The sequence below is a fragment of the Sitodiplosis mosellana genome, unplaced genomic scaffold (assembly GCF_009176505.1).
Source record: "Sitodiplosis mosellana isolate CC-2019 unplaced genomic scaffold, AAFC_SMos_1.0 Smas_scaffold_42, whole genome shotgun sequence".
Classification (NCBI taxonomy): domain Eukaryota; kingdom Metazoa; phylum Arthropoda; class Insecta; order Diptera; family Cecidomyiidae; genus Sitodiplosis; species Sitodiplosis mosellana.
In genome coordinates this window covers 361305-477795 of record NW_022595284.1, presented here as the reverse complement: position 1 = coordinate 477795, position 116491 = coordinate 361305, and the positions used below count along the sequence as shown (strand labels likewise).

The window sequence follows — 116491 nt, the reverse complement described above, 5'->3', positions numbered from 1 at the left end:
CTTTATTGTGAATATTATTTAAAAAAAAATATATACGCTAGAGTTATTCCTAAACTTATGATTGATGATAACTTTTCTTTCGTTTTTTTTCTTCTTTTTTATCTATCGGTGACACATCATCCATGGTTGATACTTTCCATTCTGTTTCATTTTCTATATTTATCATGTCGTTTGCTTTGCTAGAGGTTTCGCACGCCTACAATCAATCCATCGACGGCATTTGCCCCGGCTTTTTTCAAAAACTCAGCGACTTCCTCTTTTCTGAAGGATGGAAAGATTTGAGCTGAGCGAAATATTATAATGAGCCTGAAGATAATGCAAACTTACACTCCAACTTTGACGATACCATGGTTTATTTGTGCCAACACCTCCTTAGTTGAATTCTTCAATTCTTCCACTTCTCGCCGAATTGCTTTATTATCTTCGACTCATTTGTCCATTTCCGCCTTAGTATCTGCGACCAATTTGTCCATTTTCACCTCCAATTCTTTTCGCATTTCATCCTTTGCTTTGGCTTCGGCATCTAACCGTGCTTGAATTTCATTCAATTGTTCTTGAAAGGTGAGTTCTGCAGACATCGTTCGACTGAGAAAAAAGAAAAAAAATCGTTTTTAATATGGGATACAATGCATGTATGCGCACATTTGAACCAATTTCGCTATGGTTACATAGTGTCTTGTTTGAAAAAGACAAAACGAAATTCGTTGTCATCGAATATTTATTCTGGTTGTACGGGCAAAGTTTCATAGAATGTTAATATGGCGTATATAAAATATGCGCGAACAGAACTCACGCCAATAATCGTTTGAAAAAATCGAAATATTCTACGTAAATCCGATCTAATTTTTTGGTTTGTATCGAGAAAACGTTTCTCAAATGATGTAAAAATAGTTTGCAGAAAGGGAAAAGTTGCTTACACAATGAATTTTCACAAAGGAAAAACCAATTAAAATTGTTTGATTAGAACAGAAGACCCTTAGCACGACTATTCGTTGAAGAACTTCAAAATAAAATGAACACCATGAACTTCGAAATGAACACCATGCACTTGTAATACAAACAATAACAACGCTTAGTTTTGCAGCATCAAAACAAAAACAGTTTCATAGGAAGTTTCAGTGTGCGAATAAAACGCAACGATATCTGGTGTGAGGCGAGACCACCATATGTTTTATACCACACAAAATTGACGTTGTTCATCCATACGACTGCAAAACTGTTGTGAGACTTTGAAATTTTCACTAATTCACCCCGTACATTTTTTGTTCAGAAAAAATTGATTTCGATCATGGAATTGTTTAGCAAAATTGTGGATTCTAAAATGAGAATTGCTCATCAAATGTTTTCAATAAGTTCATTTCATTTCAGAAAAATGGTCGTGAAAGCCAAGCGATTTTCTGCCATGACAAATGCACTACACTGTGGACGAAGCATTCGTTTGATAGAGAGTTTGTCGCACTGTGAATCGTCTTCAAAATTTGTCAAGAAAATTACATGCAATATTTATTATTTGGCTCATAGGCTGCAAGGTCCATGTGTTGATTTCTTAATCTGTCCTGGCTAATGAATGAATAAAAGAGGAAAAGTGAAAAAATAACTTGAAAAAGAAATTCTTCATTTTGAAATTGATCTATGCATATCCGATGTGTGTTTCTCTAGATCAATTTTTGATTGACAAATCGATTTTCTTCAGGAAACAAATTACAAAACGTTGAATGCATTTTTTTTCGATACAAGATAAATCCTATATTTCACTTAAAGATAATGGACAGGATTCAACTAATAATGTGTAATAAGCGAGCAGCGTTTCAAAGCATGTCTTTGCGAATTCTTCTCTAAGTTTTAATCCGGCATCGTAAACACTATTCCGAGCGGTGGCCAAGTGAATCGATCCCTTATTTAAAATGGTCACAATGTCCAAGATGAATTGGTGAGGTATATGCTCAGCGTACGGTTTCGTCACGAAACATCTCAATGACTTGACAATCGATGGTTTCGTCTAATACAATTTCATCAATGCCACGATCTTCAATCGTACACACTCTCGATGGGAACAAAAATTTATCTAACGTTCCGGAGAGTATAGGCCAAACATCAGCAAATGACTCTGGATACTGTCGAGCCACTGGCAATCCAACATGCAGAACAGCCAGCAAACTTTCGATTGCTAGTTTCCAAGTGCTCGATGTCATGCATTTGTACTTCATTGCCAATGGAATTTTCAGAGTGTTGATTATCTCTAGCAAAATGCGCTCTTCAATTACAATCGGATCGTTGGCACATTGTAAATAAATTTTGACAGCAACATTCATTGCCTTTTCACCAAATGAAATGTAGTTCATGCTAACCCATTCGATTGTCGAGTGATTTTGATTGTGCTGATGTTGATTTCGATTCGATTTGTAAGGCCTGTGGTGATACAGAAAAAAATGAATTGGGAATTAAATCAAGCGGAATGGATGATTGATTTCAAGGGAATACACACCTAGTTTCAAGACGATCAAACGTTGGTGGCACAGAGGCGAATTTACTGAAATTTAGCAGCTGACTAAAAATAATTGCATTCATTGATTTTAATGGGGATGAAGGAGGTAGAACTTCTTTGCACAAAATATCCATGCACTCAAGCACACCGTCATGCAACGGAGTTAGAAGCGAGTCCGAAATGGTTATACATTATATATGGCGTTGAATCACTATGCACGGGAACAGCTACGGCATTCATTAGCACAGTGCACAGTTGGCGAAGGTCGTCTTCAGTGAATCTGTCGGAATGGAATGAAATTGTTAGTTTTTGAAAATAAAAATAACCCGTGGCATTGGCCAGTAATTACTAACTTGTGCACTTTCCATGCAATCTGCAACAACATTTGTTTCGGTTTATTTTCAATTTTCATTAAATGTCAATTTTATTTTCTCGGCTTACATTCCAAATGTCCATATTTTCCGTGCCATTAATATCGATTCCTTCAACTGGCATTTGCTTTTCCATGTCATCGTCGTGCTCATTGCTCGGTTTGTTGTAGAGAATTTCTTGGAACGATTTCAAAGCGGCCAAAGAGACTCCATTACTTTTGCTTAAAGCAGCGTTTTCAATGAACTCCAGTAGCAGCGACCACGCCCGAATGAAATCGCCGAGCGTTTGTAGCATGTGCCGTTTGGTATTGAATACTCGCGACACACCTGATAAAGTTAACACTTGAGTTTCGGCCCATTGCTTTTGTGCCGTGTTTCGTGAGTGATGAATTAAAATATTCCCGGTGGTATCGACCTTTTCACTGCTCGCCGAACTCGATAGACTTCGCACCTTATCCAACAGAGGAAACAGAACTTGCCACAATACTGATTGCCATGTCGGCGGCATCAAGAGATTCCCATGGGCTGAAATGGTTAAAAACAGTGTTTTTCCTGCCGATTTTCGCACTGCAGGTCGTGAATCGACGCACAAGTCGCCAAGACGAGCAAATAAGCACATCCACAGCTTATCAAAGTGCGGTATATTTAGAGTGCCCGGGAAATCGGGCAAAACAGTTTGATCTTCGGACACGGTTTGTGACAGCTTATCTTGGTTTTGATTGGAGTAGTCGGAAATGTTCCACTAGATAAGTTATTGGAAAAGAAGAAAAAATGATCCGATCAGTTGAGAAAAACATAATTCATCGCAACTAACCATCAAACCGACAGCTGTCAGAGAAATATTCAGTTCCTGCGTTTGAGATCCGAATTTAGCTGCCGTGTTGACAGAGCGCCAAGGCATAACGGGCAAAAAGTCGGTTACAACTAATTGCAAGCATTGGAATGCTATTCGAATCAATGCTTCGCCATGGCGATCATTAACAGCGCCAATGATGCCCAAAACTAAAGGCCATCCATGAGTCAATGTTTCGCCAGCTCCATTTAATACTTGTAAAACACATTCCAATTGCCGTTGACGAACGTCGCCATGCGGTACAGACGACAGCTCAGCCAATGGATTCAGAAGTAATGTTTGCAGCGTCTGTTTGGAAAAAACAAAAGAAAAACATTGATTGTTACAAATGGTTTCGTTTTATTTTAATGAAATCTGTTTTGTTACTTTGACTCACCATATTATCCTTTAGTGGTGTTTCGTATTTGTATTGCAGTGCTGCTTTCACGAGATACGTAACCGCTTCTACGCCCCACTCACGCATTCGAATATGTGGATGTTGGCACACTTCCAACAAGTGATTTGTTAGCGGTCGCCACAATACTTCGATGCGAGGTAGATTCACTAGACCCGTTTCCAATAGCTTTGCCACAGCGAATAACGACGGTTCCTGCGAAAATCAATTCAAACAAGAAATATAAACTTTTCCACCTCGAACATTATAAGGAGTGAGTAAATTTACCCGATTCGAATAAGCCAACTCCATTGCCTCTTGTGATAGTTTACACAATGCATCGATTAAATGATGTAGCGCAACATCATCCAAGTACTGACTAGATTCGAACAATTGACTCAGCATTTGAGATAGAACGGGCAAATCGGCCATAACCGATGTGGTTATTCCAGCTGTTGCATCGGTGGACAATTTTGGCACAACCTGTAAACTTCCTCCCGTCGACGGTTTCAAACCCAATATCCAAACTAAATGTTGCAATGTTGCGAGCACAATATGCCAAGAGGTGCCCAATATACACCCATGGCAATGGGCCAAATGTAGCATCGCTCTCATGCATTGCAAATTTTTAGCCGTTAACATAACCGGTCCTTGTTGTGCGCCAATTGGAAGCGATGTTGTTGGCAAAGGCGTTCCAACAGCCACAACTTGATGACGAAAATCATTTTCGCCGCATGACGATGTCATATATTGATGATTTAGGTCTTGGCTCGGAGAACGAGAATGAGCTACAAATAAAAGAGATACATTTTAATGCAAATTTATTTTAATAAAAACTTTTCCGCAACTTATCGAATATTTCTACTTGAAATACGAAATTATTGAATACGTACTTATGATGCCCGAGAATTGATAGCCCATATTCAGAACTGACAATGCATAATGCGGAGGTAAGGATGAGCGGCAAATTGCTGTTATGAAAGCATCTCGTGGTGTTTGAATATCTATTCGGTAAGGGGAAGGTTTGCATAAGTTATGATGCTAAGTTGTTTTTTTACCTATTTGCATTACCCAATGTACCGCATAGTGCGGCATAGTTTTGCATTGCCTTCAAAACATTCTCAGTAACTGATTCATCGGTAGCCGCATCAATTAGAGGAGTTAAAGCAGCCAGCAGACCGCACCAACTCGATGTTATCAGTTGGGCGTGTAATTGTCGATCAGCTTCAGATACGTTATCCTTGTACGGTGTAGGTTTCTCCTCTCCAATCTGAAAATTCGAACAGAAACTCAGTTAATAATTCAACTTTAACTTTGAGCGAATATAATTATAGTTTTGAACTGATATTATTCAAAAAGTTGTACGAAAAATACGAGCTTACCTTCGATGGACCAAGAACAGCCAACGAAATCGATCGAACAATGTCCAGAAGGCAAGCGTATGCCACGGAAATTCCAAATCCATCCGGTATTGGTGGTGGTTCAACTTTGTCGAGCATCTCCAAGCTATTAGAGTCAAAAATATCCATATTAACAGTATTCAAAGATGAAAAAACGATGCATATTTGATACATACAATGTTGATTTGGATTGTCCGGTTGGGAATGTAACAATAAGCGGCAGCCAGACACTTCTAAATAGGAATCCGGCTTGTTGTGATGCGCCCGGTACCATCGGTAATGTGCTCATCATCGGCAATGTTTGAGTGGGTGTCGAAACAGCTGCAAATACAAAATTGAATATGATATAACTATTTCCATCAGAATAATTTCGCATCTTCTGACACCGTACCATTAACACTATTCGAGTGTGTTGGTGCGAATAGGCTTTGAACGTAGGCTCCGAGTGAGTTGATGATATCTTGAAAGATGTTCGTTGCATGATCCTTTAAATCGTAACATTGGCAAAATGACACGAGCAGCTCCGGCTGTACGGTCATTTTATGAATGACTTCGAGTGCCAAGGAGCGTTGCCAAGCAGGTTTATCCGGATCCAAAAACTTAACGATTAAAGATAGAAATATTTCGCACTCAGTCACTAAAAGGCGGTGATATTTCTGTATTAGAATCGATACGACACGCAATAGGCGCATGCTAATAGGAAAATATGGTTTGTCCAACGCAACTGGTTGCTGAGGATTTGTCTGAACAACGGTTCGGTATTTGATATTCGGTGAAAAGAGTTTGATCACAAGCGCGCACACCCGTTCTTTTAACAGGAACGAGAATTCGGGATGCTTGAAGAAAACCGGGGAAAATGTGGTCAAAACCGTTTCCAGAAGTTCCAACCCGAATGTGCGAGTCATTTCGGTCATTCCAAGCAAGAACCATGGCTGATCAGCATTCACAAGCTGTACCAAGTCTTGGAACAGCAAAAATGCATCGGACGCACACACGTTGAGTCCTTTTGGTGCTTGGCCAGGGGCTTGTTTCAATTCTTCAATATTCACTTCTTGTATCGGTTGCTCTTCTGACGTTGAGGCTTCCGATTCCTGATCCTCAGTAATGACTCGTTCGAACACCAGTGAAACTAATTGCCGCACCGTGGCACCGGCCGTATTTATCGTTGTCGAATCTTTGGTGAAATGCAAACGAAAGCATAAAACAAGTGCTTTGGCCAGTGTTTCACCGTGCACAACGCTATTTGTCGTCAGTAACAAAGTAACCGTTTGCAACACTTTAACTTCTTCCGTTCCATGCTCCATTAACATCCACAGAGTATCAGTTATATAACGAGCACCCTTTTGATCGACTACTTGTTGTGTTATTAATCGTTGCATCATTCCAAGGCAATACTGAAAGAAGTGTAATGAAGAACAAAAGGAAACCATTATGAGCATTAAAATGGAAACACCATATCCATTGAAAGTGGCAATAAAATGACGAGAGTCTGAGTTAAAAACGAACCTTGATAATTTTCACATCTTTCGATCCACAACCCTGAACTAAAGCATATAAAATTTGATTGACGACATAATAAAGTTGAGTCGATGGCGTCGATGACGCTGCTTCCAGTTTTATTATTGCTTCTTCACATGACTAAAACGAGGAAGGGAACAAAGAAGAAAATGGAAATGATGAACAATTGAATGCGGAGATAATGTCGAATAATAAAAGTGCGAGCTATATTTAACATTGAAAATCAGCGATTTTTCAAACGAACCTCTTTGATTTGTGGGTATTTTTTCTTCGTTTCGTTGGCCAATGTGCGGAAATCGTTTTGCAAAATCTCCAAGAACTTTTGCACCGCTTCGTTACTTGAATTACCACTAACAAACGACATGATTTCTATTGATTACAAATTGTCTCTCTACCACGAATAATGAGATTTTGTTCCCGCCTCAGTCCGTTGCAATTTCATTGAGTTGAGTTGAGTTTTTGTTTTATCGGAATTTTTAATGACATTGGGTAAGGTTAAAGCATTTGCAATTCATCATTTTGATAACTGTGCATTTTATCCAGAAAGGTATTAATGTGATTATATCGGTTTTTTATTGCATTTGCTGCTGCACAAAAAACGACGAAGTTTACAATTCCAGCGAAAAGATATAAATGACAAAAAACATGTCACGATCGACTACAAAAATACATATGAACACAAAAGCTGTAAATTATTGTACACGTAGCGTAAATGCAAACAAACAATTAAACGACTAATTGAAAAGTATGAACAATTATTTCTCCATCCACCGAACAACTATCAGATCTCAAACAGCAGCAGAAACATATGGGTTTTTGTTTCCGTATCAATTTACATTGTTTGGTCCATGCAAATATTCTGTTGACACTTCGTAGCCACTTTTTGCACTTATGATATTAATTTTCCTTTTCGAAGTATAGACGTTCATTCAAGCTTCACATATGAATACACTACAACATTACACGCACGATTTTTTTTTGCAACACCAAGCAAAAGCAAAAGCAAGACCAATAATCAACCACTGTATCGAATATTGTAAGATTCTGTTGAATTTCTATTGTTAATTACCAAGCTATGTACGGTGTTTTGATATTGAGTAACTCGTTCTCTTTTTCTATCACAAAAATATTTTGTGTTGTTTTCGGACGAATTTTGTATAAGCGTCCCAATAAAAAAAAATAGGAGCAAATTGTTCGCTGTCAAAGTTGCAATTGGTTTCGATCAAACGTCAGAATGATGTGTCTTGTTGATGGTGCGCCATCAGTGATGCATTCAACTAAATTAGTAAACAAACCATATTTCTTTTCGGTTGCAGTTGAACTGCTGCCGTTGTTTAGATTGCAGCGGCCTTCTTCGGTGGTGGTGGTGCTACTTCTGGTTCCTCGTTGGAGCAACTGACTTCTTCTGTTTCACGAACGGTGTCTGCAAATATTAGAAATGCAATAAATTTCACAAATCCCATTCACATTCAACTCTTTTCAAGGACTTACTTATGAAACCACCTTCATCTTCATATGTTCTTGTGACAGTTTTCTTAACTTTAGCACGACGTTTGCCACTTGAACTTCCATTCACTTTGTTGCTCGCCATTTTTTCGGGCGACGGTGTTTTGTTTTCCTTTTCTTTCTTTACAACCACCTCTTCTTCAGTGTCCATTGGCTCATCTTGACTGTCTTTACCATTTGTCGTGCTCTCTTCATCGGATGACGAATCACAGAGTTGCATCACACGAGACCGATGTGACTTTGGCTCCAATTTCATCTTTTTCTTTGTTTGTTTCTTTTCGGCCGATTTTGTATCTTCATTCGATTCTGTAGAAAGAACGATGTTCATTTTTAGTACACCGTTTTGATATTGTTTTACCTTTTTTTCATCAACCACTTTACGTTACTTCGACTGGTTCATCGTGTTTGCTCTGTCGTTCAAATATTCCGGGTGCCCGAAAATTTTGGAGCCATACAAGACGATGAATAAATTGTGGCTATTCTTATTGTATCGTGTGTGGCTACTATCCGTTAATATTGCCACACAAGTCGCATCTTGCACATTGAATACACACAGAGTTCTGTCACGAAAGATGATTTGTTGGGGACGTAGAGTGTCATGACTATATGTTCCAACATTATTTAGTACACTAAACTGATGTATAACTTATCGCTATTTCGTTTTTTTGATTCCTTTCCGTTCACATGCAAATTAAACCCACAGAGCACAATATCTTTTTCTATCGAAAAGTTCCGCTCACACAAATACTTCGTACATGAAAAAAAAGGTTTACCTTTTTAAATTGCGCTCATCTATACACCATTTGTGAGTAACAATTATTTGGTTTTTATCGAATTTTCCAATCGATTATTTCACTGGGAATGTGCTCGTGCAAATCACGGCCAATGTATACTTTTTGTACGTTTGCCAAACTAGGTAATGTTTGATAGAAATCTGTTTTTTTTTTCAGCAGACACAAAAAAATTAAATTTTCTTATGAGAAACTCCGCACATCACCTTAAGTTGTACTGTTGTATGCATTATACAACATTACTACTCACACTAGTTAGTGCTGGTCTTTTGTATGACTACGACTACGACGTCGACACAATGACGGCCGCTACTGTTGCTGCAAAACAGAGCCGAGAAGAGGAAAAGAAACAACAACAACACCACCAACCAAGAGAATTTCGTTCCAATTCAAAAGAAATAATTCGAAAAATTTAAATTAGGGAAATTTAACCAATGTTTATTGTAAAGATTATTTAAAAAATGTATATGCTAGCTTTATTCCTAATCTTTTGATTGATGATAACTTTTCTTTCGGTTTTTTCTCTTTTTTATCCATCGGTGACACATCATTCATGATTGATACTTTCCGTCTTTCTGTTTCAATTTCTCTTCCAATTTTCTGTATTCATCATGTCGTTTGCTTTGCTAGAGTTGTCGTATGCCTTCAATCAATTGATTGACCGCATTTCGCCCGGCTGCTTGCAAATCGTCAACCGCATTTTGCCCGGCTGTTTCCAAAAAGGCAATGACGTTTTCTTTTCCGAAGGGAATTGATGAGCTTGAACCGAAGATAATGCTATAACCGAATACAATGTCAACTTACGCTTGATTTCTGACAAGAATACCATGGTCAGCTATTTTTTCCATAACCTTGTGATATTCTACCTTAAGTTCTTTCAATTCTCGCCGAATTTCTCCGTTTTCTTCTCGAATTGCTCTGTTTTCTTCGACCAAATTAGCCATTTCCACTCGAATTTCATTCAATTGATCTTGAACGGTACTTTCTGTAGACATCGTTCAACTGAGAAAAAAGAAGAAAAAAATCGATATGAGCGAACAGATCTCACGCTAATAATCTTTGAAAAAAGTCGAAATATTTCGCGTAAATTCCCAAATGTTCCTCAAATAATGTAAAATAATTTGTAGAAATGGAAAAATCACTTACACAATAAATTTTCACAAAAGAAAAAGCAATTAAAATTGATTACAATAAAAGATTTGATGAAGAGAGTCAAAATCAAAGGGAACACTAAAAATTTTGAACTGTTTGTAAAGCGAAGCAGTATGAAAATGGCGAAGGACAAAATACATTTGTCTATAACAACGCTTAGTAGCATCAAAAAAGCAACATTTTCATACGCAGTTCCAATGTGCGAATGAAACGCAACGATATCTGGTGTGTGGTGAGGCGAGACCACCGTATGTTTTACACCATACATTATTGACGCTGTTCACCCATACGACTGCAAAACTGTTGAGATACTTCAAAATGTACGTACTTTGAAATTTTCACTAATTCGCATTTTCTGTCATGACAAATGCACTACGCTGTGGACCAAGCATTCGTTTGGTAAAGACATTGTCGCACTGTGAACCTGTTTTCAGAATTTGTTAAGAAAAATTACATGCAATATTAATTTGGCTCATGAGCTGCAAAGCAGTGCCGAGTTAACCAAATTTGGTGCCCGAGGCAAAAATGATTTTGGTGCCCCTTGCAATTTTTTCCCGTTATATATACAAATAATTATTGATGAAATGAACGTACATATCGAATTTTTTTTTTAAGAAATACCATTTTTGGGGCACCAAAAACATTTTTGGGCCCATTTTTGGCTGCGTGTTTTCTTTTTCAGATTATTAAAAAAAAATCCCATGCTTGTGGTGCCCCCAAGAACGTGGTGCCCGAGGCAACTGCCTCATTTGCCATATGGCTAACTCGGCACTGCTGCAAAGTCCATGTGTTGATTTCTCAATCTGTCTTGGTTAATGCATGAATAAAAGAGGAAATAGTGAAAAAATAGCTTAAAATAGAAATTCTTCATTTTGAAATTGATCTATACTTATCCGATGTGTTTCTCTAAATCAATTTTTGATTGGGAAATCGACTTTCTTCAGGAATCAAATTACAAAACGTTGAATGCATTTGTTTTCGATACAAGATAAATCCTATATTTCAGCATAATTCTCTTAAAGATATTCACATTACAATGCATAAATAAGCCTAATGAGTAAAAAAAGAGAGAAGGTACGATGTATGGAACAAAGAAGTCAATTTAATGTTTTAAATATCCATATTTTTATTTTCGCCTCAAAAACAATTGATGTTTTTTCTAACTAAATGTTAAATATGGAAATGCATTTGGATCGGCTGTTGCATCGACATTTGATCTTGGTGTGTGTGTGTGTGTACTTTTATAACAAAATACGGGAAATGCGACGCACGGCTTCGATGAGCATCTTAACGGGATGCTGAGACTGACACTTGCCATACACGGATTGTGTTGTCACTGTAACCAGCGAACAAGGTTTGACCATCGGTCGACCAGGCGAGCGACAAACATTGTGGTGGATCGGCCTTTGAGGTTTGTGAGATGACTTCTGGGCGAAGTTCTTCGACGGTTTTCTTGCAAGCCAAATCCTGTAAATAAACAATGATTCGAAATTAGTTTTACATTCTCAACGAAACAAATCAATCAATGGTAAATTCCATTCAATTTTTAGCAATCAAATTCGATTGATTGAAACGAAGTTGTTTGACTAGACAGGTGTTATATTTCGAATGAAGTGTCAAAATACAACGTTTAAAAGCCAAATTTCAATCTGGCATCTTGGTTAGTAGTCCGGAATGAGATAAAATCGAAATTTTTCATAAGCGGACCGTGGAGTGAAATCAATGCCATTTCAAAATGTGAATATCGCAATTTTGAAAATGAAACTCACCCAGATTTTGATTGATGGACCGTAGGCAACGCACAACCAGTAACGGTTTGGTGAGAAGCAGAGAGCATTGATGCTGTCGTTGTGGTCCAATGTGTGCAAATGTTTGCCGTCATTGAGATCCCAGAGCAAAGCTTTGGTGTCTTTGCCACCGGATGTGCACAATGAACCGTCTGGGGAAACGGTGACGGTGTTCAAGTAACCGTTGTGACCTTTGTGGTTGATCTTAAGTTTGCAGTTGGCCAAGTTCCAGACCTTGACGGTACGATCCCAACCGCATGACACAATGATTGGGTTGGTGTGGTTTGGTGAGAAACGAACGCATGACACCCAATCGGAGTGACCTTCATCTTGGATGGTGTATTTGCATTCGGCCAAAGTGTTCCACAACTTGATGGTCTTGTCACGTGAGCCAGACACGATTTGACGGTTGTCAGCACTGAATGCAACTGACAAAACATCCTGTTGTTCGAATGAAATGGAAATGAAAACGGATTAGTACAAAGAATCAAGCATTGACATCTATTGAAATAAAATTAAGGTTAAATTTTGGATGTTCCAACAAAAATCAATTGAATCGATGGGAAACGCCTTACACTTTAACAAGCTAAACTTACGTATTATGTTTTGGAATGGACGCCACACGCGCTCCACATTCGGTAGAAGCCATGTTTTGTTCTTCTGCCACTCCGAAGAGATGGCTCTTACAAACTAAATGTGGCACTGCTCAGCCAATCAGCCAAGGGCTTCAGTCCAATGGAAATGGAAAGAAAACACTTTGACGATGACTGCATCGCATTTGTGCTCTTTTCTTTTTTACTCAAAATTGCAACTGTTTCACCAGTTTACAATTCGATGTTTGCGATTTTAGACCGTTGCTTTGTTCACTGATTTTTTTCATGTTGAACGGAATTTTGGAAATCTTTTCTTCACCTTTGTATGATCCTTGAAACGGCGGGTGGTTTTGCCAGCAGCCAAATCCCAAAGACGCAATGTTTTGTCCCATGAACCGCTTAAAGCGTAGTTACCATCGGATGACAAAACTACGTCGCTGATAAAGTGCGAGTGACCGTACAAACGCTTTTGTGGGATACCATAGTTGGTGTCGTCACGAGTCAATTTCCATACGATCAATGTCTTGTCTGTGCAAATGATTAACACGAAAATTGTGATTATTTAGAGCGAATTTATAAAGAAAATCTTTTTCAAAATCATATCTAAAATGAAGTAATATTTGGTTTTCGAAGGAATTTCCATGTTTTATCGGCGGATGATCAAAATATTTATTGATGGATTTTCGGAACTTTATTTGGTGGAACGTGGTTCCCTTTGACAGATTGCTCAATACACACTACCGGCACACTTTTTACATGCATTTTTCTGGGATTTTTTGCAAAAATTCACTTACCACGAGATGATGACAAGATCATATCAGGGTATTTTGGGTTGGTTGCGATTTGGGTGACCCATCCGCTATGTCCCAAAAGGGTACCACGACGTTGAAGTGTTTCAGTCATTTTTACTTTCGTTTAAAAAACTTCGATTCACGTCTGTTCACTTCCACGAGCGAATCAAAAAAGAAAGACGAACGACAGCGCCGCATCAACCGTAAGTCATTGTCCACGCTGAATTCGCCCGTTGCGGTTCAGTATTGGCCGATGCAAGTGCCGAATGACATTTGCACAATTTGAAAGCGGCAACAATCGGAACGAAATTGACAGCTCATCCGGAATAAAATCGATGAATAATGAGTCTAAAAATAAATACATGCAATTTTCATCATTTTATGACTGAATTTTAATCTAATTTTAATTTTTTTTATTTTTAATGGAAAAATTGAGCAAATCACTAGCTTGAAAAAAATGCGAAAATGCAATTCATTTCAAATTTGATTAACCGTTCAACCTCGTTTTCCTGTGATGCCATCACATAACTTTGTACCGCTGAATGCGATTCGTTCTGTATGTGACGGTGTCGCTAGCATCAGAATTGCGCGCGCATCATTCGTTTGTCTCGTTCTTTCTTGGTGTCAAATTCACCAGTACATACATATATTAGCTCTCTTGCACAGCCAGCCCAAGTAGGCAACGCTGAAAAATTCCATCCAAGTGTTCGTTCGCCCCGTGTATACCATACAGTTGAATGTGTCCGTAGAGAACAGTCGTGTGAGAAAAAGAGATGCCTGACGTCATGGTATAGTGTAAAATAAAATTCAGCCATTTTGTTTGAAGTGAGGTTTAGTCTAACATCGTTCATGCGGAATTTTTTTACGTAAAAAGAAAATTTCCTCATCAAATCAAACGAAATTCAATCGAACTTTTAACAAAATCCACGCAACCAACCGTTTGACACATCATTGTTCAGTTTTAAAAAGTGTTTAATTATGGAGGATAAAGCAACGCTTAAAGATTTAGATCAATTTATCGAGCAGCTAAATGAGTGCAAACAATTAACAGAGACGCAAGTGAAAACGTTGTGTGATAAGGTAATGTGAAGGATTTTTGTCATGAAACATTCAACCATTTCAGATTCGATTCGATTTAAGCCAAATAAAATTATCAGCTTATGCGACACTCTTAGATATTTATTGATTAGTTGAACCAAAAAAAACAGACACACACACACACACACAATAAAGACAAAAGAAATCCATCAAATTGATATGATTCAGTGCCATTCGGTTTAAAGATTATATTCGAAAAATTACCAGCGACACATACCGTTCATGCACACTAAACGATGAATAGCGCAATTGAACAAAAGTCATCGATTTTAAAAATACAACATGAAATATGCATACATTAACGGGCATAGAACATTGAGATAACATCGCGACAAAGATATTGAGCTCTCTCAGTCAGTAATAATGGCTCTTCTTACGTATGTATCATTATCGTCGATGAAATAATAACCTGATTTTCAGCAAACATGGAGTAAAAAATCATCGCTCTTTCTCGTTGCAAACATAGACTTTCTTTCTTCGGTTCTTCGTCTTTTTTCTTCTTTTATTTCTGTTCTGCCAAATTGTCGCTCTCGCTTACTTGAACCGTAGAATATTTTCCGTCGTTTGTGTATTGAATGCCGCACACATATCCACCGTTCCCTCTTCGGTTGGCAATTCTATCCAGAATTCGTTCTGTTGCCCATCATCACACACACCACTACCAACACACCCATAAACAGCGAAGACAAGATGAAACGCACTGGATTTTATACACATGGAACGAAATGAGACCCATCATTCTTCTCAACGAAATTTGTAGATATATACAAAATGATTTTGATGCGATCACGTCTTTTTTCTATAATATTTTTTTTTGGAAACGTGCGCGTTTAATGTTGAATCGTGCGATTTTGGCACGATGCGATTTTGAGAAAATTATACCAAGCGAAACAAGTGAACACCAATCAGATTAACAGACTTGAATCGTTTTATTTTTGCTACCTTGGATGCTGTAAATTACGATAATCTGTGGGTTTTTTTCTATATATTTTATTGTCGATTAAAATGTAGTGGTTCGTTTGCTCGACGAGATATATCATTCTTTTCTCTTGTCAAGCGGTAAAATGCTCATTTCTCTGTGAGTTCGGTGACTTTGCTTCAAAAATCGGTCGTGCATGATTTTATTGGAATATTTACAATTTATTCATCATTCGAAATTGAGAAGAAAAAATGAAAACAATTCCGATTGAAACAAAGAAAAACCGTTTTCAGGGAACTGTGTCAGTTGTTGTATGACTCAAGCCATCGTCATAGTTTCACAATGAAAAAACGCAATTACGTGTATGTGGCTGGCAACAAGTACAAATATTTTTGAAGACGTTGCATATTAAAATTGTGACTTGAAGTGCTAAATGTTTTTATGGTCATATCAAATGGCAAAATTATTTCAAATAAAATGAAATTTGTTATAACACTTCTTCCCCTTTAAATCAATCAAGAGAAAAACCAAGTCAATTTTCGGCTGTGGGAATAATGGGCCGGAATTTGTTTCATTGGAAAGGGTTTTTAAAATAGTTTCCGTCACATGGTGGTGCATTCATAACATAACAATGTAGTTCATGCGATGATATAGAATGAAACATCTGAAATCGAGTTGCCAACATTGTTACAGTTTATTTAGTTCCGTTCGTTTATTTATTCGAGGCCACATCGGAAGTGAAATTCGTTTAAAAATTGAAAATTTTTGTATCGAAATTGAATTTTAGCTATGAAATCGACATGAATTATAACGGCAATACAACCGTCGAGAAAAACAACTTGGCTGGCTATTAGCAATGCATATGAATCGCAACATTTGCATGACAATGTCATTCTGTGCAAGGCGCCACCAAAATAGAGCAGAAAGACACCGGTTAAACGGGGCGATTCGATCGATTGATTTATATTTTAAATTTTTCATCGATTTGTGTTTGTTCAAAAAAAAAAACACACCATACACCTTTGTGAATGTGCATGAATGACGGCGTCAACACGTTTGATCGCTGTGCCCGCATTTATCGCTCGAAACAATGAATATACGTGTGTGTGGAAAGGTACGAGTGATACCTTTTTGCACTGCTTTTTTCTTCTTATTCGCATTGTTTGTTTTATCTATACTCGTTACGTACACACTCATGTGATCGATGTATGAGTCTCAATTGATTCTAGAACCAACTGAGACGAATGATGATAAATGATCGTAAGTGTGAGCGGCAGTAGCAAGGTCAATGAGCAGAGCAGCATCCTTGTGACATGTAATCGAATAACATACAAATTTAATGCCATATTCACGGTTTACATGTTCGATTCAGTGAAACGCGCGCATTCATAAAGTTGATTCTCGTGAGGGTAATTCGATGCATGTGAATTTGATATTCGATTTTCGTGCGCCGTTTGCCTTGTTGTCGCTTTTTTCTCAGGTACACAGACATAAGAAAAATAACGATTACGCAAAATTCAGTAGCCGTTCATGTCGTACGATGAAACATTTAGCAAGTTGACTATAAAGAAACAAACGAACTTATCACAATGCGACCAAGTTAGATAACTCGACAAAATGATAACTAAATGATTAGTACCACTGGGTTATTTCCATATGGTAAGCTCAGTATCCATTGCTCGAAGATGATTAATTAGTTCTCGGTAGCAGCAAAATTCCGTGTAAAGACGCAAAATGGGCAAGAACGTTCACAAAATGCCGTTGTTTGTTTGTTGTTTGCAAAGGTAGCTCCGTTTTTGCAAGTCTGATGAGAATATTCTTTTCCATATCGCTATTCATTCATACGGCTGAATATTGTTGATTCTTTTTTGCGATTTTCGATCGAATCATCTCACTCAACTATGTATTTCGTTCATAGACAGTCAAGACATGTTTGAATTGGAATACCCTCTTGTTGATACAATTCTAAATGGTGATATTCATTAATGTATACGCATAGCGTATATACGATGACAACACACTTATAGCTAGCTGCTCAGTCTAACTCAATTATTCCATATATTATCTTCGTTAATTAGTCATCAAGTTACATGAATTGGGCGAAGCGAAGCTTGGTGTTTTTCAGTTCCAAAGTCGCGATTGCATCAGCAATAAAACCGGTATTGATATAGCGGCTACTATGACACAGAAAAAGTGCATTTGATTTGTTTTTTAAATCAAAAATTAAGTCGCCTTAGTTGCGCTTTTGTCTATTTTCCATCATTTTTATTATTATTATCGTAATTAGCGCACGATTCGAGCTTAATTCCCGTAATGAGTCAGTCGAAGCATTTCAAGTACGTCAAAAATCAATACTGTGCAAAGTGCAAAGGTGAGGACCGAGTAGATGCAAATGAAATGACTTTGGTTCGGTGGCTGCTTGGCTAGCGATCAGATTTCAGAGTGTATCTATTTTTTGTGCCTCGTCACTTCACCGATTTATTTTCAAAATCAATTTATTTTTAGTTGCAATGATTCCGTGCGGACTTCCTTTCGCATTCGACTCAAAATAAATCCGAACGTTTCCTTCGCAATTACGAACACTCGGGGTCTTGGGCATTGGCATTATCGGGGGACAAAAAAAGAAATCTTTTTATCGCATAAAAGGAAATGAAATGACAACGACCTCCTTTTTCTGCACACACTGCGCTCTGCACAACGTGCCATACGTGGTCAAATGTGCTTAACTTTATTTTAAACGATTGTTTTCCCGCACATTTTTATTGAAATAGTGGCACTATGGCAAGTGAAAAAAACAGACAATCGTCGGCCACAACATGGCTGTGCAATGGCAGCTCCACAATTTTTGAATGTGCTTTTTAATTGTGCGGTGTGGGCAACGTGATCGTAATATGCAAACAGACGATGGCGAGATCAAGTTGACAAGATACACACACGCTCACGTACAAGTTCGCCGAAACTGACAACGGGAAACCAACAAAGGAAGTTAAAAGAAAGTCACACACATTGCATGTGGCCAATTTGTATGTTTCTCTATGTACTATATTCAGCTAGGCGCGTCGTCTATTTTGTATTTCACGCAACAACAACAAAAAAGAGAAAATAAAAGAGCTTAAAAATAGTATGGAAACATTCGCGAAGAATCACAACACACCAATTTTAGTGAGGGCATTTGCTTTTTATGCTTTGCAAAGGGGGGAAAGAAAGAGATAGAGAGATAGAGAGAGAAAGAGAGAGAGTGCGAGAAATAATAAGAAGAAAAATAAGCGAAACCAGTGCTGAATTGTTATTCTCATGTATCATGCAATACGCCAGCATTCGTCTGTCTCGTTGGCTGAACGCATACATAGACAACAAAATAGCGAGAGATAGAGAGAAAAAAAAAACACGAGGAAATTAATTTCATTTGAAAACTATTCAAATCGGTCGTTTTCATTTATTTCCCAGATGGTGTGTGTCGGATCGCCGGCTACCCATTCAAACAACTACCACAAACACACAAAAGTCAGCTATTTTTAAAATCATTTCGCAATAAAATAAATAAACATTTCACACAGATTGAGTGCAGGATTTTTTCTGTTATTTTTTTGTTTAATGTCGTTTGATTCGAGTAATGGAACATAACCATTTTTACTGGCATTTTATTAGCTAGTACCAATTTACTCGTAAAATAGAAACTGATGGCATCGAGCGTGCCGAAATCACATTGGATGGGTTGAAATGTCATAACGAATGAGCTCCAAATTGTATTGTTTACTTTTCATCAAAAGCCAAAACTTTATGGTTTCGGCCTGTGTGTTTACTATGTTCGGTTCAACCTAGTAGTAGTTTTTTTGTGTCTCATTCGAATAGTGTTGAGTGTGAGTCGGAGATTAGAAAAGCGCTTATGTTTGCAATACATGAATTTCGCTTGATGAAATTGCAACACAAGCGGCTGCATTACATTGAAACGCTCTGTCGAGCAGAAAGAGCGAAGGGATGTCGCCGCTAAAATTATATCTACGTGCACATTTCCCAATCTTGCAGAATAATGGAATTGTAAATTCAAATTCAGCGACAATATTCAGCCTCGGTGAATTAATGAATAAAATACATTCGCTGTGGAATGAAATCTTCCTGCGCTGATTCAATTGAAATGTAAAAATCCGGTGTTTTTCATTCGCAATTATTCTTGGAGTTCGCTCAAAGTTCAGTTTGCTAACGAATAGTCGCATAGCAATGCGTACTTATCAAATGTCAATTTCGTGATAATAATTTGTTTTTATTTGTGTGTCTTATCACGTGTCGCCTCGAGATTACCGTTCTGAACAAGAAACGACGAGCCCTTGCGTAAACTTTGTTCTTCATTCCTACGTTTTCTACAGAAAAAATTATCTTTCTAACGGTGTTTTTTTATTTTCTTCTCTTCTCTCTTTTCCCTAAAAATAGGCGAAGGAAATTTTATCAAAAGAATCAAATGTGCAAGAGGTGAAATGTCCAGTGACAGTTTGTGGCGATGTTCATGGTCAATTCCACGATCTAATGGAACTATTTCGAATAGGCGGACGATCACCCGATACAAATTACCTATTCATGGGCGATTACGTTGATCGTGGCTATTATTCAGTAGAAACAGTAACACTTCTAGTGGCGCTTAAAGTACGCTATCGCGAACGAATCACAATTCTACGTGGTAACCACGAATCCCGTCAAATCACCCAAGTCTATGGATTCTATGATGAATGCTTGCGCAAGTATGGCAACGCCAACGTATGGAAATTCTTCACCGATCTGTTCGATTATCTGCCACTCACTGCATTGGTTGACGGCCAAATCTTCTGTTTGCACGGCGGTTTGAGCCCATCGATTGACACGCTAGACCATATAAGAGCATTGGACCGGATACAAGAAGTGCCACATGAAGGCCCGATGTGCGATTTACTGTGGTCAGATCCAGATGACCGAGGTGGCTGGGGCATCTCACCACGTGGCGCTGGCTACACATTTGGACAAGTGAGTAATTTTATCGCTCAGCTCATTCCAATCTTATCATGTACAGTGTTCTTATAATAGCTCTTTTCAAAATGAAAACTTGGGTTTTTTTCTTTCTTCTGTATCGAATTGATAAGAACGATTAGTTCAACATGTATATGTCAATATGGAAACATATTTGTGTTCACCATTAAAATACTTTAGTGAAAAATAGCATTTTCTTATGAAATTCAACAATTTATTCAAAATTCCATCAAAATTGATGCTAACCATATTTCCACTTGAAACAGGACATTTCGGAAACCTTCAACCATACAAATGGATTAACGCTTGTATCTCGTGCACATCAACTTGTAATGGAGGGCTATAATTGGTGTCATGATCGCAACGTCGTTACAATCTTCTCTGCTCCGAACTATTGCTATCGTTGTGGTAACCAAGCAGCTCTAATGGAATTAGATGATTCACTGAAGTTTTCATTGTAAGTTTCAGTCCCATGCTCCCAGAAACAGACAAATCATCGAAATAAACAATTTCAAGTTACTGATTGACTTATCATTTAATCATTTTCCGTTACAGCCTTCAATTTGATCCAGCTCCTCGTCGTGGTGAGCCGCATGTTACACGAAGAACACCTGATTACTTCCTTTAAAAACAACAATAAAATTTAACGGTAGTAATAATGTTAAAAAGTAATTACATTTACACCAACACACACACAACACACAGCAGAAAAACACAACAACAACAAACCGAAACAACTGCATATGCATAAACAATAATTTTCCTATCAGATTAGTGTTTATATAAAAAAAACAACTCTCTGAAAAAAATTGAGAAAAAAAACAACAATAAATATTAATAATACTATCTAATTGCTACTTTAATTTTACAAATTCAAAAAAAATGCATTAAACAACAAAATCAGTGAATAAAAAAAATAAAGAAAAAAAAGCGAATCATTCAAAAAAAAAATCATCTGAAACAAGAGTTATTCGTAGATGAATAGAAATGCGAAATTGGAGAAGAAAAACAAAAATTAGTAGCCAAGCAAATTACATTTTTTAAAGGAAAAAAAGAAAAGAGGATAGAAAAGAGAAACAAAGAAACAATGTTAAAACTTCTCGTATTGCATAAGAAATGCAGAATTGAATGCATGATTTCGACTGTGAATGGTTTTCTGGGTTCGTGTAAGATAAGCGCTAAAAAAACTCATTCAAAATAAAATTCTCTCATCGAGCCGTATTTCGTGTAATTATCGTGACATTTGGAAAAAAATAAATGCTCATCAATCCGAAAACAATGAGAAAAGAAATTTGCGGAATTGGTTCAGCGACATTTGTTTTTCTTTTCTCTATTGTTGTGTTAAAAATGGGCATTTTGTGGAAGTAAACAAGTTAATGACATTTTTTTGCTTATCTAACGCACTGTTTTGTTTTCAAATGCTGCGTGATGAATAACCACCACTTTTTATTTAAAGAAAAAAAACAAAAACGACGCAATTTCCTAGTGTAAAAATTGTGGATTTGTGCGCAAAAACAAAATAAGTGTAAGTTTAGTGTATCGTGGCATTAGAACAAAAAAAAACCAAAACAAGCAACCAATTGAATTTGCCAAACTCACTGGCGAATTTGGAACAAATATCAAATGTAACACAAAAATCGTCTCGATCGAAATCAAGTTGTTTCTTTGATAAACAGAAAAACACACACACATGAGATAGAGAGAATTATACATTTTTAAAGAGAATTACACACAGAAAATAAACACATGTTCACATTCATTCAATGAATTATGGAATTTACAAGAATCCACAACTCCGACGCCATCAATTTTGCATTTTTACGGAATTTCTTTTCTTTTTTTAAACAAAAAATAAAATCATAAACAACAATCAAATTATGTAATATTTATTGGAAAAGTTTCACGTGAGGGAAAAATGCGTTCAATGCATTTCCTTCGTTGTGTTTCTGTATAGTTTTCTTTTTTCTCCTTTTCGAACTTTTTTTTTATTTCGTTATCCCTCTTCTTCAACATAGACAACAAAAACAAATTTTTAACTCCAATTATACAACATTTTTATTTTAAAATCTTACTAATTAATTATTATTATACAAAACAAACAATTTAAATTTAAAAGAAAAATATGAATAAAGGAACTGCTGAGAAATTACAAAAAAAAAAACGAACCGTTTGCGTGTCGAGTTTTTATTTATGAATGGCGTCATGGACAAACACACAATTTTAAAATTGAAATAAAACTGAGCAACAAGAATAAAACAAAACAAAAACCAATACCAAAACAACAACAGCATCAACAACAAAATACATACAATTTAGAAAAACAAACGTGTTGAATTTGGAAGCGCTATTTTACTCACAAATTGTGGAATATTTGTTTTTTTTTTCACATATACAAATTGAATAAGCGTACTAAAGATGTTTTCTTTTTGGATTACCACCAAAATGGATTGGTTGATAAAAAGAGAGGAATTATATTTAAATTATACAATGATATACATGCATATAATGGCATAAACTTTTACACATTTACATTAAAGTGAGAAACAAAAAAAAATCATGGAAATCAACACAGAACAAATGGACTAAAAATGACTTACAAATGTAATTCGAGGGGAAAATAAGAATCGCATGTGAGCACACATTCAATATGTTCAAATGTATGACGACATCATTTGTTCGATGGTCAAGCATTGTTAATCGATCGTAATCAGAGAGAAGTGGACAGAACGGGTCGCGTTTCAATCGATTACAGTTGACTGCAGCCAATTATCAGTGCTAAACTCTCGATTGCGAATGTATTGTTACATGAATTGAGATGTGGTTTCCCTTGCGCAAATAAAAAAAAAACAAATCTAAACACATATTGCATTAGAGGTGAACTATTAATATAAGTAACTTGTGTAGTTGATTCAGTGCATGATGAGTCAAAGAATTTAGCCGAAACGTGAAACAAACAAATCTTTTGAAATATTCAAAAATCAACACAAAACGACACAAAATACATTAAAATAAATTGATGTCAAACAACTGATATAAAAACAAAATAATAATAAAAATGAATACACAAGTATATAATAGAGGTGATGGTTGTTATTTATCGTCTGTTCTGATTTAGTATCCTTGACTTCTGCATAAGTATTTTTATCATGGGAAAGTAATTCAGTACATTACCTGATGAAGTCATCGCTGCGGTTCAAAACACCGTTCAATGGCGAAATTTCATTCAAACATCGAGGAGAAGTAGAATCGTTTTCGTTGAAATCCTGTAAAATCTTGAATAAAGTTTTGAAGCACAACGAAGAAATAGTCGTTTCCTCAGATGAAAACATCATACGAGGTCGTTTTCGACCATTTTGCTAACATAAACTTTGAACGATAACATCAGATTCACCCTACGAGGTAAAAAAAATTCAGTCATCGTTTTACAGAAGTTTTCAAATGCTTTTTCTATTTTCTTATTATTCTGACCTTGGTTTTCCAAAGCAATAAAAAAACACAGTAAACATCGTTGTTAATACCTATTATTTATCCGTTATCGAATATTCAGTTTTATTTCAATTTTCAACAATCTTCATTAGATCTTTACATAAAAGATATTCCATATCTACAGACAGGAATTGATACAATTTTAATATCAATTTGGTCCGTGATAAGTTCCAGCAAATAAGATTTCATTCAACTTTTTATCATGAATTACAAAAATAAATGGATGATTACATTCAAATTGAGGGGGCCCACTTGAAATATGCACCACAGGTGTACTAGTTGCAGCGATTGAACCTTCTTCATCGATTTCAATTTTAGCCTTATGTGTAAGTTCTGTTCTGATTCCAACTTCAAAGTTTTTCCAATAATCTTTGAAAAGATCACTAAAATTCGCGTTTTTGCATAAACTATTTACTCCCATACGTTCCATAACCTGTGGAAAGTAAAATAAGGCTGAAAAAATAGTTCAAATATTCAATGAAATATTGATCTTTTCAACATACCGGAAACAATTCAGTATCTTTTTCAAGTGTAATCTTTGGAAAAACAACGTCAACCTCACTTTTAAAAGCATAGATTTCACATGTAATGTCACTGCAACCGCTAAATACCGTATCTAACACTTTTGCTGTTAATTTGTTTAATAATTGGTCGATTGGAGTTGATTCCTCTGGCAAGAAAATGAACATTGAAATCGTTCCATTGTCACCTTTCTCAATAAAAAAAACTACGCTACACACAGAAATAAAATGTGGTAGGTTTGTGCTATCTATTGGTGACGAGTATAGTTACCACAAGTCTTAGAAAAGTTACCCCACGCACCAAAATATTACTATGCACAGCACACATGCATTTTTTGGTTGGAAAATTCGCGGAAAAGCGCTACTGTGGGAAATCGGGAAATCGGGAAATCGGGGAAAGTTCAGACCAGTCTCAATCGATCGGGCGGAAAATTTCATGTGAGGTACCGACCCGAAGGGCGATTTTCAAGCGAAAAAACCATCCATTTCTGAGATAAATGAAAAAATTCGGAAATATCGGCAAGTTTGTTTAAATGGAAAAACTACAAGAATCCACAAAATTGCTGATTCCAAAGCAGACGTGTGCAACGGGGAGGGTTTTCCGGTTTTACCCCCCATCTAGGATTTGAAAATGGAGACCCCCTTCGAGAGATTTTGACTAGTTTACACTAGATAGAATCGATTTTCAAAAGTTAGAACCTTTTTTAAGGTCTTCACTTTTTTTCGATATCTATCGACAAAATTTCTTTTACCCCCATCTAGGATTTTTGACCTTGCATGCACACGTCTGTTCCAAAGTTACCATTCCAAATTTGACAGTATAACTTATAACAATAAACGTAATTATTGAAGAGGAGAAAATAATACCAATATCAATTTGGATTTTTATGGTAAGAAATGGATTTTCGGCTGAGCCGATTCGGCTCAATATCTACAATGTGCTAACATGTTTTGCGACCACCAATTGGCATAACAATACCAGTATAAATGTTGACGTTTTTTTAGAAACAATATTATCGCATTTTAACGAGCAGACGAAATAAAATGAGATTTGAGCACGATTAATAAATGTTTTGATATTGTTATTCACCATCGTTCCAAGCAGATTGTTAAGTTTGTGTTGGAAAGTTTTGTTTTATTTGTGTAATTGATACGTTTGAAATTGTATGTCAATGTGAACATAACCTCCGTTAAAGTATGAACGGTTTATCGTCGCATTAATGTCACCACGCATTCGTCATTTGATGTTCGATGTTCTAAGTTCACATATTTTGTCGCACTGTATCGAAGATAGCTAACCTACCCTTTAATTTCGTAACTTTATGCAAACTAAAATTCGATTAAATTATTTTGCGAGATATTTTAACACATTTTTTGGGACTTGTGTATGCAATGTGCGCCAAAGTTCGGTCTATCGCTAAAATACAGCCAGTAAAAAGATTTTCTCCAACGGCCTACAGTAATAAAAGCACTGATAGCTCACTACAATCCAATCGCAAAATCTTAATTCATCAGACCACTATACACCGACGTCAAACTAGAAACCAATCTGATTCGAAGAAGCTGATAAGTTGCGTCGCAAAGGAATCGGTGAACTTACAAAACACCAAGAAATTGTCCATTTCCCAAATACTACCGCAACAGTAAGTAACCAGAAGAAAAAAAATTTTGAGGTTAAGATAGAAAACTAACAAAATGTAATCGTTCGTATAGAAATGTTGAATCAGAGGCCGGCACTCTATCAAACAATGTGGTCGATACAGATGACGATTGTGAGATTGATTACCTTGTAAGACCACCATCAGTGGGGCCAAGTGACTCAAATGAGGAAACTGACGGCGATGAAACTGATGACAGCACCAAAAATCAAAGTGACCGGGCATTAATTGCGAACAATTGCAAGAACTGACCAAAATCAATGGGCACTCAGACATGGACACAGGCTGTGATGCGAAAAACACATCCGGATTAGAAAACACATCCAATCTGGTTATTCTGCAGTCAACATTCAGCATTCAAATACGAGGAAATGGTTTTTTTCTATTTACATAAATATGTACATATATGAATCGTTTTATTGTCTCAATTCAGTTTGGTGCGTGAAATTATGCAACAACAACAAAGACAGGATTTTCGAATGCAGTTCACTACTTTGGAATGTCTACAGGACGCATCTGAGCAGATTCTCATTCAATACATCGAAGACATCAATTTCTTTTCAGATTCTCCACAAACATTGGTCGGAGCACGAATGAAATTCATGGTTATGAATTACTATTTGAATTTCATGCAAAACAACGAATGAACCAAACCAAACAAAACCCATCTTACGACAATTCAGTAAAATAGATACGAACATATTGTGTGAAAAAATCATTCATCTATATTCAAATATGTCATTATTCATTTATATATTTTGCATTACTTTGTAATTGCAAAAAATGCATCACAATGCAAGCTTTGGTGGCTTTTTAGCTGGCCATTACTTCAAATTAACAAATTCATTCTAAGGAGAATGAAATGTAGAAAAATGAGAAATATTTTGCTTATGTTGAGTTTCATTCAAAATGTTATTGTTTTTGATCTTGGCGCTTTAACAGGTCATTAATGCGCAGTTTCTTTGCTAGATGGCGTACGGTACTCATTGCCAAGTTGATTCGGAGGGAAATAATATTGATATAACCATAAAGAAGTTCAAACTGACTTTCGTTAGCGCCATTCCCACAGTGTGTTGCGAACAGTATTTTGTTGCTATTCACAAGGAAAAAACATGATCGTGTCATAAAGGAAATGAAGAAACTACAAGCCAGCACAATGTTGCTGATTCCAAAGTTACCATTCCAACGGTAAGATTTTTAACGAATATGCGCTACCCATGCGTAAGTAAAACGACTAACAGTCACTCAGTTATATGTCGCGGTTAAGAACTTAGACTGGCTAAGTTGATTCAAAAATGTTGCATAAAAACTATTATCCGTTATTGATGATTGTTTTTGTTTTTGTTTTTTGTGCATTTTTTCAGTTTGGTACGTGAAGTTCTGCAGCAATACAGATACGACCCTCTACATGCCGAATACCCACGTATACGGCGATACGCGATTGATTTTCGTATGCAATCAAGTACATTAGTATGTCTACAGGAAGCAGCCGAAAGTTATTTGGTGCAACTATTCGAAGGCTGCTATTTATGCTGCAACCATCGTTCTCGTGTCACATTGACAGAAAAAGATGTCAATCTTGTTCTCTTGCTACGCGGTTCGATTTATTTCATCAAATCCATTTGCATTTTTATGGTAAGAAATGGATTTTCAACTCAATAACTATAATGTATTAACATCTATTGGCATAGCAATACCGGTATAAATGTTGACGTTTTTTAGAAACAATATTATCGTATTTCAACGAGCAGATGAAATAAAATGAGATTTGAGCTCGATTAATGAATAATTTGATATTGTTATTGGTTATCGCAGACTCTTTTTGACTCTGGAGCATAGTTGTGCTATGCACAGGAGCGCCGACCCCGAAAGCGCAGACCCAGAAATTAAAATGATTAATTTTGGAATTGAGTATGGGTAATTCCAAAAGTGAAGACCTAAAAAAAGATCCCCTATTTTGAGATTTCAATCAGTAAAATTTTCCATGTATGGATAATCTGGCAAAATTTGTGCAGAGGGGGGTAATTTGACCCCTTGCTTCAGAAACTTTGCCTCCAATACACTTTAATAAATTCTATCAATAAAAAATAATGACCCAACAACTTGTATGTTTCTTTCATTCCTTTGGGTTTTCCAATTCCCCCTATTTAGCATTTCTTGTAGAAGTTCTTTTTGCTGACTGCGTTTTTAGCGATAGACCAAACCAGCCAACCAAACGAGATAGATGGTCAGCTACGGCTGACGCTCGTTATCCAGATAATTTGCGTGCCGTGAACGCATATAGAACGCTCCGCTGACATTCCGTTTTTGTGACGAGCGATCCATCCAAATTCATGATAGAATCCATGAATTTGTTTGGATACCACGTCACAAAGTCAGAAAAATAATGGATTCAATCATGAATTTGGATGGATCGCACGTCACAAAAACGGAATGTCAGCGGAGCGTTCTATATGCGTTCACGGCACGCAAATTATCTGGATAACGAGCGTCAGCCGTAGCTGACCATCTATCTCGTTTGGTTGGCTGGACCAAACTTTGACGCACATTGCTTACATAAGTCATGGAAAATGTGTTGAAACGTTTCGCAAATTAAAACAAACGAATATGAGTTTGCATAAAGTTACGAAATTCAAGGATAGATTAGCTATCTTTGATTTAGTGCGAGAAGATATGCAAATTTAGAAAATCGAATAGCAAATGACGACTGGCAGATGCGTCATGACATTAATGCCACGATAAACCATTCATACTTCAACGGAGGCATCAAACGCGGCTTATACATATCGATTGCACAAAGAAAACAAAACTACTCAACACAAATCTGCTTGAAACGATAGCCATAAAGGCTATTTTTTATTCCTCTCGCACCCTTGTGCAATTTTATAGCAAATGGCGAGCAAATCTCATACCAAACAAGAAACAGTGACTCCACAGAAAATAGAATCTGCAGAATTCATACAACTAACTCGTGTATGGGACTGCTGGAAAACAATTCTTTCCTGAGAAATTCGAAACAAATCACTTGAAAATTCAATTGAGATGGGACAAACACAGAATAGGTGGTCACAATCATTTCTGACATAAGGAACAATAGAAAAAAGCGGAAAAAGATGAAATCACCCACATAAACAGGAATCGTGGACCGGAGATGCTCACTTGAACAGAGAAAACCCATCGTTCAAGAGATTTGAAATATAATATTTAATTTTTAATACTAAGAATTATTTTTCTTATAATTCAAGCATTCAGCAAATAGTTTCAGTCTTTTCGCCTTTCCTTTTTACTTTTATGTCTACTATTTCTATCCCTATCCCTTTGTCTATCTTCATCCCTGTCTCTACTTCGAGAATATCTTCGGCTTCTTTTCTTTGAATGACTTCGACTCCGATCGCGATGTTTCGATCTTTTCCTCCCCTTATGACGCGATGAAGATCTACTGCGACTCCTAGCTCGACTTCGACGCTGTTCTGTTTTGAGTTGAGTCACGTTTTTGACAATGACTTCTCTGATTGGGCTCTCAGACCATCTCCAATTCGCCTTACTGTGTTCACCACCGTTGTTCCAACTGTAGAATCAAAATTGAACATTATACCCACAAAACATATTGAATCGATGATAATTTTGCACAATAATATCCTCGCATAAGCTTACTTGTCTTTTTCTTCGTTGCGAACAGATCCATTCCGTTGACTTTTCAATGCATTCTTGTGCTCCAAAAGCGTTTCCTCGATGGAATATCGACCATCAGGATTCTTGAAAATGTGATAAAAGCCACAATTTTGGCCTCTCACACATCTATCCTTCAACCATGAACCTATGTTATGATATTTTTGGGATAGTCAAGGTTAATATTGTGGCTAAATTGCGAAAAAAATTATGATTTTTTTTGTCTTCAATAAAATCGTGTAGGTTTTATACTACATAGTGTCTATGTTTCATATTAGAAAGGATACAAATAATTGGGCTACGAATGATCGGCAAACTCTTCGATACATCATGATGTGGGAAACATCCAACTGAAAATGAGGATGTGTCACCTACCACAAACGGCTTTCTCCCATAAAACCGTACAAAATTCAACATTCAACATTCGGCCCGCATAATATCTGCCATTCATTTTGCGCTGAGCCTTTAAGGCATTTCTGGAAAATGAAATATCGCGTTAAAATTTCATACATTTATGGTTTCTTTTTTAACATTGAAGAATACGATTTACCTTTCTGAAGTATATTCAACAAAAACTTGACCTCGAAGATGTGGATTGTAATTGGTGGACACTACAAAATATCTGATACAACCAAAATGCTCAAACTCTTGGACGACATCAATGAAAAATTCTCTAAAATTCTCATTGAGCTCAGTCTCGTCATATTCAAGTGTCAAATCGTTGCCATATTCGGTGGTTGTGCTCTGCTCCAAATGAATATTGCTGAAGAATGATTGTATGTGCAACACTTTGCTTATGTTTGATCTTTGGTGGTTCCAGATGCAGTTGTTACCGAAACGACACGATGCCATCTTCGCGAAATATTGGCACGGCTCTTTCCCTGGATTCGTTTCAGCATTGACTAGCAATTCTGGTGGTTGATCACCTACGCCCTCAACATACGCTTGGATTCTCATTTCTAAATCAATTTGTCGTTGTTTTTCTTCTTCAATACGTTGCTCCTTCTCCTGTTTGGCTTCTGCGATTTGCTTTTGTTCCGCTTCGAATTCCGCTTGTATTCGCTGTCGTTCTTCTTCCTTTCTTCTGGCCTGCTCTTCTAGTTTACTTTTTTGTATCTGCCACTCTTTTTCTATTCGCCATTCAGACTTCATCCATTTCTCGTGTTCAATCTCATTTATTCGTTCAATATTTTGCAATTGAATCAATTCCAATGCATGTTCTTCAGCCAATTTTGTTTGATACGTTGGTGACTCTTCATTTTGTTTTAGAGCTGTGTGTGATAAGTTTGAATGTAGTAAAATGTTTCTTGTCGTCGGATGAAAATGCTTAAGGGGCTTATGTGTCACGCGGGTCAGAGCAAATGTCATAAATCAGTAGAAAAATAAATGGGCAACCGACCGTGTCTTGTAAATCTGTTCACACGTCATATGAGTTTGCAAATCAATGAAACCAAACTATTTAAAAATGCATGCAAAATATTTGCTCATGTGTTTAATGCAGATTCATGCGTTGCCTAAAGAATTATGTTCAATGTGTTCTATTTTGACATTGAGATTCAACTGATTGGAATTGTGTCGTAGAATTCCATACACAGATTTCCATGAGCTTGTGCAAGTTTTCTCTGACTCGTGGCGACAAATGATCCCCCAGAAAATACTTACCTTCATCACGTTTTATCGCAGCCAAGCGTCGTCGTCTTTTGCGTTGAAATTTCTTCGCATTTTTCCGCCATTCTTTATGACTAGAAATAGATCTAGATTATTGAAAATATTTGAATGATTCATAGAAAATCGTAGTTATTACCTCTTCGTCTGTATTTCCATCGCATTTTCATATTTTTTTGAACCGGGCTAACAAAAACCTTGAACCAAACATTTGTTTATAATATTTACATTTGTTTGACAACTGCGCACATTGACAACTTTGTCTTTGATAGATTATGTCCAAACGTTTTCATAGACATGTGATGAGCGGCGACATCTATATTCATTGACAGTTTGTAAAAACGCTTCTAACTTTAAATACAATCATTTCACTATCGCCCATATTCATTTCGAGTGTTTCTTGGAAATCACAGTTTTCCCCAGAATTGACCTTTTTTGTCGAATCAATTGATAGAAACATTTGAATTGAGAATGTTGATCATACCAATGATCTAGCGCAAATGAGTTACTCCGAAAAAGTTTTTTTTCTTAAGAAATTAAAAAAATTGTTGTTCTGATTTCGCAAAGCATTTTTTATAAAAAAAAAAAACAATATCAATCACTAACAACTGCGTACAAAGTATATTCTTACATAGAAAGAAAGCACTGTGAACATTTAAATCAAATTTTTTATTGAGAATTTAATGAAAAAAATCGTTTTTATCGCGTAAGATAAATACGACGCAGATCAGCTGATTTGGCACTAACATTGCATATTGGGCATTTTTTAAGTTTTTTAATCGTTTGCTTGATACAAGCGCTGCAGAATAAATGACCACATTTTGTTGTGACTGGATCTCGGTCGCTAACACTTTCATAGCATATTGGACATTCGAGTGTGTCTTTATCATTATTGTGTGTGTTGTGTTGTTTCCAGCAAATAGGCTCCTCTTCAATTCTTACTGACTCACGCTCAATGTTCCATAAAGGCTCGGCAGCCTGAACTTCTAAAGCAATCTCAAAAACGGCTCGGTCATTTTGCACGAACTTATTTTCTGGACGCATCAAAATGTCCCATCGTATGAATTCTGGATAGCCCCAATCGTGGCCACTGTAATGAAATTTCTGCTCTACAGCTGCAGGAGCGTATGGATTGAAGAAAAGTTCGGACGTGAGCAACTTGAATGAGCATTTTGCATGCCATGTCCAATTTTTGATCATAGGATCTCTCAAGTCACGCAAGAAAATTCCCAAATATTCTCCACTTTTCGTAACATACACCGTCCAACTATTACCACCAAGAATAAATTTAGGTCCAAACTTTAGTCCAAGTTGGCTTATATTGTCCACAAAAATCCGAAAGGTGGATTTTTCCGGGAAAACTTGTGCTGGTTGATACAATCGAATGGGACTCATTGATAGTTCAATATCCAAAACCATTAAATGGCCTCGCAAATACGGCAGCATATCAGTCCAAGTGATGAATGTGCCTCCAACGTTGTTGGAATCATGATTTAATGTGGTGTTTCTATAACTTTGCACATAAGCGTTTTGATTGGGCTTTATTGAATTCATTGTAATTGAAAAATCCACATCGCAAGACCATTCCGATTCCTTCGACTTGTTACACGGTGAACACTTCACGTATACGTAAATTGCACTTTCCCCATCCCAAAGCCCCGTACAAACAGAAATGAACCACGACACTCCGCTAACATTTGTTACCACTGGTGTCCAATGAAAGCCATTACTGATATCCGTTACTTTTATGGAATAAACAAAACCAAAGTTTTTTAGATTGATTCCGCAAGTTGACATGTTGGTATGAGAGATGAAGCTCGACTGATCAACTAAATTTGTTTTCGAGCGCAACAAGTCGGTGTTATCAATCTTTCGCCGAAATGATTAATATGAGTCATTGTTGTCGGATGAAATGCTACTTATGAGAGTCTAATTTGAGGCGTGACTCGTATTAACTCGTATATTTGCCAAAGAGAGTCTGTGCTTCGAATCACAGCGTAGTTTTACAGTTTATATAAAAATCTCGTAGCAAAAAATAATTCTCTCGAATTTAGGCTACGAGTTTCTTCTAAAACTCAGTGTTCGGGTCAAAACAAATATCATCCGTTTTTTAATTGAATACTTTAGTTTGGAGCGTATTATTTGGAATGGCTGAATTAAAATTAAAATTTGTTCAATTTTCGTTCTGAATTGATGGGATTTAAGAAAGAGACCACTGTTTAAGTATCTACTGCCATATTTATCAGAACACATGATTCGAGTCGAAATTCAAAAGAAACAAAAATGCCTTAGATTACAATTTGTTGTTTGCGAACTTACTTTTGGGATTTTTTTGACTGTTTCCGCTTGATAAATTGTGATCTCTATGAAGAAAATGGAAGTGACCCATTACCAAACAAACGATAATTAAATGAGATTTGAAGGATGACAAAATATGATTAGATGTGGATTTACTGGACAAACTGAATATCTAATTGTAATCAAGACATAAAAATAAGAAGAAAAGTATGAAAATGGCCATTTCAAATCCATAGCATTTGAGATCACCAATGATTCATTCACACAACAAATATTATCGCATTGCCTTGTCTCTTTTACTCTCACTATTGTCATCTGCGTCTATTATCTGTCTTGCTTCTCGATAAGTATGCCGTATTTCTTGATAATCAATCGTCTTTTGTTCGTCAGAATTATCAAATGAAATTGATTCAACCAAGACGGTCCTGCTGTCGCTATCGCTTGATGCACTTTATTTAGAAATCTCATTGGTTTCAACGAAAATCCATTCATGACCTACTGAAAGAGCCCCTATTCATAAAGTCGTTTATTTGGTGAATAATCCAAATTTGATGAAATCCATACGGACAATTTTAGACTTCAAATGAAACGGTATCGTTTTCACTACCATTAAAATCTAGTGTGTCAAATCAAATAAAAATGCACAAAAGTTGACTTTGACAAAAAGTTTTTCTATGTTTATTTATTCACTTAAAATTGAACAGAGATTTCAAGACCAAAATTTGTTCTTAACCAATTCTCAAAATTGCGTTTTAGAAAGAAAGAAGCGCCGAGAAAAGAATGAAAACCGAAACAAAGTGAAAAGCACAAAATTGAAAATCGTTTACATAAAATGAAATGCCGAAATAATAGAAACTGTGAGTGGAAATTGATGTGTGATTTCATAAAAAAATGTGTGATTATTGTTATTATTTATTCCATCGCCTGACCACAGACTGAATGATTCCCATACACTTTATTTATTACAATTTATACAAGCAGTGAGACACTACCCGATCATAGATAATCTAGCCACCAGCCCTAATGGCTTCGAAGTGGTACACTGCAGCAACCGATTGTGTTATAATTGTCTATTAATCGACACATTTTTTTTTCTGTTTCTCCAAATACACGACTTCATCCATATTTGATTAATTTACGAAGATGATAAAGTTTTAAAGTAAAGTATAGTTAGTGTCACGAAATTTCTTTCGCTTCCTGGTGGCCTGCTTTCATCTGGTTCCTCGCATTTTCTCAGACATCCATTCGTTTTTATGCAATTGCTTTCGATGCTTGTACATGTTTGAACGCCATACGAACGCTTGGTCACAGTAGGTGCATTTGTAATTCTTGTTCTTCAGATGCATCGAAACGTGATCCTGAAAATTAATTTATTCAATGGTTTTTTTTTTATTTTGAATTAATTGAATTATTGATTTATTCAAATGGGTAAGATGTAGCGAGAGAGAGAGAGAGAGAGAGAGAGAGAGAGGGAGGGAGGAGGAGGAGGATAGAAGGGGAATAAGCGAATGCTGAATTTATCGATTTTATACCTTAAGTGAATCTTCCAGTTTAAACGATTTGTTACATAGATGGCATTTATAGATGGACTCACGATGAACTTGACGAATGTGAGTGTATAGTGCATTTGAATTGGGAGAGACTTTATCACATTGATCACATTGATACTTTCCCTTCGGTTTCGGCTGGGTTTCATCCGTTTGTTTCTGAACATGCTGTTTTTCTACATGGTTATCCAATTGTGTCTTGGTTTTGAACTCCTTTATTTCAAACAAATACAAAGAAAGGGATTAATACACAAACAATAAATATACACCACTTTACAGTCAAATTCGTAGAAAAAAATCAACTCGTACTTTCGAACAAATACCACAGTTCCACGGATTGGCCTTTTGCTCTGGTAAAATTGGTTTTGGTTCTGGTAAAAGATGCGGTGGCCACTCCAATGGTTGCCGATGCTCGTTTTGAAATCCATAAAAATTGTAGGCACACATATTTTATGATTTTTGGAATTGCAATGAAAAGAACTCTTTAATAAGTGCACAGTCGAACAACAAAACACCAAATGTCATAAGCAAATCTTACGAAATGTATGGCTTTGTACGGTCTCTCCTTCCAATATTCACACACATTGACAGAAACTCATTACGTTTATAATTGTGTATATACAACGTATATTATTTACGTATTTACGATTTACGTAGGCTGAACGTTGAAATTCGATGCATTACGTAGCGTTGTGTTTACAATGTATCACATTTTCGTTTGTTTTGAAAATTTATGCCACGTATTAACCATAGATGGAGCCATTGTGAACATTGCAGCATATTTGCTTTTACCAGTAAATATTTATTTAAATGATTAAATAATTGTTTTCGATTTCACACATTATTTTATTGAATTAACAGTTCCTACTTTTTTTTTTATTCAGAATTCTATTGTGATCTCACACCCACCCATAAATCCGTAAGATAATAAAGATGCAAATTGAAAATACGTACCTAATATGTTTGCAACATAACTTTTGACTAAGACAACAACCAAAGAAGAACTAACCTTGATATTTTTTCTTCGTCTTTTCAATTTGGAGAATTTCCATAGCTTTTGTTTAAAACACATCTACAATTTCAAGTGAAATTCATTGATGTTTTATTGTATTATCATATTGAAAGTCTTTGTTAAAATTGTATTTAAATGCTACACTTATTTCAAATAAAATATTCTGATATTTAATTTTGATTTATGATACGTTTACGATTGGTACGAATTCACGATGAAAAGTAAGATATTATTGAGAAATATGAATTTCAAAAATGTGTCATCAACAGCTAGACTGGATAGCCAGTAATGGTTCATGTTGAATAGTAGATGCCAAATCATGTGAGCCAGCATCAAAATTGCAATATCGGCTTCAAGGGTAGATAGGACGCAAATCCAACAAAACGGCATCAGCATTACAATTTGGGCATCTGTTGTTCTCCTGAATGGATTGTCTGATGCAGGCTTTGCAGAAGAGATGGCCACATTTTGTTGAAACAGGCTCACGTCCAACGATGTTCTGAAGACAAATCGAACATTCAAGTATACCGTTTTCTGGCCTTGGCTGTGGCTGTTCGCGACCAAAATCCCACACCGGTTTGGCTGGACTAACCTCCAAATCTACTTCGAACACAGCTTTGTCGTCTTGAATATACTTGTTTGCTGGATCCATCAAATCATTCCAAGCTATAAATTTGGGGAAGCCCCAACAATGGCCTTCAAAATAGAAAGTACGTTCCATTTTGTATTCGTGCGGATGGATGTTGTCATCATCAAACGAAAGCAATTTGAACGAACACTTTGCGTGCCACGTCCAGTTGTCATCTTGTGCATTCCTCTCATCACGCAGGACGACCGCCAAATTGTGTTGCTTTCTCATGAGACGCACGCTCCACTTTGTACCACCCACAGACACATCCACACAGTGCTTTGTATTGAATTTACTCACATCATCGAGGGTGAACTGGAATATCAAGCGTTTCGTTTCGATTTGTGTTTGGCTGCGTGTTTTCAGCGGATTGACTGACAATTGAATTTCGAAAAAAACACGTCCGTCTTGCATGTATGGTCCTATATCAGCTAACTTGATGAATGGTCTTAATCCATGTGATTTTTCGTCCTTTTTGAATACGACCATTGCCAGACTCTTCCTGAACGATTGATGATCCGTTGTAGTTGAACACAGTGTGGCCGTCATCTTTGCTTCACAAAACCATTCGAGTGTGTTTGGTTCAATGACCACATTTTGTTGAAACAGGCTCACGTCCAACGATATTTTGAAGACAAATTGAACATTCAAGTATACCGTTTTCTGGCCTTGGCTGTGGCTGCTTGCGACCAAAATCCCACACTGGTTTGGCTGGACTAACATTCAAATCTACTTCGAATACAGCTTTGTCGTCTTGAATGTACTTGTATGCTGGATTTATCAAATCATTCCAAGCTATAAATTTGGGGAAGCCCCAATCATCACCCTTAGAGTAGAAAGTACGTTCCACTTTGTATTCGCGCGGATGGATGTTGCCATCATCAAATGAAAGCAATTTGAACGAACACTTTGTGAGCCATGTCCAGTAGTTATCATCCTGTGAATCCCTTTCATCACGCAGGAAGAATCCCAAATAATCGCTCATATCAGTATGCTTTGTTTTCTGGAGAAATACGCTCCAATTCGTACCACCAACAGATACGTCAACACTGTGCGTTGTGTTGAATTTACTCACATCATCGAGTGTAAATTGGAAAATCGAGCGTTTTTGCAGGATTTGTGCTTGGCTGCGTGTTTTTAGCGGATTAACTGATAATTGAACTTCAAAAAAAACTTGTCCGTTTCGCTTGTATGGTTCCATGTCAGTTAACTTGATAAAAGGTGCAAGTCCATGACATTCTTCGCCTCTTTTGAATGCAACCTTTGTAAGACTCTTTCTGAACGACTGTTGATCCGTTGTAGTTGAACACAGTGTGGCCGTCATATTTGCTTCACAAAACCATTCCTGTGTGTTTGGTACAACACCCGGTGAGCACACCAGAAATAAATCGATCACATCTTCACCATTGTCTATTCTCTTTGTAACTTTAACTTTCCATGGGACAGTAGCCAAAACAATTTCGGATGTAACGTGTTCTTTATAAAATTCGTCGTATTTGATTGAGAATCCGAATTGCGCTTCTTTTTGATATATTTTAACGTTTTGCATGTTGTTGTGATATATTCACGGCTGTACTCCAACAATGACAACTTGAGAAATGTTCTGTACGCAGTAAAGTTTGCACGATGAATTTGATAGAACCGATCGAATGCAAATGCGAATGCAAATACAAACACAGTACAGTCTGAGCGATATGTCTTGACCGCATTGACATTTAGAAATAATGCTGAGAAACAAGAACGGTTGTGCCAACCAAACAATGTACGGAACAAAAACACAACGATTTTATGTAGCGGGAGTGAGATAAACCTATTTGCGCATAAAGTCATCATGCTCATGCTCATTCTGTACATACAACATCTTTCAGATTCAAATAACAACCAATACATACAAACGCACAGCTCGCTCCTTGCAATCGCAAGTCGGTTGCTTGTCATTCGTTCGAAATGTCATTGCATGTCTCTTTACAGCATTATAGAGTGAGTAGCATGACTATATGTTACAAGGCGCAGAATTGCCAACAACTGTCAATGCGGTCAAGACATATCGGTCAGACTGTACAAAAACTAACTTTAACCCTCTAGTGCATACAACCACCAAAAGGTGGATAACATTTAAACGCCTGTATAATGTGAGAATGAGATCACATCATTTTAAAAAGCATTTTTACTGATTGAGGTGTCTTCTATGTTTTTGTCTTTTGCGCTTTTGGTCTATATCAAGCGGTTGTTTAGTTATGAAGAAGAATATACTACTAAACAAAAGATTGGCCAAATTAATTCTCTTTCAAAAATAGACATAATCGATTTGATCAATATTTGATTTACATCTATCTCATTTCCAGTGTAAATCATGGGGAATGCAGGATTTTTGATATTTTTTCCGCTTATGATCCAAAATCAACCAAGAACCTATAATCCCAGCTATAGGAAAAAAATGCACTAGAAGGGTTAGAAACAGTTACGCGAAATTCAAAAGCCACACAGCCAGTATGATGAAACATCGTTCTTGTGTGAATCAGCTCAGAATGTTTGTATACAAATTTCATTACAAATGCTTGCGATGCCCATTTGGCTTAAGCAATTGAAATTGAATGTTCTTTGGATGTTTTTCGTTGCTTTTCTTCAATTCAATTTTTTTTGCGAATAATAATGAAAATAAATATTCTTTTCAAGTCGAATTCGTTGATGTTTTTTTGGTAAATCATATTGGAAATCTTTATTTAGCATCTATCAACATTCAAAAGCTGTTTCAAGTGGAATATTATTCTGTTGCAATTTTTATTTGAATGATTTATATGTTTTTCGTACGAAATAGATAATAAAATGAAAAATAGAGAGGAGTATGAATATAATCAATGACATATGGGTCCATTGTGGACATATTGATGGCAATATTTCATGTTGAGAGATAGACGGAACGCAAATCAAGTGGGCTGGCATCAACATTGCATAGCGGGCACTTCTTGCGTTCTTCAATTGTTCGCTTGATGCATGGTTCACAGAAAATATGACCACATTTTGTAGTGGTAGGTTCACGTCCAATGACACTTCGCACAAGGCAAATCGCACATTCGAGCACACCGATTTTTGGCTTTGGTTGATCACAATCGAAATCCCACAATGGTTTGGCAGGTTCAACTTACAAATCGATTTCGAAAACCGCTTTGTCTTGCCGAACATATCTGTTAGATGCATGGGCGTGACATGCAGCCACATGGGTACAGTGCCCGTGTACTTCGTAGTGGAAAAAAAGTGAAGCTTGCTTGTCACCAATATTGATGTTCACGAACATCAAATTGTTTATGCGTTATTTCGCCCACTTTATGCACTGGAAATAAAAAGTTCTTCAATTTCTAGCAAATTTCACATATGAATTCATAAACACATCGAGAAAACACAACTATTTTTTCACATAAAAAGCATAAGCAAGATGATTTTTTCGTTGATGGTTGTTCGATCCTGGATCGTTTGTGATTCATCAACGATTTGCAACACATCCATTTTTGATTTCGATATTCCAACTGAATACGATGTTTTGTATTCATTAAACAATTCCATTTTGATCAGAAAATAATTTTTTATTGAAATGGCTGTGACGAAAAACCACGCGAACGATTGCAAACGATAGCACAAACATTAATGTCTAGGAACATCAAATTCGAATTGACATTATTGTCAAAGCGAATTCATCGGGAAACACTGACTTGAAGTTCGACACAAATGTCAAATTAATTCGCCGATGTGAAGCAACAAAACAAAATAAATAAAAATACAAGCAAACAAACATTTTGTGTTGATCTAATCTGCAAGTTTTATATTTTTCCAGAATAAAAACGGTAATTTTTTTGTATTTTATTGTTTCATTCCAAATAAAATCTCTATTGTGTTTTTTAAGTATACATTTATAAAAGATATCTTCAAAAATCAACTTTGAATGTAATATAATTTGTTATTGGCGACAAACAATTAATCGAACGCATTTAATCGAACATAAAATAATTTTCAGCCTGCCGGTTTGCTGATGTTCCCCGAATCGACCGACGAAGTGCCCAGTGCCCACCACCGATGTCGAAGAAGACGAACTAATTTCCGTGATAATTTAAATTTTGCCATTCAACATTCCAATAAGGGCAAACGCAGTGTAATCGAAAAACATTTGGAAGGCATCAAGCATTGGGGCCTAAATCGACATGACAAAATCAATCAACCGTCCCATTGTATTGCGAAATCGACGCCAAAGGAAGAAATTGAATGATAAAATCATTAATCTTCCGTATTTGATGTTCCTAGACATTAATGTTTGTGCTATCGTTTGCAATCGTTCGCGTGGTTTTTCGTCATAGCCATTTTAATAAAAAATTATTTTGTGATCAAAATGGAATTGTTTAATGAATACAAAACATCGTATTCAGTTGGAATATCGAAATCAAAAATGGATGTGTTGCAAATCATTAATGAATCACAAACGATCCAGGATCGAACAACCATCAACGAAAAAATCATCTTGCTTTTGCTTTTTATGTGAAAAAAAGTTGTGTTTTCTCGATGTGTTTATGAATTCATATGTGAAATTTGCTAGAAATTGAAGAACTTTTCATTTCCAGTTCATAAAATGGGCGAAATAACGCATAAACAATTTGATGTTCGTGAACATCAATATTGGTGACAAGCAAGCTTCACTTTTTTTCCACTACGAAGTACACGGGCGCTGCTTGTACGAAATTCCGTTTGTATGAAGCATGTCACGCCGATGGTTAGATGTCTTCATCAATTGGTTCCAGGCTACGAATTTATTATAGCCCCAAGAATCACCGTTGTAGAACAACATATTTATTTTCTTTTCGATTGGCTCAATACCTTCGGCAAATGAGAGCAGCTTGAATGAACACCTTGCTCTCCACACCCAGTTTTCACTTTGTTGTTTCTTTTTATTATGTAAAAAGATTTCAACATGTTCATCATGTTTCCACACCTGCATATGCCAAACGTTGCCACGTAGTATCACTTCGGGTGAATTTTCTGCATTCAATTTACTTATATTTTCGACAGTAAATCGGAACTTTGTGCGTGTTTGTTCGGTTTGGGATGGTGTAAAAAACTTAACAGGGTTTACCGATAAGTGGATATCAAAATGAACTTCCCCGTGTTGCTCGTATCGTTTCAAATCTGCGCAGTTGATGAATGGAACCAATCCGTTGGACCGTGAGCCATTTGTAAATTGAGTTTTCAGTATTTTTTTCTCGTACGGTAGTTGACCAGGTGTATTGGATAACAATTTGATAGTGGCTTGTGCTTGACAAGACCAATCCAATGTATTTGACTCGAAGACCGGTGAACACTGTAGAAACACGCCAATCACATCCTCTCTGCCGGCTACTCTCTTAGCAACTTTGATCTTCCATGGTATTCCGGATAACTTAAATTCGGGTGTCGAATATTCACCGCTGAATGTATCCGTTTTTATGCTAAATTCAAAATAGGTGTCCATCAAATCCAAATTGTTTTTGCTCGCCATTCCGTTGTACGGAATGTACTTTTTTGGATTCGCAAGTAGACACGATCAGGGCTGGAATTCTAAGACATTCCACCACAATCGTGCGGAATTATTTTTTTTGTACGTAAGACTATATTGGAGTGAAAGAGAGAGATTCCACTAATTTTCTGGATATCACCGGAATTATTAAGATTTTCAAGGAAAAGTGATAGTTATCGGAATAATTCCGGTGATATCCAGAAAATTAGTGGAATCTCTCTCTTTCACTCCAATATGGTCTTATGTACGAAAAAAATAATTCCGAACGATTTCGGTGGAATTCTTAGAATTCCAGCCCAGTATTCTTAACATTTTTTTATGTTCATTTCGAAAATTGTCATATTGATTGTATTTGATGAATTTTTTGATCACGAGATTTATTGGATTTTATTTTCAAAAATTTGATTTGTGTAATGAGGATCCACAAGAAATATAATGTTGACCACATATGAAATTATGGACATGGACAATGAACAGGTCATGAATGGTAATCCAAAAAAGTGCTCCAACGGTATCATGGTGTGATGCAATCGTTATTTAATAACAAACAAAAAATGGTCTTCGAACATCCATTCTGAACTTTCATTCGAAGGATTTGAACTAATTGAACATTTTTCAGAAATAAAGAATTATAACATCGTAACTATTCTCCACCATTTCAAGATTTAACACAAAATGTATGCCTTAACCTTGATGTCTTCTTTTAGAAACTTACCGTCATGAAACTTACGTGTTTTCGCATTTGTTCAATATTATTAGGTGAATTTGCCTATAAAATCTGTAATAAAGTCATAATATCGTCAAACATTTCAAACATCATAATCCTATAAGCTTTGTTTGAAGTTTGTATTTATATTTTATTGATAAAAAATTGTTTGCTTCATTAGAATTGAAGATTTATAACCTCAATGGCTTGTCAAACTATAAGCTAGATAAATTGTGTACACTGTACATAAACTAAAGAAAGTGACAATATTATATGCTGCGATCGATTCAAATTTGCTATAGCGTCGTAAATTATTTAAGAAATAAAATATTCCATGCATCGTCACGTCACGTCAGTCAGTCAAACACGTGCAAAATGTAAATTCCGTGACGAGTAAAAGTTGTTTGATTTGTCTTTATTTTGAAATGTAAACGATGCGAAGGTCGGCCAAATCGGCATTGGCATTGCACATTGGACACTTCTTGTGCTCTTCGATTGATTGTCTAATACAATCGCCGCAGAATAAATGGCCACACTTGGTTGCAACCGGTTCCCGACCGACGATGTTTTGGAGACAAACGGAACATTCCTGGATTTGGTCGTTTTGCTTGGTTGAGTTCTGATCGATATCCCACAGTGACGTGGGGAAGTCAACTTCCAAATCGATGTCAAAGATCGCCTTATCCCCTTGCACATACTTCTTGGTTGGGTCCATGAGATCATTCCAAGCAATAAATTTCATGAATCCCCAGCTCTCCGTTTTGTAACCAAATACGTAGCTGAATTGTTTGCAAACTGGTGGCGTTTCAGCAGCAGCACAGAATGGCAACAGCTTGAAAGAGCATTTGACTTTCCAAAACCAATTATCGCTGAATACATTTTTTTTAAGGTACAAAAACACGCTTAAATTTTCGTCACCCTTCTTGAGTACCACATACCAATTGGTTCCCTGTACTGTCACCTCTGGTGATGATTTCCTGTTGAGTTGGCTCACATTATCGACAGTGAAACGAAATTTCGTACCCATTTGCTCTATTTCCGATTCGGTGTGTTGTTTTGCCGGATTTGCCGATAGCTGCACGTCAATGCAGACGATTCCATTTTGCTCGTAACGCTTGAAATCAGTCCACTTGGCAAACGGCATCCATCCAATGGTTGTCGAATTCTCTGTGAATTTTGCTTTCGGCAATCTTTTCTCATACGGCTCTTGGTTCGGTGTAATGGAACACAAAGCGATTGTCGCCTTTGCTTCACAAATCCAGTCCAATGTCAATGCGCTAGTTGGCGGCGAACATTCAAGAAATACATTGACCACATCTTCACCGCCTACAGTTGTGGCTTTGCAAATTTTGATTCGCCAAAATAAATCGGCCAATATCATTTTGGGTGTCAAATACTCCTCACCTAATCCATCGGTTTTGATGAAAAAATTGAATCGCATTTCCGTAATATTTATATGATCGTTCGTCATTTTGCGTTGCGAAATTCAATAACAAAGAAGAGAATGTTCTTTTCAACGAGTAAGCACCTTTGAGCAGTAACACGGATACTTTGTACGATGTCGATTTCACAATAGCGCCAAACAACTTGACATTAGGAGAGGTGCTCACCAATACAAATACATGTGATGCGGCGAAACAATGACACAATACACACATTTGGAAACTCTCCTTCAACCGTTCAGCCACAGTCTGTGTTTGTGTTTATGACATATTTGATGTTTAAATTGTTCCAAATCGCAGAAAATACAAAACACATCAAGAAGTTTTCAACGAAATCAGTTTAAATGTTTCAGCTATTCCATAACTTTTTGAACTTATGCTACCGCTATGAATATTCAAAGTATTTTTTAGAATGAGATATCATTCACATTTATGACATTCACAGCATGTTTAGCGGGACATTTTTTTTAAACGAGGTTTGGTGCTTTTATTCAGGAGACACGGTGGGAAATTTGAATATAAATACTTCCCGATTGTGATGTTGATATGTCCGATATTTTTTTAGCTACTCAATTCAAAGTATTTTTCAAGCTAATGTCGTACATTCACAGCTGCAACAATGCTTATATTATAATAAAGTCGATTGTTTTTAATTTACATCACCTTCCATTAACAGTTGCATTTAAAACAGTCTAATTTCTGGGTATGAACTTGGGATCATTTCCATTCTCTGAATTTTCAATTGAAATCAAGCTTCGCTTGTCAACTACATGCCCGGAGCTAATTGTTTTGCCAAAAGAAAATTGGTTTAATTGCACATTGTGAAAATTACTCATTGTTCCGAGATCATTCTGAGCATAAGATTCAACGATGGCAGAGCATAAGAAGTAGATTATGCAAAAATAGCAAATTGAGGATGTTCACACAATTAATTCTTCCCTTGGCAGAACATAATTTCACTTCACCAAGTGTGGTTTCGCGAGGTACTAAATGGTAATGCACCATTGCATAAAAAAATAATCTTGATATGGTTAAAATTCGGCACAACGTCTGCTTTGTTTTGGCCATGCATCACGGCTAATTTGTTGTTATTTACATTAGTTCCATTCGAATCGCGCGTTCCGCACATGGAGGAGACTGTTTAAATTCAATATTACTTTATTTAAAATAAAAAAAACAATCACCGTTTAATTTGATTTTATGCTCAACGTCTTCAGTTTACATTTTTTCGAAAGGGTCGTTTTTTTAAGTCGTATTTGATAGACGTTGTTTACCAAAACAATTTTTTTTATTGCTTCGTTCACTCACGTTATGAATCCGGTTTTCATATCTTTGCATTGACACTTTTTTACGTTCGATTGATCGTTTCAATATACGCAGATCGATGGAGAAAAAACAACAAGAAAAGATTGAAGAGACGAAATGGATGAGAAGATGTACAAAATAATGACTGGCCGAAGTGACTGCAAATACTACGATTCAATTGCATTAATATCGATTTCGTGACTGAAGTCAGTAAATTACACGATTGATTGGATATAAATTTGCTGAATGGTTACCGTTCGTTCTTCACGCGTCCTGAATGTTTTTGTTGTTCGCTGTGTATGTTTACATTATTTGGCGAATTCCAAATTTGCTACTTGAAGACAAAACAAGACCGCAGAGCGTCGCTCCGCTCCGCTCTGCGTTCTTGAGTTTATAGATACTTTTTCTATTTTGTTGTTCCACAACAAACTATTTTATTGGCGCACTACATGAAATGTATTTTATTAAAGTAGTCTTTGAATTATATTTGTGATTTGAATGTCAATTCCAATTGTAATTTTAGTTTGGTTAAAATTATTTGTAAATCCACGAAATGAAGTTTTCTGATGATGAAAATATTGACGTTGTAATGCGTAAAATTATATCTGTTGAAAACATTAAAATTAAATCAGTATCAAAACGGAAAAAGAAGTCTACCAATTTCAAGAAGTCCAAAAAGATAAAAGTAGAAGCAAAAGGGTCTGAGAGAATGGATAGTGATAGTGCAAATTCATTAAAGCGTAAGAAGAATGTTCTGGATTCATCGTTCGAGAATGTTCTTTTTTTAAAGAAGAAAAAGAAGTAATATCATAAATTGGAAATATGAAAAGCAATAAAAACATCTTGTGTAACCTTATTCAGTTGTTGTTGTTTCTTTAATTTTTCATTTACATTACTATTTTTGTTATGTTTTGATATATACTATATAACAAAAAAATAATAACGAAATGCATTTGTAGTCATCTCTGTTTTGCGAATATCGATTCGTAAAGTAAAATGAATGATAAAAGTATGATGAAAAGATGTATAATCAAAAAAGGGAATTAATTCTTGATAGTACATATGATATTAAATCAATTTAACTAAACCATTGTTTTATTATACGTTATTCTTCATTAATGTAACTCCTTTAAATCAAATAAATAATATGCGCATAGAATTTATCTCAACCATTACTTATACTAAAGGGTAAAAGAGTAATATACAAAAAAAGGGAAAAAGTAATGTAAATTTTAAATAACATTTGATAATAAAAATTTGATTAGCGTTTCGAGATACTATGCACTTATTTGTCGTTACTGCCACTAGTTTGAATTGAATAAAAAATATGAGCATAAAATTGAAAGCCACTCTAATTCTGTTCATGGCTCGAAAAAGTATTAGAAAAAAAAACGCAGATTAGTAGCTCTACATTTCATGTAGTGCTAAAAAAGTGAGCTCTATTAATTATTTGAGAAAATATTCCATCAACACGAATCCAAACACGAAAAACGTTCGCTTACAAGTGCAGATCACTCTTATGTTTTACGTGTATCGTTGGTCTGAGTGCCATAATGACAAGGGGAAAATGTGTATGCGCGATGCGCATTCAATCAATGGTTTGACACGAAGCAGTTTGACATACAAGGTCATCAGTGCTTTTTGCATATGTGCGGAGTTATTTATCGATTTGTCTGAGTTCATTTACCTATTCGTCTCCATATGTATCTCAATTGCAATTCAAATGTGCTCGCAAACAATGTGCTTCTCTTTGACACAAAATGCCAAAGTTTCAATGTTCAGCGGACACGCTAAAATCCAAAACAATTTGAGTTGAGGTAGGTACATCTGCGTGGTTTCCATTCATACTGGACCATAAATTATAATTATTATAACTAAAACTCCACTGATAAAAGAGTCGAGAAATTGTTATTTTTTCGTCGCTTCCAGCAAATGTTTGTGTTTTTTTATCGCCATTGAAAACAAAAGAAATGATTAAGGCTAATAATAATTGTGATGACCAGATATGCGCGAGTATGGGCGCAACTTAAAGATATGCACTTAATCGAACACACAGCCATTGAAAACATCATTAGTTCGATTGAAAATCGTGTAATTTCTTTTGCATTTTCCGAGCCACAAGTGTGCCTTCATTCACATGCCATCACGATGAGTGTGATTTAATTCGAGAGTGAGAGTGAATGCTGCTGAATAGAGATTGTCTTATGAAAGTGAAATTGATTTCTATTTGGGAATTAATTTGTGTGTAAATATTTCATCTTATTCATTGCAATGCAATGGCACTATGTGGCATCATTTCACTTAACGCTTTGGCGAGACTCGTAGCCATTGCGTTAACATTTGTACAACAGCAACAACGCAGCCCATACAGGCCCGTTTGTACATTTGTTCGCGAGTTCTCGCGCAAACGAAAAAAATAAACAACAGCCGAACGAGAGAAAGAAATAAAACAATCTGTTAACGGTTTTTTGTTGTCGTTTTGCTCTTTTTGTTCGTCTGGGCCCATGCAACCGCGTGTAATGACATATTTCACTAGATTTATGTCTGAAGTAATTATAAATAGCTGCCTTTTTCAGCACATGAGCCACTAACTGGTTCGCCCAAGTTGAATCGCATCTTTGTTTGATGTGCTGACCAGCACATATATTCCTCATTCATAATGGTGCGATGTGGCTCTGCGCGAAATGTGGCTGCAAAAATGCGACAAGCAATGAACACTTCAAATCAATGCATCGCTGTTCGATCAGCAATTTGTTTGGCATGATGTCGTCATTTTCGGTCTTTGTCTTTCGGTGCAATGCTTTGCCGCACAATTTTATGGAGAAAAATAATACAAGTTTGCCGTTGAATGGAGTTTTTACGTGCAGGTTGGCTTTTGATAACAGTCGCTCACATTTCGCAACATCACTTCATTTTGCAGCCTGTCTCGTGTGTGTGTCCCTCGATGATGTGGGAACTGTATGGTTTTTCACGATAGATAAAATTGTCGTTGATGCTGGTTGATTGTTTAATCGCAAATGCCACGTTGTGAATACTAAAAAAACCCATTTTCATTAGATCATAGCACAATTAACCGTGTGTAACACCTGCTCTATCGCGAACTTGCACACAAAAAACATGTACAAAATCTTACAATTACACTCGCAGAGTACCGCATCGCACTACATTCGGATTGTAATCTGTTTCGTCAACGCCGACAAAATAGCAAATCTTGATTATGGTCTCCAGTATGTGCATTTGAATATACGTTTGTACGTGCAAATAGATTTGCACCTAAAGACACTATAATGTCTATGACAATAGACGTTTTGTAATGTCTCTTGGATTAAAAAAAAACTAACACCAAAAATAACAGCAAATTATAGACGAGCAAGACTATTAAACGATGGCACAAAACGTGGATCGTTCTTTACCCGAACTCAATCTATCATGCACGTGCCAAACAATAGAGACGCCATTTTTATGTGATTTCGATTGTAATAGCAATTTACAATCACAAACACCGACGATACGTGAACTTTTGTGAATGAAACAAAAATTGCGTAAACAAACGGATCATACGTGCAAAGATAATCGGACAATAAGGCATGCCATCGTGCAATTGCCGAAAAAATGAGGCAAAAAGCGCTTCATATTCAGTGTAGGCATGAATTTTATAGTTGATCGACAAAAATATCGTCGTGGATGGGCCATGCTGTGCATATACTTTATCGATCAATGATTCGAACATCTTTATTTACGAGACCAATTCATTGATAATAATTGACGACATCGACAGTAATTTTGCGGCAGTTTGCATAAATGAAATGTGTCAACATTAACACACTACAGTCAACTTAAACTGAGCATGCAAAATCCATTGTACTCTGTTATTTTAGTTACTGTCAACAACCAGCGCAAAGAGTGGAAAAAACGAAGCTGAAGACGAAAACAGAAGGCAGCAATTTCACTTCGTGTGGATAACTAAATAATTTTGTCTTGTTATGCACGAGACGAATTAGGCTGACAAAAATATATTCTGTCAGCGGGCCGGCCAAAATTTACGCGTTTTTATATATTCCCATCGCAATTGAATAAATTATCATTATTTTGAAAGCATGTCCCCCTGTCTCCAAATGATGTACTTGTGTTTACATAACAAAGTGAAAATTGATATTCATTCAATTGATTCACAATTTTCGATGGTTATTGATCTATGTGCGAAATATTTCAGTAGAAAAAAAATTTCACCATTATTTAAATAGCTGATAATTTCGTTTTTTTTTTCTCTTTTGAATTTATAGCAATCAATGAAGGAAGCTTTCATAAAAATGAAATCGAATGCTAATGTGCTATTTCCCTGTAAAATATGATTCATTTGAGGAATTTGAGCAATTACATTAAAAATGGCATGCCATTAATTGTTTTTCTCTCTCGTTCAAACGATGCAATTATAAAATGACAATCCCTTTCAAATTCCCAATATCGGTTGTTCTCGAAACATTTGAAGGCTATTCCGATTTGTAGCATCGTCAAATCAAAGTGAGTCTTCACTCTTCAGTATTTCAAACGCCGAAGAACCATTCTCGAGGTATTACACAATTTGCAGTTGTGCTTATCCGAATCATTGTTAATGAATGGTTTGCATTCGATTGCTTTGAATGACAGGCTTCGAGCAGAATCGAAACGCACCGTTGTCAATGCACCGAACATCACTGAAAAATCGGTAAAAATTTACTCACGTCCACAGATCATCTTTATTATGTGATCATTTTTTTGCGATGTTGTCAGTTTTTTTCTCTTTTCAATTATTACTGGAAACGTCGATGTGAAGACAAGGCCATCTGCTTGTCGAATCACATGTTTTTATCCACTGTTTTATAAATATTTTTCTGTTGAATTTTTTTTCCTGCAATAACTCATGTGAATTTTATTTATCGTCTTCATATCAAAAGGCGAATATTAAGGCAAACGCATGCGAAGAAATTGATTTTTCCTCTCCATATTCAGATGTTGTTATCATTTGCATAGATATACAAAGATATGGGTTCAAAGCCGGTGAAGGGGAAATCTGACATAGAGATTAAGATGTTCCGTGCATAAGATTGCAAACAACAGAAAGGTCATTCGAAAAAGAACGCTCTTTTTTTATCGGATATGATAGCGAAGTGTAGGAAAGACGACTGCCCAGAAACAGTTGTCTGCGATTATTTTTGGCACAACCATGAATTCCAATGTAAAATCACTTGCCTCACCGAATAGTGATAGTTCTTTGTTTTGCTGTTAACGGGAAAATAACCATATATATATCACATAAGTCGCGGTATTGCATAGAATGATCGCATTGATGAGTGATTGAAGAAGCGCGTGTATACGTTCGACTGGCCATGGTGGGGAAATTTTGCCAGCATCGGATCGAATACACAAAGAAGTAGGTTAACTTTGCAATGTTCGATGCTTCGATGTTCCATTGCAAGTGCCTGTATGTGCTGCACGGTGCGGTTTACATCAACACTGCTCGCGACCGCGCTAACGCGAACACAATATGAAGAAAGAAGAGAGATAGATGTCGACGGCGATGATGATGATGGTGTGCCAGCGCTTGGTGATGGGGTATTTAGGCCAGGCTATAAACTTGGGTGCCGAACGTTTTGCCAACCAGTCAACATCGATCCGTTCGCCCGCTTTGTTGCCACAAGTAAAGCTCCTCAATCGTTTCAACACTGTTTGTTCGGTGTCTGTTCGCGTGTCATAGTAAAATCTACTTGGGTGTGTTATTTTGGTGAAAATCCAATTGATAAAATTAAAAGGTAAGTTCGAATCAAACAACTGGCTGGTGCGAGCGACTGCGCCATGTGAAGAAAGTTCTTGTTTGCGTGTGTCGATCGGTGTGTACTGTAACATGAGTGCGATAAATCCAATTTCATCGGTTTAATCATTTAGAAATTAAATTCAATGTTCGATTTACATCTTGTTAATTTCTCTTTGCCATGATGTGTCGAAACTCGTTTCAATTTGCAATTGCACGCGCTCGACTTGCAAAGTCAATGGGGCAATAATTTAAAAGTGAATTGGTCCGGAATTTCGTCTCAACCGGATATAGCATAAGAATTTTCTAATTTATCTCGTCAAACAGTTCAGCCATAATAATTTATTAATAAATTCATCTTGACCTCAGTAATTTCTTCGCAATGAATTATGTGTGTTTGTTTGTGTGTGTGAATCAAATTAACTCGAAAAATATTCATGACCAAAACGGGGGAAAATACCGTTTGAATTCTTAATAATTGCGTCAACTTCAATGTCATCTCTGTTTTCTCTCATATTGGATTTTTTCCACAAACATTATCTGGTGTGGCACAATTTTCCCGCATTTCTTTCAACGATTCGTTCCCAATAGGTGTTTGTTTAGTGATGTCATCGGTGAAGTTGGTTTCAGTAATGAGCAAAACTAAATAGTAAAACATTTTATTTACACGATTTAACGACTTGACAATTTCTTTTGTTATTTTTAACTGACCGACATTCGAAAATGTTCATAAACTTATTTTTACTTGAACGATTGAGCAACTGGACGATCCCTTGAATTGGTGACTTGATTTCAATTTCCATTTCCATTTTGATACCATACTCTATGGTTAATCGAACGATTTATAACGCATCATCGTGAAATTGCTTGAACTATTTTTATAATTTTTTTATATATCGCCATCACGGAATGTGTGTAAATAAATCTCCCGAGTAAATGTATGTATATTAATTTGCATATGCGTCTGCTTTTAACACAGAAAGGCATTCAAAGAGATAATATTCGGCATTATGTGACATAATCATCAATCTGAAGCCCATTTGTTGGGAATTAATGTAGGCAGACACGTACCGTTAGAGGCACGCTAACATTCTAAAATGTATAAATTTTTACCGATTCCGACCATTTGGAATTTGTCGTTTTTTTCTCCGTATTCAAGTAAGGTTCAATAAACTGAACTTGAAGAAAAAGAAATAAACATTTCACCATCGTTAAGATACATACAAAGATCTCTCTCTCTCTCGTTCGCATCGTCATTGACCAAATGAAATTCAATAAACTTGTTTTCGTTCTGTTTGCGCTTTTTTCTCTCGTCCGCTTGGTATTTCACCTATATTTTCTGGCTGATACATTTTTTTTTATCTCTCTTACTTTATTCTGTCACAAATCACACACAGACACACATACAGGCGCATACTTTTGAGGCTCATTCCTGTCATCTAGAGCCATTTTACTGTCTTTACTTCAATAAACTTCATAAATCTTTCGTTGAGTGCAATGTGCACTCTCTGTTTACAGTCAATAACTCTTTTTAGAACTGGTGCACCAGCTCTTTTCTGTCTCGATATGCGTTTGGCCACACAAACAGAAACAATAGCATGTTAGCCGATCGCCAGCGAAAGAATAAATACGCTTAAACTGAATGAATCGATTAAATCGCTTCATGCGCTAAACATAAAAACCACTTCGAATCGGAACAATGTACTTATGATTAACCGTGTTCCCGCTATATTTAGCTCATTATAATGATGTGCACGTCTCGTGTTGTCTGTGTGTGCCGCCGCCGCCAACAACAACAGGCGATTCGCCACTAGGTGTGAAGTTTTAACTCACACACAAATGTTTACAATCTCCATTGTTTTGACAGCCCAGTGGCAATTCAATGGTGTTTAAGTAGCTGAATTCTCATCGCACACAAATACGCTCATTTTTTGTTGCTTTGCATAATACAATTGGCTCAGTAACCAACAAGACAAGATTAATGGCAAATCACGATTGCTCATAAATACAGTGTTAAAAATAATCGAATGCTGCGCGCGAAGAAAGTTTTTCATTATTATTATTTCGATACTTATTACAACCGACCAAAAACTGAATGTAATCTAAGCACACTCTTCAATAGATATTGAAATCTTTTTTTTTCTCGCTTCTCTCTCGCTTTCTTAATAGTTGCAATTAAAAGCATATTTGGTTGCTATTTTCATTTTGCATGATGATTGAACATTACACGTCGAAGAATCTTATGTAAACGGTATAAGCACACATAAACTGTAATGTTCGTAGGCAAGTTCAAAATGAAAAGCGTGATTGAACTGCGCGCCATTTCAAAAATGAAATACCTCAATTTGGTTTACGAAAAAATGTGTTTTCCAATTGTTCCTCTCCCTTACTCCACAACTGTTGTACCACGCGCGTGAGCAAATGATTTACTTATGGTCGGTATCAATTTCGCGGTGATGCCAAACAGTTGGCTGCACATTAAACTCAAACAACAGAAAGAAAGTAAATCTTTCTTAAAATGTGAATGAAAGAAAAAACAGAGTTGAAAAGTGTCGAAACAACGATGAAATTAAATCTAAATAAATAAATTAGAAATTTCACTCTTTCCGCGAAACCTCTTTCCTACTGAGGTAAGATGCCAAAATAAAGAAAAACACTGCGTGAAAGCCTACAGTTTAACGTTTTTTTTATGATAACTTCATTTTTTTTACAAATCTGCTGTATGAATGAAATTGAGGAAGAGGAAAACTAGCGTAGAACGTCGAGTGTCTGGCTTGTGAATAGTATCAATGAAAATAAAACGTTCATTTGCCACTACAGTTCCGAAAGCATCGCGGGCGACAGTAAAACAAGACAAGTTTCTTGCAATGAAATGTTGTATTATTGGCGAACATTTAGCGGTTCGCGGTTTTCACATAAACAAATTTATTCTTCTCACAACGTTTATTAACATCTCGACGCAAATCGAAGATTGCAAGAAAGGTGCGACACTTTCTCAAAGATGCATTTCCAACGAAAGTGCGCTGTTTTGCATGAACGGTGGCATTACAAGGGAATTTTCGTAATTTTTGTTTTTGTTCGTTAGTCGTAACTCTCGAATCCAAAAATAACTACAGAGTCGTGGTCGGAATGAGTAGTTGCCCGTTCAATCAATGCAAAATGTCTCGTGTCATTTTATTGCGATAAGACCGCAACAAAATTCCGTAACATTTGATAATCCATCAATTTTTTTCTGCATTCAACTATTCGAGACTCACATGAAACGCTAATGGCCTGCAGTGCAATCAACCAACGACCAAAACAAAGACCATATTTTCGTTGTTCGATGAGCTGCTCAAGAGTATGGGCACGATTGATCGCATGGTATGTTCAATTTGCATTGTATCGATTGAACGACAATTGTTTGCTGTGAATCCACTTAAAAAACTTTCACAATTAAATGTACGCACGATATGACTCTGGGTACGTTGTTTATTGTGATAATAAACATAAAGTGCTCGATGAAGAGTCGGAACGTTGGTTGGCGCACGATTGCCTTATGAGAAAATTGCTGCTTTTCAAAGCGTTTCGCCATTTGCTTTGTTTTTTTTCTCATAAGCATCATGACGAACTCACACTTTGACCGTGCTATTTGCTTCAGTTCAAGTGTAGGAAAAGTCAAAATAAAAGAAAGTTTTCGATGGATTAGTTTTTTTGTTTTTTTTTTTCTTTTTCTGACTTAAAATTTTTGATACACCACTCATCATCGATCTTCAGGCAAACAAATTGAACTTTTGGCCTTAACCACCTGTTCGCTCGGAACGAATAGATTTAGATTTTGTGTCTGCAATCATCTGATTTCCCTGTGGCACACTATTCTCTTGGCATGCACTCGTTCGCGCAGCATGCAATTAGCCAAATCTAAGTGGTTTATCCGTCCGCGCGAACGCTGCGCATGATGTATTCAATGTCACTCGATCAACTTCAATGTTAATCACCAAAGCAAAAAAAGCAAACAAACATACACATCGTCCAAGCAGAACCATAGAGTCAATTAAAATAAGCAGCCGATGTTTTCTTTTTCTCATGCGCTCGCCACACTGTGTTAACATACTGCAGTTTTATACGCGTTCATTTCATCGCTTATTTATCGAGTGTCTTTTGAATTTGATGTATGTAGAAACACCTCATCTTCGCGTTAAACATCGGCCGAGCATTTAGCGACGGTGTGGAATGTTCAAGTGCGCGCACTCGTTCAGATTATCAACACTTGTATAGATTGACTGTAATTGTGTGTGTGTGTGTGTACAGAACTACACCTCGGCATTGATTTTGTTTCTCTTTTGATCCGCAGTGACATTGATTTCGAACCGGAATCCACGCACTTTTTTTCTTTCAATAAGATACGATATTGCTCGACATCGCCTGCCCGAACACTTACTCTTCTTAAATTAATCTTGTACTTTCAACGATCTGTTTTTTTAATTAAAAAAAACTACTGCTCAATGGATCGACGTCTGTCGCATTTTCATTAATGCCGATTGTTATCCACTAGCGGTATTTCAATCCAATTACGTTGATGCGATCTTAGTACCAATTACTGATGGTAGACCCGGACCTCACCAAAATCAAAATTATTGACACCAATTTGCGAGACAATCATAAAATTAACGACAGCCTGCGACAGCTCTTCTTATGTTTGGATTTAGTGAAAAGCAAACAATTTCCCTTTTCTTTTGATGCGTGTAAAGTTTCACTTGTCACAAGAGAAGAATATAAATTGTAGCCAAAAATGTTGTCAGCCAAATTCCGCATATTATTATGCAGATCATGCTTTGGCTCTGATTGGTTGTTTGATCGAATTAATAGCGAGAGGCAGCCAATCGTAGTTTGCATTTGATTATATCGAGTATTTTGCAACATTTCTCTCGAACAAATTCCATATTTCCAGCGAACAAATCAATTCATTCGCATGAATGAACTACTAAAATGTACAACTTCCCCGATTATTTGATGGAATCAATTAAAAACAACACAAAAGACAATGGGCCATTGATGAGGTTCTCATGCTTCTGAACAAATTCAATGAGTCGTTTACGAATTATCAACAACAAATGATTAAATGTAGATCAAAGAGGTAAACACAACAGAGAAACATACATATAATTGCTATTTTCGTCCATAGAGTTGATAGAGGTTTTGCATTTGATTGATTCATCAATTGAATGCAAATGTGGAGAGAGAAAAAAAGCCGATGATTATGTTTATCATACAATGAATGCGGAAATAGGTGCGGATATATAATTGAACTGCGGTTGAACGCGATTCAATGAGAAATTAATGTGGAGCAATGCGTTTTGCGTTGAGTTGAGTTGAGTTTCAAGTCATATACACTCGCACACAAGTGGCAAAAGAGATCCCAATGCAAGCGCAAACGCAAGCGCTCTCTGGAATTCATTGGGATCAAGTGAAATCGTTTTCGCGAGTGAAACTTCAAGCGCATTACTGACGTAATTTCGCCGATGTGTGGATTTTCTCTTGGAAATATGGTTTAGTAATTCTGTTTCTTGGTTTCTCTTTGCAGAATATGTCGGTGCTACGCACGTTGACACTTCTCACAATCGGCGCCACAATTGCGTTGGCACAACGTCGCTTGGCTCTACCCGATCCCAGAAGCTGCGCAAACCGTAAGTTTATGCCAATTCTTTTTTTTTGCTTCTTTTTTCATGTAGGCTCATGCTTCTGGAAAATTTCGATCAACGATGATAAAAAGAAAACTGAAAACTAGGGAACCGAATCACGAATAATGCGTCCACACACACGGAATGCACTCATTTTCTTTTCTGTTTCGTGTACAAACTGTTGATCGTTTCGTAATTCAGAAAACAATGCGCTTCTTTGTATGGAAAAGAAAAACGAAAAATGATGTACTTTGAAGCGCGTTGTTACAATGGGTGTATGGGTTGTTAAGCATTTTTCAAGCGATAGAAATTAGTTTGAGATTTTTTTTCGATGCTGTAACGAATAATTGGCGGCAAACAACAGTTGTTAGCTGTTAATTGTCAAAATTATGTAAGTGGAATTTTGATTTGATGAATGATTTTTTCTGTTGTTCGTGCGATTAGGTGTTCGTCATTCCACGTATCGAGATGCTCGTGGTGTGGCTCATTCATACTTCTTCAGTTGGGAACATGGGCCAACACGCAACTTAGAAGTCGATTGGCTCGACGCTAGAAACATTTGCCGCAGACATTGTATGGATGCTGTTTCACTTGAAACGCCTCAAGTAAGTTTCACTATCAATTGAGTGACCCAGTTTTTATCAATTTGATTCACTACTAATCGCGGTGGTTTTTACTTCAGGAAAATGAATTCATTAAACAAAGATTGACACGAGGTAATGTTCGTTACATCTGGACATCGGGTCGCAAATGTAACTTTGCTGGTTGTGACCGAAGTGATTTGCAACCACCAAATGAAAATGGATGGTTCTGGTCTGGATCAGGCGCTAAAATCGGTATGTTTGAAGGTTCCACATTCGAATGATACAGATTTTTGAACGTAAATTTTCATTGTGTAGGACCAACATCTCAACGCAACACTGGCGACTGGAGCTACACTGGAGGATATGGCCAAGCTCAACCAGATAATCGTGAAGCTGCACAAGGTATGTGCATGAGAATAACTTTTACTTGTTTCTTTTGTGAAATAAGAAAAATGTTGTTTTTCTCGTTCGTGAAAGTAATCGCAAATTTCCCCTTATTTTTAAAGGTAACGATGAATCGTGTTTGTCGATCTTGAACAACTTCTACAACGACGGATTGAAATGGCACGATGTTGCCTGCCACCACTTAAAGCCGTTCGTGTGTGAAGATTCCGATGAATTGTTGAACTTTGTGCGATCACGTAATGCAGGTATTCGTTTGTAAATGAGCTATATTGAGCACGTGTTCTGACGTGGTGGGCGTTGTCTGTCGAATGAAAAAAATCATCTCACGCCGATAAAACATTGAAAGAAAAGTGTGAAGGGAATTAAATCGATGCATCAAATCCAACAACCTGAATTCAGATGAATGAGAAAGAAAAACACCAAAAAAATCACTAACAAAACACGCACACATTCAAGTTTCTACACGTGAATTTATATTATATATAAATTGTTATGTACACCTGGTAAATTTGTCTCGTTTCTTTTTCGGATTGCTTACATACTATCTGTCTGTTTGTTTTTACTTTACTTCAATCAATAACTTTTATCAATTTATACAAATGACCCCTACTTGATTGAAATTAAGAACTTTCGCACCACAAAAATGGACTCCCCTTTCTATTCAATCCAAAAAAACCTGCCCAAATCAGAATGTAATATCGGGCATAATTTGAATTTATTTCTGCCCAATTTAGAATAATGTCCGGCCAAAATAGAAAATATCTGACCATTTCCGATCCAACCATTGTATATGACAGAAACATTTTGTTAAGACAACACACTCACAAAGAACAAATTAGCGAGTATTGATCTAAAAAATATTTATTGTATTTTCCGAAGATAAAAATAAAGATTTATTCTTTACAAAACTAACAAACCCAAGCGTTTTTTCATTAAAAATGAATTTCCAACGAATTATGGCTCAAACAGAAGATATTTCACATATTGAACCTCGAGAATGAAAAATCATAAAAAATTTGCTTAGGAAAAAAAAAGAGTTGCGCCACCGGGTGGAATCGAACCACCAACCTTTCGGTTAACAGCCGAACGCGCTAACCAATTGCGCCACGGAGGCCCTTGGATGATAGCTAACCGAATATACTTAAATACAGAAAGACAAAATACGTGCTGCTGCCGCAGAGTGACTGAATGAGCTAAAGTACACACCAACACGCTAAGTACACGTAAGCCAATAGAAACCATACACAGTTGTACAAATATGATGACGTTTTCCCAAATGGAATTTATGTTAATAACAGTTTTAGCAGATAATTAAATGAATTCTCGTAATCGTTCTTCGATGTCACTGCCCACAAACTATTACGGCACAATTTCATAAAAAGAATTTGTCACAGCATTGGCGTGTTTTAACATTTATCCACGTATTATCAGCATGTATATAAAAACTTTGTTGCTGAGTACCATTCATATGAAATCTCATATGAAATTAATCAAAAACCAATTTTTTTTGATGAATATAAATTTTTTTGCTATACGAAATTCATAGTTACTCGTGGATAGTTTAAAAAAAAATTGAAAAAATTGTTCGCCACCGGGTGGAATCGAACCACCAACCTTTCGGTTAACAGCCGAACGCGCTAACCAATTGCGCCACGGAGGCTATGGTTTAGAGTGCGTCAATGAAAAATTACAACTCCAATGAATCTATAATGGAAAAAAACATTAAAAATGATTGAACTACAAACGTGATAAGAATCATAGGATCTGAAGTAGGGTTGTCTGAGGTTGATTTGATAGTTTTTCAAAAAATCTATGTTATGATTTTCAAAGGGAATTTTCATTGGATTTTCAAATGCAAATTTTACGTTTCAAAGTATAGGTTTGATTAGACGACTTCAGTAACCTTAGGTATGATAAGGAAACTGCTTCCTTAGCGATATGACACATTCGTTGGCATATCGAATTTCTAATAAAATTGATCTTGGGGCTGTAATTTTTCATTGATACCCTCCAAATCATAGCCTCCGTGGCGCAATTGGTTAGCGCGTTCGGCTGTTAACCGAAAGGTTGGTGGTTCGATTCCACCCGGTGGCGAATTCTTTTTTCGTTGTTAGCAAAATTATTTGAATTTTTTTGTAGTTCAATGCAGCATTTCAATTTTTTGATACTATTTATACTATTTTTCGCGTGTTGAATGGGCCAATCGGAGGGGAGAGTTAAAATATGTTAAGATTGACCAGATGTCCCAGACTTGAATACTATTTAAATGAATGAAACGGGAATAGAGGCTTGGAACACATTTCCGTATATAATAAGCTTGAATTCCATATCCAACTACGTATTCAAAGTAAAAGAGAATCCAAAAATTCATTCATATTCTATTTATTGATCTAATTGTATAATATAATTTCGATTAAAGGAAAAAATAAAAATAAGTATTTAGCAGTGAAGAAAAAGAAACTGAAATCATAGTTTTGGGCAACTAAATAAATACTCTGAATTTCAATAGTCTAAAGTAGCTATACATTGGATTACGAATATTATCTACGTTTAGATTTGATTTGTGGTAGTTAAAAGGCTATGATATAGAGATATTGATATTTAAAAAATAAGGAGAATCATCTAATTAAATCAAATCCCATAACAAAATATAAAAGTGAATACATGAACCGAAAATGGTAAATGGACCGATCTATGATGTTTAATTATTATATTTCATTGCTAAAAGAATGCTTTTTGCGTTTGTTATTGACTTCAGAAAAATATTTATTAGAGCTGCCCATCAATTGCACTTTCATTAGTTTGCGAATAGTGTGTTTTTTTTTGTATGAAGCTTTAAACGCTATTACAATTACGTTGGTTAAAGTTTGCTTGGTTATCATGTATACCGACATCAGTTAAGGGAATAGCAATAAAAAATTGTTAGATTGTGAAACTAAGGTTTAACAAAAACAGAAAACGAAACAGAAAAATAACATACCAGGTTAATGGCATAGGACATATATAGAAGAAAATAGGGTAAATAATTTATAAGGCAACGACAGAAATTTTGCATTAAATCCTAAGACAAATGTTTTAAATAACACACGATTCACACAAAATGCGAATCACAGCAGAAATGATAAACTATTTCATATTTATGCTTATACACTAAAAATCGAATGAGAAGAGCTACACAATTCAATATTGTTCCGCAATCGGAACGAATATTGAAAACATCTTACGTTCTTCAATATATTTTATAAATATTATTTTCAAATAAATTTTGAATGTAAACGAACGTCAATGATCGTTCACACCTCATCAATACTATCAAATATTACAAAATGGTGTTTATTTTGGTTTTTCTGTTTTGCTTAACTTTAAATCGAAATTTGTTGTTTTCCATCGACGAAAAAAAAATTGTGTAGTTTTGGTTGATTTTTTTTATTGAATAGTTTTAAGATTGATTTGCGATTTTCCAAACATACAGTTTTTTGTCAATTTTCCATATATCACGGCTAACAATATCTAAAGGGGGATAATACTCCATGTAATCGACACATATTTTTTTTTTAAACGACAGAAAAATACGTCAGAATTTTCGATTCGGATTAACAGCGAATCAAATGATTTTTACTTCTTCTTTTTTTTTAACTAAATCGGTATGTTTATGTGAAATTGTTTTGAGATCCCCTCTAAAATGAATATAAAATACGTCTCCTAAAAAGATTTAAAGGTAAAAATGTTTCTTTGACGATTTTGGACAGATCGTGATTTCAATCGATATATAAATGTTTTACAGATTTTATTGCAGAGTGAGAGCTCTTAAACGTGAAAAAAGAGCCGCAAATTGTTTCTGTTTTCAGTAGCTTCTCAGCAAAAACTCTCCATAAACTAATTGAGCTAAACATCAGTTGAACGGTTTCGGAATTTAATCAGTTTGTTTTGATATTGTTTGAAAAGTTCGTTGCAATCGTAAATTATTTTGTAAATATTGTGTTGTGTTTGTTCTTTAAATTAATCGTTTTTTTTTCTTTTGACATAAAATGAAATTGTTTTCAACATTGAATAAAACATGTATTTCTTTTAGACGGCATCTTGATTTGGCGCATTGTTGCTTGTTTTGTCAACGGTCGTGTACAATATTTAGAACAACACTCATTAATTGTGCTTGAGACTGAACGTTTTTTTTTCTTCTTTTAAATTTTTAAACTTTTTTCATTAAATATTGATTGATAATAATTCGATTATTAACTAGGACGGGTGGAATTGTGTGTACGAAAGTTACCAGAAAAAGAAGGAATAAAAAAAAGAGGCAATCCCATCTAACTTCCAATTCCCATTTAACGGTTTTATTCAATTATTAATTTTTTTTTCTTCAATGAAAACATTTTATTGGCTCGGCATGTAAACAAATGGTGTTTTTCTCAGTAATTTGTACTAAAAAGAGCAAGTGAAGTAAACAAAGTAGAGAAAATAAAATAGATTTCTTGTTTTTGGATGGCCGTTTGATATTTGATAACAACTTTTCTTCTTAATTTCTTTTTAGTTGTGCAAATCTGTCTGTATGTGCACGAAAAGGGACGAAAAGTGCACAGACACACCTCGGTGCGTCTTCTTTATTTTTAGAATAGATCGATTTTAGCGTTTATTTCTTGTTTTGTGTACTTCAATTGAGTGTTCTTTTTATTTAGCTGCACTTTGTTCACAGCTTGTGTCTTTTTTTTAAATATTAAAATAATATTCGCTTGACTTGATTCTCTCTGTCAGTATGTATAATATTCAAATATAAGTTTATTTCTTTCATCGGTGTTTCTTTCATTTTGGGATAAATTCTGTAAAATGTTTTGTTGTTGTTGTTATAATTCATTTGATACAAAAAATACGTTGCTCCATATCTCCATTATTACTCTACAATTAGTAAATTACTGAAATTTTCTTCTGTTGCTTCCGTAAATATTCCAATTTTTTGCGTATAGAGCAAACAAAAACACCAAATGGGGGTAGTTTAAGTACAATCGATCAATCTTAAAGACTAGTTTCACATATTTATATTCCATATTATAGCTGCTTTCATTCTCATCGTTCTTCTTGACCATGTGTGACACGGTCGAGTATTCATTACTTTCTTCTTAACATGTTTTTTTCTCATCAATCTTATTGATTTTTCTTTTTTTATCAACAGGAAACAAAAACACAAAAAAACTCAACTCGTTCCTTTCCTTTCTCATCGTCACTTTTCACGTACAGCTCGGTGTAATTGTGTGATGTTCTTGCGCATTTAGTTTATCCATTGACAAAATTGTAGTTTAAACGTAGGTATGATTCAGAAATTATTACAATTCATTAAAGTGTGTGGTAGTGTGTTGGTTTGTTTGTTTCTTTGCACGTGCAAAGCCAATTGGATTCGGGAATGGAGTACGTTTCAACACGTGTACAGATACTTACAATTTGATTAATGTATAAACTAATGCTATTAATTTACGCTGTACGTCCAACTTTTGTTAAAAAAATGTCGTATTGTTGGCGTTGTTTCGTGTTGATGTTCTGCCAAAGCCAGATTTACTACCTCCGCGCTGTGGTGGCATTGGTCGTCTCGCGTGACGCATTTCTCTGCAAAAAGAACAAAAAACAACATTATTAAAACCCAACAATTGAATGTCAAATGCAATAATTGAAAGCAATTCATTACCGATCCATTTCCATTTCTTCGAGACGTTGGGTGACCGAGAGTTTTTGTTGGACGGCTAACCGTAGCAATTGATTCAAAGTCTTTTTCTCTTCTTCGGCTGCTTCCAATTGTCGGGTCAGATCATCGACCTGTGTAACGTACTCTTCGCATCGGGCGGCGAACATGGCCCGTAGGCTGGAGAATGTGGCGGCATCCTCCTTCAAAATGCGTAATTCATTACGCAATTTCGACATGGTGTCGCTAACAACGAGTTTCTCGTTTTCGTACTTTGATTTCAAATTGGTCAGCGCAACTTCGGCGGTGTTTTTGTTCGATTTCAGCACGGTGCGCAGTGTGCTGATCTGTTCGCGTTTTGTCGACAGAAGACTCTTGAGTTTCAGAACTTGCTCTTGCAATTCGTTGATCTCCTCTCGCGTATCTTGGTCGATCGGTGACAAATTGGCACGTGAACCGTTCTTGTTCAGTTCGATTGTGTGTTCAACAGCGGTTTTCAGGTATTTCAATTGGTCGCTAACGATGTCAACGTATTTCTTAATTTCTACGGAATCGGCCAACGCTTGTAAATCTTCCAAACCGTGTGTCTTTTGAATCAACACATCGGACTTGAATTGCGATTGGATTGCCGATAGTGAATCGTTCTCGTAGCTGAATTCTTCATTTTTATGGTCCAAAATAACACGTGATGGTGTCTCGCCATTTACAGTGCAAACCAAATGATACAATTGGGCCAAGTCTTCTGTCAAACCAACGAGTACGGAACGTGCCGATCCCAAACTTTGGCCAGCATTCTGCGAAATGGTAGCGAGTGTTTTGACGTCGCTGTGCAAATCGAGCGAGCGCTGTTCGGCAGACAAAAGCTTGTTCTTCAGATTTGTAATCTCTTCTCGCAATGTCACCATGGCATCAGAGTAGTTCAAGCCTTTCTGCAACTCGGCGAGGTCGATTTTCAAGCCATCGATCTCCTTTGAACTCAATTGGAACCAATTCGCGTACTGATTGATGATGAACGCGAGTTTCTCTTTCTCTTTCGACAGTTCCATTTGCTTCTCATCATTTTCGACCTGTTTCTTGAGTGACTGCAGAGCATCGACGTGCGCAGCCAACACCGATAAACGAGCCATAAAGTTTTGCAAATCATTCTGGCTCTTATCGAGATTTTGCTGGGCATCGCGCAAGTTTGTGGTCAAATGCGATTTCTCCGTTTCCATCGATTCCAATTGCTTCTCCAGTTTTTTCAACTCATTCAGATGGATCTCGGAGAAGAGGTCGACTTTTGTGCCATCCGGAGACTTGATTTCGGTCGTCAAATCAGCCTCTAATCGTTTGAGCGCTGAATTGTCTTCGTCGGCACAGTCGTCGCTATTGATATTGTTGTCTTCCATGCCGCCCCGTATCGTATATGCCAAATTACTGATTGTGTACATGGATTCCCGGTTGATATGTGCATCAAGCTCCTTTTTCAATGCGTATTTTGCTTCACGTTCACCCTGGAAATAGTAAAACAGAATTGATGTTATAATGAGGCACCGCTGGAAATCACCACGTGATGACAAACCTGTAGTGCTTCTAAAGCCTCTTCCATTTGCTTTTCAGCGATTTGTTTCAATTTAGTCAATTCCTCGACTTGTGAATTGAGCAAATCCAAATCTTCAGTCAGTCGCCGGATCTCATGTTTGGCGCCCTCGAACTCAACTTGTGAGCTTCGTAGGCTGGACACTTGCTTCTGCAACGAGATGTTTTCCTCCTCGAGTTCCGAGTAATCGGCCATCATACGGGTTTCACGGTACTTTAGATCTTTAAGCTCCATCTATTTTGGACAGAATAGAAGCGAAAACATTTTTAATACATTAAGGGGACCAATCAATAGTGTGCAGGTGTCTAAAAGCATACCTTCAGCCGCAGTTTATCAGCGTCAGCATCCGATTTATCACGACCAATATCACTATTCTCTTGTAACATTCTGTCTCGTTCATTCCGTACGCGATCCAATTCATGTCGTAGCTACAATCACACATTTCAAATGACAAATAATAGCAATAGAACTGTCAGTGTCAATCGTAATGAAATGCACTGTATCGATACTCACCTGCTTGATTTCATTCTCCAGGTCCATGATGTGGAGATTCAGCGAGGTTTCTTTCGCCGCCGACTCATTGAGAAGTGCATCTTCTTGTTCGATACCACTTTTGTTGGTCACTTTTTGTGTGGATTCAAATTTTGCCAAAGCCTTAATAAACGGAGAGAGAGAAAAAAAGAAACAAAACAAGAAAAATCAATAAACATACAATCACAACATGTAAACAACACTAAAATGAATGAAACGACATCAATTTGTGCACCGGTTTTCTTTTGTCAGCAAAATTCTCTTCACAATGGAATCCATTCACTGAAAAAGTAAAACGAAAAATGCACACACAAACACATGCGAATGAACACCGAAAATGTCATTGAGTCAGCTGTACGCGAAATTCATTAATTGCGCACACATCGAAGCGTTGAATATGTGGCTGCTTTCGTGTATCACTTTTCACCACCAATTCTTCTTCATCTGACGTTTCGATGAAATTGTTACGCATTCATTCGAAACGACGATTTTTTTCTTTCAACTTCACAATGTTCACTACACTTCTTCTTCTTCTTTTTTACTTTTCATTTTTGCTTTATCTTGATTTGCGATACAAAACCATCAATTAATCGGTCTAATTTACTCCATTTTGTGCGGCCGATCGAAGAAGAAGAGTAAAAACGATAAAATAATTATCGACGGCAAATGAATGGTCGTGCTTACCTCCTGTGTTTGTTCCAAATCATGTTTAGCATTTTCATATAGCATTTCGAGTTCCTCGCATTTTTGCTGCAGCATACATTTCTCCTCCAACAAACCAAGACCATATTTAGCCGATTGGATTTTTTCACTGCTCGCTTGATCCAATTCACGCGACAATCGCTCGATTTCCGCTCGTAATTCATTTAAATTGACCGTTTCCATGGTGTATTTGTTACGCGTGATTTATACAATTGAAGAAAAAAAAAGTGAGGTTCTTCGACACATACACACACGACGACAACACTTGCAATTCGAACTTCACCTGCTATCCCCTGCGTTGATAATAATCCTGATGTAGAAAAAAAATAATTTATCCACAAAAACCATCCAATTGGAACAATTCGCACTTTTTTTTTCAATTTTTAATCTTTTTTTTCTGTAATTTTCATTTGCTTGCCTTCATTTACTCCATTCGAAATGCACTACGTGTGTGTGTAGGAATTACTTTTAATGAACACTCTTTCTCCGTTGCTGGTCTCTCTCTGCCACAAATCAATGTTAACAAAAAGTGAGCGAATTTACACGTCTGCCTTTTCAACGTTTACGTTTTTAATTTATCAACGCGTTCCAAATAAAAAATTGAAACAAGATAAAATGGAATTTAAGTAGAAAATATAATCGAAAATAAAACAAATTTTTTTTTTGTAATGCAACCGAGAGAATGAATTTCGTTTTGTATTAATTTTTGATGTCGCTACAAAATTCACTCTAATGACATCATGGCAGCAGAGCAGCAGAAAAACTACACAGCGACTGAATATGCTTGTCGTTGTGAACTTCAACAATGATGATTGAACAAATGATGACTGATGACTGTGTTATGGAATGTTTTCGTTTCGGAAAGAAAATTAGAACAAACACCTATGCGTGTACACCGAATCCACTGTTATTTTCACCATTTGACGATTGATTGTGTGTGATTGTATGTTGCGGCCGTGCGTGTGTGTGCGTGCACAATTCGAAATTCATGTTTCTTTTCGAAGTGTCAACGCGTACTTTAGGCACTTTGAGTATCATCGAAATGGATTGAGTACATTCGAATGAGAAAGTGACAGAAGTTCATTTTTCAGCAATTAATTTAAAAACCGAAGGAAACTTGATTCTATTTTGATGATTGTCAATAAAATCGATTACATCAATTTGAATTTTCAATATTGAGCATCGGTTGCTAAGACAAAAATTGACACATTTAAATCACTTCAACGGAATACTTTCCACTGACAATCGAATCTACTTTGATACATTTCTATCGTACAGTTGGTGTTCATTCTGTTTGACAGTTCGCCAAACAAAATTCATCCTAGAGTAAAAAAAATACTGTAAATAAAAACGCCTGCTTAAACAATACATGTAGTTTTGTGATGCATTAAATCATCCATATCATACGACGCAGACAATTTCATTGAAATTAGATAGAATCCAGTGTAATTTTCAAGTATTCCGGCCGCACATGAATAATTTGTGGCACATACAGTATTTAGAATGTCTTAGATAAGAAAGAATGTCTTGTTTTATGTGCAAATCAATCGAAAATAGTTACATGTGAGAAGTGTGAAACAAAGCACGTCTGTCGAAATTTCGTATCGTCGAACAACAGAAAAATTGTTCGATTTTTTCAGACGATTTCGTCATGGAAATGAAAAATGTGATTGCACGTGAAGGACGAGAGGCAAAAAATCTAATTATTTATCATTTGTCCAGCGAAGATGAAAGTAATTTGGAAATTTTATTCCATTATTGCGCATTTCTTGGTGCTAATTCTATGTATTTTTCTTCATGTTTGATAGAAACAAATGCTAAAAAGCCTCCAACACACATCCGGCCCACAGTATTAAATCGAAAGATAAGTCTATCGGAATCCCAGTCACCGGACAAATCAAATCGGCGTGTGCGAAGCGCATCAACCGGACGTGATAAACGGTCTGAATTACAGGCACGCTACTGGGCACTGTTGCTCAGCAATTTACAACGTGCCGTCAACGATATTTATCAAACGGTCGAGTGTTATGAAAATTTGGCATCGTGTCAAGAGGTAATTTTGGTGTTAGAGAATTATACGCGTGATTTTCGGGCGCTAGTCGAATGGTTTCGCGTTTCATGGGACTATGAAGCAACACCGCAGCCACAGCGACCTCAATTCCTTGCTTGGGAAGTGCGCAAAAGTAATCCAGCACCACGTGAGTACTTCAAGGTGATATTTTTGTCGACTATCAACTGAATGAATAATCGATTTTCCAATCAATTTTTAGCGATACGTGCAAAAAGTTTGTCCAGTCCTAGTCCAAATGCATCAGGCAAATCGAGTCCGTGTCCCAGTTTTTCGGGTAAAGTCAGTCCGTGCCAAACAATCGATGAAGTGAAATTGGCAACATCGCCACGCAAAAAGCTACTCGACATCAAAACAAATATAGCATTAACCAGCAAACCATCGACGGTGGATCGAAATCCAAAAAACCCGCGACTCAATTTGAACGGTAAAGTATCTAAATCTGAAGGTGAAACAAATGGTCTGTTGCACACTATTGAAAATGGTATATCGAATGAGACTGAACTCACAAAAATACCCGAAGAAACTCAACACATGACATGGGGCGATTTGGTGGAACAAGATGAATCTCAATGTGCAATGCAAGAGTCTAATGCAACGGAAGGCATAGTCGAAGCCGAATCTAGCGAACCGGTACTTACTTTTGACCAGTATAGTCAAACAAGCGGATTTATTGATGAATATTTAACGCTGCAACAGTGGCGCGATAAATATGAAAAGAATGAAAACACAAACATAAATACTGAAGACTCCAAAACGCCAATCGAATCGGCTGTCTCTCACACCACAAACAAACTCGACGAAATGGAAAACATTTTCTTGAAAAAGAATGCAAATCAACCTAGTAATCTCATTCAAACCACTGTTGACCTCTCACAGGAAAATGTACTGAATCCGAAGAAAGGTGCAGGCGATGCCGATGAAACGAAAAGTGCCATTGTAGAAAACGCAGACAACAAATCGACTCAACCGGAAGAGAAGAAAGTGCAAACTGGTGCCCAATTAAAGTATTCAAATGTTGTGATTCGACCGTCGATTGCAGCTAAGCCAAACAGTTTGCAAAAAGTCACGTCGAATCGATTGCAAACCACAAAACCGACAGTTAACACTATGGGACGGTCGTCTGTTACACCGAATGTTATGGTAAATTCGAGTTTGGCTCGTAAACAACCACTGAGAAGTTTACCAGTTGCGCCAATGAACAAACCGAAGGTTATCACTCAGAGAGAACCCGTTATGAAGGATGGAGACAGGCGAATGATCAGAGCCGCAGTGCCTCGCACAAGCGGAGTTCCATCGAACACGGCTTCTCGTCTGGCAGCTCGATCAAAAACAATGATTGATTTAAATAAACCAGTCAATTCGAATGTATTGAAGTCTTCATCCCGAGACAGCATGAACAGCTCAACATCGACACTTCGCGCCAGCAACAATCTAATTTCCAATTCACAAACTAAATTGAATGTACGGCGCTCAGAGCCACGATCGATTCCAACACGGAACGAAGACGACGATGGATGGTTGACTGTAAAGGCACGACGCCGTTCGAGTTTGCATTGGTCCAACCGATTTAATCAGCCATCAGGCTATGCCAGCTTACCAACCCTGGCTCTACTCAACGAAAAAGAGCCACCACCGAAATTTTCCAATAAGAAGGAAAATAAAAAAGCCGCTAAACCAGCACCGAGCAAATCGGTCGAAGTTGAAACAACCAAACCGAAAGCTGTTGCGGTGAGTACCGCAAATGGTGCTTGTGTCAAAGAGAAAATGGTGCCTTCATCAGTCGCAAAAAATGTGAATGTGGATTCCAAAGCAAAACTTAAGCAAAACTTAAGTTCTGTTGAACAATCCGATTTGAAAACGAAATTGTTAACTGCTAAAGAGACTGAAAAACCGGTATCGATTGTTTCGCGTGCAACAATTTTGCAACGTCAACGGTCTGACATCACCGGACTCAAGCTGAACAGTCTCCGCAAAGAGTATTTCCGTAGTGAGAAAACCAAGAAAATGAAGGAAAACTCAAAGAAAGCAACTAAGAATCAAGACGACGAACTAAAATTGAGCGTACACATGAATGTCCAAACTAGCGATAAAGTGGGCTTATCATCGACAGTGAATGAATTGTATACTAGCCTCACTGAAAGCGAGTCACAGAATAACGAAAATAATAAACGGGACACTGAGAGCGATAACGAAACTGAAAGCGATGAAAATCAGCGGAAATTGCTTGAAGAAGAAGAGTGCTTGGAACGGCAAATTGCTGAATTGCGAAATACTGAAATTGATGTGGATATGGAAATTGATGACACGGAATGTGATACGATTCTTGGATTGAGTGAAGGCGATCCATCGACTGAGCTCGAGCAATGCGATGACAATATGAATTTAGAGGCAAAATATCATCATTTACTATCCGATATGTCAACTGGTGAACGGATTCAAACTCTGGCCACGTTACAAGCCTTCGTCAGTCGACACCCTGGCAGAGCACAAGAGTTGCATCAAAAATTATCCAGTCCATCACATAGATCGTTGACTGAAATTTTGGAAAAGTATCAAGAGAAACAAGAGCGTGCCAGAGACATGAGGGAAACATTGAACAAAGAGAAAACATTCAAATTGCAAACGCTATTGGCTCGTGTGGAAGATGTTAAAATTGCGAAACAAAAACTTATCGAAGAAAAAAGGCTGAGAATGGAAGAGAAACTGCAAAGGTACGCCGAAAATAGGAACCAATATATCAAACACAAAATTCGAAAGGCACATGACGAAGAGGAAAAGCTTAAGGAAATTGCATTCATCAAGAGTCTCGAAGCACAAAACAAACGCTTGGATTTGATGGAACTACGGAAAGAACAAGAGGGTCGCCTACAAGATTTGGAGGCTGAACGACAAAAACGAGTCGAGGAAAAGGCAGCTAAGGAAGCAGCTGTTGAACGCAGACGTTTGGAGTTGGCATTAGAACGTCAAAAGCGATTAGAACGCATCGACGAGACTCGCCGCGAAAGGGAACAACGAGTTGTGTCTATGCAAGAGGAACGCGAAAAAATGCGACAACAAATTGCTCGGGAAAAGGTAATTCGCGCGGTTTATGTCATTCCGATTCTGTTAAAATTAAATCTGTAGTAGTTTTCTTTTATTTGTTGAGAAATGTTGAAAAATTTATTGAATTACACAATTAATATCTGCAATCGGAAGCATTTGATCACTGTTTGAAGAAAAAAAAAACATTTCTCTTCTCCAAAAGGCACGTGACAGAGAAGAACGTCTATTGGCTTTACAAGTGCAACAGCAGCAAACAACCGAAGAGCTTCAGCGAAAGATCTTTCAAAAGCAACAAGAATCGGCGCGCAGACACGAAGAAACGATCGAGCATATTAGACAACGTGCATTAGAATTGAGCATTCCAAGCCGAAACGTAGACGACACGAACTCAAATCGAAACGAAAATTCGGATAATACACCAAATGATGATCTCTCGTCAGTCGTTTCTGACCTTTCAATCGATTTGACAAAAGCGTCGAAAAAGAAATTGAAGAAAATTCGTCAACGTATGACTCAGATGGCCGATGAATACACGAAAGATCTGGAACCGGTGCCATTATACATGAAACGCGATAGTTCCGTACCGAAAATATTAACTATGATACGAAAAGGTGGCGGTCCACAGGGTATGGAACGTCCATTGGGCCAACTGACTCGTACTATAGCCAAAGCTGAAGTATTCGATTTCCAGTGTTTATGGCTCATGGATGGCTTGGGTGCACTAGCTGCAATCATAAAGTCGGCTCACGAGCCAAACTCAGAAATATCGAGGAAGTAAGAGAATGAACAAAAACATCACGTTCAAATATAAGAAATCATATTATATCAAAATATAAACGATTTTAATTGATTTTAGGGCAATGATCATGGCAATACAGTGCTATCGAGACTCGTGTTCACCCTGTATCCAAATCGCCCGGCATGCAATTCTAGGAAATTCCATCTCAGTCTTATTCGATGTCTTATTGCACAGTCTGCAGGTAAATAACCGAGAAAAAGAAAAAAGAAAAAAAGGAAAACAACAATATAATCGACACGTTCGATCAGTCGTTTAATTTATGCGATGGCACTTCGGTTGAATGAATGCGCATGGACTTTGCAAAAAGTAATAAAAGTGAATCGTAGTCGAAAAGTATTGGTAAAACGTTTCAAGGTCATTCACATCGCATGTATACGTGACATTGTATTACATATTACATGCTTAATGTCTCTGACTGCCAATCGATAGCTTTGGCATAAAATATAAATTCCGGTAAAATATGGCCTACATATTCGATACTCTATCGATATGATAGTTGATGTGTTGGGAAAGTCGTAAGGCATTGCCATAAAATGGTGCGTGCAGTTATTGTTTTTCGTTATATTCCTCAAATGGTTAACAAACCGACAAAAACAATGTGCAATTAGAATTTCGTCACTTTTTATATGTATGTATAAAACACTAGATCTTTGTTGTTCGGATGTTGTTGCTGTTTGAAATACTCTAACCACGATTAAATGAAAATACAAAATTTACTCTCTTTATTTTGTCCTCTCTGTTGCATGCATTACTCAATATCATCAGACACCAGATGAGAAGACACCATCGCATCCGATTGAATTGTCGACGGAGCTTATGTTAGCGACCACAGTTGTCTTATCTCCATTCAATGTACTGAAACAACCACACCCAAAGGTTTTGGAACGCCTACCAGATGTAGTGAGGTAAGTCACTCACACAACCACACCACACTTAATACATACATTTTGAACGGTTCAGCACAACGAAATACATAAAACGAAAATAAATAACGAACACAGAGACATGCACGTCGTGGGGCGATGTGTTTAGTGCGCACACTCCGCACTACAACCATATGAGTCGTATTCAACACTGTCGCAAGTATGTGAGAGTCGAAGTTTACTTTTTCGGATTTTACTGTACCGAACTCTTCGCATATTTTATTCATGCTGAGCCGTTCGGTTGGATTTGTGCGAAACAGAGACAAAAGTATGATCAGATCCACATAAATACGGTTGAATGCTCGGCTCAACATGCATTGTTAATGAGTTGCGTAGAAAAGAAAGAAAGCGTTAGCTGTAAAATATAAGACGAAGGTGTTGAACGACATACACATATTTGTTGATACGTTGTTAGTTTTTTTTTTATGGTGAAACGATTTACGCTACAAAAACTTATATTGAAAATATCGGTATTTCCGATTTGAAATTCAGCATACCGTACATACTTTTCGATTTGGTCAGGAAGCTCCTACATATGGGTGATTTTCAATGGTGCATACAACACGACAGAAAAAAAACACAACATAAACATTGCCGCAAATGTTGTTTTAGAAAACAAAACACAAAACCAAATCCATGATTGACTTTTTTAAGCCTAATTCAAAAATAACATAGTCAAATTGGACGAAACAACGCCTTCGATATACATAGGTACAATGGAAAACTAAAATCAATCCTTTTGGAAAACAACCAAATTCCGCTTTTTCCCTCTCTCTCGCTCGTTCGGGACCGGAAAATATGCTCGCATTGCGTTCACAATATTGATGGTTCGACGGTATGTTTCATTTACCAATCAACATCAGACTACAATAACACAACGCAGTCAGTACATGACAGCTTTGAATACACACTGCCTCAGTAGTGAATTCTAATGCTGGAACACAAAAATCAATTTACATGCGAGTTTGTAATTTCATTTCAATCGAAATGAAATTATGGCATTAGCTGTTGTTGTAACCAAACATCGAACACATTCAGGTCTGGAGATAGAGAAAAAAAATTCGGAACCACACACAAGTCGAAAAACCGACAAACCAAAAGCGCAAAAAAAAAACTAGGGAAATCAACTCTTTCTAGTCTATTTTGACTGAGTTGATGACAAACATCTGGATATGACTTGAACTGTTTGCTGTTTTTCTACTCGAAATTTGTTGTTGTTTGTAACTCTAGTTTCACCGTTATAGTTTCATATTTCCAGCGCAACTTGTGTGGCAGACTGTTTTTTTCTGTACCTGAAAGGACAAAGAGAATATGCTTAATACTCATACAACTACAAAATTGTTCAGGAAAGTTGTTGTTTTTTTTGCTCTGGATATGATTTCGTGATATCAACCATATTGAGAGTTTCGATTTAAAACCTGCGAGTGGAAAAAAGTCGATAGTCAACAAACTCAAATGTCATGTGCTCTCATTTTGAAGGCCTAAAGGGAAAAAAATTATTTCATTTCGTAATTGTACAGTTGAAAACATCATAAGCAACAAAAAAACGGTTGAATTGAAGAAGAAAAAAAAATGTAAAAAACCAAAATCCCGACCGAATGAATCACGGGCCGTACAGTGTGAGTTTCATCAAAAACTTCACTTTTTCCTATTAATTTTTTTCCCTCTGTACTTTGTTGTGCTCGTTTCCATAATTATTATGCGTATTTCTGTCAAAAGTTCCAATTGATTGGCATTCTTCCGATCTTCCGAATAAATCATGAACCGAACAGAGCGCCGCGCATCACATTCCTAGTTTATGGAATCACATTGGCGGCATGACGAAATTTTCAATTTCATATTCTACACGTCATTCAACGCGAATGCGAGGCCAATAAGATCGGGTTTCAGAAAAACTTATCAATTATTTACGACCCAGAAACAATTTTGTAAAAAGAGAACAGCACAAAAAGTAGAAGAAGATGAAAAAAAATTGGCGGCATTCCATTTCTACTCGAAAAACCTCAATGCAGGTAATTCACACAAAAATCGTTGATTGAAAAATGGAAATTCACGTTGCATAGGAAAACCTTGCGTCAAACTTATGCAAAGTGAGCGCGCGCGAGCGAGCAAGAGAGCGTTGGTGAACAAACAGGATTCGGTCGATTGAAAGAATATGTCAAAATATCTGTTGAGCCGTCAATCAAATCAGCAAAAGTAAAAACAAAACGCTGCAACAATAACTGATTCAAAATTCAATGAAACATTAGCAGGAGAGGGAGAGTGAAGCAAATTATGAATATTCATGTTGGCACCGTTCTGTTCGGTTCGAGTTTTTTTTTCGTTTTCTTTCTCTCTCTTTTCACTCGAACATTTTTAGCGGACAAGGCTTGGATATGTATGAATGGCAAAACGTCCTGTCGAAAAACTATGTCTAAATAAATTGAATGAAATTTTAAAATGCAATCGGGTATTGAGACACCTCTTACATCTGCTCGATTTTGCCTTTCAACAAATATGCATAAGATATTCAAATGTTTCAGCCAGTTTCAGCCCTGAAATGAGCAGCGTTCCATAAACCATTCTCCGTCTTTTTTCCTCATTTGTTCAGACAGTTTTACACTAGTTTGCCCTGATGCAACTCACTCGAACCCATTCAATTCAATTCAATTCGGCTCGACTCGCTACATTACCATTTAAACCATCAAAAAGGGTGATGAATATTTTTCAACTTGAATCAGCTTTGATTTTGTATTCTCCTTTCGGTGGTATGTGTTTGCAACTCTGTAAACTCTTTGCTCTGTACTTATAAAGCCATAAATAATGTGCATATTCAGAACATGAGAAAATTCCCGACACCTCTTTTTTTTACTCTATTATTATTATTATTCCGAGCCGTTTTAAACTGTATACAACAGCCCGAAAATTGGTATAATAAAAAAGAGGCAGGCAAACAATGCAATATATTTTTATTAAATTAATATATCGCATTATGAATTAGTGGCAATGAAATGGTTATTATTATTAAATAACAACTATAGAAAAGCCTGTAATAATGTACTTGCTGTGGCTATAGTGTGTGCCGTACTCGTGCAGTTGACAATATTCGAATGCAACACATATGTCCTTAATGAACTAGCAGCACATAGTCTGTGGATAAAGTTCATCATCATATTGAAAATCATACATTCGAATTTCAGTGGCGGTCGCATTTTTTTTCTAAATGCATGCATAATAATGGGCTCACATGAAATCATTATAATGAGCGCGCATGCCATTTGAATGATGAAGTCGGAGACTATGTGCCGATTGAGAATTGAATAATAACCGAATGATATAGACATTGAATGTATGTCGAAAGAATGTCGTGTGCACTTTGCCGGTGAACCATTTACCCAATTTGAAATCCCAATCGAGCACTTTGGCAGGTGCAGACTAGTCGAAAATATCAACGATTTTTTTTTCATTCAATATCAAGTCTGAATTTAAATTTAAATTTGTATTCGATGTTTTCTTGGCTCTCTTATAATAATTCACGTTCAAAATGAAGAATAATGAAATTGAAACCGAAAAAAAGAACCAGATAAAATCCATAACAAATTCGATACAATTTTATTGTCAGTTTGTTATTTGTAACTTAATGTTGTTCATTTGTGAGCTGTGTTGTTTGTGTGCACCAACGTTACACTCTAATCGGAATGGCTATAAAAACGGAAAGTGACCGTTGCGGTTGGAGAAGAACTAGTTTAGTCTTCGTCGAACAACAAAAATCACTTTTTTGGCACACGTCCCTCTCGACATTTATAATACGTGTAAATATGGGCACGGCATAGCCAAATTGATTCTTTTTTCGCGCGAATATGTATTTTTTTAGGAATAAATTTACATACAAAAGTGATAAGAAGCGTTTTTTTTTGGCAGAGTTGAATAGCTTTTGTCTCGTGAGCCGTCAGTCATGGACAAATTGTTTTTTGATCGATTAAATATAGTCATTGGCTATTTGTTCAACGTGATACAGTACAAAAGGCAGTACTGCGATGCCAATGTTCCAAAGCCAATTATTGGGTCCAATTTTCGCAACATCTAGTTACTTATTCGTCTATTTAAAGGCGCCATTCATTCATTGTTTAATGTCATTGAATAGAGTGAGCATCGATGGCTGGCTAAAAATGGTAAGAGATCCCAAAGCCACGGCGACTCGCACTTGTGCAAACACAAAACTCTCTAAATAGAGCTAAAATATCGTATTGCTCTCGGTTCCTCTGCAAATAAAACGACCATCAAACTTTCATTCCAACTATTCCAAAGTGTTCGTACTTTGAGTGTGTTCGGCTTTATTCAAGATTTTTATCCACAACAAATGATTCAAATCTATTCACTGAATGGCACTGTGTTTCGCTTCGTTTTGCTTAGACATTAAATACATCCAGCATTCAGAGTTTGTGTGTATTTTTTTGTCCACAATTGCTCTTGTTGATGTTTATGCTAGAGTTTCGGCATTTGTTTATTTTGAATGGAATTACAACTAGAGAACCGAATACAGAGAGAGAAAAAAAACGCACTGAAAAAAGAATGCAAGAGACGCCGAAATGAAAACACACGATTGCCACTTGAAATCGTCACATGCATTCCACTTGAATAATTCTCACGCACGACATGTAGCTCCCTTTTCGAGATGAAGTCTGTTGCCGATGAACACAAACGCTGCTGCTCTTGAAATCGTCTATTCCTTTTCATGTTACTTGATAAAAGTTGTCATTTGATAAGCATGATACATTGTGAATAACTTTGCAAATGGAAAATGCTTTAGAAAAATGCGTTTTCAATATGTTGGCTTTTTTCTCCCTTGCAAATGACGATACAAATGGCACTTTTTGTCACATCGTGAGTTCGTATTTAATCTCAGATTGAGATTTATGCTCCACTAAACTTGCTCAACAAACGGCTAGAAGAGCAAAAAAACGCCGATAACAAAATACGCATTTTATTTATTAGTACGAAGTACTGACCAGCTGATGTCTATGTGTATGTTCATGTTGTTGAATAAAATATAATTTGATTCATGGCCGAATCAACCATTATCATTGTGATAATGCAACGTAGTTACGGTATCAAGTTACTCGGCCCGAAGACAAATTGAGTTTGAACACTGTCTTTTTAGGCTGCCGCATCATAACACCAAGCCGTTGTTTCGTTACTACTTGGGACTCGAGGGAGTAAATGGAACGATGTTAAGAATTATTAAATAATTTGATTATATTGAATTTTCTTTGAGCCAAACAACACCTGAGTCATCATCGTAAATTTTGATTTCGTTGACGCTGCTCTTCTGCTATATCCCAGTGCCTTTTCACATTTGATACTTCCCATGGCTGTGCAAGGAGCTTGTATATGTGTATGTGCGCCATGCTCTAAGTGCAATTAATATTTATTGAAATGGCTTTAAACATATTTCGCCGGGCTTTTTTGTTGGCAAAATCGCCCATTACTTCTTTTTCTCTCTGTCATCCATTTTGTAATGCATTGCCTCTTAAGTTAAAACAGTTGCCAATTGGTTCATTTCTCCACATAAAATATGTTGGCTATTTGGTACATTTCGAGGAAATGCTGAACTTGAAATATAAGTCAGGAATTGGGTGAAAAAAAACGAGAACGTAAACGAAAACACTTGCGTCACATTTGGAGCGGTTTTTCCATATTTTCCATTGAGCCAACGCATACAGTGACACCGAAATTATGGACTGTAAATCGACAAAATGTTCAGTGAGGCAAATAACCGTTTGGAGAAAAATTTATTGGCGTCTGTTTCGGAAGTTCCGAAGTAAAAAGTTAGTAAATTGAAATCACTGAAGAAAGATATAATAACTTCCATGATTCCATCCAGGCCCAAGAAAGTTTTCTGTGTTCTTATGTTTTAATTTTTTTTTGATGTTCCAACGAAAACTTTATGAACAATTGAATTTGGCACGTATGAATTCTCCGAAGAAAAAAAATGTGACGCCTGCATGTGTGAATTGAATCAGTTGTGCGTTTTGATTAATACCGATTAAAATGAGTGCAATATGCTTTACATACGCTCAGTTTCCGAAACAAAAACATGAGCACAGAATATTCGAACAAGTGAAGTGCTTTTGTAATTTTGCACCGGTTGAATAGTGCACACTCACTTCACATATTTAATTCGTCATTGTGACCCCTCGAAATGTCGTTCCAATTGCAGTTTGCACATCTATTTTGTTTCGGCGAATTGTCGCGTGCTCACGCATTATGAACATCGATTTAAGTCCGCAGGCTTCGCAACGATGTACATTTCTAAACACGAAATCCCGTAAACAGGCGACAGGATGAATAAAATTCAGAAAATTTATCCATGTAGCGGTAGTGCGAGAGCGAGAAAAAAAATTGACGGTAAAATAACAACAGCTAAGCACCGAAAATGAAATAATGCCGATTGTGATGTTTTCATTTTTCGGGGGCACAGATTTACTTTAGTTAATTCGAGCGGATTTGAGCGAGCGGGCGATGGGGAAGGGAACAAGTGAAACGCATTTTGCTACGAATCACAGAGAACTATGGTGGTAGTACACGATTCGAGTCGGTCGACCCTTTTCAAACAATTCGGTCGGCATTTTCGTCTAATGTGTGTAATTGTGCAGTATATCATTGTTTCCACATTACATTCAATTCGAATTCGTCATAAATAACGCACTTAAACTTTTATCGTCCCACTAATATTTTCTTCCACTGTTGCCGTCGTCGTCGTCGCTGTAGACATGCCCTGAATTATGGTTATAGATTATGAATGTGATGTAGTAGCTTATGACCGATTCATGCATTGAATGAGCGTATAGGCGACGAGCTGATTAGTGTAATGGATTATATGCGACAATTCGTGAATACGGTTACTCCATTTTCCCTTAATCGACGCCACGCTTTCCGCAATCTGTATTTAATTATTGTGGCTCAATTGCCAAATATTCGTGGCTATTTTTAAGGTTTTGTTTGGAATGGAGAGAATTTTTCTTAGTCTTTTTGGGTCATTTTGTTTCACGAATCAATGTTTGATCAACTTTGGTACTGAATAAATATTTGAAAGAAAATATTCCACAAAAAAAAATTAAGTCATCACGGTAAATAGCCCAAAGAAATTACCTTCTTGAACGCTGAACCCTTATTTCACTTTGCGCAAACTCTTTTTTTTTTGGCTGTATTAATACCCAATTTAAAATTCATCATAAAACTGTCGTTAGCAATTGAAATTGGGAAGCAGTGTTTCGCTTTGAACCTTTGGTTAAATCAGCTTATAAATCGCCTCTAGTTGAATAGATTCAGCGGTGAGCTAGAATAAAATAGTAGTACATTATAAATGCTTTAGTTAAATAAGCTGACGGTGGCTCAAATCCTTTTTTATGATCTGTTTGCTTGTGCGCGCACATTCACCCCTCTGTGATTCGACACTCGTCCTATTTTATTTAATAATGAAACGTAAACAAACCTTCGGGCTATTGAACAATTTAATTCAAATAAAAACTCAAGAATGAAATAATTTAATGAAAACATCAACAGCAATGACAACAGTAACCAACAGTGCTTGGACTAACTGAATTGAGACCACTTGCGAATCTCTTTGGTCTCGAAATTGCCGCTCAAAAGTTTGCATGAGCTCTGAGCTGAGCCAATGGTGGCCAATAAATGCAACGTGTCTCTATGTGTGGAAATCTCGTGACAAAAATTTATAAAATAAAACACACTCGAAATGTTTATTTTCCATTTTCGTGTACTATTAAAATCAGCCGAGTATATTTTCAATAGTATCATTAAATGGCACATAATGACCCAGTCGCTAATAGCGGCACAAAAAAGCTAAAACGAATTAAAACATTGATCAGTCAGTGCGGCATGGTAGACAAATGACAGTGATAAAATGGTTGAAATGGTTTTGTTGGTGAATGCACGGAAAATGAACGAACCCAGAAACCCCTTAGAGAAATTTTGATAAAGTCACCGGTTTTTGTGTGCTTTGCACAGTAAATGGCATGTAAAATACTATACGTCATACTTTGTCTCAAAGGTATTCAATGTGTATGTGTGTGTGTGGGTTTTTTTTCCAAACCATTCGCCTTTATGTTTTTGGTTAAAGAAAATTCCCCGAAGATTTGTCATTCACATCAACATCAGCACGCATTTTTATTATGGCACAAGATGACGGTAGAAACTTTTTGTAACGATGATGATGGCATCAATATTGATGTTTCGTATGCTGTTTACTTTACCACCGATGGTGCGCACTTGCTTACTCTTATCGCCTGTTCGAACCACTTTGCGTTTTCGGCAATAGCACTTGAAATGGGGCAAAAGTGTTAAATAGACTGATAGACCGCATCCCTGCTAATGGTTAAAGCATCGAATGGTTCATAGATCCCTCTGTGGATGGATGACATGACTGAAGAAGAGCAAATCTATTTGCTAAATGTTTATTCATCGCAAAATCCACTCTCTCTCTCTCTCTCTCTCTCTCTCTCTCTCTCTCTCTCACACACACTATTTTACAGACCGTGCCAAATGCACATCGTACGGTCGTGATTCGTATTTAAGCTATTGGATCAAATGTTCACTCAGCTACCGATTTCTTTGTCTAATAGAATCAAATGGTTTTTCTACGTTTTCGGGGTGATTTTCGGCTTTCCTCCCGCTCAACGGCAATTCACTAAATGTTTGTGATCGCATTCAACGAAAAGAAAATTATTATCGACTCCTGAAATCGTTAAGTGGAACGGAAGTACAATCCGCAATAAAAACGAGACCGTAGTAAGACGAAATCACATCCTTCCAACGCAGAATTTTTCTCTGCTTTCGTATTCAGGAAAATCATATTTGCTTCGATCGAAGAAATATACGTTGCATCACATTTTTGTCATGAATTGATTTATACATCGTGTCATCACATTTTTCGTTGTTGATATTGCGTGCCAAGCATAAAGAAACAATAGCATCTAAAAAATGGATTCGTAACATTTGATTCTTCCATAAAACTGCCACGTCACTCCAGCACATCCATCAAAATACTTTAGAAAAATCATTCGAAAAATATATTATTTACAAACGCATTCTCGAACTGTACTTACAGTGCTGAAGTAAGTGTTGTTTATCGCTGAATGTCTGATGACGTAGGCGAGGAGATTCTTTTTTTGTTTCATTTATTTGCGACCGAAAAAAAAATTTGTATTTGAAAAAAAAATGCCTCGTATTTCAATAAATTAAAGCGTGAATTCAAATGTCCCAAAATAGTTCATTCGTTTCACATTTCGTTTTTTGTATGGAATAATTGTTTAATTTTGAATTACGTCATAAATAATAAAGCAGAAAAATGCCGAATGGAAACTCATTTTTTCCCATTTTCCCGCTGTTGTCGGTTGTCGTGCATCATTGGGCTGCTATTCAAGTGTCACACATAATATAGCGTCAGTAGTTGAGATTGACGACTGCGACACAAACAATGTGCACGAGCGCATTTTTGTTCTGAACAACAAAGTGAATAATAAACTAACTTGTGTTTCTCATTTTGCGATGTTTTGAGTATTCATTTCATTTTCATTATAATTTAGCTGTGACGGCAGTGCATTCAGAAGTGTTATAAATTGTCACCAGTTGAACTTGCGTCAAATAAGCGACATTTGCGCTTGTACTTGTTTCAGTCGTTTCGTTCCTGCATTCTGCCATTTTCCGAACTGGTTTGTTCAGTGATTTTTCGGTTGTAAGCGCGCCTCCTGTAGTATCATTTTTAGCCCTCATCATTGCATTTTGATTGACTCATCTCTATTGTTTACATATGTCACATTCTTTTGAATGAGAGAGAAAGAGAGAGAGAGAGAAAAGTGATCTCATTCCTGTTTTGAAATACGGGGACGGATTTTTGTCATTTGATGCCCCTGTTTTGCTGAGCATCTCTTGCTTTTATTTGTTTTTGTCCATCTGTTGCAAACAAAGCGTATGAAACGAAACCTGGACTTTGTGATTGATTTAAATTTGGCTTCAACTAACGACAAAAAAAAACTCCCATAAATTTTTGTTATTGAGGATTTTTGCATGTTTGTTTATGTCCAATGTTCCACAATCCACATCATTTCGATTTTTTTTGTAATTATGAGATTTCCTTCGATAATAGAGTCATCATCATCATCATTTCGAAATGGGCACAAAATGTAATGTCTGAACAGTGGTCATGCTGCAACCGCAGAGACAGAGCATTTGTGTATGGACTCCTGTTGTGATTTTTATATATAACTATGATTAAGCGCCATAGGATGCGAATTCTGTCCGCAGAATGGCGCATTCGGGCGCTCTGCACTGATTGATGTCCTGCTGTTTTGAAAATCTCACTTATCGTTTCGCCATCAATTACACTTTAATTACAGGAAGCTTATTTCGTTTAATCATAATCCGAATGTTGATACGATGTGCAGTGTGTACAGTGAAGGTAATTCACTTATTGTGTTCGGATGTTCGGTTAAATTGAGCATTTGGGTGCGAATGCGCATTTTCTTTGGTTATCACTTCCCTTTAATGTGTTCAGCAGCAATCATTCGGTGCAAAATCGAACTCTCCGAAAGAAATGAAACGAAATCAAATTAGTTTCGATCGAATGTAAAACGAATATGGAGCTGAAGTTGAATGGCAACATTCTTGCTTTTCTTCCATATTTTCACTATTAAATCGAATCCGAACTAATGCAATCAACACAGTTCGATGAGTCACAATCATTGCAACGGCGGCATATCTGCTTCGAAATAATGAGGCTGAATGCAAAAGAAGCTGTTTATCCAAATTAAATTGTAACAGAATGATTTTCATTTACAGTCATGGACAAAATTGAGCGTACGCCTATAAATTTGTGTTTTATTTTTTCCAGTAACTTTTCATCTCAAATGTAATATATCAATGGGAAGTACATGAAAAATGAATAACATTGGCAATTTTGAACATCAAAATTGGCCGGCCAATAGGCGGCTTATGGCCCTCGGTAAAAACGGCCAAAAATTCAACTTTTTCCCCAGCCGTTCGATTTAAAAAGTTTAAATGCAGTTTCGAAGGCCTTCAGGAGCAGATACTTTTAAACGCTGAAAACTTTCTGATTGGTTTCAATTTAATTTTTCAAAAAAGCCCATTTAATGAAGATAATTTTAATAGTATAAAACATAGAAATCGGTTACAATTTAACCAAGTTATAGGCGTACGAAAATTTTCGTCAAAATTTTTTTGGGTTTTCCAAGGGCCATAACTTGCCCAAATTGAAGCCGATCCGAAAGTTTTCAGCGTTTAAAAGTATCTGCTCCTGAAGGCCTTCAAAACTGCATTTAAACTTTTCAAATCGAACGGCTGGAGAAAAAGCTTTTGAATTTTTGGCCATTTTTACCGAGAGCCATAAGCCGCCTATTGGCCGGCCAATTTAGATGTTCAAAATTGCCAATATTATTGATTTTTTATGTACTTCCCATTGATATATTACATTTGAGATGAAAAGTTTCTGGAAAAAATAAAACACAAAATTTATAGACGTACGCTCAATTTTGTCCATGACTGTAATTTAACATAGAACAAAAACGGCGTGTCGTCCTCATTGCAACCCCATTTGCGGGTGGACGGAATGACAAAATTTGTTTAAATGCACACAAAAATTCAACCAGCATTTGAAAAGAGATCAATATCTTCTTGTGGTTCTATATTCGCTTAATTGTAGCCGTCCAGCGCATTTGGACCGAAAGACATGAAATGTGATTCAAACTGAAAATCATCTCGATATGTAATCAATTAAAACCGTCGCCATACGAAAATATGTCAATGTTATTTTTTTGTTGGGCTGCTTTATCAATAGTCTAGCACATGAAATTGATTGCTGCCAATTCAATTGTCAATACACGAAATATCCTACAATCCACAAACTATTTATGTACTTCTTTTTGTTCGATCGTTCTCTTATCGTGCACATATAAAATCCTCAACTGTACGGTGCACGGCATTTCAGTGTAGCAGCGCTATTGTTGTTGCTGTTGCTGTGACTCTTCTCTTATTTCGATGTGTATGTGTAGTTGGCAAGGAAAAAACATTGACATCTGTCTATGTTCCGCTTCATGGAGTGCATTCATTCTGAATAGCAGTAGCTCACATATTCCCGTTCTCTAGCGCCATATATCGCACTCGTCATTCTTCGATAACATGTTTTGCTGGCGTATTGTTGTTTTTATTACAATGTTCATTGTACACGGACGTGTGCTCTGTGTTCATTTTCGGTCCTCTCAATCTCTCACTCTCACTCTCTGCATTTTTCTATTTTATTTTCCGCTCACTTCTTTTTCCTCGCTGCTCTCGTCATTCAAGAGGACGGTTTTGTTGTACCTTGATGCGGTTGTGAAAACATGGATGGAAAATCGGTCACATATCTCGATTTTAAACAATTATGTAGGACGACTTTTTTTTGCTAATCCAATACAGCGGAATCGGCCCTTGTATGCGAATTGCCATCGCGAATACAAGAGCGTCGGAATACACGAATATTGAATGAATAATTAGGCCTTTGGAATATTTTGTAAAGTCAATTGATTTAAAATTGACATTTTTTTTTTCATTTGGAAATTCCGTGAAAAATGCAAAAGGACTGTGTTTGCATTCACAAATTTACTTTGAGCCGTTACACTGCAGTGAATTAATCGATGCATTTTCGGATTCGATCTAATCAAATGCATCGTGTTCATGTGAAATAGTGTGTTGTCCAACATCATGTTGTTTCTTAATTGCGCGGTGCTTGTGTTTCAAGATAAAAACTCCGTTGCATAGTAATGTGAAGAGTTCAGCGTGGCTGGAAGGAAAATAAGTAACGCAGATGAGACGGGAGAGAAAAACACCAAAGCCATTTTCATTAAGTGCATAAGTGAGCGAAGCACATCTGTGCTACCGCACAAAACGGTCACGTAATATCTCCAAAGATAGACACACCAACCTGGTGTGTATGATGATAATAAATAAAAAGAAAACTCAGCTTTTGGCCAAGCTGCGTTGAGTTTCTTTGAGTTTTCAATTTTCGTTCGAAGCGCTGCTGGTTCAGCAGCAGCAACAGCACACACACACACACACACACACATATTTTAGTGAATTTCGTTCGGCATTTCTTTGATATTTCTCTGTGGCTTGGAAACTGAATTTGCGTATATCTATTCGAATGCTGAGCACTTTATTATTATTCATAGCCAATCGATATGCCACAACACCAGCCTCTATACGATCTCGCGCTCATTGTTGACTCATTTTTTTCCTCCCTGCGTCTGTTTATATATATCAAAGCAGTAAATGCCGCGCAAAGAAATGAAATATTGTGTGCCTGTGCACTCAATAAATACAGTTTTTCCCTGTCGCCTTCGCACATGCTCCCTCTCTCGCTCGCTCACTCACTCGAGAAAGATATTTCGTTAGTCTGTCAATAGAATACATTTACTTTGCATTCAGCGCCATCGGTTAAAGTGTTCAATGTTGATTTGTACGTTTCAAAAATGAAAATAAAACGCACGTTTGACGTTGAATGAAACTCAACCAAACCGTATGAATGTTGTTGTTTTTTTTATCCCAATTGCCTGTGTGCAATGTACATGTGCTCTGTGTATTTCTTTTCCCCGTGACTCTTTTCAAGTGCTTTTTCCACAGCTGAAGTTTTCGTTTGAAAAAAATAATAATTCCTATTTTGCCAGATATACCAAAAATAACCCAGTGCCGCTTCATTGAGCGATCGCGTACGTTCGCTGTCTCATTTCGAACGATTCGTTGATTGTTGGTTTTATCTGAGCAGTCGGTGCCGACATATGTAAATGGTGAAATAAGGAATTTGGAACAAAACAAAACAAAACACAATAAAATAAAATAAAAGGAAAATGTACATCTCTGCGGTTTGACGTTCAACACTCAAGTGCCGAGAAGGAGACGGAACGATAAAAGTTGCGACAAACGACGTCGCGACAATTCAAGCATTCGATTCATTGTTGGAGAGCGTTTTGTTTTGAAATGGCATTAACAGCATCTATAACAGTGGCTAGTGATTCGGTCGGCAAGAACAAAAAAAAATGCACATTGCACACGTATTTTGAGTCTCAAGTATTTACACATTGGATTTGTGTCTTTGTTGACCCACCAATGTTTGCCCACATTGCTCACTCTCACTCTCACTGACAAGAGACATAGATGAAAAATAGTTTTGGCCAACATTTTGTTCGACCTTTCAAAGATCGATAACTGGTGGTGACATCGTGGTTTGCTGGCCTCGGCCTCATGAAACTTGAAATAATAACACCAAAATCTATTCCATCCTCGATTGAGTCATAACATTAAACATATGGACGCTTTTCAGAATGCAAATTTTTGTTCAGTTCAGTTTTTAAAAACAATTCCATCTGTTTCAATCATTGTTGTTCTTTTTCCACAGTTACGCCGTATCCATTGGATTGATTGATGCTCTTTCGAAACGATGCATGAAAATCCGGGAACCAATTGAAGCTCATCAAAGTGTTGTACTGTCGATTTTGGCGTGTCTCGGTCTTTTGACGAAATTCACAGATGTTTGCCCGAAAGGTTTGTTCTCACTTTCTCTCTTCTTATGTTAATGTGTGGTTTGAAAAAATTCATCTTTTTCCAGAATCAAGTGCCTCAAAACTTTTGGCAGTAGTGACATCAACAGAGCTCTTTGGCACCATTTCATTACTATACGCCACAATTATTCCAGTCGGTATGTATAATTAACGTTCTTTCAATACCAATCGGAGTTCAAACTAGAACAAAGCCATGTAATATTTCAAAAACAATGTCTTCTTTTTCATCTCTAGGAGAAAGCATTCCACCAAGAACCATATCTGTAGCAGCTTCAGCCTTTAACTTAATCTTGACGATAGCCAACTTGGACTTAAATGTCTTTCAGGTAATTTGCGTAGCCCTAATAAAATCGAAAATATCTCGATGACTAAGATTTTAGCAAATATTTACCAAAATCTAATGTAAAAATATGCTTAGATGTGTTTTGAAAGTTTTGATTTCGCAATCAAAATCCAATTAATTTGTGAAATCAATCAACGCTTGCGATATCAATATCTCTTGAATAATTCAAAATCAAGGAAGTTTTCACCCTGCCAACAGCTTGAAAACTGGTTGCGTTTGCGAAATTCACAATTGAATCCCGGTTCAATTGGAACCACGTGCTTCTTCATGATAATCTTCATTGCGTGAATTGTTTTCGAAAAATGCGTAGACTGCAAAATTCTCGTCGAATCAAGTTTTCTCCTTGGAAATCAGTCAAAAACACTTTCCTACATGGGAAACACAATGTAAATATTGACGCAATTTCGTGTATAAATTGAATTTCCTCGCTGTTCCATCAAATTCACATATCGAACAAAATTTTAATTTCTCGGAGAATCTCAATGCCAACATGCAAAGGTAAGGGGGATGGCGGAACACAGACAGCGAATTGTTTAATTTTGACTTTTCCGTAAATATTGTTCTGTACTTCACTCGGAAAGTAAAAGAACAATGAATGAATAAAAAAGTCGCTTTAAATAACGAAGAATAACATCAATTTATAATTGAAAAATCAACCAAACAAGGATGTGAATCGAGTTGGTGTGTTTATTCAACAAATATCATTTAAAGATTAAACTTTTGACGAAAAATATTCGGAATTATTGAGTGTGTATTTATCGAATTGAATCGTTTGAACGATGGCCAAAAAAGGAAAGTTTTCCTTTTGACTGGTTTCAAGACCAACCACGCTTCGAAAAACATGATAATTTTGAAAAAACTATTCAGAAAAAATAGCTGAAGAAATCGCCTCTATATATTTGTGTAGTCTTCAATGTATACACTTATCTTCATAAGGGAAGCCGTCTTTGGGGATGCAAACACTCTAGAGAATATAAATTATTAAAACAAAATCCTTGAAACCAAGCAAAAAAAGAGAAGAGAAGAGAAAAACAATGATGAGCAAATAAATGCGGTATCATAGCCGTTCCGCTGTTTGCTATTTGTTCTTATTACTTGAACAAACACGAATCTCATGTTGTTCTTGACGAAATAAAATTTCGATATTATCCCGTGCGCTCTTGTTGACACAAGGCCGACATCATCTCGCTGCGATGCGTTTGATTCGAACATGGATATTTAATTCTGCACCGCGGCCACGGACGTGCTGCACGCAAAGCAATGGGTAATTGTACAAATAAGCCGAAACAGAGAACAATGGCATGGACAAACACTTGAACGAACGAAAACGGTTCCGTGTACGACGTTGGTTTGAATCATCATCAGAAGATGATGATGGTAATTGTGTGTGTACAATGGGGCATTGGTCGAATAATTAATTCTTCCAGTGGTCTGCTTTCGAGGGTAGTTAATTAACAACAAATGCCGTAATAAAACAATGTTCTTCACTTTTATTGATAAGATGAACAATTGATTTGTTTCCTCTGATTTTCTTTATATCATTTCAGTCAATTCTCAGCCAAGAATCACTTTCGCTACAGTTTCTGGATGTTGTTACCATTTTGCTAAAGTATTGCGGCACAAAAACCAATGAAAATGCCGAAACACAGGCTGTGATTGTTGATTTAGTTGCCACGTTAGGATTTTTCTGTGCCAATAACAAACAAAATCAGGTAAGTTCCACTCTTTTTCTTAATAAATGGATTGAAATGGGGAGCAAAGGTCTTCCGCGGAAATGCAGAGCAATCATATTTTGAGGAACTATTTTCCGTATCAGACGAAAAGTTAAGTAATTTATTAAAATTATCAAAGAACTCCCGCATTGACTGTCTGATGCATTAATAGCGTTTCCATGAGCTCGAAAATGGAGAAAAACTATCCGAACTTTGGTCTAAGTGCATTTTGAACGTAAGTGTGGGTTGAATCGAACCAAGCCCAATCAGCCAAATGAATGAAATTATGTGTAATTTTCAAATTCTGACTAATTTACTTGTACAATGTACATCATAAAAATATGATGATCAATATTCTGCTATTAGCTACCATATTCGCCATTATTACCTGCAGGATTGAGAGTGCGGGGCGGAAAATATAAGCCGCCGTAATTTATGCGTTCATGCTTTTAGAACATTCCGAAAGAGGCGAGTGTTCAAATGTCAATAATAACACAGAGACAGAGAGAGAGAGAGAGAGAGAGAGAGAGAGGCGCGAGGGCACCACATTTTGAATCCACATATATTTTATGATATTTTATGTGTATATTCGACATATTTTCCATTCGGAAAGCGACTCCATTAAGATGCTTTCATTTGATAAAATGTTATTACGGAGAAGAAGAGAGAAAAAAAACCATCCGATTCGATCGAACGTTAACACCGCAAACCTCAAACAATGTTAAGGTTCGCTTTTAGTGAGCAAAATGAAACATGAAAGGTGTAAGTTGAACAAAATGAGATGAAAGGATGACGATTGAAGGCGAAAAAAGAGAGAATATTCGAAGCGGCGTATCTATATTTGAAAAAAAAAAATGGTGCGTATGTAACACTTCGCACCATCAAAACGTTTGAAGTGCAAGTGAAATGCCCAAAGTCGTACCGCCGTATGCGTACGAATGCCTATGAAGAAAATCAGACAAACCGCAAGAATGAACATCGATAGGAAGCAAGCGAATGCCAGAGAAACCGAAGAATACGGGCGAAAGAAACAAAAGAAATGGTAACACACACAATGCAACCGAGACAGGTTGGTCATGATTTGCAGAAATCACTTCATGTTTTTTGGTTTCGTTTGAACTGGATGGAAGTCAAAATGTTCATCTTCGCTCCATGTAGTAGGCCATCCGATAAAATTATGTGTTGTGTAATGCCTTAATAACATAATATTCAGCCAATCGCTTTCGACAATCTGTAAATGGTCGAGGCTTTTAAGCAAATTACCAACAACGATCAGTTTTTTTTTCTTTAGCCATGGCTAATAGAAAAATGATCGGCCCCATCATAATTACAAGCCATGCAAAGTGTTCCATTGTACATGGATAATAGAAATGGAATGATCGTTGTGCCCGTTGTAAATTACATTTAATTTTTTCCAACTCTCACGTACATCAATCGGCATCGACATCGGTTTTCATTCGAATTTTTAATCGGAGTCGGAGATTTTTGAAAAATTATACCAATCAGCTAATGCACTCGAACTTAAGTCCATTATCGATGTAATTAAATCACGAATCTTGGCGTCGATACTTTTTAAGAAGGCGTCATATCGAAAGAAAAAATACGATCACTCAATGCTCAAACAACGATATTTCGATTCCATTCATTTTTCATTATATTTATGTTTGTTTCCTCTATTTTTCATTTTCAGAATCTTTTGATTAGCGACCAATCGTCGATTATCATAAAAAGTCTTTCAAAATTGCCGAAATCCTTTGATATTGTCGTCTATCCAACACTCGTGACAATAACATGTGATAATGATGGCGCCAAAAATGTTATTGGAAAAGAATTCGATTTAAAGGTAAGAATGGTTCTAATTGGAAATTTTGATGTGGTTTTTTTTTAAATTTATTGGTCGGCATTCCAATTCCGAATCATTGATTGATAAAATTGTATTGTTTGTTTTTCCCTTCTCGCTTTCATCGCTCCCCCCACGTTCGTAGGTCATCGATGATTTCGAAAAATCCGAAGCGGGCAAAAAGAATAAAATGCTAACGATGCTCCATTTAAATTCGAAGGAAAATAAAAAATCCAACAAATAAACAGCAGTCAATTCAGTTTTCCCTCCTTATATCCAGTACTGCTGATTTATGAGGAATTGCTACTAGATAATAATTTGTATACCTACATCACATATTAACAACGGCAGTTTTTTTTTTTCAAAAACAAAAAAAACCTTATTAACCAATTGGATTTGGAAGTTTTTTGTTAAGTTTATCATACTTTCAAAATTTCTCCATATCAAAATATTATATGTGTTAACCATACCAAAAAAAAACATTCGAATCGTATTTATAAACACTTTTTGCTTTTTTTTAACCATCAAACACCAAATTATAATTGTCAATTTTATTTTGTACGAATTTTTGCGTAACGATTACGCGATGAGATTTATTCCATAAAGAACAGATGAGCTAGAGCTCTCTGCGATTATTGCTCTTTTTTTAACATAATCAAATTGATAAAAGTCTGTGAAGCAGCTGAAAAAAAAGTTCGTTGTTTTGATACATTTCTTAATAAAATTATTGAAAAATAAACATTAAAGCCTTTGTTTAATTCAAAATTGATGGAAAGGGCAATGAAAATTGATCAGTTGATGACAAATGATCATGATGACGAGATCGGACGTGCACGCATGCGGCGACATGTAGTCAACAAAGACACAGCGGTTTGCCTCTTATTTACGAGTACCACAATTTTAGCTGCTGCTTAAGGTAAGATTGATGAAGGTGGTTTTTCTGGTCTCGCAGCAGGACGTCTATTTCGGCTACTGTTCTTGTTAACTATCACATTTCAACACAATACACATACGCCTGATTAATAACACGAACCAACAACGTGCGTCGATGCGAACGAAATTGATTTTTATTTATGAATCAAAAGGAAAGAAATGCTTGCGACAATTGCCAAATTACATGATTAATTGAGATTAATATGCTTGCATCAAACCTAGTACATAATTATCATATTTTCCTTTTGAAGTGCCATAATAAAAATTACATAAAAAATGGAGCGCCGGCTGGAAATTGTTTCATCTGCAGCCAGCATTTGCATAAACCAGACATTGAAATGCCACGTGACTCTTAATCCTTTTTCACACGCACTTGTCTAATAAATTATAACCGATATTAAAATTTAATAGATTTTTAATGCAAAGCGGTTGGTCAACGCGGACTATCGTCAATCGAAAAAAAAGCGAACTGGACAATGGACATCCAATTAACACGTTGTCCATTTTGAACGGAAGATTCATATTTGCAAAGTGATTTACAGTCAGATTAAATTCTTATTTAAAGTTGGGAGTGAAGCTTTGGAAAAAGACAAGTAGCGCTAAAAATAGCATCTGTTGCAGAATACCGTGTCAACCAACTGTGCTATTCTCTATTCTCGGGTCATTTGTTTTCTATGTGTTTTTCTTTCTCTCTCTCCATACTAAATACGGTAATCTGCTTAAATATGTTCTCTGACGGGAAAAGATCAACCAAACTGTGCGTTAAAAAAAATGAGAGCACGAGTAGGGTGCAGAAAGAAATTCCATCGTAAATACTGTAATAATTGCACGCACACATGCGATTAGTTCAGTTCACTCGTTGTAGAAATAATTCAAGTTTTATTTACGCTCCACTTGGTTTAATCCATAGATCTGCCCTTTGATTTCTACTATGCTGTGTTTTTTCCGACATGTAAAAAGATTCGCCTTGTCGATTAGGCTTCATTTTGTACTCTTGTAATAAGGCTCTTCAGCGCACAACATGGGCTCGTGGAGATTACCTTCTTCCTGGGGTTTTGAAGAGGTGTGAATTCTATTATTCAGGACTATTTGTATTGGACAATATGGTATTTCGACCAATGTACAGCAATAAACATATCTTAGTCACATGAATGTCATTTGAAGAAAAACACAATTTTTCACATTTGAGTTGTGGAAATGTAAGTGAATTGAACGGTAGAAACGACTCCAGTTGTAAACAGAGAACGAATATGATCAAATGTATGGTGATTAGTTCAGTTGATGTTTGAAATTCGACGACTTTTTTTGTTTTTTGGAATTGTTACCGACAAAAAATTTTACAAATCCAAGTATAAATCACAATTACATTTTTTGCACCAGTGTGTCGCACTTTGTTTTTTCAATTGTTGATAGTTTCGAGCAATTGAAAGTGAAAATTTCTCTTCACAACAAAAATGACCTTTTTATCAGCATAAACTTTATCGTAATTTTGGAAGTTATTTTGTTTCGATAACATTTTCACTCTGATAATTTTGGCGTGTTTGCATGAATATTGCGCGAATCACATAGTATTTATCGTAAGTATTCACTTCGGTCCTCCATCTTTAGACTGCTACGAACGAAAAGCAGAACGGAAATCTCATTGAGACACAGTGATTGTGACATATTTACAAACGATTGTACGACATTCATCGGTTTATGGCATCTAGGACACTCGAAAACCACATCTGGACGAAGCATCTTAATGCTGATAATACTACATGCTGAACATTCAAACGTCGTAATGAATTTTGCAGGCGGTTTGTTATTTCCCATGACACTTGTGATTTTTTCTTCGTAAGTTGCAGCAATCAAAACTTCAGTGCATGCTACTCGCATATTTGAGCTGAATATATCGGAAAAAATACACTTTCAGATAAAAAATGCAGGTTTTGCAAACATTTTTTGTATCGACCACCTTACTTTCCCGTTAAATACAAATCGGATATTTGTTAGAACCGCCTTTAATTTGTTATATTTACCAAGTGAGTACCTGTTTCGAGCGCAATTGTTGACATCTCGCAATCGCATTCAAGTTGCGATAAGATTAAGCGATATGTATGCAAAACCAGAATAAAATTCGAATAACTATTTGCGATAAGCAAAGAAAACCAGTTTATTATACATGTAGAAGTAACATATTCAGTAGATTATTAGTTGTGCTTTGTATGAAATTTTATCGGTATTTCCAGAAATAGAAAGGAGATAAGATTTCTCAATATACATATTGGAGCGGTGCTTGCAAAAAATGCGTACAAATCTTTTCCCCTCTCTCTATCTCTCACCATGTTCATATTGCCCCGTTCGGTATGCTCACTGTTCGACAAAGTCGACATGAAAAATCGGAGATAAATATGCTTGTGAAGCAACGAAACAGAGAAAAAAAATCGATAAAATCAAAAAACCATAAAACATACGATTCAAGACAACGAAGACGAAGCGAAGTTTAATGCAAATTCATCGATGATTTGTCATTCAACTGCCTAATGATCGATATAAATTGTGGCCACTGGCCACAGCCGTTCGGCCGAGCCAAGATCGAAAAAAAAGAGAGGCAATTGCAATAAAAAAAACCGACGGGATAGATTTATAACGAAGCATAAATCAAAAGATAGTATAGTTTTATTTGCGTTTCTGCCCGAACGTTCCTTCGATCCCAGTTTCCAAACATAAATGTAAAATTCAGTCAGCCGAAACGAAACGGTGGCTATATTTTTTTCCAAGACTTTGCATTTCGTAAAAAATTAATCTGTCGCATTCAAATCGTTGAGATAATTGGGTAATGTTCTTTCACTGATAGTGGTTGGAATGAATTTAGTTTGGCTAGAAGTTGATTATTGTTTTGTCTTCTCGTCAAATTTGTTTTGTTCTAATCTTGTCGTTGACCTTTTTAATCTCATTAAATGTCATTTTTCTAATATTTGTTTGTTTGTTTTTTCATTCGGTGTTCTTTCTCTCTCACTCGCATCAATTTGACTAAATTTTCAATTAAAATCCCCGAAATAAATTAGACATGTTGCACACAGATTGATAAATTTCCGACTCGAATACCACAACGATTGAATTGGAATGACTTGTGCAAACGTCGCCGGAAATGCCGCAATCCACATTCAATGAATGTCCTTTATGACTTCGGCTAATGATAGATGATTCGAACCGATGTCCTTCGGAATCATTTGTAATGCTAGTGGTCGGCAGTGGAATTGTTGAGCCATCAGTTTACTCTACATTGACGATGCATATTTCGTTTTTCTGCTCGGAGAACAGGAAAAAATATGCGGAAGGAAATAGTTATTCATGAAGCCGGGTCATTCTGTGTGCCACACATTCAGACATTTCATTTCCATTTCGGTTCGCTTTTGTTCATCACACAAAGATTTATGATAAGGCCGCGACCGACGATGCAATCGTATGGGATTTAATTCAATCGGACGCATTGAGTCGTATCAAAATATTGGTCAAGAATATTTTTATGGCTCTTCAAGATTAGCCCCATTTGTTTGGGATATGTGGTGGAAAATGAGCCACTTGAAATCCTCGTGCTGAATATATCTAAGAGGGTACTCGCTATGTCAGATGAATATAGTTGTATTGCTTCATATTTATTGACAACTAATTCATGGCAATAAAAAATGGTAAATAGATCATTTTATGATCTGATAAAACGAACTTTTATCAATCCCCCAGTAAGTGGTTATGGCAATATAGCACCTACATTCAGCAGAGTTTATCTAATAAAATTCCTGATTTTCACGGTAAAATGAACTTGCTAATAATAAAGTGACAATATGCACATGTTCACTGTTTACATCCAATTTTTATGGTTGATTCCGGAAAAAACACCATTTGCAAATGTGGGTTTTTTTATGATAAAGGCAAACAAAACGTACTTAGTGGGTCATGTGCCGCTTTTTGTGAGTGTATGTGTGTGTCAGTAAATAACGTCATTCGTCAGCAATTCGAATTTCAAAACGAATAAAAATATAAAATCAATAAGAACAATTAAGGAGGATCAGCATTACTTCATCTTTTGACATGTTGACATTTTTATGCCAGATCATAAATCAATATTAATATATAATAAATATGCCGAAAATGAAAGGTGGCTTCGGCGAAAAGACGCGCTGCTTGCTGAATCGCAACGTGTGTCAAACGTAAATCAAAATCAATTCTCCCAAGAGATATTATTTCTATTCATCTCATTAAATATCCGTGGACTTCGATCAATGATGCGAAATTCGGAAGCGATACAAGTCTAATTTACGCGCTTACTAACCGAAAAATGCCGAGGCAGCAACAAAAGCAGAAAGAATGCCCGTCACTCTCTCCCTCAGAATATTCGGATGTCAGCGCAAAAACATTGGGCTATAAATCTTTATTTCAGTTAAAATGAGCGCAAATATTCGCGAAATGTCATCATCAAAAACTTAATCTGTGATCAAGGGTATTTTCTTTTGTCGTGCTTCGTGTTCTTTTCCGTTCCGTTTTATGGATCATCAATTTGGCAATTTAAGTAGTCATATCTTTGTGGCTCTTCGTATATATCCATTATTCAGCTGGATTTTGATTTGTTTTGCGCAAACAGAACAACCGACGAAACGCAGAGAATTCTTGAAAAATGCACAAGAAAAAGAGCACATTGATTGATATAAATTTCTTCGTTTTTTTCTTCTGTTCACTTCTCTCTGCTAATTTCTGGCCAACTTGGGATTGCATCGAGTGCGAACTTACGAATTTATTTGTGTTTTTTTTTCGTTTCGAAAAAAGGTGAGTGAAAAGTCGAAACAAAGACAAAGAATCATCGTGAAGTACCGAATGAAGAAAAATGTTCATGTAAATAAATAAACAAAAACAAGATTCAGTGGATTTGACCACATTTAAACCTTTTGGAGTGTGTACACCGCACAGCCGATAGAATGAAGAAGCTCGCCTCATACCTTCCGAGGCTGTGTGCAGCAGTGGAAGATGAAGAACAAAACAGACACATTTCTCGGTGGACATATGCACCAGACACGCATACATACACACGAAATGCAGGCATATAACAATAATATAAAGCTGGAGACTTAGATAAAAACCGGCGCCGAAATAATCGAATTGTTGTCATATTTTTCTTGTGTCGTTTGTTTGTTTTTTCTTTCATTTCCATTTATATGAAAAAAAGTTGTGGTTGCGGCACTTCTGTCTTCCACAAAAGGGATAGATGTCACACGAACGACCATCGAACGGAGGAGAGAAAAAATGAGTCGGACATTCGCTGTTCGATTTTTTGTATGGTTTTGCGTTATCAGTTGGCAAAAAAAGACTTTTTAAAAAATGACAATAATCAACAAGTGTTCCGAAATTGTTTTATTTTTTTTTTAAATACTTCCACACACACTGTGCGGGTCGCATGACGTCATCAAACTCATGAATATGATAACGGCCGCTGTGACTCATTACAAGACGTTTCGATGATAAGGTAATTTGTAGTTGTTATCTATCGGTCATTAAAAACAGAAAAGGATATCATTTGAACTATTCACGTGCAGCGAGCGATATTATATGAATCACATTCGATGGAATTTCAGGAATTTTATGACCCCACAATAGCATTTGCTCCTTTCATGTTTTATCATCAATGTGCCTATACCCCCGAAAAAACAACAAGAACATACATTTTTTCCGCTTTAAATTTTGTGTTTCGTCCAATGGTCGTGTATATCCGAAAGTAATTTTATAAGGTCTTCGTTCGGAATTCTACGTCCGATCAAACATTGCGACTCGCTCAGAAGAAACCAACGAATGGACAAAGATAAAACTGGCATTCCCTGACTGCATAATAAATTTATAAATTTTCGTTCATTTGCCTCTCGTGAGTTCTGAAAGAAGAAACAAATTACAACGATGTACAACCAAAGAGAAAGAGAGAGTAAGACAGATAGATTGGAATGACCAATCGTAATAAGTCGAATTCGTTTTCTTTGTTTTATGACCACTTTATCAGACGAGGAACGATGCCTTTGTGGTGTATTTAGCGGTAAATTTTATAAAGAAATATGTCATTGATATATGTGGAATGACTCTATGAAATTTCCATTTTTCAACTATTCGAACGGAAATATTCTTCTAATTGATAAGGATTTATCGTTATGTCTTTGAGAACTTTCCATATTTCAGCTGCATTACATCTCTTGACAAGCCTATGAATTTATAAATTATATACCAACATCGATGTTGGCATCTCTACACAATGAAGTTTTATTATTCAAGATGAAAGAATGATAATCAGCTTCTTACGCATGACTGTAACACCTTGAACATCCAATAAGCCTGTGATTCTTTTTTTTCGTTTCTGATGTGGCCTTTTGTGTCATAAAATCTTTTCAATGATCTTTACTGTGTGTGAATCAGTTTGAATTCGGATGCAAAACGACGTGAAATTCAACGGAAATCGACGTCGAATTCCACAAAACCCAATCGATTTCTACCTGATACGCAAAACCGCAAGAGTTTACAAGCACAACAGACAACGTCCTCCCAAATGAAAGCGTAGAAAAAAAACCACAATTGATTTAAAGTCGATTTTGTTTATTTTGGTTTCCCTTCGGAAACGATCGTTGTGATCGTTGGGCAGAAATGTTATGACCACAAATATTTAAAGAAGTTAAGCGGCAGTGCTTGGATCTAAAATAAATGACACCTGAAAAAGGTGCTGAAATGTGGGCATTTGTCAAATCAAATAGACAAGCGTAAAAGATTTGTCCTCAAATCCCATCGGAATTTCAAAAATCAACTCATCTTGGCTGTGTATTAATCACTGTTCCAAGAGGAGCATCTTCGGCCGATTCAAGTGATATATGCTTCCTTTTGGCGTTTTACAAGCAGTGGCACCGCATTTGAATATATAAATCTCAATGAATTTCCGGAGCAAGAGACCGCACGCCATTCGCAACAATCGTATGAATACATTTTCGACGTTTTTTCCTCTTCACTTTCTGCATACATAACAAATATCATAATAATAAAATTATACCAAACATCATGGGTGAAATCTAAACCAATATAATGAAAATATTGCCGGATCAAAACCAAAAAATCTACACAGTGTTTTTGTTTGCGTACGTTGCGCTTGTTCGCTTTATCGAATTATCCCGTGAATACAGCACCCTTCATGAATACGACTACCACCCTGTCGCATTCGGTTCAGACATATGAATGAATTTAATATTTTTAGTAGGCCATATGGTCCACAGGGGTTTAAATTGATTTTATTTAATTTTATGATAGTAATTTCTCCTGCTATTTTGGATTCGATTGCGATGCAGTGTGCAGCAGCAGCCAATTTTTTCTGTCTACCGCTTGAAATGATCAACATAATTATGTTGTAGTTGTTGCTGTTGGCGGCCAATGATAATACACACATACTGTGTGCATAGATTGTGTTTGGATTGTCAATGTCTATGCTCGCCTCTTCGGAGATTAGTCCCAAGTGGGAAAACGGGCAAGTACTTGAGTGAAACCGAGCGCACGTTACAGTTTATGGCGAACAACCGCATCATGATTTCTACCAAAAGATTTCTTCTTCTTTTCATCCAGAATAAATATGTTCGGCGTGCAAATTGTGATCGGGCATGACGAAGCAGCTCAATGGCTCGCAATATGTGGGGCAAACTATGTGAATTCAAAGTCAAACCAATGTCGCTTGCATCGTTGTCTCATGCTGAGCGGTTGCTATTTTTTAATCAGGATTGATTGATTTTCGCAGCAAATCGACCCCTTGCTTGCATTCCGGCTAAACTTGCAATCGGTCGAACGGCAATAACGATCGTAATGCATCAGTCGAAGGGGATTTCCACACGTTATTACTTGATTACATTACACATTATCATAATCATCCGTGTTACTTTATGTTTATGGTTTGCGTTTAGCAAACTTTCGAAACGCTGCGGCTCAAACTCAAAGTAACAAAATCTCTCATTATGCCGTTAGTTCAGCCGTTCAGGACGGCTCTCTATTCAACTTTTGCAACATATACACACAGTTGCAGCGTGTTATTATTTATTGTTTTAATCCATGCATAGAAGAAGCGATTGAATGCGCACTTGCAGCAATATTATTAACGCTAATAAGCCACTCATTTTAAGTCAATGTTTGGCCATTTCCCATTATGCTAACACACACACACAATCAGATTTTTGTGCAGATGGCTCGTGAAGGCTTTGTGTTTGACGAAATACTTTTCAAACGCCAACCACCGATTGCGGCTAATCACGAATTTCGTTAATATTGTATTCACGCAAATCGGTGCCGATTGATGGCAGTGATTTGCAGATTAAGCTAAAATGTATATCATTCAAACACGACATCCGACCACTTTCCGGAGGAACTGCGGCCAAAGATTCATTTCTGCTCTGATTGCGTGATTGCATGCTGTTATCATTTTCGTGAACGCGTAGATGAACACATGCTTTTAAGATACCGAAAGTTTGGCCGAAATAGATATGCCGTGACTATTTAAATGCTCCCAAGACTTTGTTTATCCATCGCATATACAATTCAGTACCGAAAAGTGCAAATAAGTTTGCCATTGTAATGAAGATTCTTCGTGCAACGCATACGAACTGAAGATGTGGCAGAAGTGAAACTGAATATTTTATGTGAAGTGTCTGTGCATGGGACAACAGTCAAACAGAAAACATGGTTGAAAAGAAAGACATCAACACACCGACTAGCCGAAAGTTTGTTTTGCACTCGTCCTTTATTTTTGCAGCCATTCAATATTATTTCACCATTGTTATTGTCCCTCTTTCTCGTTGACGGGCTGCTTCATGGTGCATGGCGGCATTCTTTTCAAAAAATGTTTTCCTTGTTTACAATTTGGTTATATGCATTCGAGTGTTTGCGCATTGGTTAAACATGTCGACGACAGGAATGTGAGACAAGATTCTTGTCACAAGAAAACTGCACCGAACTGCAATTATTCGGATTCTGGCTCTGGCGTCTGACATGAACCCAAATCAACATACACAGAAAAAGTCAGGTGTCACTTGCCAATTCTTACAAAACATCATACAAATGAAGCCCTCAAAATCCAAAACAGAAAACATTCGGAAAAGATTCACACCCTATTTGGAAACAAACTCTCGAATTGTCGCTATATTGATCGATTCGGTTCATTTCAAGTTTTCCATTTGCTAGGGGGTAGACACGAAATAACACTAGAAGAAAACTAGCAAAAATTGAGCATACTAGAAGTTACTAGAAGAATATTTGTGAAAAAAAAATGAGTGATGCCTCTTCCATTAATCAATAGCATTGCCAGTGGTTTTAATATGGACAAATTCTTCCATTTAAAATATACTGCCAATGCTTTGCTTATGGAGTTCAAATGTTTTGTTTACAAAAAGTACCGTTAATCCTTCCAAAGGAAATGCATTGGCAATGATATACTTATGGAAGAAGCAATGGTACGATACTAGAAATACTAGCAGAATATTTGCGTTTCTGCTTGTATACTAGAAGAAACTAAACGCATATTTGAACCGATTTGAACAAACTAGCTATACTAGAAATTGGTGTCTAACCCCTAGTCCATTTGCTTTTGCAATGTTTTGTCTGCATCGATTTCTACCGAAAATCAGCTACCGGAATGCCTCGATTGCATAAAATTGACAACCAAATCTGGCGTTCGATATGCAAGCGACAATACTCAAGCAACCGGATATTAGAGTTTGAAGTGCACGTGTGCGGCAATGCCTACACTGCAAAATATACGGTTTCGATTGTTTTGGGCCAACAATATTTTGCATCTTTTGTTGCAATTCACAACACCCAGCATTCAGCATCAGCTATTTTGCTCTCCACTCAAACGTTAAGTCAATCGAAACACAATCGATTTTTATTGTGACTCTTTGTTAGTGTTCTAGTATTAAAATCTGTTTGTTGGATTATCCGATTGCTCATTTCTAGTTTTTTTTTCTTCTGAAAACCTCAAACAAAATAATTATGCGCAATCGAAATGAAACACATTCAAGTGATATTGGCCACTTGACTCGGTGAGTTGGGGTTTTATTGAATTTTCAATTGGCACTTTGGTCGTTCATGCATGGCTGCTATTATTTTATTGTTTCGAGCACAGAATACTCTGCAGCACTACCACATTGAATGGTGGTGAATGACACTCAAAAGTCATTTCGGTGCATTGTCAATATGATGAGAAATTTTCAGCTAAAATTGACTTATAGATTGAACGACAACATATATAATTGCAAATTTTGCAATTCATTCTGGCGGAAGTTTGGCTTTTGGAATACACATTTAAGGCATTTCCAATAAATAAAATAGAATTTAAATGGATTTTTCGAGTGGCAGATCCAACCAGGTTAGTGGTGGAAAAACATTATCATACTTTTATAAAGTTAAATTTAAAGATATCGAATCCATGAATGAATTCCAACACATTTTATCATTTTCTTATTTTCCCTGTAGTTCAGCAGTGGTGTTGACAGTTGACCGCCATTCTGCATAATTACTGCGAGCAGAATTCGGTTAAGAATGCAAATCACAGAATGTCCAACACGACGGCCGCTTTGGTTCAATTCATTTTTCACGTGGAAACTTGTGTGATTGTTCATTATTTGATGCTAAGTGTACCGAAGTTTGCCAGTAAAGTCTTGTGAACAACTGCATTTAAATTTGATTTTCAATTGCTATCCACAGAAATTCACAGTAAATTCGGTTGAAAGTCTCTGCCGCAGCATCATTGGAATTGTAATCTAAAAGCGGTACACGGTTCAATTATTATTATTATGCAAAGTTCTTCACACAATACAAACATCGTCGATTTTCCTGATTCGAAACCATTGAAAGGCATTATTATTTCATTCAGCAAACAATCATTTGCTGATCCAGCAGCAGTCGCTTAACGTTTGCATTTACGTCAATATCCATTACAGTCGAGTTCAATTAAAATATAAACTCTTCGACATGCATATTCCGTCTATAGAAAATAGTTTTGTTTGAGATGCATCAATTTTCATTGAACATTGAAGCGAAAACTACTTTGCATCCTCTTTTTTTTCTCTAACGGGGTAACTTTTGTTGAATTAATCTTGAAATCAGAATTTCTCATTCACTGCAATTTGTTACAACTTCAACAAATGAAAGTTGCATATTTAATCAGCGGCATTCATTTCAACGAAACGAATCATAGCTATTTTTATAATGGCTAAGAAGGAACAAAAAGTCATTGTAAAAACCTTCGAAAGTCGAGTTGAAACGCATTTAATTTGATGAGCAGCAATGGAAACAATTGTATTGTTATTAAATTAGAAAGAAAATAGCCGGATGTTACGATATTAATCTGCATGCACAAGGCATTAGCGTTCACATAACTTGGAATAGACGACGCTTTGCGATGGGTATCATGCGAACGAACAATCGAAATGATACGGGCGCAGATATAATTGCCACGGTGGTTGACAACATCAACTATATTAATGATTCCTCAAATGAAAGTCTCGTACAGTGTGCGCGGTGCGCGTTCGAAAAGGGTTTCCCACCTGAACTTTTAGCGCGTACTACAAGCAAACAACTTTTAAATCAATCAGTGTCGCATCAGTATGAAGTCAGTTGTATGGAGTGAATTTGTGGGATATGTTATAGTTTCTAGATGGAATTGAGGCATAAACCAACCCCGGAAATTACTTTACCGATCTATGTTCGCTTTCTATTCTGTCGCTTTCTCTCTCGCTCGCGCTCTCTGTTTCCCTTTTAATTATTCTTTTATTTTGCCGGTTCTTTTCAACGCGTTCGATACAGTCGTTCATTTCTTTCTTTCCACACCGTTATTGATGATACTCCGTTGACAAATCTATTGTGCGTGAGCTCGTCCGCACACTATCACTGTGCTGAAGCAAGCATATAATTAAAATGAATTTTCTATCTTGATGTTTGTTAGTTGTTTTCCGCTGGCGCGCAGTGTGTTTCGTATCGGTGAGAACACAAATATAGTTGTTTCCTTCCTTTTTGCTTCCTCCCAATGCATTTTATGACTTTCTGATTTCCACACCAAAACTTATTCATTAAACTCGTTTTTTTTGTCTCGCTACTGCTGTTGTTGTTGTTCCGATTTTTTTTCCTCACTCTTTCCATTGATTGACGTCAAAAGAAGTCAAAAGTCAATAACGGAATTTTTCCAACCCTCTGAATTGATTAGTATCGGCGTGCTCAGCTACATCGGCTGTTTTCATGATAATTTTAATGATTTCACGAAAAAAAAATACATTACAGCCTTTTTTTTGAGCCAGAGACGAAACGAAAAAAAAGCAGCGTTCGAAGATCGCAACGTGCGTCACGCATGGATGAATTTGTGCGGTGGTAAGTAAAAAACTGTTTGTTTTCAACCGAACCCCATTCGCTCAACATCAACATAAACGTAAACACAACCACCTATACCATGGCCACAATGCCTACATGATGTGTATGCCGTGACCGTATGTAAACAGGAGCGAACATCATCAAACCCATAATGGAACACAACATTTGTTCATTTTCAATCGAAAACTTTGTTTGTTTGATTCAATCAGCATGATTTGATTTGCGGATTCATCCAGCCCAACCACCAACATCAACGATCGATCGAAATTTATTTGTTTTGTGCGAAATTATCTCTCTCAAATATTGCACGATAAACGGATTCGACTACAGAATGTTGATTATTGTTATGTATGGGAAAATGTTGCAGGCAAAAAGTTTGCATTGACTTTAAGGTCACTTTGCAGCAGCACAAGATTCAATTTTGAAACCATTAGATGGGAAATTGCGAAATGATCAATATTTATTTTTGAGAATAGCAAATTATATGGATTTTGCAATCAGAACGAATGCAATATTAAATTGCGAATTGAAATGTGCACATTAATTTGATCGGAAATTCAGTGGATTCACACAGATAAAGTGAATGAACTAATGCTGTTTGCCATTCGTTCACTGCATTTACTATTCAATTCAATCAGAGAAACAATAAAAGAAAATGTTGTCATTATTGTTGATCACCGTTGCAGAAATAAACATAAAATTAATTCAGCAGAAACGAAATGCACGAACAGTGAGTATTCAAATAAGAATGTGTGCGTTTTTCTTCTTTTCTTTGCCTGTCCCATTTAAATGGAGAAAAAAGAAACTTGGTCAGCCCGCATTTTGCAGCCAGTTCCCATTGCGAGAGCGACAAACATTTAACACCTCAAAAGAAACAATGCAAACGGTTTTTCTAATTCATGTCTTCTTCTTCAAACTCATTCCTTTGTTTTCTGTTTTCGGTCATGGAAGAGCAATTCACCTGTCGGTGTGAATTAGACGTTTCGTGTTTTTGCTTAAAATTCAATTCGAAATTTCATTTGACAACTTTTTGTTCAAACAAGAAGAATTTAATTTTTCTCGGCCAACAAATGCTTCGTACTTTTAGTACTAGGTGGGACGGAGACATCGAAGATGTTGAAATAAAAATTTGTCGCCAAGTAGCAATTTTTTACGTCTGGAAATAATGTTGAACAAATCAGGCGACGAGATTTTCTAAAACTTATGGAACGCATAATTTAAGGAAAATAACATCTGTTGTTGTGCAGCAACCGATGAGCCATAAAACCATGTCATCGATTTCCCGAAAAAAAGGACAGATAGACACTGCGTATCGGTTTTGTTGGTTTGTGGCGTGGACAACCGAACACTTAAAACTGCATAAATCTTGAGCATTTTTTCTCCGCAGCCTCCTTTTGACATTGAAATTGATACATTGCGCTTGCGTCAGTAGCAAACACTTCGTTTGCAAACCACTCGACATCTGATGCGGTAACATGCGTGTTTTTCCCTTAAGAATGTTGTCCAAAATGTTCCCGTGTCATTTCACAGCCACAAATTTAAGTGTCTAGCTGAATTTTGACAACAGAATTAGTTTTTTTGGTGAAAAAAAACATTGAAAATTTCTTTGAAAGGTTAAAAAAAATTATTGACTGATTGATTTCTTGTCTGACTGCGACATGTCTACTTGTAGCCAACCCATTCAGATAATTTATGAGAAACAGATTTTATTCCTCTTGGGAGTTGAGTCCGTAGAACTTGTGTATGCATATTGCACAAATTTAAGCAGTAGAAAATTTGTCGGCAATTTAATCATTCCTTTTTTCAGAAAAAATGAACAGAAAAAAACTCGAGACTTGATATCCCACAGCAAGTCCAAGTTGTCATGGATAATGAAACAGTGGATGCACGTTTCGTGCAAAGATTTGGATTTGAAATAGTTGTGAATAATTTTGCTAGGAGTCTATTGCGGTTTCCTGTCTGTGTGAATGGATAATGCGGATCCGAGTCGATATCCAGTGTCACGTATGTGCCATTCGAACGTCTTTCCATATATAAATAAACGATTTGTCTTATCTTATGTGCTAGCGATAGCATCCATCCATTCCGTCGTTTAACTTTGGCAACCACACGGAATCGATATTATTCCTCGGTTGTGTTTTGCGTATTTTCGACAACAAACCCAATCCAAGACGCAACAACCATCCAAAGTACAAAATCAAAACATGTCAAAGGGGTAAAATAAACCGATATTTGTGTGGCATATTCAAAATGTTTGCTTCATATTGAATTTCATCAACACCAAACCGAATTTCGGTAGACGTGTGTTCGTGTTTCGTGAGATGAACATTATGAAAACTAGATCCAGAGCATTGTGGATGTTGAAGGTAAAATTACACAAAATAAACACAACCGGGCTGCTTCATTGCGCCGCAATTTCCAAGCTACTTCTGCCGCTACAACAAATAACAAAAAAAATTTCTCTTCATACACAATGAAAATGATGAACGAGCAGATAAATTCGATACTGTTTTTGGAAAATCTTTACCGCCACCGTTGTCGTCAACGCTGCGCTGTTGCTTGTGATTTTCCGATATGTTTGTACTGTATGTGTGCATGCGGTTCTTCAATGGTTTTCGATATTTCAACAAAAAGCGTATTGTTTATTTTATCAACTCAATACCCGAAAATGCTATTATTCGATTTCAATGTTTTCCATGTTTGATATTTCGTTCGTTCTCAATTTTCGAGACAAATATATCTATCGGTTGATGAACCAAATAATGTTCTCATTTTGAGAAAACGCAGTTGATGAAACCTTCAAACCGTATTTCACAGTGATAAATAATTGGGGCGAACTCTTTGAACGGGGAAAGAAACACAAAGTGTGGCCGGAAAAAAAAAACATTTCCAGAGAACAGAACGAACATTTAGCCATTTAGGTAATTTAAAATTGTTTTCATGTTTTAATTTTTATCTCTTCGAATTCCTCACACTTTAAACAAAGACACTTCGATAAAATTGGATAATTAGCCGCATTTGGATTGAGTTTTTGTTCCTCTTTTAACATGATTTTTACCTGTGTTGTTCTTCAATGCTCAAAATTAGTTCATAGCAAATACAAAGCAAATTGTCGATGATGAAAATAATTCACACTATCTATGATAACGAACTGCTGACACACATCGGATTGTGTGAGAAAAAAAAATCGTGCACTGAACAAGGGCACTAATTTGAAGCGAAACCGCAAATTCACATTTTAATCAGTTCCGCTGGATGGAAATAATTATCTTGAGGGTAAACATTTCGGCCTATTATTATTGATGAGTGTTGTAAATGATATTCTTCAACTGTGCACTTTTCGAACTCAAACTCTCACCATCATCGTACCGAGCTACCTTTTTTTTCCTTCCTTCTCAATAGACCGAGCCCGACCGTGGCGAATATTGATACATGAACTGATGACATCGACACAAAAAAGATGTGAAAAATGCGTTGCACATTCGCATGTACGCACACACACACACTAATCAAGTGACACGCTCAACATGCCCACACACACGTGACTGCCAACCAATTCAGTTACTCATTTTATTGTTTATTTATTTTTATTTACTCTTGTTCATTTTCAAGTAGCTTCATTCGATCCGTTCGCATTCGCAGTGGATGGCGAACGGAAAGCGATGGATGCGAAACACACGCTCCCATCGATACAAATAAAATTTTCACATTAATAAAAATGCTATTCTGTTTATGTTTCTACTGCTGTAACAATGGAATTTAAGCTACCTACAACGCGCGAAAATACCCAAAATATTTATCGTCTTTCTGTCGTGACGGTCATGATGTGGTGGTGGTGTAACATGAGCATGGGATGCCATCGACAATTACAAAAACTTGTAAGGAAATTCGAAATTTAGCCAAATTGCAGCAATTGTTCTATTCATGCAAGAGCCTAATGTCTGGCATACGTGCGGTCGTGTGTCGAATAAAATTGAAAAAAAAAACATTGCGTTCGCATCGCATTCATCGACCACGCACGACGCCACAGAGAGGGTTGTTCAGACTCACTAGCTTGTGTACATGGATCGCACTGGGCGACGCTCAAACGGGCAACGTTGAACGAAACAGTGACTTTTCATTAAAATATTGACTTTGAAATTAAAGCTTCTCCTATCTGTTCTTTCCTTTTATACACTTCTTTAGAAAATGTTTGGATGGCGAGGGCTCGTTTTTCACTCGCATGTATCCAACAAAGTGCGTGCAATATTTTAAACGTTTAGCAAACTATTATAATACTTATCGTATTGTTCATTTTTTTTACTGTTTGATGTGAAACATTATGCCGTTTCTTTAGTCAATAGGAAGAAAGAAAAAAAAACTGTGGGACGAGGAGCCATGCGTAAAGGAAGTGACAACGTTATTGTTTACACTTTGCTGAAGTCATTTTTTATTGTTACTCTTTCAATAAAAATTAATTTTTCCGTGCGAACACAAGTTTTGGTTGAAAGTGTTCCTGTTTGCCACGTGACGCATTCGGAACAGGGACAAAATGCGAACTGATTTGGCCACAAACTGTGAGAGCGGGTGCAAATCAGTCATTTTTTCTCAAATGAATGGAAGCATATTTGCAATTTTTGAAAAAAAAAAAAATCGGAAAGAAGAATTCATTTTACTTTTGTGTATCGTGCTAAGCGATGATTGAACACATTTCGGTTTTGTGAATGATCTTTTACATTGAATCGCAGTAAATTTACAAATAAGTACTTGAGTACTGGAAATACTTATCAAAATAAACTTCATGTCATTCTTAATGACATGTTGTACAACTAACATCAAATGAAACTTCACAATTTGGCGATTTTTGTCAATAGTCAACATATAGATTGGCGTTTCTGCGAATTCTCGAGTGTGACATGAAGTTTTTCGAACATGGATAGATAAGATAAGGGGGAATGTTCTTTTTCGTCCATGCGACGTTGCCATTGAACGTAATTCAAATGCCATCAAATAACATTCTCAAGAGGTAATCGCTTTCGTGATACCCTACGAACTTCTGACGACTCAATGGCGTTGCAGATTATTCGTGCTTCAATAGATACAATCCGAAATACCTGCACATGAGTTTTTTTTTCTTCAAAATATAAAAACGCATATTCATTCACATCTACTCATTTGCCTTGGGCGTCTGCTCTCTTTCGCACAATGAAATATCAGATGGGATAAAAATGAAACGAAAAAAAAATCGAAAGCAAAATAACAAAATTTGTCATCTTAGCAATCAAATTCAGATCGGATAAGTCGATTCTGAATGCGAACGACATGCATGGCAGTATCTAAGGTGCCATTGTAGCAGCCCAAAGACAATATTATCAAATTATCGGATCAGGCCGTCTTTAGCAGTATTCCGAGGCATTCATCTATTAAAGAGGGGGCAACGCGTACAGACACATAAAAAGTGATCATTTGCACTAATCCTCCTATTTACCTCAAGAACGTCACTTCAGTCAGTTTTTTCTCCTCTTCTTCTTCTTCTTCATGCATTTCAATTCAATGCTGTCTTAATCTTGTCGAAATCTATTGAATTCTTCGTTTTTAAGCCGACTGATAAACATCGCTTTTTTTTCTTTACACGTTACGTATTCGATTCACTTCGATTTTTCTTTCCTAACGCTCCAGTTTTCCTCGTCACTTTGACATTGACAATGCAAAAGAAGAAAATTCAAATATCATGCACAAGAAGAAGAAGAAGAAGTATGCCTGTTGGGTTGAAAACAAAAAAAAATGTCTTTCTCTGTCTTAAGTCGCCCGATCAATCGATCGATATTTTCTTTGATTCTATTTGAATTTAGCCGCCCTTTGTGGTGTTTGAACGCATTGATGAATTATCTTGATTTTACATAAATATTTGAATTGTTAAATACATTGAATTGAACAGTGGCGTGAGTGAAAACCATCTAATTACTTGTTAAAATTGGTAATTCTATTATATCGAAATCATGGGCATATGGCCACAAAATATACAAACATACAGCTCTTTTTTCTCAATCAAATTTCACAACACATCGAGTGGGCCAGTGAGACAGTGGACACGCATCAAATATTTTTCATTTCCTACAGCCCATTTATAAACACACTCAATCTGCATTTGAATGGATCGGGTCTTTTGTCGAATGTCTATTAAATCATTGTCATCTGTCGATTGAATAACAACGGCCGATGGACATTGTGTAGCTGTGTGTATAGTTATAGCGCAGGTGGTGGAACAAGCGGCGCGTCTGCTTCCAAATCATATTGGCTACCGCAATGACCGGTGAAGGTGTTGATTTGAAAATTCGAATTATTTTTGATTTATTTGCTTTCTTATTGTTCAACGGAAGCGTGAACTAACAAAATCAACACTAATGACACCTTTATGGCAGCGAATCAAATGTGAATGAGTGAATGTGTGTGTGTGTGTATTTGTGTCTAAAAATATGTTGCGCTTGTTAGCGTACCACAAATCAAGCGCTTTTAACTCAAATCTACATGTTTACTCTCTGATAAATTATGAGGTCGAAAACCAAAAAAAAACATTAAACACATTGGAAACAGAAGAACAAAAAAATGGAAAAGGCACCGCGTGCGAAGAGCATTTTAACCATATTTGCGTTATGAATTACGATATTTGGCACATTCAAACTGAATTGAATTTTTTTTTCGAGAGAGAAAATAAATTCGGAGCGCTAATGCGGCAAAGTACCACACACACGAAAGAAAAATATGTATATTGCTTACAATTTACCGTATTGAAACAGTTTTCCTATTTGGGCAAAACGCACAAACACACGCCAAAAGCCATAAGATTCCATTAGCTTATACGAGCTCATAAAGATCGTGTTGTCAGCACCTAAACCGTATCATCAAACAAATGCAAAGCGAACGAAGAAAAAATATAAACGAAAAACAAAAAGACGAAATGCGTCCGAGGCAACGAAATTAAATTATGAAACTTGAGCGAAGCAGAAAACGAAACGAGGAATTGATACAGAACGGAAAAACGAGTCAGTGGAGATGGGCTTTATGCTACATTTAGTGTTCGAGAGCGGCGCCTAAGCAATCATACATATATATCCATGTAAATTTAGTGAATGCGCTCGCTCTTACTTAAGCACACGATAAAATCGTATCGCTTATTTATTGTCGCCTTTAAAAATCGTCAAGAAAAGAGCACAGAACTTGGAAATGAAACGAGAAGAAAAGAAAAAAAAATCGGTTTCGCAGACAAGGGAAATATATTTGTGTACGAGGAAATTCAAATGAATCGAACGCATTCAGAGATGAATGAGCGAGACGAGGCGACTTTTTACGCGAAGATGCAACAAAGTAGACACCGCCAGAACAAAGTCATATATTTATTATTGTTGTTCGTTTTCAAGAGTGATTTGAAGTAGCAACACACTCAAATCTTCTGTTTTTCCATTTCAAGCTAGATGAATTGGTGACTCTAGTCGCAAATGCATCGTGCGTTTCGGAAACAAAACGGAACCAAAGTACTTAATGTGCGTTCCCAACATAAATCTCTATCAGGGAATGCCATACGACCCAAGAGCGTTTCTTTTGCTCTTCGGAAATATACATATGCCCGATCTATTGATGTTCCATCAGAAGTCCCCATATAGTCAAAGCATTTTAAGACATCGATTGAAACAATTAAGTTGCATTACAACCACAATTTCAGCTCATACTTTTCTTGCATTACCCTCAAGCGCTGTGAAGCACCTTGACAACCAGTAAATCAACCATCGACTTCGAATACGATCCATTTTCGTTTAATTTTAAAACACTTTTAATGCCTATATTTTGAATGACACTTCCATTTGCTTAGTTTGCCGTATTTGACAAAACTATCGGCTTTCAGCGACAAATTGCACTATTACGCCGCTGTTTTATCCATTATTTTTCTAATTTTAAACGTATGCGGAAAAAAGGTATTTTCAAAGTTTTCTAAGTCAAGAACTAATTCGTCTCTCGAATACTGAGTACCAAATGCATTTGAACGCTCACTCTCTCGAGTCGAGTCGATATGCATTGGACAAAAGACGGCGTTGAAACGTTGCAATGAATGAAAACATAAAACATGACACTTTGTTTCGACTTGGAAATGTTGTGATGCCTCTTCAAATGCCATGAGTTTTCAAAGCGATCCATTTGGCCTTGTTACGATCAAACGAAATTTTATGTTAAATGGACTGAATGCGTTTTAATGTTAAACGTTCCTTCGAAACAGTGAAAACCCGTAAAATATTGCTAACAAGAGCTGATGAATTTCTTGAATGAAAACCGAACAAATTTGATAGACAATTTTGTGAAATGCGACACCCGAATACCCATGAAATGTGGCATAACATTGCTGGACAAAATCTGAAACGTTCAAAACGACCACTTCATTTTAGCTTGTGGTTCCGATGCATTTTTAAATTCCCCTATGTTTTGTAAACAGACAGACAGCATGCAATGGCCATTTGCGATGGGTTGCGTGCTGACCAGTGATGAACTTTCGGGTGATTAATATGTCGTTATTTATGATTATTTTTTATTCTCCTCTATCTTGCAACAGTCACTATATCATTCGGTGCGACGCAACGCGCTTCGTCCGGCCCATGGAACATCGGTATTGTTTCAGTGTTTTTCCATTGAAACAGAAACAAGGGTAATAAAAGTGCCCGTCAATTGGTATGCGTTGAGTAAATTTATGTTCTACACTGGAAATCAACTCGGACTGATTTTGCATTGGAGCGTTAGCAACTGGCGTGACTTCGGAGAAATGATTCACCTTGACTTCGCTATCTGTTAAACACCCTCATCGCATACAACACGCAGCGAAAATTCGTAAACGAATGGCTCATTCGGAAGTGGACCGAACCAGACTGGACGGCAATGAACTATTCGGGGATCTCAGCGCGTGCTAATAGTATGGCCATTTGGCTTAATAGTCTCTTGTTTAGTGTGGTCGGCTCTCTCGGCTCACGTTTTACCATGTTTTACGGTTTTATGGGTTTTTTCCTGTTCACCGAAAAAAAAGAAGAAGACTCAAATGTTGGAATCTGATAATAGATCATGAGCAGGCTGCATAGAGCAAAGCCCATCGAATAGTAATGCACATTTGCGGCAGATGTATTTTTTGTGGTATCGATCGAGTTATTTAAGTGCACATTTGGAAAAACATGCGTTCATTTCAACACTTCTCTGCTCGTGCTATATGTGTGGTGCAGAATGTCGCTTTTTTATTTGTCTATGCGAGGAAAAATCGCATTATTCGGCTATTTCACGGGAATTAATTCATAAATAATAATTGTACGACATTTTCATCATTTGGCAGCTACAAATTTAACCATTTTGGATGGTTCATTTCGCGTGTAACGGTCAATAGCACTGAGTCGCCTTAACTAATTGCGTATAAATGCGAATGGTCTCTGCAAAAATCGATAATTAGCTTGCAAATGGATACGAGCGCAGCATTCGGTTTGACAATTTACACCAAAATGCAATTCCACAATAAAAAATTTCGACTTCAAAATTCACGATTCCGACTTTTTAATGGAATTCTCCCGTCAATTTTGATGCATTTAACTGAAATTCATTTTCAATGTTTTCTCGATTTATTGCTTCATTACGACCGAAATTCGCTGCCCATAAAACAATGTGCACTTTTGTTCCACAGTAATGATCTCATCGGCTATAAATTGTAAAATATAAATTGTATGCCGAGATTACAATGATTCCATTTTTGAGTTCCGAAACTCGGTTCTATAAACAATCACTTCGGATTCATTTAGTGCGCATAAATATTGCGTACTAGAATTAAAGAACTTTCATATCGTTTGCATTAGATGGCATCATTTCATTCGATCAAATGAGAAAAAAAAATCACAATTCATGGTACAGACACAGAAATCTGGTTGAATTCTGAAAGAGAAGTGGATTTGCGCCAGCCGTGGATTGTGAGTCAGAAACAGAGGAAAAGAATGAATAGCACAAAACCCTACTTAATATCCATCATGTCGTTTATTTTAATTTTCATTTTTCATACACAAACACACTCTCTGTGAAAAATGATGGTGATAAATGTCACAATGAGGCGTCTCAAACATTTATTAACACCGACCGTTACAACACTTAATCGCCTGTTTTTGTAAACAACCCAAAGAGTTTCTCTTCCTCTACCTTCGAATTAAGCGAACGGTTGCAGGAAAGTGCACTAATCAATTGATTTAACACAAATCATAACATAAGCGTTACGATAATTTTTCTCATTTTTTCAACGAATTCGCTGCGACTTCTACTCTTATTGGAACATTCAATTTTTCGTTCGAAAAGTGCACACGAATGATTTCAGACAAAGTATTTTCACAATGTTGTTTACTGCTTTGCAACAAAGAAAAATCATCATCCCGAATTTATGACCGTTTCTATCATTACCACCAGATTTTTCGCGAAAAATCTGTTGGTATTTATGTTTTCATGTAATAAAAAATTTATTTTCATCTCGATTTGTGCGTCGAACAATGGAATCACTTTAGGGGAGGGGGATAGAGACAAAAGTCACAACAATAACAATTATTAGTTTTGTTGTTGCTTATTTCCATTCGATTAACTTTGATTTGATTTTGTCGAAGCTGTTCAGGAGGAAGAAATTACTGCGTGTCAGCGTGTCAAAGATGTTTTAAACGGCCACTGTACAAATGTGGCATTTTGATTATTTCCAAAAAATTTAACACACAATGCACGGGCTTGGCCCGAACGAAGCGAACGGGGAAAAAATGAATTGCAAGTAAAAGAA

At 36.6% G+C, this 116491-nt stretch overlaps 11 protein-coding genes, 1 long non-coding RNA gene and 3 other non-coding genes across 16 annotated transcripts; 6 read left to right on the top strand and 9 right to left on the bottom strand.

Annotated features, from left to right (window-relative positions):
* Positions 1-1594: 1594 nt before the first annotated feature.
* LOC129569744 (protein MON2 homolog) lies at positions 1595-9615 on the bottom strand. Its single transcript, XM_055448887.1, is given in 18 exon segments — positions 1595-1955; positions 1957-2409; positions 2486-2673; positions 2675-2765; positions 2839-2858; positions 2927-3598; positions 3671-3997; positions 4086-4298; positions 4371-4870; positions 4976-5086; positions 5154-5352; positions 5465-5588; positions 5659-5803; positions 5874-6876; positions 6989-7120; positions 7245-8423; positions 8492-8812; positions 9280-9615. Coding segments are annotated over 16 exon segments (4509 nt in total). The 5' UTR covers positions 7365-8423; positions 8492-8812; positions 9280-9615; the 3' UTR covers positions 1595-1744.
* Positions 9616-11550: 1935 nt separating this feature from the next.
* Positions 11551-13811, bottom strand: LOC129569751 (guanine nucleotide-binding protein subunit beta-like protein). Its single transcript, XM_055448901.1, has 4 exons — positions 13624-13811; positions 13149-13357; positions 12219-12677; positions 11551-11916 (listed from the first exon to the last, which is right to left on the bottom strand). Exons 1-4 carry the CDS (start codon positions 13730-13732, stop codon positions 11737-11739), a joined length of 957 nt encoding a protein of 318 aa, XP_055304876.1. The 5' UTR covers positions 13733-13811; the 3' UTR covers positions 11551-11736.
* Positions 13812-14234: 423 nt separating this feature from the next.
* On the top strand, positions 14235-22793 carry LOC129569752 (serine/threonine-protein phosphatase PP2A). The gene is made up of 4 exons (XM_055448902.1): positions 14235-14700; positions 20066-20629; positions 20899-21089; positions 21188-22793. Exons 1-4 carry the CDS (start codon positions 14599-14601, stop codon positions 21258-21260), a joined length of 930 nt encoding a protein of 309 aa, XP_055304877.1. The 5' UTR covers positions 14235-14598; the 3' UTR covers positions 21261-22793.
* LOC129569755 (uncharacterized) lies at positions 14719-18900 on the top strand. Its single transcript, XR_008688072.1, has 2 exons — positions 14719-18008; positions 18143-18900. It is a non-coding gene; the product is annotated as an uncharacterized LOC129569755 (long non-coding RNA).
* A 3105-nt stretch (positions 22794-25898) lies between the features above and the next one.
* On the top strand, positions 25899-28310 carry LOC129569743 (uncharacterized). The gene is made up of 4 exons (XM_055448886.1): positions 25899-26282; positions 26353-27485; positions 27662-27932; positions 28113-28310. The coding sequence occupies exons 2-4, from the start codon at positions 27430-27432 to the stop codon at positions 28134-28136; spliced, it is 351 nt and encodes a 116-aa protein (XP_055304861.1). The 5' UTR covers positions 25899-26282; positions 26353-27429; the 3' UTR covers positions 28137-28310.
* An 812-nt stretch (positions 28311-29122) lies between these two features.
* LOC129569735 (U2 small nuclear ribonucleoprotein auxiliary factor 35 kDa subunit-related protein 2) lies at positions 29123-32022 on the bottom strand. Its single transcript, XM_055448875.1, has 6 exons — positions 31771-32022; positions 31629-31708; positions 30517-31237; positions 30342-30442; positions 29952-30114; positions 29123-29865 (listed from the first exon to the last, which is right to left on the bottom strand). Exons 1-6 carry the CDS (start codon positions 31788-31790, stop codon positions 29559-29561), a joined length of 1392 nt encoding a protein of 463 aa, XP_055304850.1. The 5' UTR covers positions 31791-32022; the 3' UTR covers positions 29123-29558.
* Positions 32023-32245: 223 nt separating this feature from the next.
* Positions 32246-33439, bottom strand: LOC129569731 (uncharacterized). The gene has a single exon (XM_055448869.1). The coding sequence runs from the start codon at positions 33426-33428 to the stop codon at positions 32331-32333; it is 1098 nt and encodes a 365-aa protein (XP_055304844.1). The 5' UTR covers positions 33429-33439; the 3' UTR covers positions 32246-32330.
* Positions 33440-34579: 1140 nt separating this feature from the next.
* Positions 34580-36071, bottom strand: LOC129569727 (zinc finger protein 62 homolog). The gene is made up of 3 exons (XM_055448864.1): positions 35786-36071; positions 35462-35689; positions 34580-35287 (listed from the first exon to the last, which is right to left on the bottom strand). Exons 1-3 carry the CDS (start codon positions 35921-35923, stop codon positions 35141-35143), a joined length of 513 nt encoding a protein of 170 aa, XP_055304839.1. The 5' UTR covers positions 35924-36071; the 3' UTR covers positions 34580-35140.
* Positions 36072-36626: 555 nt separating this feature from the next.
* Positions 36627-38733, bottom strand: LOC129569732 (uncharacterized). Its single transcript, XM_055448870.1, has one exon. It carries the CDS (start codon positions 37837-37839, stop codon positions 36841-36843), a length of 999 nt encoding a protein of 332 aa, XP_055304845.1. The 5' UTR covers positions 37840-38733; the 3' UTR covers positions 36627-36840.
* A 12999-nt stretch (positions 38734-51732) lies between these two features.
* LOC129569736 (uncharacterized) lies at positions 51733-59371 on the top strand. The gene is made up of 6 exons (XM_055448876.1): positions 51733-51894; positions 57457-57559; positions 57998-58158; positions 58236-58389; positions 58453-58539; positions 58644-59371. The coding sequence occupies exons 2-6, from the start codon at positions 57460-57462 to the stop codon at positions 58799-58801; spliced, it is 660 nt and encodes a 219-aa protein (XP_055304851.1). The 5' UTR covers positions 51733-51894; positions 57457-57459; the 3' UTR covers positions 58802-59371.
* Positions 59372-59582: 211 nt separating this feature from the next.
* Trnan-guu (transfer RNA asparagine (anticodon GUU)) lies at positions 59583-59656 on the bottom strand. Its single transcript has one exon. It is a non-coding gene; the product is annotated as a tRNA-Asn (tRNA).
* Positions 59657-60128: 472 nt separating this feature from the next.
* On the bottom strand, positions 60129-60202 carry Trnan-guu (transfer RNA asparagine (anticodon GUU)). Its single transcript has one exon. It is a non-coding gene; the product is annotated as a tRNA-Asn (tRNA).
* Positions 60203-60562: 360 nt separating this feature from the next.
* On the top strand, positions 60563-60636 carry Trnan-guu (transfer RNA asparagine (anticodon GUU)). Its single transcript has one exon. It is a non-coding gene; the product is annotated as a tRNA-Asn (tRNA).
* A 2214-nt stretch (positions 60637-62850) lies between these two features.
* On the bottom strand, positions 62851-68095 carry LOC129569761 (protein bicaudal D). The gene is made up of 7 exons (XM_055448923.1): positions 67441-68095; positions 67005-67332; positions 66303-66443; positions 66107-66217; positions 65772-66023; positions 64217-65703; positions 62851-64137 (listed from the first exon to the last, which is right to left on the bottom strand). The coding sequence occupies exons 2-7, from the start codon at positions 67203-67205 to the stop codon at positions 64029-64031; spliced, it is 2301 nt and encodes a 766-aa protein (XP_055304898.1). The 5' UTR covers positions 67206-67332; positions 67441-68095; the 3' UTR covers positions 62851-64028.
* LOC129569760 (calponin homology domain-containing protein DDB_G0272472) lies at positions 68062-93104 on the top strand. 2 transcript variants are annotated; one of them, XM_055448922.1, is made up of 12 exons: positions 68062-68755; positions 68831-69220; positions 69293-72165; positions 72338-72909; positions 72992-73115; positions 73700-73839; positions 88301-88446; positions 88511-88600; positions 88698-88789; positions 90354-90518; positions 92209-92361; positions 92504-93104. In XM_055448922.1, the coding sequence occupies exons 1-12, from the start codon at positions 68674-68676 to the stop codon at positions 92600-92602; spliced, it is 4926 nt and encodes a 1641-aa protein (XP_055304897.1). In that variant the 5' UTR covers positions 68062-68673; the 3' UTR covers positions 92603-93104. The 2 variants fall into 2 exon arrangements, with proteins under 2 accessions (XP_055304897.1, XP_055304896.1); XM_055448921.1 differs by having other exon boundaries at positions 68363-69220.
* The last annotated feature ends 23387 nt before the right edge of the window (positions 93105-116491 follow it).

Coding starts and splice junctions, on each gene's coding strand:
- LOC129569727 (XM_055448864.1), bottom strand. CDS start 35,923: ATGTGTGCCTACAATTTTTATGGATTTCAAAACGAGCATCGGCAACCA. Junction 35,690..35,785: donor ACTGTGGTATTTGTTCGAAA/GTACGAGTTGAT, acceptor TTTGAAATAAAG/GAGTTCAAAACCAAGACACA. Junction 35,288..35,461: donor AACTGGAAGATTCACTTAAG/GTATAAAATCGA, acceptor ATTAATTTTCAG/GATCACGTTTCGATGCATCT.
- LOC129569736 (XM_055448876.1), top strand. CDS start 57,460: ATGTCGGTGCTACGCACGTTGACACTTCTCACAATCGGCGCCACAATT. Junction 58,159..58,235: donor TTTCACTTGAAACGCCTCAA/GTAAGTTTCACT, acceptor TTTTTACTTCAG/GAAAATGAATTCATTAAACA. Junction 58,390..58,452: donor TGGATCAGGCGCTAAAATCG/GTATGTTTGAAG, acceptor TTCATTGTGTAG/GACCAACATCTCAACGCAAC.
- LOC129569735 (XM_055448875.1), bottom strand. CDS start 31,790: ATGGAAATACAGACGAAGAG. Junction 31,238..31,628: donor TGCGATAAAACGTGATGAAG/GTAAGTATTTTC, acceptor TATCACACACAG/CTCTAAAACAAAATGAAGAG. Junction 30,443..30,516: donor GTTGAATATACTTCAGAAAG/GTAAATCGTATT, acceptor TTCATTTTCCAG/AAATGCCTTAAAGGCTCAGC.
- LOC129569761 (XM_055448923.1), bottom strand. CDS start 67,205: ATGGAAACGGTCAATTTAAATGAATTACGAGCGGAAATCGAGCGATTG. Junction 66,444..67,004: donor ATTTGGAACAAACACAGGAG/GTAAGCACGACC, acceptor CCGTTTATTAAG/GCTTTGGCAAAATTTGAATC. Junction 66,024..66,106: donor CTGATAAACTGCGGCTGAAG/GTATGCTTTTAG, acceptor TGTCCAAAATAG/ATGGAGCTTAAAGATCTAAA.
- LOC129569732 (XM_055448870.1), bottom strand. CDS start 37,839: ATGTTAGTCCAGCCAAACCAGTGTGGGATTTTGGTCGCAAGCAGCCAC.
- LOC129569760 (XM_055448921.1), top strand. CDS start 68,674: ATGGAAATGAAAAATGTGATTGCACGTGAAGGACGAGAGGCAAAAAAT. Junction 69,221..69,292: donor CAAAAGTAATCCAGCACCAC/GTGAGTACTTCA, acceptor ATCAATTTTTAG/CGATACGTGCAAAAAGTTTG. Junction 88,601..88,697: donor CGCCACAATTATTCCAGTCG/GTATGTATAATT, acceptor TTTCATCTCTAG/GAGAAAGCATTCCACCAAGA.
- LOC129569752 (XM_055448902.1), top strand. CDS start 14,599: ATGGAGGATAAAGCAACGCTTAAAGATTTAGATCAATTTATCGAGCAG. Junction 20,630..20,898: donor CTGGCTACACATTTGGACAA/GTGAGTAATTTT, acceptor CACTTGAAACAG/GACATTTCGGAAACCTTCAA. Junction 21,090..21,187: donor GATTCACTGAAGTTTTCATT/GTAAGTTTCAGT, acceptor TTTCCGTTACAG/CCTTCAATTTGATCCAGCTC.
- LOC129569743 (XM_055448886.1), top strand. CDS start 27,430: ATGAAGAAACTACAAGCCAGCACAATGTTGCTGATTCCAAAGTTACCA. Junction 27,486..27,661: donor CCAAAGTTACCATTCCAACG/GTAAGATTTTTA, acceptor GCATTTTTTCAG/TTTGGTACGTGAAGTTCTGC. Junction 27,933..28,112: donor AATCCATTTGCATTTTTATG/GTAAGAAATGGA, acceptor TGGTTATCGCAG/ACTCTTTTTGACTCTGGAGC.
- LOC129569731 (XM_055448869.1), bottom strand. CDS start 33,428: ATGTCAACTTGCGGAATCAATCTAAAAAACTTTGGTTTTGTTTATTCC.
- LOC129569751 (XM_055448901.1), bottom strand. CDS start 13,732: ATGACTGAAACACTTCAACGTCGTGGTACCCTTTTGGGACATAGCGGA. Junction 13,358..13,623: donor GATCTTGTCATCATCTCGTG/GTAAGTGAATTT, acceptor TCATTTGCACAG/ACAAGACATTGATCGTATGG. Junction 11,917..12,218: donor GTCCATCAATCAAAATCTGG/GTGAGTTTCATT, acceptor GTTTATTTACAG/GATTTGGCTTGCAAGAAAAC.